Consider the following 129,614-nt stretch of genomic DNA (forward strand, 5'->3'; position numbering starts at 1 on the left):
AGCTGGGGAAGGACTTGGGCCAAGGGCAGGAGGGATGGGACGAGGGGGGAGGGCTTGAAACTGGAAGTGGGGAGATTGAGGTTGGAGATGAGGAGGAAATTCTTTGCCATGAGGGTGGTGAGACCATGGGACAGGTTGCCCAGGGAAGCTGTGGCTGCTCTATCCCTGGAAATGTGTAAGACCAGGTTGGATGGGGCTTGGAGCAACCTGGTCTAGTGGGAGGTGTCCCTGCCTATGCAGATGGGTTGGGATTAAGTAATTTTTAGGGTCCCTCCAATACAAACCATTCTGTGATTCTATGATGTTGGTTGAACCTGTGGCCCTTTTGGTCCATCCGTGTTGGGAACTGCTTTGCTGCTTCTTGTAAAGGATCAGAAGCAACCCAGGCACACCTGAGAGCAACGCCAACTCCCTGCAGGGAAGAGGAAGGTGTCACAGGATGCTCCCCTTTCATCTGCAGGATGCATGAACATCTCCCTGGATGCATGGCTGTTTCTGGAGCCAGCTCAACAGGTTCAGGTGTGGCTTGGTCTGTTGTGCCAGGGCTGAGCTGGTGCCAGTGATGATCACAACAGCAGCCTACACGCTGTGCTCGGGATTACGTGCACGTGGGGTAGGATGGCTGGTCTTCTCGGGCAGGGTTTGCAGGAGGCCTTCTCCAGGAGGACACAGCATCCTCAGAGACCAGTGCCATGGCTCTGTGTGAATTGCTTCACACAGAGAGCTGGTGTGTGTATTTAGGGCAGGGATTTTGAACAGACATCTCCATAACCACCGTTCCACACGGAGCCGACTGGTTTGGTCTGTAGGCGTTCCTTCCCCTGGGTTGTAACACTTCCTTCCAAGATCCGTGTGGATGATCTGAAGCACTGCCTGATGCAGCATGCATTGGAATGGGCCACTCTCTACATGAAAAGAGGAGGGGTGAAGATAAATTGCACCCAAAAGTCAACATGCACTGACTCGACAGACGGGTGAACACCAGCAGCCCCTGAGAAACTCTCCTGTGTTTGCTGGGGAATCGTTAGTCAAGGCAAGAAAAAGGGAAGTTTTAGCTCAGACTCCAAAGGGAAAATCATGGGTCATGTTCACAGTCTCACCTCTTCCTGACAGGAAGTCATACATTGTCCTCTTAACCTTCACCTGAGCAGAATATTGGCTCCCAGGTCACATGGGAGGTTCAGTTTCTCTGTTGTTCATAGTTTGTCCAGCACAAAATTTTGCAGGTGCAGTTCTGAATGTATCTGTCAGCTTGACTGAAATATGGGAGTGAAGAAGAACAACCTGCATGGGTTTCTCTTGAGGTCTACCAGCATCTAGACAATATCAAGCCAAATTAAAACAGAAAATGCTTTGGTGAACCTTACCCAGATGTGTTGAAACAGAGCTGTTTCCACATCTCCCCCTTGCTGATTTTTAAAATCGTGGTAGTTACACATTTTTTCTATTCCCTGTAACTGTTATTTCCAGCAGTACACAGGATTCTCAAACCAAGTCAGTTTTTTATATAGGTATATTAAAAAGGGGAGATTCAACGGGAAATTTGATTGACATTCTCAGTAAAATGTAGGTAACTAGTGAAGTTTAATTACAAAAAGGTAGCACAAATGGAAGGTCTGGGCTAGTAGCTGGTTGTTCCTGGTGTAAGGCTAGAAGAGACCAAATCAGGGAGGGAAAAGTAGTACTCCTCATCCAGCTGTCTGGAAAACACTATGTTTGCTTCAGGGAAAGTCCTTTCATCTGGTCGCTGAGCATCCAAATCTTGTGCACCTCAAGATATTTCAGCTGGCCTAATCACAACTGGTCTAATGACCTCTCCTGACAAACCTTTCATTGAGGGGTTTTATGAGGCACTTTCCAAATGGAGTCAGAGGAAGGAATGCAAAGCCCTGACCACAAAACCTCTGTGTAACTGAAGGGTTCACAGGGTGGCTTTATCCAGCACCTTTGGAAGGAAGCGCATCCCATTGCGGAGCCCAGCTCCTCCTAACATGTAGGGGACCAAGGGGAGGTTCTTGCCATGTGGAAATTGTTCCACCAGAGCTTTGGAGACAGTGGACCAGATCTCAGTTGTCTTCTTGAGATATCAGTCAGTTGGTGGCACTGTCAGCAGCAGGACTTGGCTCCCAAATGCCTTTTAACGAGTCCATGGACACTGAGTCTTGCACTGGAGTCGGCTTGGACTGGAAAGGTTCAGCCTTGCACAGATATGTGGGGGGAAAGAGGGATGGGTTGGGCAGATGCTCAGTGGGAGAATCTGGGTAGAAGAGCTTGGACCCCAGCTCTGAATTTGGTATCTCAGCTTTTCAGTGGCGGGGCCTTTAAAAGAAACACCCCACTAACAGCTTTAGCTCATGGTCTAACTATTCCTACATGGAAAACCAGGAGCAACCCTTGTGGAAGGGCCAGGAGTCCTAGTCCATAGAAGTGCTGGGTCATCTGTTCCCTAAGGTGACCTCATTTTCATCTTTAATAGTCAAAATATGGATTTAATTGATTAAAGTTTATCTCAGACCTAGCTCTTTTCCATTTAAAACTCTGCATCCATTTATTTAAAGCTAAAATTGCCACAGAGAGAGTAAAATTTTTCTCTTTTCCAGACACTGTTTCAGGTTTATGAATGGAAGGCAGATTTATATTTATTTAAAATGCCATTAGCAAGAAGACCAGATGGCAACACCTTCCCTGTCCATTCAGAATCAACACTTGCTCATGGGTGGATATGCTGGGAGTGAGAAATGAGAGATGGGGGAGCTCGGGGAGCTGAAGTCTTTTCCTCCTGTGGTGGGTGCTCTTGGTGACATGGTGAAGTGAGGTGAGCCACCCCCACCTTGGCATGGGGACAACACCAAGGCCCTCTGTCTGATGGAATGAAAAGCCAAGAGAGATGGGGAGATTTGAGAGGGAACAAACCCTGGTGGTGTGCAGGGATAACTGTGCGAGCTGTCATTACTGATGGAGGGCAGGCTGGGGAGATAAAGAATCTCATGTGAGAAAAACTCATGAGTCAAGCAGGATTTGGGGAATTTCACAATTCCACCATCAGTGTGTGGTGTTTACCCTGACCTCTCTTCAGGCAGCCATTAATTGCTGCCTGATGAACCAAACCCAATAACAACATTAACAGACCTGCTAATTACCATGGAATGGAGATTAACTCCTCCAGAATGTATAAAGGAGAAGTCCTGTCACCCCCACCACAGGAGCTGAGGATCCTTCACTCTTTTTTCTCCTCCTCTTTTACAGACACCTGCTCTCTTGTTGCTTGTTAACGCTCTGAAAACGACACTATGAGCCATCATTTCTTCAGATTTGGGGATGGGAATTTCAGTTCTTCCTCTGCTCACTGTGGCACTCTGGGTGGTGGGAGAAGTTTACTTACTTTGAGCTATTGTGAAGACCCCAGAGGAGGGAGATACAGTGGTTATGGGTACGGCTACGGCAGCAGGAGTCTCTACAACCTCAGTGGGCTTAGGAATGTTTCTCCTGGTGCAGGTTATGGAGGAGAAGGAAGAGGAGGTGGGAGGTACCTGGGATTTGGTGGTGGGAGATATCTTGATAGGGGCTTGGGTAGAACAGGATATTTTATGGGATCATTTCAAGGTGGTGAGGGAGGGCTTGGTAGCACGTATGGAAGAAGCTCAGGCAGGGAGGTGCTTGGAGGGGGCCTTGGTAGAAGTGCCTTTGCTGAACAAGGGGCTGGAGAGGGCTCAGGGCAGGCTGCTGTCAGCAGAGGCATCGAGGAGGTCCAAGTCAACACCAGCCTGCTGAGGCCAATACAAGTAGAAGTTGACCCCGAGTTCCAGAGGGTGCGGTCAGATGAGAAGGAGCAGATTAAGGATCTTAACAACAAATTTGCATCATTCATCGATAAGGTGAGTCCCCGTTCTCTTTTTCACTTGTTATCTGGGAAAGGGGGATGACAAGTGGTGCTGCTCTGCCTGGGTGAGGCATGGGGAGACCTTCACATTGCATCTGCTCCCCACAAAATCCCAGTGTTGGCTTCACAACCTTGTGCTGGGGTGAACCTTCTGAAGTTCTGCTGCAAATGCTGCTGCAGGAACCACCTGTGGTTGGTCCTGGTATAAGTCTCTCTGTGTCATCGTTTGTGGCAGGACAATAACAATCTACTAGGATGTCTCTGACACATTAACTCACTTCTCTTTTGAGGACAACTGTTTCTGCATGGCCAGTAATATTCTGTTGCCTGGGAATTGTCGATGCTAGCATGAAAAATGGGGGATGGACTCAGACATCCTTGATGTGTTCTTTGTTCTTTTTTTCTCAAGAAAATCAAAACACTGCATTTCTCCTAATTACAAACCAAATTATTTATTTGCTTGGAGGTTCTGGCCTCTTTCAGGTGGCCCCACATCTTTCTCCTTTACCTCTTCCGTGGTTTAGACTACAATACTCCCACCTCTGTCTGCAATCTTGCCTTCTCTTTCCTTTCTGCTCTCAGACACAGAGACAAAACAGCCAAAAAACCACTTCCATTCACACAGACCTGAGATGGGCCTCTGGTTGGGTGGTGACAAGTGTCTTCACAAAGGGTGGAAGCTTGTGTTCTTGGTTACACATAAAGACTTCAGGGCTTCTTTTGTTACCCTACAGAAAAGGTGTTAGTTACACTGTTAGTTACATCCTGAAAGTGTCTTTGCCTCTTCATTATTACTAGTAATTTTTTTTTTTTAAACCTTCTGGTTGCCAGCTCCCAGGTTATGTGTTCAATGTCTCAGCTCAGGGGATGCCATCCCTCTGGTTTCCAAATACCAGCTCTGCATGTTACAGGTCCTTCTGACCTTCTTCTCTAAGGCAAGGTACATCTAGGAAGAGAGTAGTCCTATGTGGTCTTCTGGGAGGGGACTAACCCTTCCCATGTACTTGGAGGTCTTCAGAAACAGATGAAGTCTCCCTCCACCCTAATAATCCCCCAAACATTGTGCATTTAGGAGATAAAAAGCCAGCAAAGATTTCAGTGTCACCTTCGAGAAGCAGCAGTAAAATCACACCCTTCCTAGGCAACAGATTGGCAAAAATGAGGTGTCCCCCACTTTGGTCTGAGCTGTCTCATGTCTTGGCACCATGTTACTGTCGCTGGTCCCACCTAATGAAACCTCTAGATGTTTCTTCATCAGAAATGTTAGTTGGGGTTTGTTTTGCTGAAGAGACTGATGCGATGTGGGTGTTTCACCCAGTGCTCACCAGAGCCTCAGATACTTTTCTGCTTCACATTTCAGGTTCAATGTCTCGAGCGGCAGAACCAGGCTCTGATGGCCAAATGGGAACTTCTGCAGGAAACTGCCCGACCAGAAGAGAGCAGGAACATCAACTCCTTCTTCCAGTCTTACATCAGCAGCCTGCAGAGGCAGCTCGAGATTCTCCAGAACCAGAAGGAGCAGCTGGATCCAGAAGCCTACAATATGCTTCAGCTTGTTGAAGATTATAAAAAGAGGTGAATAATCACAAATTTGGGAAAAAGCATACTGGGATTTTCCAAGGCAATGCTAATCAAGGCTGGGGTGGCAGAGTTCAGCTTCACACCTTCAGGAGTTCTGTAGCCATTATAGCTCTACTCCTTAGAACGTTTGTTATGGGACTTGACCACGACACTGGAAGAATAAAACAGGTTTGGTGGGGTAGAACCCCAAACAGTAAGAGGAAAGCCAAGGCTGTGTAGATCTATCTCACTCTTCTCTCTTTTTGTTCTCCTTCCTGCCCTTCCTCCCCCAAGCAATGAGTAACCCAGAGCTTCTTACTCCTGCTGGTAGTTGTGGAGTTGTGGTCAAATTGGCCAGTGGGGAGGGGAGGCACTGGGGTGAGATGTGGAGTCAAGTTGAGAAGAGTCATCACTTCTTCTGGCTTGGCTGCACTCAAAATATATGTCCAGAGCTTTAAAAAATGGGAAGTTTACTTCAGAGTCACAGGGATGTCAGAGCTGATCTGTGTTAAGGCTTGCTGGATAATTGTCCTGGCTCAAACCAGGACACTAATTTAGCAGAGAGTTTTGCAAAGGGTTTACAACTGCTTTTGCACTGCCAGAAATAGCAGTTAAAAAAAAAAAAAATTGATACATTTGCTGTTTGGATGATTCCCTTTGGTTTCTGACCCATCTGACTGAGAAAAAGTCAGACAGGCAATGAGCTACTGACCACTTTTCTCTGTTGCGACAGATTTGAGGATGAGATCAACAAGCGTGAGTCGAAAGAAGAGGAGTTTGTGGAGCTTAAAAAGGTGAAGTAATCCAAGACATGGGGCCAAACTGAAATCTCAGAAATAAAAAAATAACTGGGTGGTTGGGGAGGTTTTCATAAGCAGGGTCTTGGCTGAAGTTCATCTCCTCTAACTGAAGTAATTGAAAAACATTTTACTGCAAGACTGGAGAGAAATTATTTCCTCTAGGGACTGACTTGGTCCTTTGTAAGATGAGTATCTAAAAAACGTTGGTCTTTATTCATAGAATCATAGAATACCAGGTTGGAACGGACCTCAAGGATCATCTGGTCCAACCTTCCTAGGTAATAATGTAGTTTAAATGAGATGGCCCAGGACTCTGTCAAGCTGAGTCTTAAAACTGTACAATGTAGGGGAACTCACCACTTCCCTTGGAAGATTATTCCAGTGTCTGACTGTTCTCAGGGTGAACTCACTCACATCCACTCACAGCTTGGTGAGACACTGTAATTGGAGGTTAAACAATGTCTGCAGATGGCCAAGGAGAACAGAAAATGTAGACAACTTTGTACTAGAAGAGTTAATGAAATCTATGTTTATACATTTTGCATTTACTCCAGGAACACATTTACTGTCAGGGCTATTTTGCTTATTTCCAAGTCATTCTTTTCTTCTAGGAACTAAAAACTTCTCCTTTGTTATTGTTTTTCAAATTAAAGTTGAAATTCATGGGCCAGTGATTGACTCCAGGAATCGAGGCTTTAAATAAATGTACCAAGTCTCCCAAGAACTGTACATCAGTGGAGAGTTTGCCATCAAAGAAATACAAATATGCTCGTGGCTTTTTTACAGGAGCTGGACAATGCCTACATGGGGAAAATGGAGTTTGACATTCGGTTGGAAATCCTGAAGCAGGAACTTGAGTTCCTCAGATGCTTACAGGAAGCTGTGAGTATGTTTCTCAGATGAAAACTTACTCTCAGGTCATGAAGGACATGTATCTTTGGAGGTTCCCAAAAATTCCACGTGCACAGAACTTTGTAGAGTGGTGTGGAGAGTGATCATCCTTGGCCTTTGATCTTGTAAAGTCCTTTTTCATCTGTGAGTGCCAAGGGGGTCTGGTGTGGCACCAAGGCTGGAAGAGACACTTGAAAATTAAAACTGGTGGTGGAACAATAGGATCTGGTAGGGCAGTTCCAGTGGGTAGTTGGCCAGAGGGGGCCATTTCTTTCTCCATAACACAACCTGGATGGCTCATGTGGGCTATTAAAATCCCAAACCTTTTTATCCTTGCAGGAGCTGTCTCAGCTGCAAACAGTAGTTGGCAACACCAATGTTGTTCTGTCCATGGACAACACCAGAGAGCTAAACATGGATGGCATAATTGAAGAAGTCAGGCAGGAGTATGAGACAATTGCTCAGAGAAGCAAAGCTGAAATAGATGACATGTACCAGGGCAGGGTGAGTAGACATCAACAAGACAGAGAGGCAAGTGTGTTTGCTCAATGGACAAGAAACCAAAGGTGTATTTTCTCTTCCCTCTGCATGTCAGTACCAGGACCTTCAGAACATGTGGGTGAATCAACGGGTGCAACTGAGGAACAGTTACCAGGAAATCCAGGAACTTACCAGACAGATCCAAAGACTACAATCAGAAATTGAAATTGCAAAGAAAAGGGTAAAGCTGATACTTTTCAACTTCACTAAACTATTTAAGTCACTTTGACCCAGGAACTCAGTGCAGTATAACGTGGGCCAGCCTTTGGAGGCAAACCTAGAAATGATGCTTCCTCTTCAAAATGAGACATATTTAGAGTTGTCTATACTGGGATTTAATGTGGGTTAATTTACCCAGCCCAGTGTTGTGTCTTTGGAATTCTGTCATTGAGGCAGGTCTTTTAATTTCTGAGCACTGCCAAAAGGGTTTGAAAGTCTCAGTCCCACAGAAGGGCAATGGACTCATGCTGTCTGTGCCCCCTGCAGAATGCTGGCCTCCAAGAAACCGTCCAGGATGCTGAGCAGCGTGGGAGCCTGGCTGTTGAAGATGGCCAGCAAAAGCTTCAGCAGCTGGAAAATGCCCTGCAGCAGGCCAACAATGATCTGACCAGCCTGCTTCATGACTATCAGGAGCTCCTGAGTGCAAAACTGGCCCTGGATATTGAAATTGCCATGTACAGATCTCTCCTTGAAGAGGAGGAGACCAGGTAGGTGTCAAATATTCATCCTGGAGAGAAGCACCTGCACAATCAGTGAGTCCCATGAGGGGGGGTCTCATCAAAGCTGGTCAATGTCCTGACAGGGGGTGTCAGGAGGATGGGACCAGGCCCTTCTCAGCAATGTCCAGTGACAGGACAAGGGGCAATGGGCACAAACTGGAGGATAGGAGGCTTAAGCTAAACATAAGTAAAAACTTCTTGTCTGTGAGGGCGACAGAGGCTTGGGACAGGCTGCCCAGAGAGGTTGTGGAGCTTCCTTCTCTGGAGACATCCCAAACCAGTCTGGATGTGTTTCTGTGGAACCTACTGTAGGTGACCCTGCTCTAGCAGGGGGGTTGGACTAAGTGGTCTTCAGAAGTCCCTTCCAATCCTGATAACTCCATGACAACTCTATCTCCAGGATGAGGGGTGACCTCTTTCTGTCCCTGCCCCAGGCTGACTGTTACGTTGATGTTATATCTAAGTGTGGCTTTTCCTTCACAGGCTACAGGAAGGCTCACCAGCCACAATCTGTAAGTATCTCAAGGTTTTGCTGTAATTTAAGAGTGGTGTTGCTATTTTGTTGTCTGTGGTACCTGACACCTACCACCAGAACAACCTGTCTGAGCTCCTGTCCAAGTTTCCCAGGGAACTGAAGCAAAGGGAATTCACCTGTGCGTGTGTGTGTGTGATTGGGTGTCAATAACTCATTGTTGAACTTTTGGCTTTGGAACTTGCTGGCTAATTTCAACCAAATTTGTAGGAGTGGGAAGCACCTCATTTATTCAAAAGGTCTCTGTGGTTCCCATCAGAATTGAAGGAAAGAAAAAAAATTAGGCCAAAAATCTGTGGAAATAGGAGGTGAAATAAAGAGCAGAGAACCTGGACACTTCGCCTCCTTAAGGAAGGGTTTCATGTAAGGAGTAACATGTCCCTGGTGTTAAAGATAAGGTTATAAAGTCAGAAGCATAGGAGAACACGTGTCAAAAGGTCCATCTACGAGTGACAGTCCTGGTTACCTCTGTTCAATGACATAAATATGTGACAAGACTAGGTATAATAAAGACCAGGCATAACCAGTTGTATCACTTGTGCTTATAATATTTTGGGTGAAAAGAAAACGGTGGTCAACATTTCCATTTCTTGCAGGTGTCATTGACCACAAGGCGAGTGCTACTGGAGTCTTTGGAGTAGGATCTGGAGGACTGAAGACTGGATCCAGCTCTGGTGGAAGCAAGTCCATGTCAGGAGGAGGAGGAAGCTCAGGCAGTGGAGGCTCCATGTCTGGAGGTGGCCACTGCTCTGGAGGATGGGGATCCAGCTCTGGTGGTAGCAAATCTATGTCGGGTGGTGGAGGAGGAAGCTCAGGCAGTGGAGGCTCCATGTCTGGAGGTGGCCACAGCTCTGGTGGAAGCAAGTCCATGTCAAGAGGAGGAGGAAGCTCTGGCAGTGGAGGCTCCATGTCTGGAGGTGGCCACTGCTCTGGAGGATGGGGATCCAGCTCTGGTGGTAGCAAATCTATGTCGGGTGGTGGAGGAGGAAGCTCAGGCAGTGGAGGCTCCATGTCTGGAGGTGGCCACAGCTCTGGTGGAAGCAAGTCCATGTCAAGAGGAGGAGGAAGCTCAGGCAGTGGAGGCTCCATGTCTGGAGGTGGCCACTGCTCTGGAGGATGGGGATCCAGCTCTGGTGGTAGCAAATCTATGTCGGGTGGTGGAGGAGGAAGCTCAGGCAGTGGAGGCTCCATGTCTGGAGGTGGCCACTGCTCTGGAGGATGGGGGTCCAGCTCTGGTGGAAGCAAGTCCATGTCAGGAGGAGGAAGCTCAGGCAGTGGAGGCTCCATGTCTGGACATGGCCACAGCTCTGGTGGTAGCAAGTCCATGTCAGGAGGAGGAGGAAGCTCAGGGAGTGGAGGGATGATGTCTGGAGGTGGCCACTGCTCTGGTGGAAGCAAGTCCATGTCAGGAGGAGGAGGAAGCTCTGGCAGTGGAGGCTCCATGTCTGGAGGTGGCCACTGCTCTGGAGGATGGGGATCCAGCTCTGGTGGGAGCAAGTCCATGTCAGGAGGAGGAAGCTCTGGCAGTGGAGGCTCCATGTCTGGAGGTGGCCACAGCTCTGGTGGAAGCAAGTCCATGTCAGGAGGAGGAGGAAGCTCAGGGAGTGGAGGCTCCATGTCTGGAGGTGGCCACTGCTCTGGAGGATGGGGGTCCAGCTCTGGTGGTAGCAAGTCCATGTCAGGTGGTGGAGGAGGAAGCTCAGGCAGTGGAGGCTCCATGTCTGGAGGTGGCCACAGCTCTGGTGGAAGCAAGTCCATGTCTGGAGGAGGAGGAAGCTCAGGGAGTGGAGGGTCCATGTCTGGAGGTGGCCACTGCTCTGGAGGATGGGGATCCAGCTCTGGTGGTAGCAAGTCCATGTCAGGTGGTGGAGGAGGAAGCTCAGGCAGTGGAGGCTCCATGTCTGGAGGAGGAGGAAGCTCTGGTGGAAGCAAGTCCATGTCTGGAGGAGGAGGAAGCTCAGGGAGTGGAGGGATGATGTCTGGACATGGCCACTGCTCTGGAGGATGGGGATCCAGCTCTGGTGGGAGCAAGTCCATGTCAGGAGGAGGAGGAAGCTCAGGCAGTGGAGGCTCCATGTCTGGACATGGCCACAGCTCTGGTGGTAGCAAGTCCATGTCAGGAGGAGGAGGAAGCTCAGGCAGTGGAGGCTCCATGTCTGGACATGGCCACAGCTCTGGTGGTAGCAAGTCCATGTCAGGAGGAGGAGGAAGCTCAGGCAGTGGAGGCTCCATGTCTGGACATGGCCACTGCTCTGGTGGTAGTAAGTCCATGTCTGGAGGAGGAGGAAGCTCTGGCAGTGGAGGGTCCATGTCTGGACATGGCCACAGCTCTGGTGGTAGCAAGTCCATGTCTGGAGGAGGAGGAAGCTCTGGCAGTGGAGGGTCCATGTCTGGACATGGCCACAGCTCTGGTGGTAGCAAGTCCATGTCTGGAGGAGGAGGAAGCTCTGGCAGTGGAGGTAAGTCCATGTCTGGAGGTGGCCACTGCTCTGGAGGATGGGGATCCAGCTCTGGTGGGAGCAAGTCCATGTCAGGAGGAGGAAGCTCTGGCAGTGGAGGCTCCATGTCTGGACATGGCCACAGCTCTGGAGGATGGGGGTCCAGCTCAGGTAGTTGTGGGTCCATGACTGGAGGTGGCAGTAGCTGTGGCAGGAGAGGATCCATGTCTGGAGGAGGAGGAAGCTCTGGTCATGGAGGATCCAGCTGTGGCAGTGGAGGCTCCATGTCTGGAGGTGGCCAAAGCTCAGGGGGATGGGGGTCCAGCTCAGGTAGTGGCAGATGCAGTCCCCAGAGTGGAGGGATGATGTCTGGAGGTGGCAGTAGCTCTGGCAGGAGAGGCTCCATGTCAGGAGGTGGCCACTGCTCTGGAGGATGGGGGTCCAGCTCAGGTAGTTGTGGGTCCATGTCTGGAGGTGGCCAAAGCTCTGGAGGTTGGGGGTCCAGCTCAGGTAGTTGTGGGACCATGTCTGGAGGTGGCAGTAGCTCTGGCAGGAGAGGATCCATGTCTGGAGGAGGAGGAAGCTCTGGTCATGGGGGATCCAGCTGTGGCAGTGGAGGCTCCATGTCAGGAGGTGGCCAAAGCTCAGGAGGATGGGGGTCCAGCTCAGGTAGTTGTGGGACCATGTCTGGAGGTGGCAGTAGCTCTGGCAGGAGAGGATCCATGTCTGGAGGTGGCCAAAGCTCAGGAGGATGGGGGTCCAGCTCAGGTAGTGGCAGATGCAGTCCCCAGAGTGGAGGGATGATGTCTGGAGGTGGCAGTAGCTCTGGCAGGAGAGGCTCCATGTCAGGAGGTGGCCACTGCTCTGGAGGATGGGGGTCCAGCTCAGGTAGTTGTGGGTCCATGTCTGGAGGTGGCCAAAGCTCAGGAGGATGGGGGTCCAGCTCAGGTAGTTGTGGGACCATGTCTGGAGGTGGCAGTAGCTCTGGCAGGAGAGGCTCCATGTCAGGAGGTGGCCAAAGCTCTGGAGGTTGGGGGTCCAGCTCAGGTAGTTGTGGGACCATGTCTGGAGGTGGCAGTAGCTCTGGCAGGAGAGGATCCATGTCTGGAGGTGGCCAAAGCTCTGGAGGATGGGGGTCCAGCTCAGGTAGTTGTGGGACCATGTCTGGAGGTGGCCACTGCTCTGGAGGATGGGGGTCCAGCTCAGGTAGTGGCAGATGCAGTCCCCAGAGTGGAGGGATGATGTCTGGAGGTGGCAGTAGCTCTGGCAGGAGAGGCTCCATGTCTGGAGGAGGAGGAAGCTCTGGTCATGGGGGATCCAGCTGTGGCAGTGGAGGCTCCATGTCAGGAGGTGGCCAAAGCTCTGGAGGATGGGGGTCCAGCTCAGGTAGTTGTGGGTCCATGTCTGGAGGTGGCAGTAGCTCTGGCAGGAGAGGATCCATGTCTGGAGGAGGAGGAAGCTCTGGTCATGGAGGATCCAGCTGTGGCAGTGGAGGCTCCATGTCTGGAGGTGGCCAAAGCTCAGGAGGATGGGGGTCCAGCTCAGGTAGTTGTGGGACCATGTCTGGAGGTGGCAGTAGCTCTGGCAGGAGAGGCTCCATGTCAGGAGGTGGCCAAAGCTCTGGAGGTTGGGGGTCCAGCTCAGGTAGTTGTGGGACCATGTCTGGAGGTGGCAGTAGCTCTGGCAGGAGAGGATCCATGTCTGGAGGAGGAGGAAGCTCTGGTCATGGAGGGTCCAGCTGTGGCAGTGGAGGCTCCATGTCTGGAGGTGGCCAAAGCTCAGGAGGATGGGGGTCCAGCTCAGGTAGTTGTGGGACCATGTCTGGAGGTGGCCACTGCTCTGGAGGATGGGGGTCCAGCTCAGGTAGTGGCAGATGCAGTCCCCAGAGTGGAGGGATGATGTCTGGAGGTGGCAGTAGCTCTGGCAGGAGAGGATCCATGTCTGGAGGAGGAGGAAGCTCTGGTCATGGGGGATCCAGCTGTGGCAGTGGAGGCTCCATGTCAGGAGGTGGCCAAAGCTCAGGAGGATGGGGGTCCAGCTCAGGTAGTTGTGGGACCATGTCTGGAGGTGGCAGTAGCTCTGGCAGGAGAGGATCCATGTCTGGAGGTGGCCAAAGCTCAGGAGGATGGGGGTCCAGCTCAGGTAGTGGCAGATGCAGTCCCCAGAGTGGAGGGATGATGTCTGGAGGTGGCAGTAGCTCTGGCAGGAGAGGATCCATGTCTGGAGGAGGAGGAAGCTCTGGTCATGGAGGTGGCCAAAGCTCTGGAGGATGGGGGTCCAGCTCAGGTAGTTGTGGGTCCATGTCTGGAGGTGGCCACTGCTCTGGAGGATGGGGGTCCAGCTCAGGTAGTGGCAGATGCAGTCCCCAGAGTGGAGGGATGATGTCTGGAGGTGGCAGTAGCTCTGGCAGGAGAGGATCCATGTCTGGAGGAGGAGGAAGCTCTGGTCATGGGGGATCCAGCTGTGGCAGTGGAGGCTCCATGTCAGGAGGTGGCCAAAGCTCAGGAGGATGGGGGTCCAGCTCAGGTAGTTGTGGGACCATGTCTGGAGGTGGCAGTAGCTCTGGCAGGAGAGGCTCCATGTCAGGAGGTGGCCAAAGCTCTGGAGGTTGGGGGTCCAGCTCAGGTAGTTGTGGGACCATGTCTGGAGGTGGCAGTAGCTCTGGCAGGAGAGGATCCATGTCTGGAGGTGGCCAAAGCTCAGGAGGATGGGGGTCCAGCTCAGGTAGTGGCAGATGCAGTCCCCAGAGTGGAGGGATGATGTCTGGAGGTGGCAGTAGCTCTGGCAGGAGAGGATCCATGTCTGGAGGAGGAGGAAGCTCTGGTCATGGAGGGTCCAGCTGTGGCAGTGGAGGCTCCATGTCTGGAGGTGGCCAAAGCTCTGGAGGATGGGGGTCCAGCTCAGGTAGTTGTGGGTCCATGTCTGGAGGTGGCCACTGCTCTGGAGGATGGGGGTCCAGCTCAGGTAGTGGCAGATGCAGTCCCCAGAGTGGAGGGATGATGTCTGGAGGTGGCAGTAGCTCTGGCAGGAGAGGATCCATGTCTGGAGGAGGAGGAAGCTCTGGTCATGGAGGATCCAGCTGTGGCAGTGGAGGCTCCATGTCAGGAGGGGGCCAAAGTTCAGGAGGATGGGGGTCCAGCTCAGGTAGTTGTGGGACCATGTCTGGAGGTGGCAGTAGCTCTGGCAGGAGAGGCTCCATGTCTGGAGGTGGCCAAAGCTCAGGAGGATGGGGGTCCAGCTCAGGTAACAGTGGGTCCATGTCTGGAGGTGGCCAAAGCTCAGGGGGATGGGGGTCCAGCTCAGGTAACAGTGGGTCCATGTCTGGAGGTGGCCAAAGCTCAGGGGGATGGGGGTCCAGCTCAGGTAGTGGCAGATGCAGTCCCCAGAGTGGAGGGATGATGTCTGGAGGTGGCAGTAGCTCTGGCAGGAGAGGATCCATGTCTGGAGGAGGAGGAATGTATGGAGGAGGGGGATGCAGCTCTGGACGTTGGGGATCTAGCTCAGGCAGTGGTGGGTCAATGGCTGGAGGTGCCCATTGCCCCGGAGGCATTGGATCCAGCTGTGGGCACAGCTGCAGCTCTGGCAGTGGGTTCTTTGGCTCTGAATATGAGGGCGTGTCCAGAGGGGAAGGGGGCTATGGAGGAGGAAGCTGTGGATCTAGGGGGTCCAGTGCTGCTTCTGAGGCTGGAGAACGTAGCTCTGGAGGTGGGTGGTCTTCCCGAGTGCATGGTTACGGGTCTGTCTATGAAGGTGGCTCGTATTCTTCTGGAGGCGCTTCCCATGAGTGAGATCTGCATGGAACATCTGCCAGTGGGCTGGGAAGAAGGCAATGCTGTTGGAGTCACTGGTCGCTTTCCCACCCACCACCGAGTCACTGCTGGTCTGAATGTGGTGCACATCATCCTGACCCCTCTTCTCCCTGCACATCTCCTGAGCACTCCAGCCAACCCCTCTGGCTGGTGACACTGCTGTAGTCGCTGCTATATTTTTCTTAGGCTTTTGCTGAGCACTTCAACTCCAGCATTTTGGGACATTTGTCTTTGGCAACTAAAAACTTGAAACCCTGCTCTGTGTGTCTGCTGGTCTGTGGGAGGGCACCACCTACACATGGGTTGAGATTTTTAAGGGAACTTTTAAAATATATAAACCAGTTCATGAAGATCTGATCCAACAACAAGGAACAAAAAATGGTGGAAAAGGTGGAAAAAGGTGTTTACAAAAGAATGTCGGTGGCTGGGGGGCTTTGACCTGAGCATGTGCTGGGAAAAGGGGTTTCAGGGTACAAGTCATGTTGGTGTAACCTAGCCAGTCAGCCAGGACATGTGGCTGCATCTTGGTTCCTTCATTCCTTCCAGGAGTCACTCATTGAAGAGAGGACGTTTAGATTAGACATCAGGAGGAAATTCTTCACTATGGGGCTGGTGAGATACCGGCCCAGGTTGCCCAGAAAAACTGAGGTTGGTCCATCCCTGGAAGTGTTCAAGGCCAGGCTGGATAGGGTTCTAAGCAACCTAGTGGGAGGTTATCTGTGCCCATGCAGGAGGGTGGAATCTAGGTGGTCTATAAGGTCCATTCCAACCCCAGTAAGCCCTTTTTGGCCAAAGACTTATTCAACGGTCACTTCCAAGCAGAGAGTGTTGTAGACCGAGCTCAACCTGGGCTAGAAAAACTCGAGTTGAATCACGGGTCACCCCTTCTCGATGAGAGGAGGAATAGCCCCAGATTGGCTGGTTTTACTTTCCCAGCGGTTTGTCCCCAGCTTGGGACCAGCTGGCCACCCCAGGTGTGTCTCTAGAGCACAAAACTCTGCCCAGAGGTGCACGCACCAGCACAAACACAGAGATTATGCGTTTAAAATACCACTGTACTGTAACCACTTTAAAGAGTGTGTGTGGGGAAACTGGATAAGCAAATGTGTCCGGACAGTAAAGAGGAAGAAAGACTATTATAGCTGGGGGCAGAGAGAGCGCGGCGCCTCTCCTGTATAGGGTTGACAAGGTGTGTGTGTGTGTGTGTGTGTGTGTCCCTGATTGTTTTTGCGCGGGGAAGAGAGTGCAGGACAAGAAAGGTTTCTTGGTTGGTCTGACAGTTCCCACCTCAGAAACACTGAGAGGAGTAACGGCGACGGCTGCCTCGGGGGCGCGGCTGCGGCTGCTGGGGCTTTGGGGTGATGGGGCTTTGGGGCTTTGGGGTGATGGGGCTTTGGGGTGATGGGGCTTTGGGGCTTTGGGGTGATGGGGCTTTGGGGTTGCTGGGGTTTTGGGGCTTTGGAGCTGCTGGGGCTTTGGGGCTGCTGGGGTTTTGGGGCTTTGGGGCTGCTGGGGTGTTGGGGCTGCTGGGCATTTGGGGCTTTGGGGCTGCTGGGGTTTTGGGGCTTTGGGGTTGCTGGGGCTTTGGGACTGCTGGGCATTTGGGGCTGCTGGGGTTTTGGGGGTGAGGGGCATTTGGGGCTGCTGGGCATTTGGGGCTTTGGGGCTTTGGGGCTGCTGGAGCTTTGGGGCTGCTGGCCTTTAGGGCTGCTGGGGCTTTGGGGTTGCTGGGACAGCTTGGCAGCCCAGGGGATGGCAGGGACACGGCTGGAGCTGTGGCTGGACCTCGGCTGCTTGAGGAGTGCTGGATGACGGAGGCTCTGGGGGGAGAGCAGTGAGCCCAGCTTTTTTGGTGTACTCCAGCTTCCTCCTTCTGTTTCTTCGTCTCCATTTGTGTAGCTCCTGCGTAAGCAGGCTCCAGGAGAAAAAGCAGGAACAAGCTCCTTTTCCCAGCCACAGAAGGCTCCCTTTTATCTGGTCTCCTAGTCCTCTTTCTTCTCTCTTCTTCTCTCTCCTTTGTTCCAGCAGCAGCGGACAAGAGGCAGCAATGACCCATCATGCCCTCAAGGACCATTTGATTGGTCTTTTTGTCCGCTCAGCTCCCAGCCCTAAGGTGGGTTCCTACAAGAGCTGGGTTGAGGCTGCAAACACAGCAAGGTGGGGCTGGCTCTTCCTGTCCTTAATCCTGTGAACCCCCCGCCCGCTTTGTTGCCGTGTCTCCTTTTTTTTTTTTCTTTTTTTTTTTTCGTCAGTTTTATGTCTCTCTGTCACAGTCAATTTGGTTGAGAGACAGGTCTTTGGTGGAGGTCGGTTCTCCACAAGAGAGGAACCAAGATGGCTTCCAAATTATTCAGAGAACCTCCTTTAAGTCCAACCAAAAATTCTAAAGAGCAGAGCAGCTGAGATTATTGGGAAAGTTTATTCCAGAAACTCAACACAACTGTGTCACCTTAATTTAGCAACACCGCACACAGATAACTGGAGTGTCACAGTCCTTTCATCTCATGTCTTTGCCCCAGTCAGAGGGAAGGTAGGACTGGGAAGAGACAACTCTCCACCACCAACTCTCCATGGGGACATCTGTCCACCAGGACATCTCTCTGCTGGGACACCAGAACCATCCTGTGTAATCGGCTAATCTGGAGAGAGATGTCCTGGTGTAGAGATGTCCCAGGGCAGAGTTAGGGGCAGAGAGTTGTCCCCCAGAGAGTTGGTGGTGGAGAGTTGTCCTAGACCCAGTAGGACCCTCTTAATCATTTCTCGAAGAAAGCCAACAGTGAGGAGTCCTGGGGGTGGTGGCCCATGGGGAGCTCTTCATCAGGGAACGAGATACTCAGCTTGGTGGGAAATCCACTGTGGAGACAGAGAGTTGCAGTCACAGAGTGGTGGGGTTGGAGGGGACCACTGGAGATCATCTAGTCCAACCCTCTGCCAGAGCAGGTTCCCCCACAGCAGATCCCACAGGATCACATCCAGATGGGTTTGGGATGTCACCAGAGAAGGAGACTCCACAGTCTCTTTGGGCAGCCTGTCCCAGGGCTCTGTCTCCCTCACAGTGAAGTTTTTCCTCCTGTTCAGCTTGAACCTCCTGCGCTCCATCTTGTGCCCATTGCCCCTTGTCCTGTCACTGGGCACTGCTGAGAAGAGCCTGGACCCGTCTGCAAGTGGTGGCAGATCCATCAAAACAATTAGAGAAGGCTGACATGGAGCCAGAAAGGGCTGAATGAAACCTGTAGAGCAGCTGTGAGTGCCTGGCCTGTGGAGAGGTCCTGGAGCTGCATTTCAGCTAAACTTGGCCATTGTTGCCCCCACCACACTGGAAGTCCTGGGCCAGCTGCTGACTGTCAGCTGTCACAGTGAAATCTGGAGATGGTGGCAGCAAACCCTGCTGAGATTCCACACAAGATCATAGATATGTCTTCTGCTATGAAGACAGGCTGAGGGCGTTGGGGCTGCTCAGCCTGGAGAAGAGAAGGCTTTGGGGAGACCTTATAGTGGCCTTCTTGTGCCTGAAGGGGAACCAGGAAAGCTGGAGAGGGACTTCTCACCAGGGAGGGCAGTGACAGGACAAGGGGTGAAGGTTTTAAACTGAAAGAGGGGAGATTTAGGTTGGACATCAGGAAGAAATTCTTCACCCTGAGGGTAGTAAGGTGCTGGAACAGGTTGCCCAGGGAGGTTGTGGCTGCCTCATCCCTGGAGGTGTCTAAGGGCAGGTTGGATGAGACTTGTGCAGCCTGGTCTGGTGGGAGGTGTCCCTGCACATGGCAGGGAGGTTGGAACCTGATGATCTTTAAGGTCCCTTCCAACCTTAAACATTCTCTGGTTCTGTGATTCTGTGATCAGTGTGTGGGGGCTGTGAGTCTGTCTTGGCTTGCAAAGAGCCAGGCAAGGCCACCCCAACAGCTGGGACAGCTCATTCCCCCTGGAAATGGCTGCTCTGGCATCTCCCTCTGACACGGTTCAGGTCTGCAGGATCCAAGCCATAAATAACTGTATCAGCACCCCCCACTTTTGTCTAGGACAGTAAATAAGAGTTTTCACTCAAGACAACCGCTTTGCCCAATAAAAAGCAGAAGCTGTGAAAGGTAATCCTAGAATCATAGAATCCCAGACTAGTTTATGTTAAAAGGGACCTTAAAAATAATCTAGTTCCACCCCCCTGCCATGGGCAGGGACACCTCCCACCAGCCCAGGCTGCTCCAAGCCCCATCCAACCTGCCCTTCAACACCCCCAGGGATGGGGCAGCCACAGCTTCCCTGGCCCAGGCTCTCCCCACCCTCCCAGCTAAGAAGTTCCTCCTCATCTCCAACCTCCATCTCCTGACTTCCAGTTTCAAGCCCTTCCCCCCTGTCCTTGTCCCAAGCCCCTCCCCAGCTTTCCTGGAGCCCCTTCAAGCACTGGAAGGTGCTTTAAGGTCTCCCTGGAGCCTTCTCTTCTCCTGGCTGGGGAGAACTCTCCCAGCCTGTCTCCAGAGCAGAGCTGCTCCAGCCCTCCCATCATCTTAGTCTGCACACTACAAGACTTCAGTTTCAATATTAATGATGTGAACAAGGTGTCTACAGCTTTTCATCTCTAATCAGAAGAAATAAAGAATTAATATGAAGACTGTGGTCAGGTCTGTGGGTTTTTTTATGACCTGTTTTATAGACCGAAAGGTTGAAAAGGAAGAAGGTAGAGTCAACAGAGAGAAACAGGCACTTCTGGAGGCAATTGGAAAGACATAATTTGTGCATCTATCTTAGTACAGGATGAATCACCTGCTGGAGATCAGACAAACCATCTGTTTCATGTGACTATAACAGGAGCCTGAGAGACCAGCTTAGAAAAGAGATTGTTAACCCCCAACTCCTGTAAAAGGCTTGGTCAGCATTTCCACTAAGTTGTTTTAAGTACTGTTTACACACTGGTAGTATATTTAGTGAAGGAATGGTTTGGATGGGGATGTCAAAACCTGTTCTGCTTGTCAGGTAACCTATAATCATATCTCTGGTTTCTGGAGATGAGTGTTCTGGCACCTCCTTGCATATAAAACTATCTCTTTTTAAGTGGGAGTGAAAAATCTGGGCCAGGATTCCAGCTGTGTAAAGAGAAATTATTTTTTAAGTGCTTAATTGTTGCTGTTCCTTTCCTTCAGCAGTTGTGTGGTTCAACTCCTGCTAGTATCTGTGAAGAACTTGTGCATTTAGTCTTATGTGGGGGGAGAGAAGATGCACCATTCCCCACAGCCCTGTTATGACCAAGGCTGAGGTTCATGTCTTTGGACCATAAAGATTTGAGCTGGGATGATAGAGCAGATGGTTTTCCTTCCCCCACCACAGCACATGGAGGGTGGGAAGTGGCCACCAGAGGTGCAGTGTCCATGTGGGGAGCACATTCCTTTTTGCCTCAACACTAAGTTGCTGATGTCAGTTAGATATTGCCCCCGCATTTTTGATTGAAGATGCCCCAAGAGAGACTGCCTAAGGCTGTGCCCAGAGACACTCTGATTTTTGAAGTTCAAGGGCTGTGCTGAAGTCATGAGAATAATAAGAAGATGGGGCCTTCAGAAGAATGTCAGGTAATGTCTTGAGGCATGTGTCATCACAGCCCTGCAAACGTGCTCAGGCTGTAACACTGACAGAAGGTGTCTACTGACACCCTGTGCTGAGGCACAGTTGAGCCTCCAGGAGCACTGATGTGATGAACATAAAAAGGACACAGAGCTCCTCGAGCGTGTCCAGAGGAGGCCATGAATATGATCAGACAGCTGGAGCATCTCCCCTGTGAAGACAGGCTGAGGAAGTTGGGGTTGTTCAGCCTAGAGAAGAGGAGGCTCCATTAGAGCAACTTTCCATTATTTGAAAGAGGCCTACAAGAAAGCTGGGATGGGGCTTTTTACACAGGTGTGTAGTGAGAGAACAAGGGGCAATGGTCTCAAGGTTAAAGAGGGGAGATTCAGGTTGGACATTAGGAAAAAGTTCTTTCCTGTGAGGTTGGTGAGACACTGGAACACGTTGCCCCGGGGGGCTGTGGATGCCCCATCCCTGCAGTGTCCAAGGGTGGGTTGGATGGGGCCTTGAGCAACATGATCTAGTGGAAGGTGTCCCTGCCCATGCAGGGGGGTTGGAACTAGATGATCTTTAAGGTCCCTTCCAACCCAAACCATTCTATGATTCCATGATGAGCAGGCTTTCAGGTATGCAAGGAGGACACCAAGGCGGCAAAGAAGATGACAGTGGATCAGTTGTCATTAAAGCTGGTGGCAAATACCCCAGTGCTGTTTTACTGCCAAAGGTGCATTACTGGGTGCACATGTATTTAACAAAACATGCCAGGCTCATAGTCAACCTCAGAACACAAACCCCCATGAAACCTCACTGTCTAACAAGGGCTGGGGACCTTGCTGGTCCTGTGCTGTCCTGGCTTCTAAATAGTGCTCTCTCCAGCTGTAAGCTAGTCCTTGCTAGTGGTATCCTGAGAGGTTTCTGGGCGTTGAACTCCTAGGTGAGAACAGGCTCCAGTGACCACCAAGAGCCCAACTGAGAAGCAACGCAGACAGGGAGGCTCAAGAGACATTAGACACCACCACCTAGTGGGAGAAGAGAGTTGAACCACAGTGGTGTAGAACTGGTTCTTGTGCCAGGTCTCCCACTCTCTCTCTGGCTGATGGAGTTTGGGCTTGAGCCCACTTGACTGTGCAGTTGTGGCCAGAACAAGACATTCCCTCCTGATTGACTTTGGCAAAAAAACCTGTGAAATTAGTCAGGACTACACTGTAGCACCATGGAAATTGTGGGCCTCCTGTCCTCATTGCTGGACCTCTTTCCAAAATTCCTGGTGGTTAGAAGTAAATTAATGAGCTGTGATTCTCCTGGAAGCTACTACTCCCTGGTGCCTACATACACATGGAACCCTCCCTCTGCTGTTTGTTCAGCAAACACAATTGCTCTGGCACTTATACACCAAGTTCCATCAGCTGGATGGAGGTGTCTGGAGAACATGAGGTGCATTTAAAATCTGAAGACTCTCTCCTGTCAAATGACATACAGAAACTGTCTTCTGCAGCGAGATGGGTGGGATGAGATGAAGTTGGGAGAAGAAGGCAGAGCTGACCTTGTGGTTCTCTAAACTACAGCCTCAGCTGGGCAGCTGAGAACAGCCCAAGGGTTGCATCAGGTGGCACCATCTCCCTTTTGGGGACTTAGGGTAATTAGGGGATGTCTAGACTCAGACAGGAGGCTTATCCAGATGGATGAACCTTTCACAGCATCTGGGGGTGCAAAAACCCAAGTTCAGAAGTTTTGCTTATCAAAGTGTATCTATGGGAGTAAAACATTTGAAACCACCCATGACCCTTCAACCACAGCAAGGAAACACAGCCCTGAGCTAACTCTTGCTTGAAAGGACCCAAACTGTCTTCACCAGCAGCAGAGCCTGGCAGAGGGCTGTGAGATCAGCCACCCCTACTCAGGAAGACCATCATGGTAACTTTTCATGGGGCCATGAAGATGCAGCAAGGGGCTTCAGTGGGAGACCAAGGGGAGACAAACTGGAAGCACAAACTGAAGGTTGAGTCAGAGCAGCTCCAGGCCAAGCACCCTCCTCCTGGGCTTCAATCCTGCTCTTCCAGCTGGGATTGCCATGGCCTCTGCCTGTATTTAAGCAGCCAAGTGAGACACCCAGGACTTCAATCACTCCTGCTCTTCTGGGTGTAGGTGTAATTGATAGTGCTGTCAAGATCCTGCAATTAAGCTAGTTGTCTTTCCAGCTACTTCATCCCATCAATTATCTCTCTTGCTGGGCTAAGGGCAAGCTGTTCCAGGGCAGAACATTTACAAATAATGAGGTACAAGGAAACCTTTGGCATCAGCTGCTCTTGAAGACAGAATGCCAGCAAGGTTTCTGGTAATCAGTTTTGCTTTTCATCAGCTTTCTTGCAAAAGGTGGTGAAAAAGCCCCTTCAAACCAGCCCAGAGAGGAAAAAAACCAACATTCCCAACATTAAAAAAAAAATCCCTGCAAAGCCCAGGAAAGAAATGAGCACAGGAACTACAAAAGCATTCATTGGGAATTCAAAATGCTTAAATGTTTAATTGCCAGAAAAACACTGGCCAAGGTTTGAACCTGTTGAAAAAGTTAGGGATTAGTGTGGCATAACAGCAGGGGAAACCCATTTCTTTCCAGCCATCTGAAATGAAGCCCTTCGCGTTTCTGTTTTGAAAGAGACTTTGGCCAGAAGCCACAAGGACAGAGATGGAATCTTGGCTCCACCTCTGAGGTGTTGTGAGGCCCTTGGCAAATTTATTCAACTTATCAGACTTTTCTTCCCTGTCTGTCAAGCAACTCTAATAACTCTTCTTTATTTGCTGCGAGGTATCCCCAGGGATACCTCACAACTCAAAGAGAAAGGACAGTAAGAGAGTAGCCCTTCAGCAGCTGCATGAATAAGGTTTTTTTTGCAGGATTCTGTTTGCTGGTGCATTTGTTACCTGCCCACGAAGGCCAAGCCTACCCGTTTCCAATTAACTGATTAACAAGTGTCCAGTTAACAGCCCTGTGGCTGACCTTCTGTTTTCTAGGCTATTTATTGTTGTCTCCATGCAAGTCTCATTTTCTGAAGTGTTCTACACAACCAGAGCCAAAAGTTTAACGAGAAAATGCAACTACACTAATTTATTTATTCTTCTGAATGTTGGGCATCCAGGTCTGAGCTGGTCACTTGAGACCTTCTTGGACTCAATGAAGAAGAGGAAGGTTCTCTGGAGAGCAACATCTCAGAAATGCTTGTTTCTCACCAGGCCTGGCACCAAAAGCTAGAGGAGGTGCCCAGAAAGAAAACCATGTCCTGGGCTGCATCAAAAGAAGTTTGGCCAGCAGGTCAAGGGAGGGGATTCTCCCCCTCTACTCACAACAGTCATGAGACCCCACCTGGAGAGCTGCATCCAGTGGAGGAGCCCCCAGTACAAGAAGGACATGGAGCTCTCCAGGAGCAAGTCCAGAGGAGGTCACGAAGATGATCAGAGGGCTGGAGCAGCTCTGCTGTGGACAAAGGCTGAGAGAGTTGGGGATGTTCAGCCTGGAGAAGAGAAGGTTGCAGGGAGACCTTAGAGCATCTTCCAGTGTCTGAAGGGGCTCCAGGAAAGCTGGGGAGGGACTTGGGACAAGGGCATTGACTGATAGGACAAGGGGTGATGGCTTTAACTGGAAGAGGGGAGATTTAGGTTGGACATTAGGAGGAAATTCTTCCTTGTGAGGGTGGGGAGACCCTGGAACAGGTTGCCCAGGGAAGCTGTGGCTGCCTCATCCCTGGCAGTGTTGAAGGGCAGGTTGGATGGGGCTTGGAGCAGCCTGGGCTGGTGGGAGGTGTCCCTGCCCATGCAGGGGGTCAGGACTAGATGATCTTTAAGATCCCTTCCAACCCAAACCATTCCATGACTCTATGAGTTCTGCCCAGTGAGCTATGTTCTATTTATAAAAAAGAAGTATTTTACTGTCTAGCAGCACAGCAAGGAAATTTATGTGCCCAGTCCACACTATGGTGCCCAGTTTCCAAGCACTGGGCTGCCTTTGGCTGTACCTCATGGACTCATACTGTCCTCTGTGAAGGGAGAGACTATGAAAAGAACAGATACTGCAAAAATCACTAATTTTTTGCTGTTCAACAGAACATTCCTTTACTGATTGTCCTTGGGGATAAACTGTAATTAATGTAAACTGTAATTAATGTAAGGAAGGAGGACAAGCTAAAGCAAAAGACGAATCCTCACAAAACCCAGCCCATGGGATCCTTCAAGCTGAGTATGCAAACAAACTTATTTAAAAATAGTAAATTCCATAGGATTTCACAAATGTTCAGTGTCATGCATTGCTTTGCATATTTAAACCTAAGAATTGCTGCCAGGCAAGGCAAACCCCTAGAAAACCCCAAATTATTCATCTGCATCAACCAAGCCCCACTTCTGAGATGTGTATAAAGGAGGTGCTGAGGGGTGTCAGAGCAGAGGGGCCCCTTTCTGAGCTGCAGGCTCTTCTCTCCTCCAGCCTCTTCCCCTCCACAGCCTCTGCCAGCATGAGCCAGCAGCTGTCAGCTGGAAGGTCTTTCCATGGAAGAAAGTTCTTCTCGTCATTTTCTGCTGTCAGTGGCGTGAGCCGCTGTCGATGCAGCACTTCCCCCTCTGCTGCAATGTTTGGAAGAGGATCTGGAGCCTGGAACCACAGCAGCCAGAGCCTCCCATACACAGCCAGGTATCAATGGGTTTATTCTGGCGCAGGGGCTCTGTGGAGGCTGGGGGTGCAGGGACATCCACACCAGCAGTGATGGTGGGAGTCACAGGTTGGGTTTCCGTGGCAGGAGCTGCAGAAGGGAAGGTATCCGTGTGGTTCACATCAACCAGAGCCTGCTGCAGCCCCTCGAGGTGGAGCTCAACCCCGAAATCCGGCACATTCGAAAGCAGGAGAGAGAACAGATGAGGAGCCTCAATAACCAGTTTGCTGCTTTGATTGACAAGGTGAGAGCTGAGGCAAAACTCAAAGGAATGATGAGGACAGGCTGGGAGAGTTGGGGTGTTCAGCCCGGAGAAGAGAAGGCTCCAGGGAAACCTTAGAGCAGCTTCCAGTGCCTGAAGGGGCTCCAGGAAAGCTGGGGAGGGGCTTGGGACAAGGGCAGGGAGGGAGAGGACAAGGGGGAAGGGATTAAAACTGGAAGAGGGAGATTGAGGTGAGACATGAGGAGGAAATTCTTCACTATCAGGGTGGTGAGAGACTGGAACAGGGAGGTTGTGGCTGCCCCGTTCCTGGAAATATTCAAGGACAGGTTGGATGGGCCTTGAGCAACCTGATCTGGTGGGACTTGTCCCTGTCCATGCAGGGGGGGTTGGGTCTAGATGATCTTTAAGGTCCCTTCCAAACCAAACCGTTCAATGAAACTATGAGGTTTAAGTGCAAAGGAAACATTTTGTTCTCAGGTCTTTGATTCCCCTTCTTCTCTCATCCTACTGCATGAGCCTCATGCTGATGAAAGCAACATGACTCCAGTACCATGAGCTGCAAGTGCAGATCTGGCTGATAATGTTGTATTAATCTGGTTTACGTGCTTTGATAAGCAGCATCTGGTTTTATTATTAATAGTGGCAGGGAGCTGTTCCTCCACGGTATCTTACTGAGCTTCTGTACAGTTGACTTCTCTCTGTGCAGCTAGACCTTGTAATTTTGGACTGTCTCCTATCAATAAATGATGGTTTCCACTACCAGACAATTGATAGGCAGATCCATTAAAATATTCCATGCTTTCTGTAGCTGCCACAAAGGCTGTGCTGCCTGGGGCTTCCTTGGAGAATGGAGAGCAGCATGTACACTTCCCTCCAGGATTACAGGGTTATGAAATTGCAGTACCCCCATTTTGTCTTATTGTCCCCTTCAAACCACAATGAGCCCCTGGAGCATTGACTCTGAAGAGAAGATGCTTCATTCCCCCCACATGGTCTGGTCCCCACACAATGCACCTAAGCCTGTGCCTGAAGGAGGTGGCTTTGCTTTCTGAATGCAGGTGCAGCATCAGGAGCAGCAGAACAGGGTGCTGGCCACCAAATGGGACCTACTCCAAAAGCAGGTCCTGCCATCCCAGAAGAATATCAAGCATGCCCTCAACAGCTTCATTTGCAGCCTGCAGAGGCAGTTGGACTCACTGCTGCAGGAGAGGGGGCAGATGGAGCCTGAGCTGAACAACATGGAGAAGCTTGTTGAGGAGCTCAGATGCAAGTGAGTGAGCAGAAACCATTAACAGGGCAGCTGGTCCAATGGGACTTCTGCTGTTTTCTCTATCAATTGACTTCTCTCTGAGGTCCAAAAAGCTGACCTCCAAAAGCACCCTGGCCCCTCAATACCCAAATTTACAAGGACTCCAGTCTGGGAATGACCCAGTAACCAGCCACTTCTCTTCCCCAACAGATATGAGCAGGAAAGGAACAGACGCACAACAGCTGAGAATGAGTTTGTATTACTGAAAAAGGTGAGTGTCCTGGTTTGACTCAGGATCAGCAATTAAACCAGCAACAATAATGCTCTCAATCCCCTCCCCCTCCCAGCCAGATCGGGAAAGGAAGGAGGACAAGGAGAGAGAGACTTTCTGGATTGAAAACTAAACTAGACAGCTCTAATTAAATACTAATGATAAAAAAAGATACGTACAGTTATATACAAATGTGTTCAGGAATATGCAAACCCTCCCCCCACCCCCAGCAGCTCCCCTGGCATCTCCTGAACTGTGAGCAACCCCAAAATGTCCTGGAGAGAGAGCAGAGCAGACAGGAGCTGAGGGGAGAGTGATGAGGGCAGGGATCACGGGCCTGGGGATCAACAGTGATGGATGGAGTCCTCCCTGGATGCCATAAACGGGAGAGAAAGGGAGAAGAAGCAGGAAGGGGCTTGAATCCATGATCCTTGACCACGTAGATACATGGAATGGAATACTTTGGTCAATATTGCTGTCCATCTAGTCCACTCCTCCCTACAGGGATTACAGATATGACTCTTCTGCTCCTCTAGCATCTGAGGCTGCAGATTCAACAAGTAGAGCAAAGTGACCTTGGTGTCTCAGCAGTAACACAAACATTCCAGTGTTATCAGTTCACTGGCTGGAAAACTTTCTGCTAGTGCAAAGAGAGCTCACTGAAGGGGAAAAAAATCAGTAAAAATAAAATTGGCTCCATCCTGGTTCAAACCAGGACAGTGAGGAACCGGGACGAGTGGAGGGGTTGGATGCAGAGGTCCAGTGAGTTTCCTCTAATCTGCTCCTTGCAGATCATTGGACAAGTGTGGATACAGAAGAACATGTCACAGAATATTGCCAGAGAGCATTGAATTTCTGTCCTTTAGCACAGAAGATACATTTAATTCTGAACTGACAGGTAGTCCTAATGTCCAAAACACGATGTTTTTCAAGCAAAAACTCAGCAACGTTGTACTTGCTTTTGGGACCCATCAGCTCTTGCTGCTTAGGGAATATCTGAGCTTCCAATTACATTTCTGAAATGAAACTTCCTACACTAAAAAGAAAATGAAATTGCTTTAGGTCTCCACATAGGCACTATTTTGACTTCTAAATGTTTGGGAAATATTTTAGGATGTGGACTGTGTCTATTTGACCAAGGCAGAACTGGAAGCAAAGCTAGAAACCCTAAAGCAGGAGATGGAGCTCCTGAAATGTGTTTCTGCTCAGGTATGGATGTCCCTTTCCCAACCTTGCTTGGTGGCAGCTGTGCCTACCAGCTGCTCCTTGTCTGCATTGATTGAGGCCTGATTAAATCAATAATAGAATCATGGGATGGTTTGGGTTGGAAGGGACTTTAAAGATCATCTAGATCCAACCCCTCTGCATGGGCAGGGACACCTCCCACCAGCCCAGGTTGCTCCAAGCCCCATCCAACCTGCCCTTCAACACCCCCAGGGATGGGGCAGCCACAGCTTCCCTGGGCAACCTGGGCCAGGGTCCCCCCACCCTCACAAGGAAGAATTTCCTCCTCATCTCCAACCTCCATCTCCTGACTTCCAGTTTCAAGCCCTTCCCCCTGGTCCCATCCCTCCTGCCCTTGTCCCAGGTCCCTCCCCAGCTTTCCTGGAGCCCCTTCAGGCACTGGAAGGTGCTTTAAGGTCTCCCTGGAGCCTTCTCTTCTCCAGGCTGAACACTCCAGCTCTCACAGCCTGCCTTCATAAGAGAAGTGCTCCAGTGATCAAACTCTCCTTGGGAGGCAATGGGAATCCCAGATAAGGACAACTTTGAGATCTTAAAAACCCCCTCAAGCATGTGTGACAAAATCTAGTCTCATGTCCTGGGTTGTGTCTCAGGACAAACTCTCAGTGATGGTGTTACTTTCCCTGGAGGGTGAGATCAGAAATCCAGGGACAGCTCACTGCCACTCCACATGGCTTCTAGGAAATGGCTGAGCTGGACAGAAGTCCTTGTGACACCTCTGTCATCGTGAAAATGGACAACAGCCGAGGCCTGGACATGGGGGGTGTCCTCCAGAGTGTTGACTGCTGGCTTGAGGACCGAGCTCAGAGAAGCAAGGCAGAGCTGGATTCCTTGTACAGCACTAGGGTAAGCTATGGCATCCAGTGACATATCTGTAATTCTCTGTCAAAAGTAGTAGTGGAAAGGTGGTAGTTTTTTCTTTCTGTCTTTGCTATGTAAGTTCTGGACCTAATTTTCCATCCTGCTAAACTGGATGGGGTCTCAGTGACAGCAGAACATGCCTAAAGCAGATACAGGGCAATGGGACAGGACTTGGATATGGTTGGAATGAAGGGGGGAGGAGGGGGAGGGTGTTGTAGGTGAGTTGAACAGTGAGAAGCGCAGCTCCATTTGCTGCTGAAAGTCTCAGGAGCTTCAAAGTCAGGGGGACTTTCCTACAGGTAGTTGAATTCACTCTGGAAACAGATGCAAGGCTCCTTGGCTACACACACTGCATTAATTGCCACCTCTCTCTTTTCCTACAACCAGTGTCAGGAGCTCGAGGAGACAAAGAGGAGACGTTGCGAGGAACTGAAGTCCCACCTGCAAGAGATGGAAGAGCTGAGTTTTGTGATCCAGAGCAGGCAGTGTGACTTTGAAAATGTGAAGAAGCAGGTAAAACAGCTCGTAATGATCCGCTGGATCTCCTAGATGTGACATCTCAAATCACATTTTCATTTCTGTGGCATTTCTTTCATTTCAGTTGAAGAGCATTTTCTCACATGCTTTCCATTGGCCTAGAGAAGATCTTACCAGTGCTGACTAGGGATAAAGAATTATCTGATGACCTATTTTTTTCTGGATTATTTTGAATATTGCAAAGAACTAATTGTGCCAAATTAGATTGTTGGATTAGCTACAGCCAGTTGGAAAATTGCTAAAATTGCTCCAGCAAAAATTCTGGCAGGAGACAATGCTTCTGACGCAGGTTCAAAGCATCCAATAAGCAGGGTAGAATTATGACTCACCAGTAATTCAGCACCCATAGAAACTTGTACAACTTTCAGACCATCCAATTCATTATATAATTTATAACGGCAAGTAATGAAAAACCTTAATTATTAGTTCAAATTAGAACAAATTATTGGTATCCTCAAAACAAATATTAAAGTCTGGCACTACAGGGACATGCTCAGCCTTTCTGTAGTATTTGAGAATTAAGATTTGATTTTGGAAACTTTTGGCTTTCCTTAAAACAATCTTAATCCTTCCCAGTTTGGGACACTCAAAAGAAGGGACAATTTCTCTTTCAAATGTGTGTATGACAAGAAAGAAGGCAAGGAAAGTGAGACTTGTGTCTGCTCTGCCAGGTGTCCTCTCTGCAAACCTCCATTTGTGATGTTGAGCAGCGTGGGGACTGTGCCCTGAAAGATGCCCGGGAGAAGCACGTGGAGCTGCAGAACGCCCTCCAGAAGGCCAAGGATGAGCTGGCTTGCATGCTGCGGGATTACCAGGAGCTGCTGAACGTCAAACTGGCCCTGGATATCGAGATTGCAACATACAAGACTCTACTGGAGGGCGAAGAGAGCAGGTGGGTACTGCTACAACCATGTGTAGGTGGTGCTCAGTCCTTTGGACTCTTCAACAGAGACAAGGAGGCTGTAAAAAGCTAGAAGTGCTAGTTATGTGATGGATAATCTTGTGACCTTCTTGTCCTTCAGGATACACCTTGGGAGCCCAGTGAGAGTGTGTAAGTAAGCTGAGGCTGGAGCAGCTCTGCTCTGGAGACAGGCTGAGGGAGTTGGGATTGTTCAGCCTTGAGAAGAGAAGTCTCTGGGGAGACCCTAGAGCAGCTTCCAGTGCCTGAAGGGGCTCCAGGAAAGCTGGGGAGGGACCTGGGACAAGGGCAAGGAATGATGGGATGAGGGGGAATGGCTTTAAATTCAAAGAGGACAGATTTAACTTGGACATGAGGAGGAAATTCTTCCTTATGAGGGTGGTGAGACACTGAAACAGGTTGCCCAGAGAAGCTTTGGCTGCCCCATCCCTGGCAGTGTTGAAGGGCAGGTTGGATGGACCTTGGAGCAACCTGGTCTGGTGGGAGGTGTCCCTGCCCATGGCAGGGTGGGTGGGACTGAATAAGCTTTAACCTCCCTTCCAACCCAAACCAGTTTGGGATTCTATGATTCCATGATTCTGTTTTCCTCACAACACCAAAGAAACTAGTTCTAGTCTTCAGGGGAGGAAGGCTGTGTCCTCCCCACCAATGGCTCAGCCAGTGTTTTCTCATGGCAGTGATCACCACCCCTTGCAACACCATCTTGGGCTGTGAAGCTGACCTGGGACTTGGATCTGGCAGGCAGTCCAGAAGATGCAGGTCCTCCTGCAGCACTGGTGGGACATCCCTACATGAAGGTGCTGGCACCTGCCAGAGAAGATTCACCTCCAGAAGTGTTGCCAGCTCTGTGGGCTGGCAGGATACCCCTGCTGCTCCCAACTGCACCCCAAGGAGTGAAGAATTTAGGGTTGGAGGTGAGGGCCACTGGTGTCAGAGCTCAGCCCTTCTGGGCACTGGTGGTCTCAGCAGTAAGACTGCAGGGAGGTCTGGAGAGAGCTGCAGAGCTGCAAAGAGTGTGGGGAAACTCAGCCCACACGCAAGGGAGGTGTTGGCCAGGGGTGAGGATTTCAGCTGGACCTCCATGCCCCAGGAATGCCCGGATCTAAACTTCAGCTGTGAGAGTCAGGACAACCAGGACCTAAGACCTAGAGTAGAAAAATCAAGACCCTGCTCCACTTTCAGTGGTGAAAATATTCTCAGCTCCTCCTTACACACAAGGAAGAAGCACACTGGGTACAAGAACATTGTAGCATCATGAAACCACATCAGAGAACTTCCATCAGGATCACATCAAAAAGGAGACACTTAGAACAATTTCCTTTTGATTTCTGCTCTTTCTCTAAAGAGCTGCTGGTTGTGATGTTTGTTTGTTTATTTTACCACTCAGTTCCTGCTTCCCATCTTTTTTTCCTTTTTTTCCCCTGATTAAGGCTTTGCTATCTGTAAAACAAGTTGTGATATTTAATCCAGGATCCTTTTTCCGAGACTGCTCTGGGAAGTGTTTCTGGAAAGGAGCTCTCTAGGACTCACCACTTCATCAAAGTCTATCTGACTTCATTTCAGGCAAGCCAGTGGAGTTGTGGTGATGACACACAGGGTGAGGGAGAGGAGGGGCAGGACTCACGATGCTCTTTGTTCACTGTCTTGGAACAGTTTGGTCACCCACATGCAGGTAGGCAAGTCATAAAGGAAATCTCAATTAAAAAAAACCACATTTCACTTTCTGTATTTGGCAAAGAGTAATTAAGTCTCTTGGACTCCTGTTAGTTTCCTTGCTCAGTGTCCTGACATGCATAAGTCACAGCAACCTCACTGCTGTCTTGATGACTCAAGAGCTTTAAACTTTTTGCTCTTTTCCCAATAAACTGCTTGGAGAACAAAGATGTTGCCACTTGGTCTTTATCTATTGCCAAGAATACAGGAAAGCCCTTTTCCTAAACTGGACAAGACATTTCTGCTGATTTCAAGTCTTGGCAATCAAGCAGGGATGGCAGAGAGGGGTCTAGGACAACTCTCTGCCGCCAACTCTCTGCTGGGACATCTGTGCACCAGGACATCTGTGCACTGGACAACTCTCTGTGGATCAGCAGGTGACACAGGGCTGTGCTGGTGTCCTGATCGAGAGGTGAGAGAAGAGTTGTCCCTTCTTGCCAGAGGGCACCATGTAGATCCAGTCTTTGGTTGGAGTAAATGATGGAAGCCTTTTAAAGTCAGTTTATTTATGCTGATATGCACCAAATTTGGCTCCTACCCAATGCTATTCAATGGGTGTTTTAAGATTCCTAGGAGTCATCTCAGTCTCTTTGCATTTTTATAGACTGTCTACCACAGAGGTGTGACGACAAAACACATCTGATACCTCTTCAAAGTCTGTTGCAAGAGGGTCATGATAGGGAAAAAATTCAGGAACACCCTTGGCTGCTTTTTCCAGCATCATTTTAGAAATACTATGACTATGTGTTTGGGATTTACAAACAGATCAAAGAGAGATATTTTATTGTACATTCGAGCAGCCTAAAAAAAGAAACCAACAAAAGCAACATAATTCAACCACAAAGGACTAAAGTGTTTTGTGATTCAACTGATGAAAGCCAAGGGCAGAACAAAGAAATGAACCATCTAGAGGCAAGCTGGAGAGATACGTGTTACACAAAAGGTGGAATCCAGAGGGAAGGTCTTTCCTATCCAAAGCAATTTTCCTGATTCAGAGCTAGAAGAGCTTTCTCTCCCTCCACAACTCTCACATGGAAGGAAGCTGTTTCCCAATCAAACATGAGGAGCACAAAAGGAAACAGGCACAAGTTTCAATGAAGAAAACTGCAAGGAAGATTTTACATTAGAAGAACAATTGAGCAGTGATAAATATTCATTAAGAGGGGTTTAAGTATCTCATAAAGGTGATGGTGCTCCCACTGAAAACAGATGATCCTGTCACTTTTTATGCAGAAGAGTAAGTCTGAGAAATGACACAGACATGGGGTTGCTTCCTCACCTCCAAACTCCCTCGTCACCATCTCAAGAGCCGATCAGTTAATGTAGCAAGTGCTTCACTTTAAACCTGTCACCAGCCTCTCTGAACATCACGAATCACCCAGATTTTCATCAGAAATTCAGCAGCAAACCTCAAATCTGCAGAAATAAAATCAAACAGGGCTTGGGCACCAGGGCTTTAGCATAACAAAAGGAAGAGCTTATCTGCTGCTTCCCGGGAGGACCTGACCCACCTTCCCTGGGCAGCTCCTTCCCCCTGTATGGCTCAGAGAACCTCTTATGCCCAAGCAAACAGCTTCAGCTGGAAGGGATAAGAGCTCCTGTAGATCTATAGGGAAGTTGCTGTAGCCTAGTAACAGCTGCAATATTTCTTTTCTTTTTCTAATCTTTCTGCTCTATAGGCAATGTGATGCTGTCCCATTCAGGAGCCTGGATTTCCATACCTCCCACATTCATTTCCACCATGCAGTTCTGTGGGAGGAAGACATCAACATGAAAAGAATCAAACCAATCCTTTGTTGCAAGCCTCAGCTCTGCAGGCGCTCATCCCAGCAGGGAGCTGTGCTGGGTGCACAGGTTCCTGCTTCAGGAACCCAGCAGGGCCAGGGAGCATGTGATGTTGGGTGCTCTCATTAAGACTTCAAAGGTGCTAAAGAAATTTGGCGCCCAAAGGGTGGGACTAACTTTAACTGTCCAGAAGTGGGGCGCCTGGTCTAGTTGTCTGGTTGTCTAGACTGCCTCTGGTAGTCAATGAGAAGAGAGGTAAGTACTTCCAGAGGTGGATTCCTCCCACCTGTCTTGGCTGCCTATTTTAGGATGTGATGAATCACCGTCTGGAGATGCCTATCTCTTTCCATTAGCCATAGAGGGATTCTCAAAGATGAAATGAGAATACATGGATAGTTTGATGGCTGAAGTGGGGAGGAAAGTGCACCCAGGCCCAGTGTTTGATGATTTTTATGAGGAACATCCTTTGAAAATCCCAGCCTCAACTTCTAACATAGAGCAGACATAGGCTAATGAGAGGAAAAAATACATTACCAGGTTGAATTAGCTTGGACAACTCTGGCTTTGGGATACAAGGGAATAAGACTGCACTACTTGAATCAATTATTTAACATCTCATGGATGACATGGACAAGAGTCTGTACAGTCCACGAAACTGCATAAAAATGCATGTCATGACCCAATCTTTTATCCAACAAATGGTTTTGGTGCAGGAAGGTCATTGCCATGGTCCTGTCTGAATGCCTTGAGTTTTCTATGGCTGTGGATAATTACAGAGAGGGAGCAGGGCTCCTTGAGACTATCGCATGAAATGTATTTTAAGAGCTAGTTCAGATTCCTCTCCAGAGGCAACAAACAAATTAGCGAACTTCATATGTTCTTCTAATGAATTCCATTTTCAGCAGCACATTCAGGGAGAGGAATGCTGACAAAGGGAGAGATTGCAAGTCGTCAAAATGACTCATTCAACCCCTCATCAAAATATTTTCCTTTCTTGCCTCTTCAGTCCTTCCCCTACTTTTTTCTTTTTTTTTTTTTTTAAGCCAAAACGATGCAATTTCTGCTGCAGAGTACTCTTCCATTTTCTATGTCCATACTTACTATGACAAATTGTTGATTCCTGTGAACTTTGATACCAGTAGTCATTGTCAGGCTTGGAAGAGGGTAGATTTATGTTGAACATTAGAAAAAATCCTTCCCTGTGAGGGTGGTGAGACCCTGTCCCAGGTTGCCCAGGGAAGCTGTGGCTGCCCCATCCCTGGCAGTGTTGAAGGGCAGGTTGGATGGGGCTTGGAGCAGCCTGGGCTGGTGGGAGGTGTCCCTGCCCATGGCAGGTTGGGTGATCTTTAAGGTCCCTTCCAACACAAAGCAGTCTGGGATTCTATGGCATTAAGTGACCCTTCTTCATAGCTGCCTCCTCACTGAGGTTCATGAGCAGCATCAGGGGTTTGGCTGACACAGAAATGTCACCCAAAATCTCTTACCTTCATGAAGCCAGTGTCTCTGGTGAGGTGTTTTGGAGCTGGAGCTGCTGCAGCTCAGTTGGTTCACAGACAGTTAATTGTAGCCTGTAACATGTCCTGGTGTCTCCCACACCCCATGTCTGTCATGGGGTGCAGAGGAAGCAGTGGCACAGCTGTTGGTCTGACTTCTGGTGCAGTTTTGCTGCTCAACAATTGCCTTTTGTACTCTCCTTTGGATTCAAATGTACATTTCACTTCTGGTAAATCTTTGTTTAGAACTCAAAGGATCTGGGAAGTTATGAGCTTTAGCTTGAAGTCTCTAATATTTGTTTTAACTGGTATTGCCAATTGTGCTGGCAACCCAGTGTAAACTGGGAGCCTAAGATACTATAAACAAAGGTGTAATCTGAAAGTCATGCTGTAAATATGTTGAATTATCCCACTTGTATAGGCCAGAAGTATCAGTTTACACAACTAATTTATACCACCAGCCCCTCAAACTCACATAAGTTGCAATTACACGCTCAATTAATAGCCTTGTGAACCTCAGTGCTGCAGTCACGTCCCAGGGTTTCGGTGTGCAAGTCCTTTTTAAGAACTTGATATTAGAAGGTGTGATGTTTTAAGGGGGTTTGGCATTATTTTTAGGATTTGCACTGCCTGATCCTAACTCTTGGAAAATGTTTTCGAAGGGGGGTTAATGAGAATGAGGGAACACAGCTACTGGGTGTCTCCAGACACTGCCATGGTGTGTGTGTAACGTGCAGACTTCCTCAAGTGTTGCTCCCCTTCAGTTAGGAAGGGCTGAGGGCATTCAGTTGTCTGCACTATAATGTCTCTTTTTCTCCCAAACACTTTACTCTCAAAGAGCTGAAAGAGCCCTATTGTTTTGACTTCCCAAATGTCGCTTTGGAGAAGGCCCTGAGACAGTTGGCAGACAGGTCCACTGTCTAAGCTCCTTGGGCTGGTGATTAGGAGAGAGAGAGAGAGGGATTCATCTCACCAATGTGAGTCAAAGCCATCTCTGGTGTCCAGTCTAATCTACTCATTAAGACTTCCTCTGTTGATGGAGAAAGACCAGTGCCTGCAGAGAGTGAATCACCCCCATGCCCCTAAGCACGGACCCAGGGGCTGTTGACTCTCTGGGTTATGTATCTCCACAGAGTGTCAAGGATATGTCTGGCAAAGGCACCTGACTTTTTTACCTCTTGAATGAGGTGGATCTCACCAGGCTGAAATGTGCTACTGTTCCTTTTTTGTTCCCTGCAGAGACTACCAGAAGATAAATCAAAGAGGTCTTGGCCATCAAGCTTGGCAGAAGAGAGGGTCAAAGATGTAGCTGTGTCAAATGGACTTCTGGATAAGAATTTGCAGCATTACTCAAGTGAGAATGTCACTGACTGCCCAGACATAAACCTAGTAAAAAACCTGAAACATGCCTCAGTTCCCAGATGCAACCTGCTTTTGGTGGTCTTTCATGTGGTAACAGAAAGTTGGTGTGAAATGCTGCATGGGAATATTTCTGGGGGGAATTCTGAGTCCTTGCATATGAATCCAGACCCATAACCCAGTGAATTTGCTGGTGTTCCAGTCACAGAAATGATCCATCCATCACAACATGACTTACACAGTGTTTTTCCATCTTTGAATTATTTTTTTTAAGTTGCTTTTTCCGCACCCAAAACAAGCCTGGTGAGAGAAAAAAGGAGAGATTGTGAAATTACCCCCACAAAGTGCAAGTCTGCAAAACATGCCATCATACACAAAACCCATGAGACACAAAACCCCAAACGACACAGTGCAAACAAATCACAAAGAGTTTCTTCAAAAATGTTTGCTAAACTATAATTAGCGTAAGTTAGGGGAACACTTCAAACTGTAATATATTCTAAGCCAACTTGCCAACAGAGCACTTTTAGATTCCTTTTTATTTCCTCAGTAGTTAGTATTTGCTGGGCTGTTTTGCATTTTGAGGAGCATTTATTGCTGCCAGGCAAACCAAACCCTTAAGCGCTTTAAATTAACGTCCTGATCCTATCAAGGCCAGCTTCCCAAATGTATATAAGGGGTAGCATCACTGTGTCACTCCAGCGGGATCTCCGTTCCTCTCCTGCAGAAGAACTTCCCCTAAACTCCCACATTCCACCTTCAAAGAAGCCACGATGAGCAGACAGGCACCTACAGTGAGGTCCGTCCTGGGACGAAGAGGCTTCAGCTCAGCCTCGGAGATCTGTGGTCGCAGTTACGCCGCCTCTGCCTGCCAGCCCAGCCGCTGCGGGGCCGGCGCCTACAGCAGCAGGAGCGTCTGCAACCTGGGGGGCAGCAGGAGGATTTCCTACGTCACCGGGGTCTGCGGGACGGGATGTTTTGGAGACTTCGGCTTCGGTGGCGTTGGCTACAATAATGCTGGAGGAAGGGCTGGCCTCTGTGGCCCCAGGGGATACAGTATTGTGAGAGGCTACCCCGAGCGCAAGGCTGACGGCATCCAAGGTATCTGCATCGACGAGCGCCTTCTGAAGCCCCTTTGTGTTGGGGTTGACCCGCTGGAACACGAGATACGCTGCCAGGAGAAGGAGCAGATCAAGACCCTCAACACCCAGTTTGCCTGCTTCATTGACAAGGTGAGTGCAAACTGCTCTGCACTTGCACTTCTCTGAGAAATATGAACCACAACCAAGCTCCTCCAAAGCCCCAGTTCATGCTGTGAATCACTGAGCTGGGTCATAGAATCATAGAATCATTAAGGTTGGAAGGGACCTTAAAGATCATCAGGTTCCAACCCCCCTGCCATGAGCAGGGAACCACTAGACCAGGTTGCACGAAATCTTGTCCAACCTGGCCTTAAAAACCTCCAGGGAAGGGGCATCAACAGCGTCCCTGGGCAAACCATTCCAGTTCCTCACCACCCTTATAGTGAAGAATTTCTTCCTAATCTCTCACCTAAATCTGCCCTCTCTCAGTTTAAAACCATGACCCCTTGTCCTCTCACTATCTTCTCTGATGAAAAGCGCCTCCCCAGCTTTCCTGGAGCCCCTTCAAGTACTGGAAGGCTGCTATAAGTTCTCCTCAGAGCCTTCTCTTCTCTAGGCTGAACAGCCCCAATTCTCTCAGCCTGTCTTCACAGCAGAGGTGCTCCAGGCCTTTGTCCATCTTGGTGGCCCTTCTCTGGACCCTCTCTAACAGGTCCATATCTTTCTTGTGTGGAGGGCACCAGAACTGTACGCAGTAGTCCAGGTGGGATCTGTGCAAGGGTCCTTATTCCCACAGAGCCAGTTGGTGCAGAGCAAGATCTTCAGCTCTGGGGAAGGGCTTGTTCCAGCCATGTAACTGTCCTAGTAGTTGATGGTGTTTGTATGGTGGCCACCATAGCACTGGACTTTCTTGCATGTGTCTCCTCTCAGGATGGCCTCAGTTGAAGGCTGGATTCCTCACTGCAACCTAGTTCTAGCTCAGCTAGGAGTTACAGCCCTGATGGGCTCAACTTTCTGTCCTGCATTAGACCCTTTTCCCCCGCTTTGTCTTTAAATATAAAAAACTCTTCCAAAAACATTCCCGAATGCAAAAGAGGTTAATCTTGATTCAGGCACCTAAATGTTATATATCTCAGTCTGAGCTGTCACCTTAGGATCCCTTTGTTGAAAAATCAGAGAGAAACAAACAGGTTCCAACCTCTGGGGACTCAATCTCACCCTAAAATACATCAGAGGCATCATTCAGAGGAGCTTTGTTTCTATTCATTGGTGGGAAAGGAAGATTTAGACATGTGACTTTGAGATTTCTAAATAAGGACAGATAATTTTATGATCATCGTGGCATATCACCTCTCACGTCCCCAAAATCCTCTTCTTGCACCTGCAGTTTCACAGTGAGAACACACACAGTTAAACCAGGTGCCAGGTTATTGCATTCAGCTCTTTATTGGAAGAATTGCTATTTTTTGGTCTGCAGGTCCGATTCCTGGAGCAGCAGAACAAAGTGCTGGAGACCAAGTGGGGTCTCCTGCAGCAATATGTCCTACCAAAGAAGGGCAAAAACCTTGAACTCTACTTTGAGAACTACATCTGCGACCTGAGGAAGCGCCTGGACTGCCTGCTGTGTGAAAAGCAGAAACTGGGCAGCGAAGAGTGTGCCACCAGCCAACTGGTGGAGGAGTTCAAGTGCAAGTAAGGACCCTGGCATTTCACTTCTCTGGTTCATCACAGGCAACATCTCCCAGACATGTGGCACATCCCCTTTGGGGATGTCACATTCTTCTGTCTCACTCGCAAAGTCTTTGCATTGTTAATGATGTTGTTCAAGAAGAAGCCTCTGATCTTGGGATGGTCTAATGTTTGGTCTCCAGACACTGATCCTGCAGTGCCTGATGGCAGTCTCTGAGCAGGTTGTTATTTGTACCTGATGGTTGATGTCTGTGTGTCTGGCACTATTGCTTAGCTCAGCCCTTTTCTTCTCGTTCTCCAACAGATACGAAGAGGAAATCAACAGGCGTACAACTGTGGAGAATGAGTTTGTGGCACTCAAAAAGGTGGGAAGCTCCAAATACACAAAACATTATACCTATAATGGGTTTATTTGCTGTATAGCTTGACTGCAACACTGCATCATTAGCAAGTGCCCAGCACAAGTGTCATAATGAGCAGAAGAAGGGAGACCTGTAAAGAGGCACAGGGTCAGAAAAAGAGGCAAATATAAGTAGAAAGTAAAAATAATTTATCCTCAAAGCTTACATCATCAGCACTGCAGCAATGCTTTTGTTACTCCAAGCACATTCTTGATGTGTAATGGGAGGGGGACAGGGTGGGAGAGGTCACACTGGAATACCCAGTGTCTAAGATACTGGTTATTTTCTGACACTTTCTTTACAGCCTTTATTCTTGGACATCAGAAAAGCAGAAATCATTTGAACAATATTAAAAAATTGTGTTTAAATACTCATTAGTCAATTCTGAGTTTGTAGCTATGTCCTAAGTAATAAAGAAAGTAATTCCTGTAAGTCATGTCGGAATGGTCTTGTTTTCCTTTAGGAAACACCAGAGCATCTTGACTCACCCTCTCACACCTTCCTGCTCTTGAAATCTTGTTGAAACATGTGTCTGTTTTGTTGGTGCTGCCTCTGTCTTCTCTGTGTTTCTCCAGTGTTTTCAGTGAGATTGGGCTGGAACGTGTCTCCTCTCTTTCAGGATGCAGACTGCATCTTTCTGAACAAGGAGGAGCTCGAGGTGAAGGTGGATCTGTTAAGAAGGCAGCTGGAGCTGTTGAAATGTGTGTTTGAGGAGGTGAGTTTCTCTGGTCCATCCCAGGAGTCTGGTGGTGCAGTCTCATCTTTCAGGTGCTCCTGATTTGTACAACTTGAAACCCCTCTTGGACATGTCTCATCCCCAGCCCTGAATACTTGAAAGTGTGGAAGTACAGGGCTGATTTAATATTAGCATGATTATGCTGGAAATAGGGTGGTTCCCCCTCTCCTACTGCAGCTCCAGGTGTGAATTGGCTGTGTCCTAACTCTACCCCTGAGAAAAGAGCTGCGTCTGTCTTGTTACTCCGGATTGCAGCTTCTGATTAGAGCTCAAGAAACTCCCAGCTTAATCCTGTCATTAACATCAGAAAGAGGCTGAAGATGACAGGATACCAAGGGTTAAGTCACTCAACTTCCTTGTCCTTGATGTGGACAGAATTGCTGCAGGTCAGCATGTAGGTCAGGAGCTGACATGTGGCAACTCATACAGCAGGGAGGATTTTCTGCTGAGGCAACCTGAGGGATATTTCTTGACTTGTTATATCCACCAGCTGAGTAGCGTGGCTCTTCATCCCAGCCCTTCCTTCCCTACAAAGTCTGAGAGTTGCTAGCAGCTGACTAAGCCATTCCCCAACCTGCAGGAGCGAGCTCAGGTAGATCGCCAGCTATGCGACACTTCGGTCATCGTCAAAATGGACAACAACCGAGACCTGGACATGGAAAGCATCATCAAGAACGTTGAATGCTGGTACCAAGAAATAGCTCAGAAGAGCAAAGAAGAAGTTGATGCTTTCTACCAAACCAGGGTGAGTAATAAGCCACCTGGGTGTCTGCCTGGCAACTTAGCAGGCTGCAGGTCAAAAATGATGATTGTCTTGTTTCTTGATTCCAGTTTCAGGAGCTTCAGGATAAGAGAGGCAAGTACTGTGATGATCTGCAAAGCAACAAGTGTGAGATCTCAGAGCTAACCCGGATGATACAGAAGCTGCAGTGTGAACTGGAGAACGTGAAGAAGCAGGTAGGAGAGGCCCAGAGGAGATCTTTCCAGAAAGCGCAATGTCTTGGAGGACAGCTCAGATATGGGGGAAGTTGATGCACTGGCCTTGAGTAGATGGAAGACCTGCTCTAGGCTGTAGTCAGAAAGTGTGTAGTTGAAAAGTGGATAGAGAGAAGGGATGCTGGTGGGTTTTTCCTCTGTTTGCAATTGGAAGAGGAGATTAATAAAAAACCAGAATGTCCAGTGATTTGGAAATGAAGTCTTGAAGATGTATGCACTGTTATCCTTCCCTCTGACAGGTCTCCTGCCTGCAAACCTCCATTTGTGATGTTGAGCAGCGTGGGGACTGTGCCCTGAAAGATGCCCGGGAGAAGCACGTGGAGCTGCAGAACGCCCTCCAGAAGGCCAAGGATGAGCTGGCTTGCATGCTGCGGGATTACCAGGAGCTGCTGAACGTCAAACTGGCCCTGGATATCGAGATTGCAACATACAAGACTCTACTGGAGGGCGAAGAGAGCAGGTGGGTGAAAGAGACCTTGTCCCATTTCTCGTGTATATCATTGGCCAGAATGATTCCAGCTCCCAAGGGAATTTTGCAGCTACAGGATCCTCCCAGGCTCACAGAAACTGGGGCTGGAGAGATGGCTGGAGGCCATACAGGCCACCCTTGTGCCAGCAAAAACAGTTCCTGTCCTGGGGGTAGTCAGACGTGTTACGACAAGGGACTAAGTGGGCTGGATGTATGGCTGGAAGTTATGTGTATATATCAGGTTTCTAGATGTGGGTGCAATAACATGCATTTCTCTTCTCTCGCCTTGCAGGATATGTGTGGGGAACCCTGTGAGCGTGTGTAAGTAACCTGAAGATTTTCAGCCATGAGGGTTTCTCATTGTAGGAAAGGCAGGCTATGGAGTAGCATTATTTACTGTGAGGGTGATGGAGCACTGGAACAGGCTGCCCAGAGAGGTTCTGGAGTCTCCTTCTCTGGAGACTTTCAAAACCCACCTGGATGTGTTCCTGTGTGGCCTGACCTGGGTGATTCTACTTAGGTAGAGGATTTGGGTGAGATGGACTCTAGAGGTCTCTTCCAACCCCTAACACCCTAACATGATATGATTCTATGATTATCTCTCTGCCCCAGCTCCCTCTGCTCCATTTCTGCCCAGCTTGATGCTGAAGGTTTAGCCTCAGGAATCTCAGATACCTCTTGATTTAAAAAAAAATCAGTTTTTGGATGGCAGGATGAAGGTCAAATTCATGACCCTTTTCTACTCTTGGAGGAAACAACAAGCTGCCCACAATGCACCAACATGCATTGAAGCTGGGAAAAAACATGCCACCAGCCAGATGAGCAACGTGGGAACAGGGAGGATCTGCAAGGGGATGTGTTGGGACATGGGGGAGGAGGTGGAAGGAGCAGGGGCTCAAATGCATTGGACAGATCTACAGGAAATCAGGTTTGGTCGGTTCTGTCACTCATGAAACAACTTGTCTTGTGAGAGTCTCCCAGTTTTCCTCTCTAAATAATGAATCCCGTGGGCTGTCTTGCAGCTGTGGTCAGCAGTGGCTACAATCTCCCGGAGGACTGCGGGATGTTGGCTGCAAACGGAGCTGCCTGTGGCTTCACCTCCCTGGGGAGACGGTCCGGAAGACACAGCTCCCAGAACGGAGGGTTCAGCTCCCGGAGCGCTGGGATCCACCCCAAGAGAGTCATCAGTTCGGTGGCCAAGCAGTGTGTCCCAGAGGTGTTCTGCCAAGCTGCAGGGGTCAACTGCAAATCCGGGGGGTTCAGCTCCCGGAGTGGGGGGTATCCAGCCCGCACTGTCATCAGCACAGGGAACGGGGGCCTGAACGCCAGGATGGGGGCTTGTCCAGCCGGGGGGGTGGTCAGCTTTGGGAACCAAGGCTGTGTCATCCGGCAGCTGGGGGGTTCTCCTGTCGTTGTTGCCAACAGCCCTGAAGTTGTGGGGTGCAACAACGGCGTGGTGGGGACCTTTGGGGTGGTCCGGGATCAGTGTGTGGTTCCTTAGGGCCCTGGGCCAGGAAGGAACCCAACCAGATGGGGCAACGCTGAGACCTGCAGCTCCCACCGCTGAGATGGTGCAGGATCATTTCTCTGCCCTCTAGTAGCAACATTTGTCACCAAGCCCATTCCCACACTTATCAGCATCAGATACATGTGCCCCCCCAGTTATGTTTTCAGAGTCCCCAGCCCTCAAGACACATTTAGCAAGCTTCTCCAGCAGGTGCTCAACACAGCGTTGAGTTTATACTGAGTTTATTCTGCCTAGATGATCACAGCTTTAAGGGTCTGCCTGTTGCTCTGCCTTCTCTCTCTGGCTTTTCCCATAACGAGCAGATTCATTGACAACGTTCTTCCTTAGATGACACGTCTTTTTCTTCCAGCTCCTCCCAAAGCATTTCAGAAAAGAGAGTGATGATTGAACTTTCCCAGGAGGCACTGCAAAGAGCATGCTCACTTCTTTTTTTTCCTCTCTCTCTTCCCTCCCCTGCTTTTTTATTTTTTTTTTTCTGTCAAAGAAACCCTGAGCTGCAAATTTGAACTTAAATTTTAAACAAGGCAATTTCAACTTGCAAAGCACCTGCTAGTCATGCTGTAGCCACAGGCTTTTTGTGGAATTTGCTTACAGATGAACACATAGTACTTTCATTTGCTTCTGCATGTTAGGGGTGGCTGGTTCCAAGCATGCTGTTTTTAGAAGAGCTCAACCCCCACCCCCGTCCCTGAAATGCCAAAGGAAGTTAGTGGTGCATAAATCTTCTGAGCTGTCATCTTGCACCCACACAAACAGAGCTTCTTGACTGCTCAAACTTCCCAGCTTTTCACTGTGCCTTCAATAAACTTCATTGAAAGTACATGGTTTGTCTCTGAATTTTTCCTCAGAAAATGTTTAAAGAAATTACAGAGTGGGTGAAGAAGTGATCTTTCACTGTCTGTGGGGGGAAGAAAGAACCAAACAGACCTTTTGATTCTCTTCAGGCAGTTTGGAGCATAGTGGGACTCAGATGCTGATAGAGTCCAATGGTGTTTATTCTGTTTTATTTGCTCCTTATATCACATCACCTGTAAGAACTACTGTAGCCCCAAGTAACAACTGATGTCAAAGATTGCCAGGAACCCCCAGAATAGTTCTGAGCATTGTAAAATGTCTTCTACTACAAGTTTGCCATAGCTTCATTCATTGTTGCAACCTCAGAACAACCTCTGATCCTTCCATGTCACAGCAGTTGAATGACAAGAGCTGCCAACACTGACATTCTGGGCTCTGTGGGCTCATGATCTGGGCTCTGCTCTGCAAGACATGAAAACCTCTGCTTCGGTGGCATTAGGGCTGACAAAGTGTGACATTTACCCTATATAGCTTGGAAGGCAAAGGGATAAGTTACGAGATCTCTTGGCCATAAGAGGGTGAGGTCAACTTGGTCTTCGTTTAGGGGTCTCCCAACCAGAGCTGGATGTGTGAGCTGGTTGCTGAGGGCTCACTTCAGGGACAGAAAGCAACAGTTCCATGGGGTGGTTCATCTGACCAAAGGTGCCTAATTGAGCACAAAATGTATCAAGCTCCAGACTCTACTGCCTGCATTCAAGAGGTCCCTGCTGGCCCTGCTGGCAGCCTGGGGCAGGGGAGTTAGCACAAATGGGGACATCACCCTGCGAGACGCTGGAACCTCCTCAGACGAGAACAGCCTGCCTGTCATCGCTGGGTTTGCAGACACTACCATCACAGGGAATTTCTCCCTGTCTCCAGCACATGAAGAATTACAGGTCACACAGCACCACCCATCTCCTTGCTCTCACAGAGTGAAATTCTAATTGCAACCTAAAAAAAGTGAATATTAAAGACTGACTCAAGGAAGATAAGCACCTTTGGGGGAGGGCAGGACATGTCATTTCTGTGCTGAGAGCAGAAAAAGTCTGTCACTGTTTGACTCGGGTCCAACAACAATGCTCTTGATCCCCTGCCCCTCCCACCCAGGCAGGGAAGGAGAGAGAAAAAGAGAGAGACTTGGCTGGATTGAAAACTAAACTACACAGCTTTAATTAAACACTAATGATAAAAGAAAACATATGCAATTATATACAAATGTGTTCAGATATGTGCAAAAGCCTCTCTCCTCCCCCCAACCCAGCAACTCCCACAGCATCTCCTGAGCTCGAACAGTCCTGAGAAATCCCAGACAACTGCTGGAGAAAGCAGAGGGTGATGAGGGTCAGGAGAGCTGGAGCCTGGGGGTCCACGGGGAGGGAGGGACGGAGTCCTCCCTGGACGCCGGCCACGGGTGGAGGAGAAGGGAAGAAGAAGCAAGAAGGAAGTTGTCTTCTGGGATCTCTGTGCTTCCTCTGAGCTTACGTAGCTTTATGGAATTGAAGATCTCTGGCCAGTTTTGCTGTCTGTCTAACTCAGCCTCCTCCGGGGGTTCACAGATCTCCCTGTAGCGTCTGAGCCAGCAGAGCAAAGATGTGACCTTGAAGACTCAGCAGTTAGAGAAACATTCCACTGTCTTATTGTCCATAGTTAGAACACACTGTGACTAGTTAAAATAAAGCTTACTGAAGGAAAAAAAAATCAGTAAAAGGAAAATTGGCTTCATCCTTGCTCAAACCAGGACATTCCGCCCCTTATTCCATACCATATATTACATATGGGCTCTATATTTTACCAGCTGTCAAATTAAGGATTGTCCCCCAGTGTCCCCCCAAGGTAACCCCCAGATTACCTTGAGGTACACATTGTACTTCACCATCCTCCATCATCACACACCAGGTGTGTCCAGGTCCCTGAGCAAAAGCAACACCCCGGACAGGTTTACCTTTGCCTGAAGCAGGATAGACCCAAACACTTTTACCCAGCAGGTTTCTTTCACACACCACAGGGACATTATCCCCATCTGCAGTATGTAGAAGGTCTGACTGAGCAGGACCAGCCCGATTGATGGATCCCCTGGTATTAACCAACCAGGTGGCCTTTGCCAAATTTTTGTCCCAGTTTTTCAAAGTTCCGCCACCCATGGCCTTCAGGGGAGCTTTTAACAGACCATTGTACCTTTTAGCTTTCCCTGAGTCTTGTGCATAGTATGGGACAAGGTAGATCCACTGAATACCATGCTCTTTAGCCCAGCCAGTCACAAGACTATTTTTTAAATGAGTCCCATTATCTGACTCAATTCTTTCTGGACTACCATGTCTCCACAGGATTTGCTTCTCAAGGCCCAGGATAGTATTCCTGGCTGTGGCATGAGGCACAGGAGATGTTTCCAACCATCCTGTGCTTGTTTCCACCATTGTAAGCACACAGCATTTTCCCTGGTGGCTCTGAGGCAGTGTGATAAAGTCAATTTGCCAGTCCTCCCCATACCTGTACTGTGACCACCTCCCCTCACACCACAAAGGTTTCAACCATTTCACTTGCTTAATTGCAGCATGTCTCACAGTTGTGGAGCACCTGCTCAATAGTGTCCACCCCTCGGTCACAAGCCCATCTTTATGTTGCGTCTCTGCCCTGATGACCTGAAGTGTCATGGGCCCATCGAGCCAGAAAGAGCTCACCCTCATGTTCCCAGTCCAAGTCTCTTTGGAACACTTGAGCAGCCTCATCTGCTCGTTGGTTGTGTCCATGTTCCTCAGTGGCTCGACTCAGAGGCACGTGTGCATCTCCATGATGCACTTTTACCACCAGCTTCTCTATCCAAGCTGCAATGTCTTTCCACAGCTCGGCCACCCAAATAGGTTTACCTTTTTGCTACTAGTTTTCTGCTGCCCCTGCTTTAGCCAACCCCACAGGGCATTTGCTGCCATCCACGAGTCACTGTAGAGATAGAGTCTCGGCCACCCCTCTGGCTCAGCAATGTCCAGAGCCAGCTGGATGGCTTTGACCTCTGCAAATTGACACGATTCACCTTCTCCTTCAGCTGCTTGTGCAACCAGTCATGCAGGACTCCACATGGCAGCTTTCCACTGCCGGTGGTTCCCTACAAGACAACAGGAGCCATCGGTGACAAGAGCAAATTGTTTCCCAGTCTCTGGTAGATGATCATATGGTGGAGCTTCTTGAGCCCGTCTCACAACTTCTGCTGCTGCTATTCCAAAGTCTGTGCCTTCTGGCCAGTTTGAAATTGCTTCTACAATACCTGGATGATTAGGCCTTCCTATTTGAGCTAGCTGGGTGATTAAAGCAGTCCATGTCCTGCCAGTCACACGGGTGGCATGATGGGCAGGAGAAAGGTGACTCTGGCACATGGAGCTCAGCTCTGGGAATCTGGGCGCCAGGAGGAGCTTCAGTGCCCATCACTTCCCAGGCGACTCTAACTCCTTCACATGCTGCACGTGTCTCCTCAGGTGTCGTGTAGTTGGCCTGGGAACCTCTGTAGCTGCAGCTCCAGAATCCCAAGGGCCGACCTCGAGTCTCCCCTGGTGTTTCTGCCAGAGGCTCCAGGTAGGACCCTTGTGTCCGGCTGTGGTGTAGAGCACATGTTTGATGTCTGGCCCTGTTCCACCTGGTCCCAGGGCCACTGCCTGCACCATCTCCTTTTTGATTTGCTCAAAAGCTTTCTGTTGGTCAGGGCACCATTTAAAGTCCCTCTTCTTTCAGGTCACCTTGTAGAGAGGTTTCACAATTTCACTGTAACATGGAATATGCATTCTCCAGAAACCAACAGTCCCTAAAAAGGTTTGAGTGTCCTTTTTAGTAGATGGTGGGGCCATAGCTGTTATTTTGTTGATCACATCCATTGGGATCTGGTGATGACCATCTTGCCACTTGATTCCCAGGAACTGGATCTCTGGTGAAGGTCCCTTGACCTTGCTTCTTTTTACAGCAAAACCAGCATCCAGAAGAATTTGGATGATCTTTTTACCTTTCTCAAAGACTTCTTCTGGTGTGTTACCCCACACAACGATGTAATCCATGTACTCCAGGTGTTCTGGAGCTCCACCCTTCTCCAGTGCAGCGTGGATCAGTCCATGGCCAATGGTTGAGCTGTGTTTCCACCCCTGGGGCAGTCGATTCCAGGTGTACTGGACTCCCCTGCAGGTGAAAGCAAACTGTGGCCTGCACTCTGGTGCTAGAGGAACGGAGAAAAAGGCATGAGCAATGTCCACAGTGGCACACCAGCTGGCAGCTTTCGACTCCAGCTCATACTGAAGCTCAGCAGCACTGAGTGGTGGTGTCACCTCATTCAGGCCACAATAGTCCACTGTCAGCCTCCACTCGCCATCAGGCTTTTGCACTGGCCAGATAGGACTATTGAAGGATGAGTCCTGCTGATCACTCCTTGGCTCTCCAACTGCTGGATCAGCTTGTGAATGGGGGTCACAGAGTCTCTGTTGGTGTGATATTGTCATCTGTGCACCGTTGAAGTGGCAATAGGCACCTGTTGGTCTTCAACCTTCAGCAACCCCACTAGAGAAGGGTCATCTGAAAGGCCAGGCAAAGCATGCAGCTGTTCAGTGTCCTCAGTCTCTACAGCTGCTCTACCAAAGGCCCGCCAGTGCCCTTTTGGGTCACAGAAGTATCCTTTCTTGAGGTGCCAAGGATGCACGGAGCATCTGGGCCAGTCACTACAGGGTGCATTTGCCACTCCTTGCCAGTGAGGCTCACATCAGCCTCCACAACAGTCAGTTGCTGAGAACCTCCTGTCACTCCAGAAATAGTGATGGAGTCTGTCCCTTTATGATTTGATGGTATTAGTGTGCACTGTGCACCAGTGTCCACCAAAGCTTTATACCTTTGTGGTTCTGATGTGCCAGGCCACCGAATCCACACAGTCCAGAAAACTCAGCTGTCCCTCTCCTCCCCCTGGCTGGAGGGAGGGCACCTCTATTGCTGAGCATTAGAGGTCGATGCACCATCCTGAGTGATGACTGGTGCAGCCTTCTTCTTGGAAGAACTATCTCCTGTCTTTGTTCTGTTTAGTAGCTCCTGCACGGGTATCTGGAGAATATCAGGGGGTTTCTTGTCCCAGACTCTCATGTCCTCTTTAAAATAAGTTCACAAGAGACCCCACAGGTGGTGTCGCAGTGGGTCCCGTCTCTCTCGCTGCTGTCTCGTAGCAGGACGTCTCTTCTTAATGACTGCAACACGTGACCAGGTGTCTCTAGGGAGATTCTGGGGTTTACCTCCCCATCTATTCGGCATCTTATTCTTTCTATCCGTCATTTGTTCAATGGATGAGGTGTGAAACTGATGGGAATCAGAGATTATGTCTCAATACTGTCGTGCTTTGAAAGCCACCTCAAGCACAGTTGGTCTTGTGTCATCTTCAAAGCATCCCATGAAGGAGAATATCTGGGCATGTGCTGCTGGTACAGTCTGAGCAAACCTCCAAAACATGTGTGTCACACAGAACGTCATCAGGATTTGTAAGTCCATCTTTATCTTAGATCACCTCTCGCACAGCTATTTCTCTCAAGTATGTGATGTCTTTCTCAAGAGTGGGTGTCCTGCTCCGGCTCCATTCTATGTCACCCTTGTGGGGGTATCTCTCTCTCACAGCTGAAAGAAGCTGGTCCCACAGGATGGTAGTTCCCATCTTACTACTAAGTGCTCTGTCAATACCAGCATCTCTGGCCAAGGATCCCAACTGCTTGGCTTCTCTCTTATCCACATTGTAGGTTTCAGCTCCACTATCAAAGCTTCGGAGCAACCAAGGAAGAATTCCCTCGCCTTCAGTGCAGGTGAAGTCCTTTCTCATGGGCACAGTTCTTTCATAGAGAAAGGCTGGACAAGGTCATCATCATCATCTGATTGAGGAGGGTCTGCTGTTTCATCTGCTTGAGAGTGGCCTGATTTTTTATCTCTTTGTGAGGTGCCTGCTCCATCAACTGATTTGGAATCCTCTGCTTCCTCAGTTTCAGTCTCTGTTGTTGCCTGAAGAAACTGCGGATGTCTCAGACAGAAGCGGGTGAAAAGGGAGGAGGGTTTCACCCTTGCTTTGCTCCTGGTCAGAGGATGAACTAGCTTGATTTGAAAAGGAGTGGACTTTATCTTTGTAGAAGCAGCTGTTTTTGTAGCAGCACTTATAGAAGCAGATGTTTTTGTAGCAGTAGTAGCGGTGGTATCAGCAGCAGTGGTGTTGGCAGCATCACGGGTGGCAGCAGCAGTGGCAGCAGCATTGCCTGTGGGGGACTGGCAGTGAGTGGAGCAACATCTCACCCTACTTATCCACAATACATTATAAATATTGAGCAGAAGCATCCCCACTGCAACAATGCTATTCAAATCCAGAGCTAGGAGATTCAGCATGAAAGAAAATGGGGGGGTAAACTTGAACCTGCTACTGGCATTACCACCACAGACCGTTTCATTCACTTCAGGAGTTGCACTGTAACTGTACACATACAGTGCCCCCATAAAGAACAGTATCATAACCTCTAAGACCACTAGGCTGGTAATTATATGGTTGATTATGGCTATAGTTCTGTCAATAAACCATAAAAGAATCACAAGAGCAGCTACCCAGAGCAGAATGCCCTTGGCTGCACACCACGTGTACAGTTACAGGTTTGGAAAAAGGTCCAGTAGATTAATTGCAGAAAGTGTCTGTTCAGTTTTCAGTCTGTCAGGAAATTCAGCAGAGCTGTTGCCCATTGCTATCTGAGGGATTCCTCCCATCAGAGGTGGAATTTTGAACATTCCCAATTCATGAAGATGTATAATCTGGGCTTAAAATCGAGCCCCATGTTGGACACCAAAAAATTGTTGTCACCATTTGACTCGGGTCCAACAACAATGCTCTTGATCCCCTGCCCCTCGCACCCAGGCAGGGAAGGAGAGAAAGAAAAAGAGAGAGACTTTTCTGGATTGAAAACTAAACTACACAGCTTTAATTAAACACTAATGATAAAAGAAAATATATTCAATTATATACAAATATGTTCAGATATGTGCAAAAGCCTCTCACCTCCCCCACCCCAGCAACTCCCACAGCATCTCTTGAGCTGAAAACAGTCCTGAGAAATCCTGGAGCTGTTGGACAGAGAGCAGAGTGATGAGGGTCAGGAGAGCTGGAGCCTGGGGGTCCATGGGGAGGGAGGGAGGGAGTCCTCCCCAGATGCCGGCCACAGGTGGAGGAGAAGGGAAGAAGAAGTAGGAAGGAAGTTGTCTTCTGGGATCTCTGTGCTTCCCCTGAGCTTACGTAGCTCTATGGAATGGAAGATCTCTGGCCAGTTTTGCTGTCTGCCTAACTCAGCCTCCTACAGGGGGGTCAGAGATCTCCCTGTAGTGTCTGAGCCAGCAGAGCAAAGATGTGACCTTGAAGCCCCAGCAGTTAGAGAAAATCTCCTCTCTTATCAGTCTTAGTTGGAAGGCTCTGTGACTAGTTAAAAGAAGGTTTACTGAAGGAAAAAAAAATCAGTAAAAGGAAAATTGGCTTCATCCTGGCTCAAACCAGGACAAGGTCTCACCTAACTTTGACCCTCTGTGTGTCAGACTCCGGTTGGGTGCACAGTCCTCCAGCTGAGCCCCTCAGACGAGGAAACCCACTTCAGAAGTTTCTCCAACTTTTAAGTGGCTCCAATCAGCTGGGATGGAGCCCATCTAGGTGGGTAATTTTGCATCTGAGCTTGATGCGTTCGCCTCTTGCAAATGGGATTTGGAAAGAAGGCAAGCCCAGAGCCTAGAGTCCCTGCTGAGCCATTAGGCAGCTCCAGTTAATTGCCTGGACATCACCAGTTCCCTGTGTGGTTTCAGGACGTCACCCTGAGCCACAGCCAAGCAGTGTGCACTGGATGGCTGTCCAGGAACTACTGGAGCTCCACATTTGGGTCTTCCCTTGGCTTGGCTTTGTTTCAGAGGCCACTTTTTGTTGGGTTTTGTTATTGCTAAAAAAGAAAGTTGCTTGAGAGAGAAGGTGGAGAAAGCGACAGCTTTGGGACCTGGGGTTAGTCCTCACCAGGTACTGCTGGTTGACTTGACCAGTTGGTCTTGCCATTGCCTTGCTCTCCCTCAATAGCCTGACAAAACAGGAACTGGTTTTGCATGACATTCCCAGCCTCCAAGGGATGAAAGCCCAGCAAGCCCAGGGTTTTCCAGAGCTTTCCTCTCCTGCCCAATAAAATTGGGACATCAAGGTGTCCCCAGAGAAGACATAAACCTGGGTTGTCACTTGCTCCAGGGGTGTCCTGCAGACAGGAGTCTAAAATAGCTTCCTAATGTTAGCAAGGGTTGTTTCTCCCATCCCAACCCTGAAGCAGTTGGTGGCTGCCTAATTTCAGTGGAATAATTAACTTTTAGTGGACCGAATAATAGAGAGAAGAAAGGAAGATGATACTACCTCTTCCAAAACAAGGGCAGCTCCTTCCCTTTTCATGTTTGAGCCAACACCCAAATATTCTTAGCTATAATTTTAGCCAACCAAGGAGGAAAATGAAGGCTGTGTTTATTTTTTCTTTATGGCTCTTAAGATTTTGTCACAAAAGTAGCAAAAGGAAAAGGTTCATCTCAAATATTTTTAAAACTATTCGTTAAAGCTTGTCTTACAAGCTCAGGAACATTCTTGGTAAGGGATTGTTATTTTTCCTTCCCAGATGTGTTTTGGTTTTGTTGGATTTTTTTTTTGTCTTAAATCTTGAGTATTGTTTTGACTTTTTTTTTTTCTTCCCCATAGCAATTATAGAGTCTTATAATAATTTTGGTTGGAAAAGATCAAGTTGAACCATTAACCCGTCACTGCCATGTCCATCACTAAACCATGTCCCTCAGCACCATATCTACAACAAAACTATCCTAAACAAACAGTTGTTTTAAGTAGGGGAAATGGAATTTCTGTCAGTTAAAAACAACCAGACAAAAACTTTTGATAAATGTTTCCATTCAATTCTTCTAGTAAAAAATACTAATAATTTAAAAATACCACTCTAGTAATTGTATTATATGACATGTTGGTTTTGATGTTTTTGCTGACAAACACAAGCACTCCAAGCCAAAGCCTACCAGGGTCAATGAAATGAAGATGCAAGTGGGAAGGAGCAAAGCCACCTAGACTAAGTCCAGGTCTCCTCCACCATCCATGGGGATACATGGGCAACTAAAAGGGTGCCCCCTCCAAAAACCAAGCATGTCCTGGGTATGTTGCAGAAAGAACAATATGAAGACAGAGGTGACTCTATTCCTGGATTGGGCAACCTCCTGCAAATACATCACCATCCTTTACAACCAGGATTTTCCCTTTCAGCCATCCTGCCCAGGATGGAGCACTTCTGCCATAAATTCATCTTCAGCCTTATTTCACTGACCCACTCAACCTGAACTTAATTTACAGACTAGAAAGGGTGACTCACCTTCTCCTAAAGCATCTTTATGCACTAAATACACCAAGACAAGAGCATGGGAAGAGTGGGAAGAGCAGGAAGAGGTGGGACTCTTTCAGGCACGGAGAGAAAGTGACCTCCAAGCAAGCCATCTCCACAGTGTGTCCCTGCAGTATGGGGCAGAGGAGGTGGCACAACCACAGCAACAAACTGAAGGAAAATGTTTTACAGTCAGTGTTTGAACTGGTAATTAACCTGAGCAGAAGGCATTAAACAAGGAAATGTTCTCCAAGCCAAGATTGTCATCCAAGCTTTTTCACTTGCTCATTATTCTCTCTGTGTACAATAGCTACTCTAATGCTTTTTCATGTCAAAACCAGGTGCCATTTACCACTAGCCAAGTAAAAATGATGCAGGGTCAAAGACATTTATCTCATCCAGCCACGCCCAATATCAAGGATATTTTTTAAGTCTGCCAGTAGACAGGCTCTTTACCTCCCTGCAGGGCAGGTGGCTTTTTCTCTCTCCCTACCTGGTATCAGCTAAAGATGCAACCTCTGCAGTTCAGCATTGGACAATGGATCTTTGCTATTGGCTTTTTTAACTGCTTGTGGGCTAAAAAGGCTTCAAACTCATCCAGCCTTTGAATCAGTAGCAACAGCAAGAAATTCGAAGAGCTTTGCTGGAACAGGAACCCCCCTCAGTCTCTAAGCGAGCCTCTGGAGACCTCGGTGATGGAGCACACCCAGGATGCAGTAAAGGTGGCACAAGGTGTGGAATTACGTACCATGGCTTTGGCTCTAAAGACTGAGGAACTGCAGGAGCCTGGTGGGTGCTAAAGGGTTGGGGGTTGTAGCAGCAGAGGAGCTTGCAGGATGAATCATTGGGGTGGTGATCCTGGTCCCACTCACTCTACAAGTGGTGGAAGCAGCCAAATCATTTGCACAGATGGAAGCTCCCAGCAATGGTGCAGCTGGGGCTGAATCATCTGGGACTAGGAAACACACAGATAAAGGAATCTCAGCAGTAAATCTACCTGCTTTGCTGATAAGGTAGGAGATGGAATTTTACTTTATTCTCTGGTGATTTCCTTACAGAGCCAAACGGAAGCTCCCAACCACATCAGAAAGATATGGTTTGGAAAATCCCACTTGAAAAAAAAAAAAAAAAAAAAAAAAAAAGAAGCTGAAAAATTGACTTAATTTCAGATTCAGTATGAAAAAAAAAAAGAAAGAAAAAAAAAGTTTAACTATGTCAGAATTTCCTAGAGGACAGAAGCTGTGTTTTTGTGGTCTGACAAAGTAGATGGAGATTTATTGCCTTTTTTACCATTACTCAGGGAATCATTATCAGGGAATATATATATATATATGTATATATATAAAAAACCTACTTTTTTTTCCTTCAGGCAAACTCTGTGGCAAACTATGTCTCCAGCACCCAGAAAGCACAGCAGGTTTACTTCACCTTCCTGACTCCTGGTCCAAACAAGATGGCCTAGCCATCTTCCTGATATGTTGCTTTCTGACCTTTAATGAACACACCATTTCCTGTCCTCATTACTGTATTATTAGTAATATTAGTAGTAGTATTACCAGTAGCACATGAGGTAGGCAGTGCAGTGGAGTGTCTCATGGCTGCACAGATGGGAAATCTGAGGCTGTTTTTCCAGCCCTGTATCTGCAGCCCCAGGAAGTGAACAGACACTTTGCACAGCAGGTGGGAACAAATGATACCCAGAGCCTGCCACAAAGCAGAGGTGGATAAATACAGGTAAGAAATTAGCCAGTAATTAGCCAGTTCCTCCTGGGAACCCGTGTTCCTGGCAGCCAGACGGCTCCACAATCCATGTTATATTCCAAAGCAAGTTGCTGCTTGTGATGTGGTCAGCATTACTAATGGGAGGGAGGGGGAAGCTTTTAGTCAGAGATCGCACTCGGAAGGGGATGGATCAGGGTAGGAGCAAGATGTTCTGGGCTTGTGGTCCAGACTCAGTGTGTGGGTGGAGGATTCTCCACCTCCTTGGCTACAAGCAACATAGGCTCATGCTGGATCTTTCTTGCCTCTGCTTAACACAATTCATTTTTTTTTCCTTTTAAGGTGATTTTAATGGAAAACCATCAGTTTCCTTTGGGAGCTTCAACTCAGCAGCACTGGAACAAAGTGAATTTTGGACCTTTCTCTTTGGTGGCCAAACCACATATCTGGGTACATTCTGACCTGGCTGTCCCTGGGAGTTTTTTCCTACTTTTGTCAGGATTTCAGGGCTTCTCTTCTACATCAATAAAACCTTTTCAGAAGGTCTACTCTTCTCAAAACACTGGCCAGCAGATTTAACTTTCCTTCTCCATTTTTTCTAGGCTTATGTTATAGAGGTGGCTTGAGGAAACTCCTGACTACAAATGACAGGACCTGCAAGTGTGCTTAGGATGGAGGAAAGGAACCCAAACACAAAGGGCCATGCAGACCAACAGCCACCGAGTGGGAACTGCTTGATGTCTGCTCAGCCAGTCCCGTGGAGCTGGGCAATGAATGGTGGAGCTGGGGGGCAGGGTGGGTCTGTGGGGGCAGGAGCTGGAACGTGGGTTTGAAGAGGTAGCAAATTCCTCTCTTTCTGTCTGTAGGGAAATGCAGATTAGGGTTGTTTTGTTGTTGTGTTTTTGTTTTTGTTTTTGTTTTTTTCCTGGAAGCACCCTCATCTTTAGCACTGCTCGTTTCAGCATCATCAGAGGTGGGTTTCAGAGCTGGATCTTCTACTCATCCAACAGATTCACTCATGGGACTTATGTGTAATTGCACATGGGAACAAAAATCCCACTGATATTCTTCAGGGCTCAGGTGTTACCTACATGGGGAATTCTCTGTCTGTACCTGATACTCATTGGCCATGGCCCAGTTGGATTTATCCTTTTTCAGGATTAAAGGAGTCTTGGTGTATTCCTCAGTGGTGAATCACTCCAGGTCAGATCTTAGCTGCAGGATGAAGACTCTCATTATACAATTAGTTCTTCGTTTTCCCAAAAGTGATGCAAATGAGGGGGAATTACTCCAGACTGCTACTTTTTTTGCAACCTTTAGGCACCAGCTTTGCAACACCTCTGCCAGTGTGAAGAAGTACAACCAGCGGGAGATGGGCACCATCAGAAAGGCCAGCACAGAGCGGAGCTCAGAGCAGACATTGAGGGTTTGTGCCATCAATGAAGGACACATCAGCTGCTGAATGTCATTGCACACATGCAAAGCCCAGCCCTGGAGGAGCCCAGGTGCTGATCTAGGACACAATGGTAAACAGCATCTCTGGTAGCTTTCTTGAAATGGGCTATTTTGTACAACACAGATTAAATAAACATTGTTATTATGTGAAGAAAAGAAGCAGGTGGAAGAGTAAAGCGTAAAAATATTTTACATTTTAAGGTGCTCTTTCAGTTCTGGGGTCAAGGAAAGAGCATTCAGTGTAACTGAGAAACAGAGTCTGAACACTCAGCATCCGAGACCTCTGGCTTTGGAGCTGATTTTGCCCCACAGTGCTTTGCTTGTGACAGTGATGAAGGGTTTGGGTGGGAAGGAGGTGCTAAATCTCTGCAGAGCTACCGGCAATGATGCCAAACTCAGTAGCAATCTCATACGCAACTGGTTCTCTATCATGTACTCTTGGAGCAACTTGAAAGAAGTCATTCAAAGCAGGTGTGATGCTTTGGGGACAGTGAGCCCTGGGTGTTCGTCAGTCCTTAATTGAAATGAGGACAACGAATGCCACAGTTGTCCTACTCAGTAATTAGAGGGAAAGTGAAGCCATAGTCCCTCCTTGGACAAGCAGCCTGTCTGCAGAGCAGGTGTTTGCCAGGGTGAGCAGCATGGTGCAAAAATGTCTGCAAGAAAAACCATGAAACGCTCCTGACGTTAAGCTGAGGTGGAGCTGGAAACCCAGGTGTGCAATTATTAGGATGTCTTGAACACCCAGCTGGCTTTTGGTCACTGGGATTTCCATATGCAACCCTTTTTGGGATGGAGAAGAGGAGAGTCAGGTTCTTAACACTCCCTGGTCTCATCAGCAGTGCCCAGCAGGCGGATTACTCCATAGGATATTCAAGGAGAAAAAGCAACCACATAATAACAAGAACAAAGGGAATAACAAGGCAACACATCAACGCATGGATGTTGCTTTAACAAATTACTCCGGAGTTCCCCAAACGAATCTCCTCAGCCTGTGCATCCTCACTAAGCATAGGAGGAAAATGTAAGCCTGACTGCCTTGGGATGACCTGGGTGCAGAGTAAACAGCAGCTGCTCAATGAAACAGTGGATTTCTGAGATCCAACTCAGTGCACTTTCTTCCGAAAGCTGCAGATTTGCCTAATAATGTGTTTCCTTTTATCCTCTGACAGAGCATGGCCAAAGAGTCCTGCTGGCACAGCTATGAAAAACGTATGATTCATGGGAAGATTTTCTCCTTTCCATTTCTTTATACCATTTCTGGCTTTCTGCTCCAGTTACTCAGCACTGGGCTTTCTTGCAGGGCAGGTTCCCAAGTCCAATGCAATGGATGGCGATAGTGACCCAGCTGGATTTCAAATGTCTGTCTGGCCGTGGAAGAAAAAGTTTTCTAAAACAGGAGACTTAAGTCAAGAAGTGAAGGAATCCAGCTCAGAAACACAGTGCACTCCAAGCATGACTTTGCAGCTCCAAAGGTGCAGTGATCCTGCAGTGGAGGACATGGCTGCAGTGGAGAACTGTTTAGTTTGGGAGGAGGGGTTACCAGTCCAGAGGTTCAGTCATCACCGTTGCTTGCCTTTATCTCCCTGAGTGTGTGGTTTGCTAGCAATTTAGAGAGGTAACCTCTGGAAATGGAGGTACAAGCCTGTAGGCTTAGGGAGCTGGGGAAATTCAGACAGTGGTGCCCAATGTTTCAGCTGGCTGTGCTCCAGGACAGGCAGCACTGGGGCTTCAGGAAACTTCAGAGCAGGTATTTCTGAGTATTAGGGCTGTGACAAATAGAAGTTGGTTGCAAATTCCTCTAGGACAAATACTGCTCTTTATCTCTAGGTAACCCAGTGGAGACAATCATAATACAGAACTTAGGCACCGAGCCACCACCTTTGGAGAGACACATTGTCAGTTTTTTGTGTGTTGGTGGCAATATGAATCACAAAAGTGACTCCAACCATTCATTAATATAATAAGTATGTCCTCCTTAATCTGAGTGTCCATCTGGAAAGCCTAATGAATAGGTGCCCATAAACACAGCATTGTTATTTCTCCTGGTTCATATTTGTCCTTTTATTTGTCTGAGGCTGGCAGCCCTGTGGAGATACCACCTATGCCCTTGGATCTTGCCCCCATGGCCCCACAAAATGTGATTTCTTGTCTCCAGGCTCTCCTGAGCTGGTGACTTTAGAAAACAGTCTTTTGGTTGATGATACCAAGCTCCCTCCCTGACTATTCAGGGAGCCCATGCTTCTAGCTTCAACTTGGTGACTAGTTTTCAGGTAGCTGACTTCAGGTAACAAGACTTGCAACAAGACTTGTTATTCTTTCATGTTGTCTCACCTGCCAAGTCATTTCAGAAGGCCAGTACTAGGGTTTGCCCTCTACTGACCATCCCTCCTTGTCCCTCTGTAGAGTGATGCTTTATAATTCAACATGGCACACAGAGATTGTGTTGCTGATAAAAGCTGTGCTCTCTGCTGCCAACAAACTGTAAGGAATGTTTGTGTATTGTCTCCTTTTATTTAAGAAACCTGTTTATAAGTTCATAAAATAACTGTATTACATTAACCACACACACTGACCAGCTGCTTTCTGTGGTCACTATTATATATACTCATGTGCACACAGAGACATAGATTTACAGTCCTATCGATGGGAACTTGTTGAAATTCAGTGGCTGAGTTTCCCTCCTCCCACACTCCCCTTTCACTCAGCTGCTGGAGGGCATCTCTGGATTCCCTGATTGGTTTAGTGCATGAAGGAACATGCTTTCTGGTTAAAAAAGTCTGTCTCACAGAAAGGAAGAGACAACTGTCCCATGAAGCAGTGCAGCAGTGTTTCTAGCCTCCAAATCAGAGGTGTTTCTCCAGGCAGCCCACCTGTCCCCATGAACACTCTCACTGCAAACCTTGTGGCCTTCCCTCGTTCTGCCTCTGCCAAGGCCATTCCCAGTGCTTAGTCCTGGCTGTTGTGCTTTCATCATGACACTGCCATGCCAATTCCACCCCATTACTCAGTGCCCTAATGGGCCATCGGCCGGAGTGGTAGCACAGAGTTGGTCAGATGATGCAAAGTGCCTCACAAATTCCTATGCAAAAGAGGAACGTTACAAAGGAAGGAGGTGGACACCCGTGGGTTTTGGTATGAAACCTATTTGTCTCTTGCAAAATAAGAGGGCAAATAAGCATTATGAAGGAGAGTTTCTAGGCCGAGGTCACCTGGTAACACCATCAAAATGAAGAGTTTAAACTCCAAACGGGCTGCCCGGTGCTGCTGCTGGCATCCAGCTTGCTGCAGTCAAACATCCAGAAGCCACACAAGTTCTGTCTGAAAGGTGCATCCAGTGCTTGGGTTTTTCATCAGATTAATAAAGAACCACCCAGAATATGAGAAAATTGCCCTGACTGAAGCACCTGGATTTGCTGTCAGGGCACCCAGCTTGGCCAGTGCATCACAGTGGTCACAAGCAGGTCAGGACACTCAGCTCTGGCAAGTAGGTAGGTCTCCATGTTCCTTGCCTGAAACATCACCTTTGGGAGCTCTACTGTCTTCTGCCTAGCTACTGCCATGATACTTTAATCTTCTCACCAATACTGCTCATGTGGCCAACACTGGTCACCCACAGCTTATTATTGTCCAGCAGAAGGTCTGCAGAAGGAGGGTAAAGGTTTTGGCAAGCTCTCATCTGGAAGCATAGCAAATGCAGATGGTGCAGATGGGCAGTGAACACTGGTGCTCCAGGAATGGCCTGGAAGGAATCTCAGGAATTATCTTGTCCATCTTTTTGCCCCAAAGCAGCATCAAAACTGTGTAATGGCCAGGGACAAGCCAAGGCTGAGGGTGAACAACTGCTGTGGAGCAAGGAAGGAAAGCAAGGTGCCCAGTGGCGATGGAAGAAGCCCAGACCATCACCCCTACTCTGGTCCCCACAAATCCGCCATCTGCTTTGATGTGGGATCAGAATCAACTTGCATTTAAGAGACTGGGAACAGCCACCTTTGGAAGGCTGGACCTGCAGAACCAAAGGGAGATGTCCCAGGGGCCTCATTAGCCATTTTAATGGCGACTTCGTGGTCCTTTTCACAAGGAGCCACAAAAAACTGCCTGGCCTGCAGGGAGGGAGGGAGAGCACCAGTTTGGCCAACCTTGCCAACCCTTTTTTTCTCAGGAGAGGGTCCTAAGGAATGGTTTTCTCTCTGGGAGAAAGCAGGCTTGGATGGCTGGTTTTTTTCAGCTGGAGTTGTAACCGGAGGTTGGAAAACCGCCCCAGGCTCTCCCTATCTGCACAGATGGATTAACAGGTCCCGATTTAGTAAAGTGCTTAAGCAGAATTAACTTATCTTAATGCATCTGGGTACATGTAAATCTCCATGGCATAAGTCTCATGGAAGCCACCACAGTTTAAGGCATATTTAGAGCCAGGGACCTCAGGCGTTTCCCCAGTAAATCTGGGTGTAAGATGCAGCTTTAAAGCTCTGCTGAATCCCATCAGCCTGAAAACAGCAGTTTCATCTCTTCCTTATAAAGAGGAAGGTTAGTCCTTTTCTACAGCTCTTCAGACACTATTTGACATGCAGTCAGCCAGGACAAAGCATGGAGCCATGAAGCAGGTCTCTGGGAAGGCAGCATTTGTGTCTGACTCCAGCCAGTGCTGTGCATGTGTGTGGCCGATGAAACAAAAACAATTGCAATTCTTCTCTTCAGAAGACCAAATCACATCAGAATGCTTCCTCCTTTGAAGCTGATGTAACCAGTGCTCAGGGCTTCCACCATGTGACTGCGAGCTGGCTTTGTGAAAGCTCAGCAGACAGAAACCACAAGCACTGCCCTGAACTGTCTCTCTCTGATGTGCAAGGCTGGGCACCTGGGAGAGCCACCTCTCAGGGCTACCAGGAGGAGCTGGGGGTTGAAGCTCAGGTTTGCTGCTCTCGGTCAGCCTGGCAACATGTTGTATTTATGGAGAGATCTCAGGGCTCACAGCTGGTGGAAGAACATGAATGGTTGTCCCATGAGTGGCGTTTTCCTTGCTTTCCAACAAAATTAGAGGCTTGGAGGGTCTACTGCCCTCAAATGGTGCCTGTGTGACCCATGGGGCATAAGCCACTCTGCAGGCAGTCAAGCAGAGACATGGAGGCCAGCAGGGACCTGACCCCAATCAGATCCAGATTTCCCACAGCTGGAAAACTGGCAAGTCACTACCCTCAGGGATGAAGAGCTGGAGTCTCCCTCTGTGCTTCTGCTGGGAGAGCTCGGAGCAGCATCTGTGTCCCAGGATCTCTGCTCACCATCCCCGAGGTCTCGTCTTGGCCCCACCACAGCTGCTCCAAGCAGGTCCACAGCCAGCTGTGCCACTGCTGGCCTGGCTTCTCCCAGGTATTCTTCTTGCCTGTGGTTTTGCCCACTTAAAGGAATTCAAGAGAGTCATGTTGTAGGACTTACCTAAAGGCTAAGTGATGCTTTGGCCCATCCAGGAATTCCCTATTCCTAGGCAGAGCTCCAGCTTTGGCTGCAGACCATACACCCAGTCATCCCCCAGGCTGCTTGCACCAACACTTCAGCACAAAACTAAACTGCTAAAATATTCCTCCCTTTCACTTACAGCAAAAGGTCCTGGTACTTGGACTATCCTGGGCAGAAAGACATGAAGGACTCAGTGCCCCCAGAGCTTGTCTGCTTTCTCCAAGTATCTCAGGCTCACAAATCAAAGTACATCCCACTGCAAGATGTGCATCCTCATGTACTTGGACCAATGGAGCTGCAATGGAACTGCTGCATGGTTATCGTTGAATATAGAATGTCATGGTTCCTGTCAACCCACTACAAGACTTGTGAAAAAAAACAAGGAAGAGCTTCACCTAGAGAGACTCCACAAATATTCTAAATCATCATAATTCCTTTGCATTATTTTTAATTCAAGACAATCTATTTCAAGTTTACAATAGCATTGACTAGGAGTCCTCCAAGAACCAGTTAATTTTCCCCCAGCAAAATGCAAAGATTTCTTAGGGTGAGCCATGCAATTGCTTGTGATTCGGTGATTAGACCCCTTTGTTAAGGCAAAAAAGGAACTTTATTTGTTTCCAAGCAAATTCAAAAATCTTTTAAAGAATTTTAATTAAGACAGTACAGTACCTTCTCATTAGCAGATATTACTAGAATATTTTAATGCCAAGTAGGTGTGTCACAGGAATACAAGGAAAAAGTTCACTCTGGCTAACATTTCTCAACCTGCTCATAACACTTTGCTTCACGTTGTGGCATCTGCAGCTGTTGTTTGCCTAAATCCGCTGTGTGCACCAGCCACATCCCACCCAGACACCGGCCAACATCATCACCTTCCCTGGGCACATCATTTGGCAATAAATCTCTGTCTACAGTGAAGTCTTTTCCAGAAATGCCTTCTCTTCCAGACCATATGTTCTAGAGGGCACATGCAGCTCCGCTGGGGCTTTGTCCTCGTCTGCCCGAACCCCTGATCTGCCAGAGCATTCTCCCTGTGTCTGGATTCATCCTTGGCACCATCCTGTGCATCCACGGACGTGGAAACCTCCAACTCCACCGGGCAAACAAGGCTGCAACCGAGAGCGGGCGAGAGCCTCAGCCAGAGCCACGGGAGGAAGAAATGAAGGCTCACGAGAGCTCTGCCCGCAGCCTCAGAGCTCTGCTGGAACAGACCCGCCTCTCTCCTCCCCGTCACCACCGGCCGTTGCTCAAGAGCTGCCCCGAGCTGGGAGAGACCCTGGAAGAGGCGGCATCGCCACGACATTCTGCAGAAGGCCCTGAAACATAATTAAACGCTGTGGTGAAACCGAACCGTAAACAAGCCATGAATAAAAACCCCTTGAATTATTCTGCTAAACTATAATTACACAATAAGGAAGCAGATTAATTAAGTAAAATATAAGTCCTGAAACTGAAGCTTGCAAGCAAAGCAGTTTATTTTAATTTCCACATTATTTTGTATGAGATAGAAGTGTTTGCTGTGGGTTTAAAATGTTGGAAGCCATTCCTTGCTGCCAGGCAGACCAAACCCAGTGGATAAATTAAATTTTTGCATCTCAGGCACCTCCTGAAATGTATATAAGGAGAAGGGCTCTGCCTCAGAGGAGCTAAAGGAGCTCTCCTTCTTTCACTCCCTGCTCCTCTCTCGCTCTTCTGCTTCGCCGTTACCGCCTGGCCTCCCGTCTCCCCCAGCTGCCATGAGCCGACAGTTCTGCACCTCCAGCTCCCTCATGGGGAGACGCGGCTTCTCCTCCGCCTCCGCCGTCTGTGGCCTCGGCCGGGCCAACAGCAGCTCGGCCTCCGTCTGCCAGCCGGTGGGACGGAGATGTGGGATCGGCGGCTTCAGCAGCCGGAGCGTCTGTGACCTGGGCAGAGGGCAGAGGATTTCCTTCGGCGGGAGCTGCCGCAGCGGCGTCTACGGCGGCGCCGGCGCTGGACGTTGCGGTGTCGCTTATGGCGGCGGCCGCTTCGGTGTGGGCACAGTCGTGGGGTTTGGTAACTGCGGAAGCTACGGGGGCCTGGGCAGCTACAGAGGCCTTGGGGATGGTGTGGCCATTGGAGGCTACGGCGGCGGCATCAGCATCGGCCTCGGCGGAGGGAGATCCGAAGGCATTCGGGGTGTCAGCATCCACCCGGAGCTCCTCAAGCCCCTCTGCGTGGGGGTCGACCCCGAGGAGTGCCAAGTGCGGACCCACGAGAAGGAGCAGATCAAGAACCTCAACAACCAGTTCGCCTGCTTCATTGACAAGGTGAGACCCCGCTCCCCCCGCAGGCCCTTGGCCTCATCTCCAGGCTGTGACGGAGACAACATCGGTAGCTATTTCTGCTGGCACCTTCATCTTGCAATGGTCTTTGATAGAACACGGTGGTCCTGACCTGGAGACTTTGGATCTAAGCCTTGTGCCAGGGCAACTCCACCCATATTTTAGCTTTTGTTGGTCACCAGACTGCTAAGCAGACAAATCAGGAGCAGCTCCAGGGATACAGTAAATCAAAACCTGTGAAAGAAGGGATGGACACACAGAAATGTAAAAAGGCAGAACAGGAACTTTTATCACAAATGTATGATCTGACATTGCTATCACACCTTATAAACCCCAAAGGACTTCTGAATTTTAAAAATAGCTTGTGTGCTTCATCAAGGAGTTGTAGAAAGGTTGATGTATAGCTAAAATGAAATGAAGAGTTTTAGTTTCTCTGTCCCTTCATTCTGTCAATGCAGCAATTTGGTGATTTCCTAAGCAGATGTTATTTGTCCTTGTTATCTTAGCTAATCCTAAAGGTTTTCATTGCTGTTCAGAGCAAAGATGTGTCATAGGAAAGGATTTTTCAAACAGAAGAGAAACCTTTGCTTTGTCTGATCTTGATTTTCTTTGTGAGTTGTTCTGCAGCTGTAAAAAGCAAACCCATGTAAGAGGAGTCACTCTGCTTCCTCCCATTTGAAAAATGACTTATTCATGACCCATACAGGTTCCCAAGTGCTAGAGAGCTCTTTAATCTAGAAGTGAAAGGCATGGTAAATATCCGTGGGTAGAGTTTAAATCAGATACATCCAAATGAGGTCCTGGATGGAGCTTTCAGTGCCGCAAAAGACTCATTATTGTAATCAGCCCATGAGAGGAGGCAGGGGATCCTCCATCAGGGGAAGAGGTGGGTTTGGTTGAACTGTGCTGTGGTCAAACAGATGAGTGGCCTCAGCACAGAGCAAATGCCCTTGTTCAGCCTGAGATACAAGTGCTGGGTGGGACCAGGTTGCTGCAAAATCATCAATTAACTATTTGCATTTCTGACTTTATTTTTACTTTTTCCTTTTGGAAGAGAAGAAACACAAAGTTCTTTAGCCTGGGCCAAGCTGGGACTGTGTGACTCTCACATCTCTTCCTTCCCCAGGTCCGGCTGCTGGAGCAGCAGAACAAGGTGCTGACCACCAAGTGGGAGCTGCTGCAGCAGTATGTCCTCCCAGCCTCCAGGAGAAACCTGGAGCCTGTTTTCGAGAACTTCATCTGCAACCTGAGGAAGCAGCTGGAGTGTGTGCTGGGGGAGCGGGAGAGGCTGGAAAACGAGGAGCGGTGCCTCAGGGACCTGGTTCAGGAGTTCAAGTGCAAGTAAGTCTGACGCAGGGGGAAGCTGCAGGCCGGGGTGTTTGCTGGCCCAGCTGTTTCTGAGAGAGGAGACAATGCAATTGCTCTGGATGGGTCCCAAAGCTGGGCACAGGGAGGGGAGCAGGGCTGGGCACACCAGTACTGGGCCAGTTTCCTGTACTGGGGGCAAACTGCTGTGCCTCAGATGCAGGGGATGGACTGGGAGGGCTCTTCACTCACAGTGTTTCCTTAGGGAGAGGGACAGGCAACCACTTTTCCTCTCCCTCATGCTACCGCACACCACTGTGGTTTGCCAGATCAAATGTCCCACATCATCTGTACCTGTGACTCCCCCAGATCTCATGTCCCCAGTGCCCTCCATTCCCATAAAGCCCTCAGCCTGTTTGTCTCCAGCCCACACTTTATCCACATTGTCTCCACTGGGATTAATTCTCTCTTCCCAGAAGGAATGTGGGAATAATTTTTCTTATCTAAGCTGCAGATATTCCCTTTGTTTTCCTAAGCCACAAACCAGGACACTTGGAGGTTGTTGGCATACAGCCCAGGATAAAAGAGTAATCCTTTCTCTAGAGTCAAACATCTCAGATGTTTTTTTCTCTCTGAGCCATCACTAAGGAGGTCAGACTCAGAGAATCATCTTGTGAAAGTTCTTCTAGGTCCCAATTACGTGGTCATTATGCACTGGCTTTCAGTCCCATTGCATCTGGGAGTTTCAAATATTGCTCAGGCTCCTGACCTCCCTTGGGGCATTTTGGCTGCAGTCTCCCCATAAACGCTCTGAGAGGAGTCCTGGATGCTTCACAGAAACATCACACAGAGCATCAGGGCTAGAAGAAGCAATCCAAGCTGTCAGCTGAGGTACAGGGTTTGGCATTTCTAGTGGTTTGGCCTGATTTGCTGCCATCTCACTCCAGCCACCCATTGCTGGCGTGGACTATTTAAAACTGCTGAACAAAGCCCAGTGGAGAGAAAAGAAACAACAACAAAGCAAAAATAAAATAGGAGGTACAAAGTGAGTAGGGAGAGGCTCTGCTTTTAATCATGCTTCCTATGTTCTGCATTGCCTGCTTGGGTGGTGGGGATGGGATGCCTGGGGCTCAGCATCCCACCTCTCTCCTTTCCTCCTGCAGATATGAAGATGAGATCAACAAACGCACGGCTGCGGAGAACGAGTTTGTGGTTCTCAAGAAGGTGAGTCAACCTGGAGGCAAATCCAGCAAGACCAAGTGAGAGCAGCAGGCCCATGGGCAAAACCTGGGCATGGGGCCAGGGAGAGAAATGGGGAGTCCTGGCACCATGGCACTACATGAGCCCTCACCAGGTAGCCCCAAAACAGAGGCAGCCCCATGAATTAGAACTTCTATCAGGCAGTAAGCACATATGATGCAAACCCAGACAGATTATTTACCAGGGCATGTAGTGAGAGGACAAGGGGGAATGCCTTTAAACTGCAAGATTTAGGTTAGACATTAGGACGAAATTCTTCACTGTGAGTGTGGTGAGACACTGGATCAGGTTGCCCAGGGAAGCTGTGGATGCTGCATCCCTAGAAGAACTGGATGGGGCTTGGAGCAGGCTGGTCTAGTGGGAAGTGTCCCCGCCCATGGCAGGGGTGATGGAACTACATGGTTTCTGAGGTCCCTTCCAGCTCCAAACCATGTTGTGATTCATCTGATTCTACAATAGTCTTAGAACTAGAAGTAGTGAGGTCTCCTTCTAATCTAACAGAAAACATGGGCTTTGCCACAGTCCTTGTTTCTTCACCTCCTTTCACTCAATACGTGGTGCCTCTCCAGGATGTGGACTGTCTCTACTTGACCAAGGAGGAGCTGGAGGTGAGGGTGGGCCTCCTGCGGCAGCAGCTGGAGTTCCTGAAGTGCATCTACGCTGAGGTAAGAGTTCCCAGCTCCCTGCCTACTGCCCTAGGGATGATGCATCATCTGCTGCCCCTTCCTCCAGGCTCTAACACCAAACCTAAATGCAGGGAAAGGTGCCTCTGAACATTCTGCAACCGCATCCCCAAAATCTAGATATGTACTGACAACAACACTGAGGAGGCAAAGGGTGTTCTTGGCCATCTCCTACATTGCTGGCTGCAAAGGGAAGGACTTTTGGCATGGAAAAGCCCCTCAAATTCTAATCCAAGCTGTCCTTGGGAACTGCTAAAACATCTTGCTCTTCAAAACCCAAATATTTTCAGCACTTCAAATTTTAAGCTACATTACTAAAAAAACATGTTGGTGAAAGTCTAAAACATAGCAAGTTTTTAACAAAACAGACAGAGGAAACTTGGTATTTGCACCTCTTCTAGCCAAACACCTCCCAGCAGCCTGTCAGCAATGGGGCCTGAAGCACTTGCCCACGAGCGATTCATGGCCCAGAAAATTGCTGATGCAGCCAGAAACACTGAGTTGCAACCAAGAGAGTTGCTCCACCAGGATTCCTCACCCTTCCTTAGGGAACTGCATGCAGTAATCCCATTTTGTGCCATCAAAATAGGTCCCAGCTGCCAGCTCTTGCTGGAAACCACTCACCCACCTGGGGAACGCCATGCTCCAGTTGGGTGTTAATGGGAGAACCTCCCCCGACCCTCCATCATCTCATCAGGCCCTCCTTTGCCAATGATACCTGTGTGCTTGGCTTGGGCTGGTGAAGGGAAGGGGACTGACATGCGAGGGGTCTTGCAGGAGAGAGCTCAGCTGGACTGTCAGCTGTGTGACACCTCTGTCATCGTGCAAATGGACAACAGTCGGGACCTGGACATGGAGGGCATCATCAAAAGTGTTGAGTGCTGCTACGAGGAGATTGCCCAGAAGAGCAAGGCTGAAGTGGAGGCTTTCTACCAAACCAGAGTGAGTATTCACACCACCAGCACAGATGGCATTGAAATCCCTTGGCCAACAAAACTCTGAGGATCATTTCTGTCCTCCATGATGCAACTGAAACATACTCCACAGTGTCACGCACTGTAGTTTGCTAAAGAAAGTCATGTCACCACCTCCCCCAACATTAAAACTGTGCTGGAAGACATTTCTGTAAAAGCAGAGCATAGCAGATCAGAGTGTTGCTTCAGAGAGGTCTCCTCTGTGCACACTCATTAGGAACCATCCCCTTCCCAAAGGGTAAATGTTCAGGACTTAAGCGGGACTGTTGGCTTGACTGGGCTGAGGTCATGTCTGGGTGCATCCCCAGGAGCACAGCTCAGGAGTCACCACCTTCCCTGGAAGGGGTCATTTGGGCACCTTAACCTCACCCTCTTCCCATGCAACAGCTGGAGGAGCTCCACAGCAGCAGGGGCAAGTTCTGTGATGACCTGAGAAACAACCAGAGCGAGATCACCGAGCTGAACCGGATGATCCAGAAGCTGCAGTGCGAGTCGGACAATGTGAAGAAGCAGGTAGGACGAAGGGTCAAATATTGCCTGGGCAGAGAGGCCTGCAGCTTCTCCAGCAAATGGCTTCATCCTCACCAGCTCTCACTCTGGGGAGAATCCCCCCACACTAGCTTAAGCCTTTCTTTGTAGCTTCTCAACTGCTGTCAATACATAAAGAAACAGATTTATTTCTCACTTAGTAAATAAGCAGGAGCCAGATGGTTTGGCTGAAACAGTGTTTGCTGGGTGCTTCCTCCTGGAGTGCAGCCAGCAGGTCCCCTCCATCCCAGATAGCTTGGCCATCACATGTGTCCAGCCTCAGCCTAAGGCTCTCTGGCAGGTCCTAGCTGAGAAACAAGGGGGTACACGAGCAACCCAGTGGCGATGCCTCTTAATATCCCCACTGGCCACCCTCTTGCCCGTCGCTGTCCCCAGATCGCAGCTCTGCAGACGGCCATCTGCGACGCGGAGCAGCGCGGAGACTGCGCCCTCAAGGACGCCCGGCAGAAGCTGATTGACCTGCAGACTGCCCTGCAGCAAGCCAAGGACAAGATGGCATGCTTGCTGAGAGACTACCAGGAGCTGCTGAATGTCAAGCTGGCCCTGGACATTGAGATTGCCACTTACAGGACACTGCTGGAAGGAGAAGAGAGCAGGTAGGAGCATCCCTGGCTGCAACAAGAGCTGGCAAAACCCAACAGAGGAGAAGGAGGCAGCGAGGAACCCTGGGTGGAGGGCAGTTCCCCATGGGTGCAGAGGGGTGCACTGTCCCTTTTCTGTCCCCATGGGTGCAGAGGGAAGCATTACCCCTGTTTCCTCCTCATCCTCCCAGGGCAGTGAGATTGCAGAGCGCTGAGCACACTGCAGCCAGATCTGCTGCTTGTGGTACAAAAAGAAGACAGGCTACTTTAAGATGTCTTTGGGATTTGGGGATCCAGCCCCACAGTGCTTCAGGGGGCAATGTGGACCAGCACCTCACACTTGGGTGCACAGAAAAGCTGATGTATCTAAGGAAGCAATGTCTGGGCAGCACCTTCACCTATTTGAGGAATATATTCTCTAAATACATCTTTGAGACATGAAGGGGCTACAGGAAAGCTGGGGAGGGACGTTGCACCAGAGAGTGTAGCGAGAGGACAAGGGGTAATGGATTAAAACCGGAGGAGGAGAGATTTAGGTGAGACATTGGGAGGAAATTCTTGTCTATGAGGGTGGGGAGACCCTGGCCCAGGTTGCCCAGGGAAGCTGTGGCTGCCCCGTCCCTGGAAGTGTTGAAGGGCAGGTTGGATGGGGCTTGGAGCAACCCGGTGCTGCACCTATGGTTCTATGATTCTATGCCATTTCTTTTCCTCACAGGATATGCACCGGCAACCCTGTGAGCGTAGGTAAGCTGATCAACCTTTCCCTTGATTTCCTTGCAAGTCTTTTAAGCTTATAAGTGTCCTTATAAGCTGTTTTTTAGCTGCTCTGGGAGTGACAGCCCCTGTTTTTCTCCCACAGCTGTGGTCAGCGGCGGTGGCACCGTCGGGGAGTGTCGATCCCTGTCCGGAATGGGAGGCAAATGCACCGTCAAGACAGGAGCGGGGGGCGGGGGACTGGGGGTGGTCTCCTCCTTCGGCGGCGCCGGATTCAGCACCCGGAGCGTGGATTGTCTGCCCAGGGTGGGGGGCGGGTTCGGGGCCAGGAGCGCAGTCAGCTGCGTGGGGCGGGAGGTGATCCCCGGCGTGGAGGGGATGCAGTGTCCCCCCGCCATGGCCAACATGGGCAACGTGGTGTGCGCTGCCGTCGAGCAGTGCAACCCCGGGGCCGTCATCATCCCCGCGCCCGGGGTCTGCAGCGCCGGCAGCCGGTACAGCACAGCTGTGCGTGTGGTCAGAACTACCCGGTAGAGACCGGGGGGGGGGGGGCCCACCACACACCCTGTTTTAAAATAATCAGCATTTCTGCAATAAAACAGTATTCCCCTTCCTCCTGACAGCTATAGGGATCACACAACCATGCGCTGCCCCTGCCCGCACGACTAGGCTAGTTGCTCTGCCAAGATACCTTTTGCATGATCAAAACCCACCTTCTTCTTGCATGTTCTTGGGAGAAACTTACCCCCACAGTCACAGACAGTTGAGATTTTCATTTCACAGAGTCCAAACATGTCTTCACACATCATCTTGGCTCTTAAATCAGCCTTCTCTGCTTGACCCCTTTTCAGCAGGGATTTTCTTTCCCTAATGCAGCTATTGCAAAAGGATGAAAAATTTGGTCATCCCAACATCAGAAAGAGAAGTCACATTTTAATTGTCCAAGATGGAGCTGTGGCTATTATTTAACTTCTTTAATGACACCAGAAAATCCAATTTTTCCTGTTTATGAGAGGGTTGGTAACGCTTATGTAAATTGGTCCAAGTTGCTACACCAGGTTTGGTAGAGCAGATTTTAATTACATACTGATGAGCACCTTATATTTCTGTAGTTAAATGCATGCGTTGTTTTCCCTGTGTGTGTACTAGACAGATGGATTTAATGCTTTTAATGTGTAAGTGAACAGAGTTGATTATCCTTCACTTACTCCAAACTTGCAGCTGTACCTTCAATAAACTACATGCATAATTCATGCTTTGCTTCATGGGTTTTACTTCCCTCCCAGAGATTACAAGAGCACAGATATTGTCTCAAACATTAATGGGTGGGGTTGGTAACATGCAAGAAGTGGAGTTTTGACAAATTTTTTTGAGACTTTGTCTGCTCCTCTTCTTGATGCACTTTTGCATACCTTTATTCCATCCAGAGATCAGTATGGCCACAGGGAAGTCTGGAAATGCCATGTAAACCAGGATATTTAACTGCTTGTGGGATGTGCAGCTCACTCGAGGTCTCTCACATTGTCTGGGATCTCTGGAGGCAGAAGAAAAAAGCAGCCCAGCTCTTGTTTAAATAAATCAGTGAGAACCAGCTCAGGTAGTAACAAAAGGAAAACAATCTCACCCCTCAGCCCTGAAACCCTCTCACCAGAATAGGCTGATTTTAAAAGAAAGCAAGAAAAAAGTGTCCCTGCACAAAGTGCACTGTCAGGGCCTTTCTTCCCCCAGTGCCCAACCTTCCTCAACACATACCAGGAGCAGAGACTGTGGGATGTGCCTGGGCATCCCCCTCCCACAGCCCCTGCAGGGACAGGAAAACCCTCTCCCACCGCAGTAGGAGGCTGGCATTGAGGTGAGACCAGGTCCCCCCTTCCCTTTTCTCTGTTAGGGTCTCCAGTTTCCGAGGGATGGGGACCCACTGAAGGGTGTCTATGGCAGGGCTGGCACTCATCACAGCTGGTTGCACAGCTGGATGCCAGTAAAACCAGCTGGCCCTGCCAGCTTCTTCCCTCCCACAACTTGCCTGGGCACAGCTGAAAGCACCTGAGACAACTGAGCTCCAAACTGCCCTTTGGAGAAATCTGTCTCTCCTGACCCAGACTGGAAGCAGGGCAGGGTGTGGGTAGGTTAATTTACTCCATGAAAGGGACACCAAGGACTTGGATCTTGTAATTTATTCCCCGACGTCCTGCAGCTTCCTAGACTTGCCTGCTGACTCATGGCTTGTCTGCCCCAGCCTCTCCATGGCTGGAGGATGAGTTCAACCACCCTGCCAGGCTCAGTCCATCCATGCTGGTGTGATGGTGATGAAACCACCACTGGTTGCCACTGGTTGAGCATTTCCCTCTGCTTCTCTCCCAGCACAGAGGCTGTGCCGAGCGTGGAGGACTCAGGCTCCCCATGTCTGCAGTGTTCTTGTCATGGAAATCAAGATGGTTTGCTGGATGTGAGCAGTAGGCAGCAGATCACAAATTAATTTTTAATAAATTATGTGCCTTAGCAACACTGTCTGGGCTGGGGGCTGGTGAAAGCCAAATGGATCAGACGTCCCATCCCACCCACCTAAAGAGGATGTTTTTCAAAATGGTTATCTTCATTTTTTCTCAGTGCATACAACTTGGACTTCATCTCATTTCTATGTAAATAGCAAGCAGAAACACCCAAACGAGAAGCTCCCAGTGTCCCAGCAGCTCATAATTAGGGTTGATCCCCTCCCTGCAAAACAATACCTGCACACCAATAACCAGCTGGCTCCCCAGGGTACCAAAGCAGCTCAGCAGCTCTTGCACTTCTGGGAGAAAACCTTTAATCATCCCTGCCCTTCTCAACCCCCAAGTATTGCAAACCCTGTGTTTTGGGCTGCCTGCTTTAATATGTTCATGTAGATCAGGGTATTTGGGAGAAAATAGGCCAGGAGCAAGTTTTTGGGGGGCAGTTTGGAGGCCAAATCCTGCTTGGTGTCACTCTGGACATGCCCCTTGGTAGTCTAGCAGAGTTGATCCAAACCAAGAGATGAAAAAGCCGGATCCACCTCTGGGCATGGAGGCCACAAACCTCAGCTCCCCCACACAACAAACTGCTGCGGAGAAATGGTGCATTTTTCACCCAGCCTCTGCATTGCTCACATACCTTGAGGACAGTGGGCTGAAGGAAGAAGGCTGTGGGAGCCTAAAATGACAATTCCCTCTTTCTTGTTGGCAGCCCCACCTTTAATCACATTACATTCACTCAGCTCTAATATCTGATCCGAACCCGTTTGTCAGCTTCAGGACAATCTGCCTTTACTGGGGTCAAGAAAGCATGAAGACAATCTCATTTTCCCATCTCACCTGGGCTTTGAATTTTATGCAAATACTCAAGGCAATAGATGTTAATGAATTTCAAGTGACATGCCAGGCAGATTTAGACCAACATTTTCCAAAGAGAAGTAAGCCCATCTATACTGACTGGGAATTTCACACTGCAATGGGGAGCTCTGCTTGAGTTTGAGCCTGCCTGGCAGCATTTCTCCAAGGACAATCAGATACTTGGTCTTCTGAATTTGATAAAAGACAAGGCACCTGCTTAGTTTTTCTTCCAGAGATGCCAGTGGAATTTTTGGCTTGTAGTTCATGGTTTTGTAGCACTGGGGTACATGGATGTATTTCCAAGGGCATGTGGAGTCCTGCCGTGTAGAAGTGTTTAAGCCCCAGTCACGCGCACGCCAGGACAGCACCATGCTGAAAACAAACTGAGCTCTTACATACAAAGAATAAAGTACTTCAAACATCTCAATTCCACAAACTCTGAGATGCCAGAACATGTCACCACACCTACTGAATTAGCTCTTTTTCCCAAGGACTCCAGGAAGTAAAATAAGGAGAATTTGTGGGAGTATTTTTCATGCTGGTTACATCTTTGCTTTTGGCAACATTTTGAACAGAAAGGTTCAAAGATCTTTAAAATAAATCACAGCTGTAAAGAGCTAGAAACTCAAGACTGGTTACATCTTAATGTTCACATGCAAATATTACAGTTCCACAAAGCTGTGCAAAGTCTTTTTCAGACAATCTGCATCTTTCACTGAAATGCTTTTTAGATCAAGATGAAAATGTGTCGACCACATCATCAGCTGGCTGGAGATATTGCAATGGCAAGCTCTGGGTAGGATGGAGCTGTTGTCTAGAGGTGACAATATCTCTAGGAAGGAAGCCTTGAAAACCTGCCATAGGCTAAATATCTAATACTAAATGGCCAGAATTTGAGTTGACATTTAGAGATAGTGTCTCAGAGGAGAACTGTCAATGGGGACCTCTTCGCTCGAGTCAGCAAACAAAGCTGGTCTCTGCCTAACTAGTGTGAATGGGCAGGCTGGATAAACTAGAGCCCTGAAGGAGGTGTCAGGCTTCATGAACATCACACCCACACTCTGCCTTCCGGTGAAGAGGCCCTGTGAAAAATTTTTGTTCATAATTAGCCATTTAATTCTCACTGCCTTTCACTCTAGTTAATTCAAAGGACTCTGCACTAAGCTCGGTACTGATTCATTGTACCTGAGAGGTGGCACAGGGGTATCCACGTAGCTATTCCTCTTTTTTTCACCCTTTTTATTTATTTCCTTCTGCTTCACAGCTCAGAAATAAAATAATACAACTCTGCAGGCATACAGAGGCTTTGCACTCAGGCTGAGCTCTCCTTGCCATAATCAGGGAGTTAGATAACTCTTCTATCTGAGCAGCTCCACAGCAGCTCCAATAGGTGTGTTTGGGTGCAATTGGTGTGTAATGAGCTTTAATCCGACAGCTGGCTGCCTGGCATGTCAAAACCATGAAGGCACTAAATTGATCACTGGACTTCCATGCAACCAAGCCCAGATCCCCAGAGGGATAAAAAGGGCACCCTGTGCTCCCTGCCATCGGAGAGCTGCACTGTCTGCCTGCTGCTTCTCACCAGCGCCGGGATCTTATCTCCTGCTGCGATGAACCGGCAAACCTACAGCATGCGAGTGGGAGGGGGAGGCAGATCTTACAGCGCTGCCTCGGCTATTATTCCAAGCAGCAACAGGGCTGGCTTTAGTTCGATGTCTGTGGCACGAGCTGGAGGAGGTGGAGGTGGTTTTGGAAGGCTCGTTGGAGGAGGTGGTGGCAGCGGTGCTGGTTTTGGCAGCAGGAGCCTCTACAACCTTGGTGGTAGCAAGAGGATATCCATTGGTGTTGGAAGCAGCTTCCGTGCTGCTTTTGGGAGTGGAGCTGGTGGTGGCTCTGGCCTGGGAGGTGGTGGTGGTGGCAGCAGCTGTGGACTTGGTGGTAGTGGAGCTGGTGGCGGTCTTGGACTTGGTGTTGGTGGTGGATATGGCTTTGGTGGAGGTGCTGGTGGGCTAGGCTTTGGTGGTGGACTGGGAGGTGGCGGAGGGTTTGGCTTTGGTGGAGTAGGGGGACTGGGAGGATTCAGTGGAGGGCTGGGTAGTGGCAGGAACCCAATGGGATTTGGTGGTGGCCCACCTGGAGCTGGTACAATCCAAGAAGTGACTGTCAACCAGAGTCTCCTGGCACCGCTGAACCTGGAGATAGATCCAAACATTCATCAGGTGCGAAAAGATGAGAAGGAGCAAATCAAGACCCTCAACAACAAGTTTGCATCTTTCATTGACAAGGTGAGAATTCATCAAGTGCTGTGGAACTGTGGTAGAGAGGGAGCGAGACAGTCATTTAGCTACAAAAATGTGATTTCATAGATCTACAGTCTATTGCATATTTCCTATTTGTATGTCTTCATCAAAGTAATCAAAAAAATAACATTCTTCTAAATACTTAGAAGGCAGAAAATTAGACTAGAAACTAGTAATAAAAGGATTAGATCCAGGCTCTGTGCCTGAGAAATAAGATACATTAGCTGAAATGTAGAAAGACAGTTTCAGGTCCAGATCTAGCTGCTTAACCCAGCTCTCTTTGTGGAGAATCCCAGCAGACGAGTTGGTCCTCATTGCTTTATTGCCTGCAAGCTCTAGGCCTTTTTATATTGACTTAAGTCCTTCCTTGGCTTTCACTTGGTTAAATATATAGCATATGTGGGCAAAAGGAAAGGCAATTAGATACTGGTCTTCTAACCCGCAGTACTCAGATCTTAGCTTTAATGAAGGAAGATAAACATCTCTTACAAAGAAAGAAAACCAAAGATGTTAACGAAGGCAACTGATCAAAGGGCTGAACCCACATTTTCTAATGATTGCTCATTGTCTTGCTGAATTAAATTGTCTCTAAAGAGAACTGTCCACTGAGGACAGATGTGCTTAGCTGCTGGATGAGCTAACATAGCCCGGGATAATCTGGAGGATATTTACGGTTGGATTTAAGTCTTGTCTTGATCACTGGCCATCAGCTCACAGGTATCTTCTGCTAAACCTCTCCACTTCCCAATGCTCAGGTTCGCTTCCTGGAGCAGCAGAACAAGGTCCTTGAGACCAAATGGACCCTCCTGCAGGACCAGGGCCAAAAAAACAACTCAGGCAAAAACAACCTGGACCCCCTCTTTGAGGCCTACATCAACAACTTGAAACGGCAGCTGGCCAACCTGCTCAACGAGAGAGGACGCATGGACGGGGAGCTGAAGAACATGCAAGACCTCGTGGAGGATTTCAAGAACAAGTGAGTGCCTGTTAGTGGCACATCCAGGCACCCTAAGGTGTGATGGGATGCAAATGGTTCAGTTTAGCATTAAGCAGTAGGATTATTCTCACGTATATTGAGCTTTCTGAAAGCAAAACTCCTAGGCTGAGATATTGACCAAACTTTCTACAGGAAAGGGAAAAAAAGTATCTGCAGTCTGTGCTCTAGACCATGACAGAGCACTTAACTTAATCCCCATGTGATACACCACTCCTGTGAGGTACATCTCCCTGCAGAATTCTTGTCTTCCTCAACAGCAGCAGGCAGGTGGTCCATCAACATTTTTCCAAACAGAAAATGCAGATTCAGCCAGAACACAACAATCTCACGATCATCTAAACCAGCCCCACCCTCTTTGCTCCATCTGCATTATGTCAAAATGTCATTTAAACTCTTTTAGACGTGGGATTCTCACAAATTTGAGCTGGGCAGCTTCCAGGAGGTTGATCTGGAAATGCCATATCCAGCCCAGATAACTGTGCAGTCCCACCTGGACAACTTGGCTGCCTACAGAGGCAGGATCAAGCACGTCTCTCCCTTTATCCCTGCAGATATGAAGAGGAAATCAATCGACGCACAGCAGCCGAGAATGAATTTGTGGTGCTGAAGAAGGTGAGTGGGACGGGAGCTGTTACGGATGCTGAGCTAACCCTAACGACTGCACAGGCTGGGAGAGTCCTGAAGAACAGGAGACCTCATGGAGCTGCAGCCTCATCCTTCAAAAGCTGTCATTTGGATTTGGGTTTTGGGGGAAAGGAATGGAGGGGCTTGGAGGATGAAGGGAAATTCTTGTCCCACAACATACACTTGTGCTTGCCTGGGCAAAACAGACCACATAGATGGTCACTAGTGCCGCGAAGTGCCAAGTGGCCTGCAGTTCCCTCCTTATCCACTAACAAAGCTACTCACAGCACTTCTCTTGGCCAAGAGGTGTCCCCTTGGTGCTCTCCCATGGGGATGCACCAAGCACAGCTCCTGCAGTCAGGCAGCACCACTGCAGCAGTGGAAGGTGCAGCCTCATCTCCAGGCTTGGCCACTTCTTGGCTGAGCTAAACAAGAAGTACCAGGTGCTGTGGGTGGACCCATGGTTGCTGTGTTCCAGGACGTGGATGCTGCTTACATGAATAAGGTGGAGCTGGAGGCCAAGGTGGATGCCCTGACCGATGAACTCAGCTTCCTCCGAACCCTCTATGATGCGGTACAGATGCCCTTCCCCCCTGACTTCTGTGCTGTTGTCACCCCTGGATGGTGACTGCCATCACTCATGGCATTTGAACAGGTAAGTGCAGCTGGCCTGGTGTCCTGTGTGCTTCCTTGCAGGAGCTGGCTCAGCTCAGTGCACAAGTGTCTGACACTGCTGTCATTCTGTCCATGGACAACAACCGGGACCTGGACCTCAGCAGCATCATCTCTGAAGTCAAAGCTCAGTACGAGGACATCGCCAACAGGAGCCGGGCCGAGGCAGAGGCCTGGTACCAAACCAAGGTGAACAGACCCAGAGATGCCATGGATGCATTTCTGGGGAAAAACTACTGCTGTTGCTGTGTGAGGCTGTTCGAGCCATGTCTTGTCCACCTGGACATCTCAGATGGTTTACTCTTCCTTCTGAACCTCAGTTTGAGGAGCTGCAGGCCACGGCTGGGAAGCACGGGGACGACCTGCGCAACACGAAGGGGGAAATCTCTGAGCTCAACCGGCTGATCCAGAGGATTCGGTCAGAGATAGAGAACACCAGGAACCAGGTAGGAATGGCAGAAGGAGTCCATGGAGCCCTGCTTTCTTTTTCCCTGGACACTACAGCTCTGCTTTGCTGATCAGGGACTTTAGCAGCCACAGAGTATGATGTACCTCATTAAATGTGTTGAACTCCCTCCCAAGCAGGGTACCACACTGTACTTTGCATTAAATCATCCTTGCCAGGCTGGCATTTCCACTCCAGCAATATTAGCTGTGGGTGAATGACCTCAGCTTTTCTCATTAACACCCCAACCAGAATAGTTTTCTTCCTTGTGTGACTCTTACCCAAAAAGAAAAGCAGCATTTAGGAGTTCCAATCCCTTCTCTTGCAGTGTGCCACCCTGCAGACAGCCATCGGAGACTCGGAGGAGCGTGGGGAGCTGGCCCTCAAAGATGCCAAGGCAAAGATGGTTGACCTGGAAGATGCTCTGCAGAAAGCCAAAGCTGACATGGCCCGGCAGCTCCGTGAGTACCAGGAGCTGATGAATGTCAAGCTGGCCCTGGACATTGAGATTGCAACATACAGGAAGCTGCTGGAGGGAGAGGAGAGCAGGTGGGAGTAAAAACCCAGCAGGAATAACACTGACTATCCCTTTGCCTCTGCCCACAGTTGATCTCTCTGCCTGTGTCCTTCATTTTGCTCTAACCTCCCCTTTATCTGCCCTCCAACAGGCTGAGTGGAGAGGGATTGACCCCCATCAGCTACTGTAAGTACCACAGTGCTTGTCTTGCTTTGGGCTCACTGGGAGCAGAAGCTGGGTGAAACCCTGGGAGAAGGGAGACTTTGCCCAATATAAGTGTTCAGAACCTTCCACCAGCATTAGTGACTTGCACAGGGGACAGAAGTTGGGTTCCTTGGGTCAAGGTCTTGATGATGGAGCTTCTGGAACTGGGTGACTGCCAAGCAGATGTTCAACCCTCTGCTTGCTTTTTCTTGCAGCTGTCATCAGCTCCAGCTCTGGCATGGCTGGTGGAGCTGGGTTAGGAGGAGGATTTGGCGGACTGAGCCTAAGCGGAGGAGGTGGTGGAAGCAGTTTCAGCCTTGGAGGAGGAAGTGGAAGCGGTTTTGGTCTTGGAGGCGGAGGCAGTGGTGGAGGCTACAGCTTTGGAAGTGGTTTTGGTCTTGGAGGTGGTGGCGGTGGTGGAGGCTACGGCTTTGGGAGCGGAGGAGGACTTGGACTCGGAGGTGGCGTTGGAGGCAGCTTTGGAGGAGGTGCTGGTCTAAGCGCTGCAAGCGGCCTTGGCTACGGAGGCGGCAGTGGTCTGAGCACCACTGGAGGGAGTTTCAGCTCTGGAAGTGCAAAAGGTGCCAACCCAGGCGTGAAAATTGTCTCCAAAACCTCCTCCAGCAAAAAGAGCATAAAAAGCCAAAGCCTGAAGAACGCGACACAGCCCGAGTAAAACCAGCACCTGACCCTCCCCAAAACCATCGCTCCCACACTGCTCCCACACTGCTCCTGTGTCCTGCACACCACAGCCCCTGCCCTCCTCTGTCCTGCTCCTCCCACCGTAGTTCCCAAGCATTTGGACCACAGCTCAAGAGAAGCAGCAGAGCATGTGTTAACCAGCTTGCTCAAAGTATCTGAAACAGGATTAAAAGGAAAAGAGGGGCCCGAGTGATTTTCTGAATAGGGAATTGGTTTTGTTTGTTTGCTTTTAATCAGGCTGAGCAGCTTGTTTGTAATTGTGGCTAGCTGACAGCCACAAGCTAAGAGAGCAAACAGCAGTGAAGATGCAATAACTCAGAGTTTTAGCTCAGTTCTGACCCACAGAAGCCCAGGGATGGGCTGGGAACTTGGCTTCAGTTCAGCTTGCTTTGCCTTCACTGCTGGGATGAATCAAACAGGTTAAGAAACTCATCTTTGTCAGAGATGTGGGTTATTTTTCTGCTATGTAGAAATAACCCAGGAGGTTGCTGATAGATCTCAGGCAATGGTTTGCTAGCATGAGACCCCTCTTAAAATATACCTTATTATGGGAGCACAGAGCCCATTAGGAATCACTTCTGAGTCACTTGAGTGCGATGAAAAATCCCTTTATCCCCGTTCACAGCCAAGCTTCAAACAACAAGTGTCTTCCAGATGTGCTGAGCACTGCAGCTGCGTGGTCAGGCACATGAGCCTGGTCAGAGGGTGATGTTGGGGAAGACATCTGGGACAGCTCCACCTGACGAGGGCCTCCCACAGGGATGTGGATTTAGCTTCCAGTGAGCTTATCTAAAAGGAAGCCCAAAACACTCTCCCACTCCTTCCCTTTCCCTTTGCAAATGAAAGTCTGCCCATAGTGGCACCTTACACATCATCTTGTGGGTGTATTTTGTCAGAGGTGTCCTCAGTGACTGGTCCAAAGCATATGGAAAAGGGCTTGTTTTCTAAATTATAGTATTTTAAAATTCTGAATAAATGAGGCAGAGATTTCTTCAAAAGCAAGACCAGTGTCTGCAGTTGAACTGGGCTGCTGTCCTGTCTCATGCTAGGTTTTGTTTGAATAGTTTAAAAAATGCCAACACCAACCAACAGGCCAAGTCTCCCTGAATTTTCCCACTGTCTCGGTAGCAGCAGTCAGGGTGAAAATCTGAGACAGGGAAAATTACACTGAAAAAATTGCCTGAAGGGCCACGTCCACCCTGCTCCTGGGGCTATTTAAGCATCTCCACTATGTGAAAGTTTCTCTGCCAGAAAAAAGACACTTGGTAAACTGCAAAGAGCACCCAGGTTCCAGCCCAGCACAGGGGAACTGAGGCAATAGGGAGCAGGAGCCCAAAGGCACACCAGTGCCCACATTCTACTTTCCCCTCTGTCTGAAATGTACCCCTCTGAAGTTACCCCTCTCGCCTTCCACCATCTTTTTATTTTTGTGAAAGTACCATTAAAAAGAAAATTGCAGCTTTTTATACTCGAGAGTGATAATGCTGGGTTTTCCTTTCTCTCTCTTTTTGGAATGTGTCCAATAAAACTGGATTGGAATTTATTTCCTCCTACATGTTTTTATTCTAAAACAGAACCAAACACAAAACACTCCCAACCCTCAGCAGAGTGAGCTGAAGGGGGCTTTTGCTTTATTTTTGGGGAAAAGTTTCAAAATTCTGATAAAATCACTATGAAAAGCTTGAAATCAGTTGTCCCAAAATTAATTGAAGAATCAGAGAAAAGAGGAGGAGGGTGGGGGTTGATTCAGTAAGTGACCAAAAAATCAGTCATCTTTAATTTCTTAGCATATGATTGGGGTTAACCTAAAAGCCTTTCTTCCATGGAAGGGAGGGTGTTGCACAGCTCTGCTAGCTTGGGAAAAAAAAATCCAAACCAGTGTTTAATTTTTGCTTTCTTAAAAAGATGTAGCCAAACCTATAAACATATACAGGGCTCTGGGGGAGGATTTTATCAGGATCATCTAGACTGAGGATGGGTTTCGATGAGCTGGAGCACAGCAACTCACCAACCAACGGGGGTGTTTTGGTCAGCCGGCCTTGCAAAAGCTGAATAAAAAAGAAAAAAGAGGCTGAGGGCCGGTTGGCGGGGGGAACTCAGCCCTCAGACAAACACACCTTATTGCATTTCAAAGAGACAGACGCTTTGCTCTTACTTGACCTCTCAACATCCCGGCTTTACACAACCCAGCAGGGAATGGGAAACAGCAAGTGAGCACATGCCAGCCCAGCAGGGATCCAGCTCGTGAAAACCTACACACCAAAACATCAGAGCTCCCTTCCCCAGAAAACCAAAGGAGCTGCAGGAAAAGAGACCAAAGTCTTGGTCTCTGCTGTGGCAGAGGGTGCTGCAGAGAGACCAAAAACGAGCAAAGGTTAAAAATAAGCTCTGAGTCACCTCGAATTCTGTGCTCACCTGTGTGAATGCTGAATTACACAGCACGGTGTGAGGAATTATTACAGGTGATGGCAACCTAGCCCTAACTAACCTTAGAAGTTTTGAATGTCTTGCTTCCAGCCTGTGCTGAAAAAAGCACAAATAGTAAGAAGAAATTAGGAACAAATTCTTCCCTGTGAGGGTGGTGAGACCCTGGCCCAGATTGTTCAGGGAAGCTGTGGCTGCCCAGTCCCTGGCAGTGTTGAAGGGCAGGTTGGATGGGGCTTGGAGCAGCCTGGGCTGGTGGGAGGTGTCCCTGCCCATGCAGGGGGCTTGGAATCGGATTATTTTTAAGGCTCGTTTCAACCCAAACCATTCTGTGATTCTATGAACAACAGAGTCTGAAACTAGTGCTCAAAGGCAGCTGAGCTCCTGCAAACATCTCAGCTGGCCACACTCCTCCTGCTGAGGAGTACCCCCAGTCCACCCCCCAAATGCCCCCACCCCTCACAGCAAACCCTGCCTCCCAAACCACACCCTCCCTGGGGGCATCCTGCCCATCCAGGGAGACAGCACAGCCACCTTCCCACCCAGAGCAGCTTCAGGACAAGGCACAGGAAGGACAGGGGCCAGGCAAGGAAGCCACATGGGACTGAGAGATAATGTGAGAATTTTCCTTGTTTTGGTGCCTAAACAATAATTTGATTTACTCTTCCAAATCCTTTGTAATATTCCACTTAATTAACATTGTCTGCAGCAACAGGCTTTCCTAGAAGAGCTGGGGGGGTAATGACTGCCTTAAACGTGAATCCTTTCTCATTGCTTTGAATAAAACATCTGCAGCTGGGCTCTGGTTCCCAGGTGTGACTTTGCATAGCTCTTTGGAAGGCAAAGGCAGGATCCCTGCCTGGGCCAGGCCACAGGATCCACAGATTCACATCTGCAGGCTTAGGAAAGCAAATCCTCCCATATCTGCTGTGCCAGTGACACAATTTATTTGTTTTCAGTATCAGCAGAGCCTCACTAATGTTGCTGGAATCTCTTCTGATTAGATGTTGATGCTGAGGTTACCTGCTGCGGTGCACGGGGTGAGATCGGGGCTCCTTGCTCCTGGATGTGGGAGACGGGGTGCAGTTTTTCCCCAAGGAACTCCGCATTTCCAGCAACCGGGAGGCTGCCACATCACTCCCGAGGTGAGAGCACCCCCTTGCTACCGCCCAGCCCTCTGAGGATGCTCCAACAGCCGGGCCAGGGATCGGCCCCGGGGCTGCGGTGCCGGTGACTCACGCAGTTGGCAGCGGGCACGACAGGAGTTCTTGCAGGAGGTGGGAGCTGCAAGGGCTGGATTTGCTGATTGCAATGAGAAAAGAAAAAAAAAAACACAAACAACACAACAAACAAACAAACAAACAAAAAAACCCACCCAAAACCCAACCCCTTCTGCTCAGGTTTTCTTTCAAGTTCCCAGACAGAGAAAACAGAGTTTGGAAACACATCAACAGAAACAAGCTAGGAGATGCAGCACTTAGCCCTGAGCTGCTCGTTTTGGATTAAGCTCTCGTACTTACTGCTCACGCAGCCCGTTTTTGGAATCTTTTAGCTGCTCAGCTTTCACCTCTCTGCCCCATGCTGTTATTTTATCTGACACGTCACCTGGCCGAGGTGGGCAGCCCCCATGGCACGAGGCTGTGGCTGCGGAGAGTCCGGTTTACAAAAGATTTTGGGTGGGAGGGAGGGGATATCTTCTCTTGTAACCTGTGTCCAGCTCTTCATGGACACAGGAGAACTTGTCCAGCCTTTACACCTCAAGCACAATCCAGCCTCACCAGAGGGACTGAAACTCTTCAGTGAGGGCTCACCCAACAACCCAAGATCAAGAGGCAAAGGTGATTTTAGAAGCACCTTCCTCAGGGGCTGAATGATCTCAGCAGAGTGAAGGGTGGTGTGGGAGAGAGCTAGAAGAAAAGTGGGTGAATTCCCCTTCACAGAATGTCTTGCAGAGCCAGCAGTGATGTAGAAACTGCTGGTCAAGTACGAAGTATGGAGGATGGAACAAAAAGTGATTAAAAAAAACCCTACTTCACCGGGAGCTTTTGAATCCTGAGCCTGACAAGGAGATTTGAAAGAAGAACAATAATTTCAGGCACCTTTTTAATAATTATTTTATAAGTCCTGTAGTACTGTTTAATGTAATAATTTGAAATTATTTTAGAAAAAGGAATTACTTGCTGCCTTTGAAAGCCATGTTTCCTGATTTCTCAGTTTCCCCTGCAATGAAGGGAGACAATTTTAAGGTAAGATCCCGATGCGTTAAGCCCTAAACTTCACCTTAGAAAAGCTTCAGCACAAGGAACCCTACTCAAACGAGTGAGCCCTGGGCTCACCTAAAGAAAACCAGCTCTCAGGGTCTCGGGAGGATCGTGTTGCATCCTGCTCCTGAGCACAGTCCTCAGTGACTCGTCCCATTCAATTCTAATTCCATGACTCAGAGCAGCAGTTTTGGGGGTGGGGGGATGGGGGGAGCTCCCTAGCTCCCTCACTCCGTTACTTTCTTGCCTGCAAACAATGCATTTTTCCACACCTCGCTGTAGCCGAGGTGTGTTTGACAAGGCAAGTTGCTGCAAGGCACGTCAAGTTCTGAAGTCCTGTGCCAAGTTTTCCAAGCAGATAAAAGAGGAGGCTCCCAAGCTCTCCTTTCACAGGGGTTTCTGTCTCCGTTGCCCTCCACTCTTTCCCTGCTGCTCAGCTCTTATTCATCAGCCTCTTTTTCCCTCTGCTGCTCTTTGCATTTCCCATTGAACAAGCCACCATGAGTCGGATCTCTTTCAGATCATCTACTGGAGGGGGCATGAGGGGCTTTAGCTCAGGCTCTGCTATTGTAGGAGGTAGCAGTGGAGCCAGAAGCAGTTTTAGCTCTGTCTCTGTCTCCAGAGTTGGAGGAGGAAGAGCCGGAGGTGGAGGAGGCTTTGGAGCTGGTGGTGGCTTCGGCAGCAGAAGTCTCTATAACCTAGGTGGAAGCAAAAGAATTTCCTACAGCTCAGTCGGTGGAGGTCTACGGAGTGGAGCTGGTGGTGGATATGGCTTTGGTGGAGGAGCTGGCTTTGGTCTTGGCTATGGTGGTGGAGCAGGCACTGGTTTTGGCTTAGGAGCTGGTGGTGGTGGTGGCTATGGGCTGGGCAGTGGATTTGGGCTGGGAGGACCCGGATTTGGTGGTCGAGGTGGCCCTGGGTTCCCTGTTTGCCCACCTGGTGGCATCCAAGAAGTGACAGTCAACCAGAGCCTCCTGGCACCGCTCAAGCTGGACATCGACCCGGAAATCCAGAAGGTGCGAACACAGGAGCGGGAGCAGATCAAGACCCTCAACAACAAATTTGCCTCTTTCATCGACAAGGTGAGATTTTGGTCTTAAACATCAAGACATGCATATTAGCAGTTGCCTTGGGAAAGAACAACAGGAACAAACTTCCCTTGGATTTCGGGGCTTGCCTGAACTGATCCCAGCCGACGAACCATGTGGGCTTGGCTGGAAACTAAGACCTGTCTCATGCTTCCTCTTTGCAAGGATGAGTTTTTCAGTGCCTTATTTTATTGAAAAATTAAATCCTCCTCCTTCCAGTAAAAAACATTGTGAGGGCCCGAGGGATCTACTGGTTGTAAAATGATAAAACTCTACACAGCTCAGCAGGATAACTCCAACTTAAACCAGTAAGGTGGGCTGAGTGTAGGGGGGGAAACATCAAAAGTTGCAAATACGTGTGTTTGGCCTGCTTAATAGCTCTGGGAAAACCTCACTGAAAATCTTAGCTGCTTTTCTTACTTTTTTAGAAACCAGTGCCTTGAATTAGCAACACCTAGTAATTTTCTCCCAACTGTCACAGCATCTCTTGACCTTTTCTTTTTGTGTTGAATGATCCCTTCATTTCCTGGCAGAGGGTTTTTTGTGCATTGTTCACATGAGCTTCAGCATGTGCCTGGTTTTGTTTCTTCCCAGGTGCGCTTTTTGGAGCAGCAGAACAAAGTGCTGGAGACCAAGTGGAGCCTCCTCCAAGAGCAGGGTCACACAGTCACCAGGAAGTCCCTTGAGCCCCTTTTTGAAGCCTACATCAACAACCTCAGACGGCAGCTAGACAGTCTTTTGGGAGAGAGAGGAAGGTTGGACACTGAACTGAGGAACATGCAGGACATGGTGGAAGACTTTAAGAACAAGTAAGAAATCGTGCTCTGTAGCATAGATGATTAACAGACAGGAAAATCAGGGCAGGCAGTTCACACTTGCTGGTGCACACCTTTGTGTTCCCCTTCCACTTTGCAAAATGAACACATAAAAGCAAAACCTGATCTCAGAACTACCTCTAGTTATGTCAGATTTGTTAAGTGCAGGATCTGCCTTTAGCACAGAATCCATGCACCCGTGGGAAATTGCTCCTGTCCAGCAGGGGACATGATCTGATCTCTGAGTCTCCCAAAATAATACACCTGGAGAAGGAAAAAGGCAGAACTCATGGGCATAATGGGCATGCAAAAAGGGAATGAAACATAACCATTAACTGCCAGCTCCAAGATCTCCCCCATTTCTCTTTTTGCAAAGGAAATCTCAGCCTTCCCAGAGGGTCCCAGGGCACCCACACGCACTTGGCCTCATTCAGCACCAGTCACATCGAAGATACTCAGCTCTTTTCTCTGGCCCTTGTCAAAGAAAATGATTTGGCTGGGGAGGCAATTAATGCCATCCTGAGATAAGGTGTCCAGCAGAGGTGGGATGAATCATTTTAAGAACACATCAGTCGGCATCTGCTGACTATAAGGGACATTTAGGTGCTTTTTTCAGGTGAGGCTGTTCGTTTTCAGTTGGCTGCAGTTCGGCAAGAACAATCTCTCCCTATTCAACCAGTTCTGGTCAAGTGCAAATTTGAGAAAAACACCCTGGAGGCCTGAAATACATTTATATTAGATAGTTGAGCATGTGAAGAGTGAGATGTTTTGGGGGGTGGGATGGGGAGATGGCACTTAGGGCTTAGAGGATGGACTGACACAGCTTCTGGTATGTTGTACTTGGGTGCATTTCAAGTCTCAGTCTGTACTATAGGCTTTTAGAAATACTGATCAGGCAAAAAATGACAAATTATATCATCTGGATTTTGGAGCTACTGCCTAGGAAGGAGAACATATTTTATTTCATGCATAGAGTTGGTTCCCAGTCCACTGGCTAATTTCCACTTCTTCCCATGTCAGCTCAGCGATCCATCTGTGGGGATGTCTCTGCCAATATTAGCTAAAGGACTGGCATGAACCTGCCTTTAAAATCCAGGTCTTTGCCTCAACAGCCTACATGTTTTGTCTACTTTCTAGCTAAGCCCTGCCCTGATTATCTGATGAAAGGATGTTGCTCAGAGCCATGAAAAGTTCCACAGAAACAGTCGGAGGCATAATGATCTGCTCTTGCACAACCACGGCTAAAGAATCACCAAACTTTTTTTGTTTTAATTAAATGCTGCAGCAGGTTATTCAGAGCCATTATCATTATTATAATATCAAATATCAAACTGTTACATTATTATATATTTGTAGGCATTGCAATGCAGCCTCTTTGGAAGCCTTTTGCATAATTTTGCTTTGGGCAAAGGTCACCAAGAATACCTGCTCCTGCTTCCTCCTGAAACGGGCTCTGATCCTGCACACTTTTATGTCTGAGCTTGACTTTGAGAGCAGTGATTAAAATCTATTAATTTTAGTTGAGACTACTCACACCGTGAGGTCTTGCAGGCTCAGTCAACAATAACTTGCTCAGTATCTGCTTTGGACTGTAAACAGGTGGGAGTGAAGAATATCCATGAGCCACAACTAATGATTTGGGACTAGAGTGGTCCCATCTCTGCTTCCCATGCTGGCTTTGGGCTTTTCTTTTACAATAAAACTTTCTCACTCTTTTTCCTAACAGATACGAAGATGAGATCAACCGGCGCACTGGTGCAGAGAACGAGTTTGTGGTCCTGAAGAAGGTGAGTGAACTGGGAGTTATGGGGCAACCAATGAAACTAATTCAGCATGCACAGAGTTCAAGCAAAGCGGATGAGAGCTGGGGACCTCCAGCCTCATGGCGGGACCAGGTCATGATGTTGGCATGTCCAGGAATAAGTACGGGTACTCCTAAGGTGACAAATGGCCATAACCTTCTCCATGTTGATGGAGCTGCCCTGTTTTCTCAAGATAGCTCCTCTGGTTGTAGTTGCAAACCATCTGGTCTCTTTTAGCTCAGTTCAACTCTGTCTTGGGTTGCGTCCCAAGAGTCAGAGATTTGCCTTCTGCCCAAGAGCCTGGTTCTGGCTCACAGTGAATGTTCAATATGACATTAAAAAGAACCCAAACCAACCTTGATCACATCAATATAAAAATAAGTTTAAAGCGTACCAGATGTGGGAGCAGAGTGATGGTCATACTGGTGTCCTGAAGCCCCTTTGGCTTGCGGTTTCCTCAGACATATCTGATTTTCTTTTCTTTAGGATGTGGATGGTGCTTACATGAACAAGGTGGAGCTGCAGGCCAGAGCAGATGGTCTGGCAGATGAGATTAACTTCCTGCGAGCTCTCTACGAAGCGGTAAGCATCAGCTCTCTCCACAACAGCATCCTCCACAGCTCCCAGCCATGTCCCGGAGCTCCAGCCACCACGCTCAGTGCTGTAAAGGAGAAGGTGGTCAGTGCCTTTTGGAAATTATAATGCAGGTGGAAGACAGAAAAGGGAAAATTGTTAGAGACAGGGCAGGGGAATGCAAAAAAATGGCTTAGTGGAGAGATCTCCCAGGCACCTCTTGTCTGCATGGGTTCCACCTGACACCAGAACATTAACTTAATTTTTTGCATCTTCTGCAGGAATTATCCCAGATGCAGCAGCAAGTATCAGACACCTCCGTGGTCCTGTCCATGGACAACAACCGTAACTTGGACCTCAACAGCATCATCGCGGAGGTGAAGGCGCAGTACGAGGACATTGCCAACCGGAGCCGGGCAGAGGCTGAGGCTTGGTACCAGAACAAGGTGGGTGACCAGATGGACAGATGGATTTTGGTGACTGATGAGGCAGCTCACTGGTGGAGGGGAGGTGGGGCTAACAGAAGAAGGGTAGCAGTGTCACAAGTGTCTATTTTCTACACATGCTGCTATAGGCTTTTATGTGCAGATCCCTAGTGTCCACTTGGAGACCACAGCTCCTGAGCAGCTTTATATTCCTTGTGGTGAAAACAAGGGACAAGGTATTTAAATGCCTTGAGCCTGGGCTCACAAGGAGTCACTGGTAGATCTGGCCTTGGACCCAGAGCACTCCTCTTTCCCTTCCAGGTTCTTAGCAGCAGGTGACAACCCACAGGTGCTCTACACAATACAGTAGCTGCTGCCTTAGCATATATCATAGAATCATACAACCATAGAACACCAGGTTGGAAGGGACCTCAAGGATCAGGATATATCGAGGATGTATTGATAACCAAGGGCAAATGCTGTTATTCCATGGGCAGGTTGCTCAGAGGAATGTTGTTCCTTACCTTGCACCCAGACCTGTGCTTTGTGCCCTAAAGCCCCCTCACCCCTTTCCTGAGCCCTGTGGTGCCTAACCAGCTCTCACCTCCTCTCTACACACCAGTACGAGGAGCTGCAGGTCTCAGCTGGGCGGCACGGTGACGACCTGCGCAACACCAAGATGGAAATTTCAGAGATCAACCGGATTGTCCAGAGGCTGCGGAACGAGATTGAGAGCGTGAAGAAACAGGTAGGAATGGATGCTCCTGCAGAGCAGCTGCTGCATGGTGGAGGGCAGGCAAGAGGTGATGGTAGCCAGGCACAGTGGAAAGAGCTCCTGGCATTGGAGCAGGGTTGTCAGGCCAGGCTTCCTACCCTGCATTGAAGAAGGCATGGCCATCTCTGTCTCTGCTCACCAGAGAAGGTGTCTCCATGCAAAGATGTGCTGTGATAGCCATTATCTTGCTGGGGAAGCAAGTTGTGAGATACTAAGCTACACCCCAGGTGTGTAGCAAAGCAGAGATATAGATGTCAACCCTCTGCTTTGGAGACAGGATTATGACTGCAGGTCCCCAGTCACCCACACCATGGCACCTTCTCAATGGGCCATCGGGAGCTCTCAGTGCCATGCTGGGCGTCAGCGTCTACAACACCACAGCAGCACTCAGGAAAGCAGTTTGGGATAGCCCAAGTTTAAAAAACTATCTGTTTCACTTGCTTTTAGTGTGCCAACCTCCAAGCAGCCATCGCCGAGGCGGAGGAGCGCGGGGAGCTGGCCCTCAAGGATGCCAAGGCCAAACTGTCTGAGCTGGAGGATGCTCTGCAGAAAGCCAAGGCTGACCTGGCCCGGCAGCTCCGAGAGTACCAGGAGCTGATGAACGTCAAGCTGGCCCTGGACATCGAGATTGCAACCTACAGGAAGCTGCTGGAGGGAGAGGAGAGCAGGTGGGGACAAGCACGGGGACCTGTTGTGCTGCTCTTCAGAGCAGGGATCAGCTCAGTGGGCTCAAAGAGACAGCTCACCCCAAGGGGCTGGAGCACCAAGCTGGTGAAAATATAAAAGAGCATCAAGAAGTAAAACAAGGGCAGAGAGAGGGATATTTTAAACCTTGAGCTTTCTGGGAAAGGATGAGTTTCTCCAGCCTCTTGGAATCTGATGGCAGTGAGAAAAATGAACAATATCACTTCTCACCTGCTATGCAGACATACCCCACCAGACAATAGTCCCTATGAAGGCCACAGTAGTCTAATTAGATTATCCCAGTGGCTAATATTATCTCCTGTCTGTGCTTTGGGATTATTGCTGACTTTACCCCCGGTTCCCAACAGGCTTGCCGGAGAGGGAGTCGGAGCCGTGAGCGTCTGTAAGTATCCCCCCCTTCCACCCCTGCTTGCTCCGGGTGGGGCAGGTCCCCCCTGCCCCCGGGCACCGGCGGGACCCTAAGGTGTGTGTGCCGTGTCCTGCAGCCGTGGTCAGCAGCTCCAGCGGGATGGGCTACGGCGGCGGCAGCCTGGGCATGGCCGGGGGACTCGGCATGGGCGGCGGCGGCGGCGGGTACGGGCTGAGCAGCGGCGGGTTCGGCAGCAGCGGCGGGTTCGGCAGCAGCGGCGGGTTCGGCGGCAGCGGCGGGTTCGGTGCGGGGCTCAGCTACGGCGGAGCCAGCACCTTCAGCTCCGGCAGCAGCCGAGGTGTCAGCTCCAGCACAGGCGGCAGCGTGAGGATCGTTTCCAAGACCACCACTAGCAAAAAGACCATCAGATAAGGATGGGGAGCACCGGGCCCCCAGGTGGATGACGACGTGTTTTCCTGCCTCCGAATGCAAGTGCTGCCCTGCGAAACCAACGGTGTAAATAGCTGCGCTAGGCCCTTTCTTTCCTCCACCCTTCAGCCTCCACCTTTGGGGGGGCGGGGGGGAGACCAGGTCCCCATCATTAGAATTTGGAGCATCTTTGGCTAAGGCACAGGTTGTAACAGGTCACCATCAGGGCTTTGGAGAGCCGTGGTGGACCCCGGTGGTGGCCCCCTTTTAGCACAGTCCTTGTTCCTCCTCCCCGGAGCCACACATTTAAAGCCACTTTGTGGAACGGGAACAGCCGCGCTCGGCCGCGCACACTCATTTCACTTGGCCTAAAACAGGGGGGACAGCCTTGTGAAACCACAGTCCTGGGTCCTCAGCGATGAAAACAGCTCCAAGATGCTCTAAAAAAGCCTCTGCCATGTGTTACAACCTCCAAATGTTTTGTCTGCAACTAAAGATTTTTCCAGCCCCCTCTTTTTTCTCAGGCACCTGTGGGAAAGGTTATTGCTTTCTGTGTACATGAATTGCCACACTGATTTCTAACCCCTTGTCCTCATGGCTACAGCCTCTTCACTTCCAGGCCTGTCATATGTATGGTCCAATAAAGAGCATGTGTCATTTTTAAAACCTGCTGCTTTTTGGCTTTTCTTTGCTGATCTGGGTAGGGACATGTGCTGTGCTCCAGCTCAGAGGGGACTCTGTAGTCAGTTCATGAGAAAGGACCATTGTCTTGAGGAAAAAATCCTCAGTTTTAGGACTAGGAACTTGGGCTGTTCAGGACTCAGGGGAGTGTGGAAATAAGGGTGGGATGCATGTGCAGACAGTGCAGACAGAAGGAAATCTTACGGCAGAGGAGCACAGCACTGGCACCAGCAGCATGGCAAGAAGGTACTGAGATTGGCATCAAACTGGGGGGGGGGAACAGAACAGCCAAACAACTCCTGAGCCAGAGAGAGCAGCTGGAGGGACGGTGGCACCTGCACAGAGGGTGGATGCAGGCAAAGCACCCAGTACCTGCACGGGCAGCGTTGGCATGTCGAGGTGTCCCCAGCACACACAAGCACCTCACTAGTCATCCTGGCTGCTCCTCTGGAAGTTCCCATCCAGTCCCCTGGGGAGGTTTCACAGACCTGCCTGGACAGATGTTTTGGGCCAGGCTCCTGCCCTGTTCCTGGGCTCCCTCCAATGGCTCCACCAGCAGCCCCAGATCTTGCTCCTCACCAGGCTGCAGGGCCAGCCACAAATCCTGGCAGCAGCAATTGGAAAGCACCGTGTGAGGTGGGAACCCAGCCCTGAAGGCTGGAGCTGGAGCATGAAGCAAGGCTGAGGAAAGGGGACAGAGCAGGAGGGGAGCAGATCATAGAATCTCAGACTGGTTTGGGTTCTAGGGACCTTAATAATCATCTAGTCCCAACCCCCCTGCATGGGCAGGGACACCACCCACCAGCCCAGGCTGCTCCAAGCCCCATCCAACCTGCCCTTCAACACTGCCAGGGATGGGGCAGCCACAGCTTCCCTGGGCGACCTGGGCCAGGGTCTCACCACCCTCACAGTGAAGAATTTTTTCCCAATGTCTAACCTTAATCTCCCCTCTTTCAGTTTAAAGCCATTTTCCCCTTGTCCCCTCAATACATGCTCTTGTAAAAAGTTCTTTTCTAGGTTTTTTGTACGCCCCCTTCAGGTTCTGGAGGGAAACTATAAAATCTTCCCCAAAGCCTTCTCTGGGAAGCCCTTTGGGTCTGCCGGTCCCAAAAGGAGTCCAGTTCGTGTCCACAAACCCACTCCTCATCCCCTGCAGACTCCAGCTGGGGGCTCATCCAGGCAGGACCCCAGGGACAGAGAGGAGAGGGGGACATCAGCCATGTACGCACTTTGCCCAGGCATGCTGGAGCACTCACTGCAGGGAAACCCCCGCGTCAAAGGGAAACACCCCCGAACCAAAGGGACCCCCTCAGCACCCACTGTGCTGCGTAGAGCTGGGCCAGCACCAGACAACCCAGCGTGGTGTCTCCAGCAGGTGGGGACCCAGAGCAAGAGAAAGGCTGGGTGCTGCTCTGCAAGCCCCGACGATGCTGCGGCGGGGCGTGCTGGGCTGGGGTCACACCCACCAGTCTTCCCTGCAGGGCAAGGGAACGATCGCTTCGGGAGAGCAGAGCAGCCCGTTTGCACCAGAGGAGGTTTTGTGAAGAGTGAATGGGTTGGGCTTCAGCCAATGAACAGTTTGCATCAGTCTTCAAGCTTCTGACCATATTTCTTAGACTGTTTTAAGGAAACAGAGTGAAGCTGGCAAAGCAGATGTGTTGGTAACAGGCAGGGCATCCCAGCAGGGCTCCTGTTGCTGAACTGTATTTTGTTGCTTGGTGTTTGTTTTTTTTTAATTACAGAAATTATAAAAATTAAAAGGGCTGGTTTAGTTTCTTACAGAAGCACACACAGCATGTGGCTGTGCCACCAGCTGCAAACATGTGGGCCAGCACCATCACTGAAACCTCTGTGGAACGTGGCTGTGAGCCAGGCTGCCAGGCCTGTGCCCATCCCCAGGGTACCTGGGCATCTCTGCAGCTGCTGTTAGGCTGGTGCCACGGTTCAATGTCAGGTCCTTCTGTGGTCTGAGGATGCTGCAAGGCAGAAACAGCACAGAGCAGCTACTGGTCTCATTGCTGTTTCCATGGGAAGTGTTCTGAGAACCCCCCCTGGCACCTCTTCTCTAAGAAGCAGACAGCAGATGCAAAACTTCATCTTTCAGTTACCTTCTTCTGATTTGCAGAGACCTGCAAAACTCACATATTCAGGTCAAACTTGTCAAGTAATTTTAGCTGTCAACTTAAACATTACATGAAATGTTTTTTTAAACCAACATTTAATTTCAACATTTCCTATGGCAATGATGCTGTCTCAAAGGGAAACACCTCCCCTCCACCATTCCCAAGCAAAACTTCGCAGCTTTTTCACTCAAAAGCAGAATTTTCATAAAATAAAATTTCGTTTTCATTTACAAATGGTTTACCCAACCTGCAAACGAAATAAGACATGAAATGGCTGCAGGGAAGGCAACACAGGGTGCAGCAAAACCAGCATCAGAGCAATATTCCCAGCTACCACCTGCGAGGCAGGCTGGGTCCCAGCATTGCTCTTTAAATGAGGCAGCAAGATCCCTCTGTCCAGAGCAGATGGAGATGGAGTCCAGCTGCACAAGATACTGAGCCATGTGGGACCTCTGGGCTCACCTGGAGTACACTAGAGCACTTCCTGGTAAATAAACATGAGGCTCCATGAAATTGGTGCACTGTGACTGGATACACTTGCCAGGACACGTGAATAATCCTTGCTTATCTTACAGGCTCAGAGAACAGCACAGTGTGGATCTGGTTGGTTTTAGTGAGGAGAAATTAAACTTCACAGAAGTTCTATAGCTCTTTGCAAGGGAAGTCAAACCAGGAGCAGTGCTTGGTGCAGGATGGGGCTGGGGAACACATCATGTACAGGCACAGAGCTGACCCAAAATAATGAGACCTTCCAGGAACATCATTGTTGTTTATTTTTTAATCAGAACAGATGTACCCTGGGGCCATGAAAAAGGATGAGAAGATGACCAGAGGGCTGAAGCACCTCTCCTATGAAGACAGGCTGAGAGAATTGGAGATGTTCAGCCTGGAGAAGAGAAGGCTCCAGGGAGACTTTGGAGCACCTTCCAGTGCCTGAACGAGGCCTACAAGAAAGCTGAGAAGGGATTTTTTAAAAGAGCATGTAGCAAGAGGAGAAGGCGGAATGGCTTAAAATTGGAAGAGGGGAGATTTAGGTTTGACATTAGAAGCAAATTCTTCTCTATGAGTGTGGGGAGACACTGGTCCAGGTTGCCCAGAGAAGCCCCATCCCTGGCAGTGTTGAAGGGCAGGTTGGATGGGGCTTGGAGCAGCCTGGAATGGTGGGAGGTGTCCCTGCCCATGCAGGGGGGTGGGACTAGATGGTCTTTAATGTCCCTTCCAAGCCAAACCAGCCTGTGATTCTATGATACTGCTGCAGTGTTGAAAGATCCTGCTTTCCATGTGGAGCTCAGTGGTGGTCACAGCCCCAGCAGCCCCACTCGGGGATTAAAGTTAGGATCAGAAAGCTTTACATTGCAATTTGGGGTATTCGGATTTCTTCAGGTACCATCATGCAAGCTGCAGTGTTGCATGCACTATAGGATAGAGGAGGTATCAGCCAGTACCCACCTAAGGTCAGTGCCCTTTCAAGATGCAACAAGCCATGGGGGGAACGAGACCTTTCCCTCTGTGTAAAGCATCTGGTAACAACAGGAATAATGAAGGTGAATTTATTCCAAACCCTGAGCTGCATCAGTGCCTCTGTGCTAGCCCAGAAAACAATTATCTGGAGAAAGCAGGTCACACCTACACTTCAAAGCCATCCAGTAGTTATAGCTGACTGGCCTCCAGATACTGCTGGGAACAGGCTCAAAGGAGCAACACCCATCATAGGGCAACACCTATGGGAAAACTTCTGAGGAGTTCATCCTAATTCATCCCTTCGGGAAATGAGATTCAGGGACACTCAGCGCCCGCTCGGGAGGTCTCAGGGGTCCCTGTTCCTGCAGCACAGGGATGCTGTGGGTTGCATGGTCCCCTGTGGAAAAAGCTCAGGGTGACCAGCAGGACTTCATTAACTTGGGATGAAATAGTAAATTACAGTCAGGGTTTGAATTTAGGTTAGCAGCCCAAGTTTAACCCAAAGGCTTTAATTTAAGCAATTAACCTAAATTACAGCCTTGACTTTACTGATAATTAAACTGAGATTAGGTAGCACAGGTGAATCAACCCAAGTTACTAAGACATGCTCTTATTTTACAAATATACATATTTTTGCAAACAAAACACACAGGGGCACTTTTAAAAATCTCAGCCTTGTCTGAGGAAGAGCATCCAACATCAGACAAAGGCTTATGGAGTGGATGCTGGAGAGGAGCAGTGGTGCAGAGATGCAGAAGAAGTGATGGAAAACTGTTGGAGGTTTTTCCTGCTCACTGCCTGGCTTCACAGAAAACAGCTCAAATTTCTCACTAAAGGATCTGCAGTTGCCTTGACAGAGCCAGAATGCACTTTGCTAATCTCAAAGCAGAGTTATTACCTGGATATCAGCATGATGCCAGAAGCAAACTCAGTTGAGACTTTATGCCCAGGTTTCTAGCATGGTGTACAGGGATCTCCTGCCTCTTGGTCTGGGGCTCACACAGGCTGCTGCCTGTCCCCTCTGCTCAGCATGGAAGGAGGAAACAAGGATGGGAAGGGAAAAAAAAGGCTTTGGAGCCTGCTCACCCTCACAGAGGGCCTCTGCCATAGCAGAGGGGCTCTCACCAGGCGGGACCTGCCCAAACACAGCTCCCTTTGTCTGATTAGGAGGGAAAACTACAAAGCAGCTTGAATGAGCACAAGCATTATCCTCTGGTGCAGGAGGAAATGTCAGTATCAGAGCAAACTGTCGGCATCAGAGCAGCAACTTCATTTCATGCCTGGAGCTGCAGGGTGCATTGGAGACACTCCCCCAGGAGCTACCTGGAAACCCTGTGTTTCATCAACAGAGCAGGGTGGGGGCCCCCTTGCCATCACCCCATACCCCAAACCTGTAGCTACAGCTCCTTGTGCTCACAATTCTGCCTTTTGTAATTACATCTTAAATTCCTTCCAGATGAGTGACAACCGCATCACCTCCACCCTAGTGCAAATGTGAAATGGAAAGAAATTAATTTCTTTTTACTTGGTTGGAGGAGCTGTATTATTACTATTATTAACAATGGACTCCAACGCAGTTGGCACATTCTTTAGCCAAAAAAGACAAGTTTCATATGTAAAAGGAGCCTGAGGGGTAAAAGGAAAGTACTGACACATCACACTGTTAGTAACCAAGGGTGGGTTTCAGCCTGGCCAGCTCTACACACCTGAGTCAGCCATCTGGTCTACCCATATAGTGTTGGTGAAGGTGGAAAGCCATCCTCAGGGGCCTCGCTGTCCATCTACCTTAGGATGGGGGGATCTGCCATTTGGTGGCCTCCACTGACTGCACAAGAACACAGAAGAGCTTTCAAATTGTCACAGTTACGTGAGCTGGAGCATCAAGACAGCAATTCCCATGGGAGTCATCAGCATTTCAGAAGGTGGGCAACTCGCACCTGCCTTTGAGTATCTTGCTGTCTGGGGCTTGCACCTCAAATGAATCAAGCACATTATGGTGGGCAAGTCCATCTCCTGCATGCAAGTCATGACATCAGTCAATTGGTGGGCACAGCCCTAAGGCTGATCAGTAACCCAAGGCTTTTCAGACACTGACCTGTTCCTTGCAATCCAGTTACTTCCAGTTCCCCTGGGTGTAAGTGTGAGGACAGTCAAACCCAGTGAGACAGCCCTGCTGGGCAAAAATTGCAGGATTAAGCCTCTCCTTACAATGAAATCTCAGTCTTGTAAAAGACACCAAAATAAACTGATAATTGCTCTTTATTCCTCCCCTTCATTAAAAAAAAACAAAACAAAACAAAACAACACCAAACAAAAAAACCACAACAACTCAATTGCAAATGCAATGCATTGAAAGAAAGCAGCTGGGGAAAGAAAGGGGACACAAAGCATTTTTGGGAGTTTCCTTTACCTGGCTCCCTTGCAAGGCAGGGGCAGATGAAGCACAACCCCTCCACCATGGTGATTCCTCAGGATTACGTTATTCCTGAACTGCAGCCAGGAGCTGCTCACACTTGCAGACAACAGGACAGGAGGCTGTTTGGGGGGGATGTGTTTGCCAGTCCACTCTCTTTTATAGATAAATTATGTATGAATCATCTTTTCCTGAACAACCTGAAGCACAATGAGGGCTAGAAACTCTTGCCATCCCTCAAAATGATTTTTTCCCCCTACATTTTTCTATTTGACTTGTTACTCAAACTGCAACGCGACATGCAAAGCAAAGGGTAGGTTTGTAGGTTGTAGGTTTTGTTTGTTGGTTTGTAGGTTGGCACCTGCAGCTGAGACAGGAAAGATCCAGGATGCCTTAATGTGCCCAGATCTGGGCAGAGGGAACCCTGTAGGGCACTTTCCTAGTGGATTCAAGCAGGCAGGATCACACTTTCAGATGTGCAGAGCTGATTAAATCATTGGGAAACAATGTCGTGTTTATAAATGGTGAGTTGGGAACAGCCCTGGAGCACTACATTTCCACAGAGCCAGTGGATTCAAAGCAGTTCCCAGTTCCCATTCCCACAATCTTTCCTCCTTTTTTTTTTTTCTTTTTTTTTTTCTTGTTTGTTTGTTTCCAATCTTGCTAAAATACCAAAGTCTGCATCTTCTGAGGTTGTGCTGAGGTACTGGCCCAACTATTTGTGAGAGAGCTCAATGGCAGCTGTCAAAACCCACACATTATCAAAAGACTTCATCAAAACATTTTAACTTTATTCCTGTCTTTTTTTCAGTGACAGAAAAATAAGCAGGATTTTCAGAAGAGATCATCTCAGGGTGCAGAGCCTATACAGGGATGGAAGCAAAACTGTTTCTGCAGGTATGCTGTGGAGGTATAGAGGGGACCATGTAGCACCTCTCACAGAACCCCAGGATACAGCAACTTACTGCCCTGCTCTGCCCAACACAGACCTAAAACTGTCTAAAACTGGCAGGGACTCTAACCTTCCGAAACCTGGCTTGTGAACAGAAAAGGGGCAAAGCAATCCTGAAGGATGAAGTTTTCAACTGAGAGACCTGTTGAGTGACAGGCGTTCTGAACGGTGTTTTCCTCCCTGTGCCCAAAGTGACTCACTGCAACTTTCAAATGCTTTGATATGGCCAAGAGTCTGGCTGGCTACAAAGCCGGCAGAAGGCGACAGTTATTCCCAAACAATACCACTGTTGCTCAGAAGCTGGCTATATTATTTCAGAAGGGTGTGTGTGAGGAGTGAGTTCACTCTCCAGAATGCTGTTGGACATGCCAAGCCTAATTAATCAGAAAGACGATCCACCTCATAAACCCATCCCAGTCTCATAAATGCATAAAAGGGCTCTCCTGAGCCCATGAAGAGCAGAGGTTCATCTCTCTCTTTTTCCTCCTACTCCTTGCTCCAGGCCAGCACCTTTGCTCCTTTATTCTTGCTGTAGCATCCGTCCCAATCCAACAGCCAGCGATGTCTCGCCAGTCCACCGTGAGGATCCAGAGGGGGAGAAGTGGCTTCAGTGCTGCTTCAGCCGTCGTCCCCAACACCTGCCGCACCAGCTTCAGCTCACGCTCCGTCACCCGGGTCGGGGGCTGCAATGCTGGCAGCGGGTTTGCCAGGGTTGGTGGTGGCTTTGGAAGCAAAAGCCTCTACAATGTTGGTGGATGCAAGAGGATCTCTGTGGCTGGAAGGGGTGGTGGCTTCTATGGATCTGCAGGTTTCGGTGGTGGCCCTGGTAGCGTGTATGGTGGTGGCTTTGGCATGCCAGCTAACCTTGGCTATGGATATGGTGTATTTGGTGGTGGCATGGGTGGCCCTGGATTCCCAGCTGGGGGCATCCACGAAGTCTCCGTCAATCAGAGCCTTCTGAAACCTCTCAACTTGGAGATAGATCCCAGCATCCAAAGGATCCGGAAGGAGGAGAAGGAACAAATCAAAACCCTCAACAACAAATTTGCCTCCTTCATTGACAAGGTGAGACATGAGCTTCCCTAAATATCTTGTCCTGGATTTTTTTTTTTTTTGTGGTGGTTTTTTTTTATTTGTTTGGTTGTTTTTTTATGAGGACTCTTTTCTTAGCTGCTTTATGAGAGCTTAAGTTGATCAAGAATGAATAGAAGCAAGGAACAAGACTGGAAGATACCCAGTCCCCAGAAACTCCAGAGAATGGCACCTGCTACTTAGTGGTTGTATGAATTAATCATCCAGTATTTGAGGTCCTCCTCATTTGCTGCTTGACATCTAATAGGCAGAGGAGAAAGTAAGCTCTAAAAGGACAATCCTGTCCTTCTGGAGATGTTAGGCGCTCTCCATTAAGCCTTGATAACAGTTTTTTCGGTGGTTAAAGTGAGATGCAAGTAACCCATCTAAAATGAACAAGAAAGGGATCACATGAATTGGCACTAGACAGAAGTAAGTTTCTCATTGCTTAAATTTCCTCAAAGGCATTTAAAATTATCACTGCAACAGTACCAGCATGTCTGGACTGTTAGTTCAAAATAGCAAAATCTGATCTGACACTCTCTGTCCACTTCATTTCCTTGTTCACTGTCTTAGATGCACAAGAGCATTTTCTTGATTTCTGCTCTGCTTGAGCAGCTGCTCTTTGGTTTCAAGGAAAATGCTACAGTATTTTGAAGCTTTTATGGGGTGGAGAGAAAGGAGAAATGGCACTTTAGTATTATTTTCTCAATAAGAGTGCAAGCCCTGTTGTGCTCCTTGCCTGGTTTTGCATGCACTCTTCACACAAAATGCATTCATCCTGCCTTGGCTTAGCAAAGCAATGAAGGGGGAGCATGGTGCAAAAAACCCAGATTAATTCCAGAGTTCGTCTGCAATACTGAGCAGGGTCCCTGTAGTCAAATGGCAAATTTATTCTTCTACCAGATGAGGATTTGGCTGTGAAAACCAGCTGGAAAGAGTACTTCATCAGGACTGAGTGCCCACATTTGCAAGGAAAGCTCTCTAGAATCTTTGCTCTTTCAAAACATCTTCAGGATATTTCTGCTTGCAGGTCCGATTCCTTGAGCAACAGAATAAAGTGCTGGAAACCAAGTGGAGCCTGCTGCAGGAGCAGGGGATGAAAACAGTGAAGAACAACCTGGAGCCGCTTTTTGAGACTTACATCAACAACCTCAGGATGCAGCTGAACAGTTTGCTGAGCGACAAAGGAAGGCTGGAGGGAGAGCTTGTCAACACACAGTACCTGGTGGAGGATTTCAAGAAGAAGTAAGTCTGCTGAGCTAGAGGTCTACTCACCTTGGTAGGTGCAGCCTTTCTCCATGCAACATCCTTAACCCAGCTGGGGGATCCAGGAGAATCCAGGACATGGGAAATCCTGTCAGTGAAGGCTGTGCCATTTGCTCAAGACAAATGGTAACGGAGTAACAGATCCAAGTACAAAAACATTTAGGGAATATTTTAGAATATGATCAAAGACTTATTAACTAAACTACCTACTGAGAAAAAAACCCTACATGGTAGGTCTGAGAGTTTCAGGTCAGCATGTTTAATTTGCTTAAGTCAGGAAGGAGGAGTATGACTAATGGCCAGAAATAGGAAAATAAAACAATAGATTATTTTTTATGTACTTGTTTTAACTAGTTTAGCCTAGGAACATGCTCATGGTCTCTTATTCAGAGGCTCTGTAGGAAAAAAGAATGTTGTATGCAAAATTCTCTTAAGGAAGTTCATTCCAGCAAAATAAAATCACCTCTGTCTGTTACTTGCCTAAACAAATGCTCCTTCTGCCTCCCTCCATTAGGTATGAAGATGAAATCAACAGGCGTACAATTGCAGAGAATGAATTTGTGACACTCAAGAAGGTGAGAGCAAATTACAGAATACAGAGCTCTTAACCCTGATTCATTCACAGATCTGTCCATTCATATCCCAAAAGCATTTTTAATGGTTTCTTCTCTGACTGTTACTGCAGAGACATGTGTGTTCCTGACTTGATAACAGGAGTTTAAAACACATTGACTAAATCTCTCGTCCTCCAGGATGTAGATGCTGCTTATATGAACAAGGTGGAACTACAAGCCAAGGCAGATGCGTTGACTGAAGAAATTAATTTCCTGAGAGCCCTCTACGAAGCTGTGAGTACAACCACATCCCAAGACATTGCAGCCCTCAGTTAGAGCTTCCCTCCCTCCTTTCTTCTGAAAGCCTTTAATTTCTTCCCCCAGGAGATGCTAAATCCTTTACCTCTTTACAGTTATACCAACCGTCTTAGCTGTTTAGATAACAATCTACAGCCTCTCCCAGGTCTGCACGCTGTCTGAAAGGATGAAAAGGCATCTCTCGAGTGAATTACCTCACCTGGTCCCACGTGCACTTTGCAGGAGCTGTCTCAGATGCAGACACAGATCTCTGACACCTCTGTCGTTCTCACCATGGACAACAACCGGAACCTGGACCTGGACGGGATCATTGCAGAGGTCAAGGCACAGTACGAGGACATCGCCAACCGCAGCCGGGCTGAGGCCGAGTCCTGGTACCAGACCAAGGTGAAGAAACAGGGGGTTTCCACGCTGTTATCTCTGTGTCTTGTCTTCAACAGATAAAGACTGACACTTCCAAGAAAATGTTCTCAAAATATTCTATAGCAGCCCTCCAGCTGCTAGTCTGGGCTGGAGGAGGGCCCCATGCTTGCAGGGGTCTGGGTTACTTCAAACCCAATGGATTTTACTTTGGGTGATTGTTTCTTTCCCTGCAACAGTACGAAGAGCTGCAGGCCACGGCAGGCAGGCACGGGGACGACCTCCGTAACACCAAGCAGGAGATCTCTGAGCTCAACCGCCACGTGCAGCGGCTGCGGTCTGAAATCGACAGCGTGAAGAAACAGGTAAGAAGCAGCAAAACTCACACTTTTCATCAGTTTACCCCCTGACTTGCAAGGGAGAGGAAGAAAAACCTCAGAGGCAACCTAGGCAATTTTGACCCTTTTAATCTCAAAACCAGAACTGTCACTAAAACTGCTGAAACTGATGGTGCTGGAACAAGACCTTGTGATCTCAGGTTAGACAAAGAACAAGTCTAGGACTTGTACAGGGAATCTGACTGGGGGTTTCTCTTCCCCAGTGTGCCAGTCTGAAAGCAGCCATCACAGATGCTGAGGAACGTGGGGAGCTGGCCCTCAAAGATGCCAAAGCCAAACTGGCAGAGCTGGAAGATGCTCTGCAACAGGCCAAGGCAGACCTGGCCCGGCAGCTCCGTGAGTACCAGGAGCTGATGAACGTCAAGCTGGCCCTGGACATCGAGATCGCGACCTACAGGAAGCTGCTGGAGGGAGAGGAGTGCAGGTGGGTGGGAAACAGCCCTTGTAGACCTGATGTTGGAGGAGCAGAGCAATGTAAGCACTGGAGATGCTCAGGATTTCAGAAATGATCAGCAGGGCAGTGGGGAGTTGTGGGGAAGACAGCCCTGGCTAATGGAAATAACATTGCGGGAAGCATCCCCAAATTACGCCAAGTATTTATTTTTTTTCCCTAAAGGTCTCTAGGAAATGTACCCTATTTTTTCCCCTATCAATATGTCTTATCCTCTTACCTTGCTGTGTTCTGTCCCCTAACAGGCTGGCTGGAGATGGTGTCCCAGTGAATATCTGTAAGTCTCTAAAATTTATGCAATTACCCGATTAGAGCATTTGTGTCCTCCCAATGCCCAGAGAGACTGAAAGCTTTTCCTTCTCCTTGCAGCTGTGACCAGAACAACTGTGGGAACAGGATATGGAGGAGGAAGCAACCTCAGCATGGGAGGGGGAATCTGCAATATGGGGAACAGCTTCAACTGTGGAAGTGGTCCTGGGATTAGCAGCACCACCCTTGGAGGTGGCAGCAGCTCCAGCGTGAAGTTCGTCTCAACCTCCTCCACCAGAAGAAGTTACAGAAGCTAAACCCTTCCTTTTAGATGCCTTCACTCACCAGAAAACACCTTAACACTGGTCCTTTACTAGAGCATAGTTGGGGTCAGCAGAATGAGGGCCACCTAAACCCTATGTCTTGTCACACAGGAACCTCACCTTAGGAACTCTCTCAGCTGTGTTGTTTAGGGCTCTGCTAATGAACATGAGTCCAACCGTTTTAAATTTGCAACTTGCTTGTTACAGCTCAGCATTTTTTGCCTGGATTTTGTATATAAGATGTGTCCCATGACTGTTTGTCTCTCTTCACTTTCTGGTGTTTGTCTAATAAAATGCATATGTAATTTATTCTATTGTGTGGAGCTTTTAATTAAAGACGTGGAACAAAATGCAAATGCAGATAACAAGCACTTTTCATACAGCCCTGCCCAGTTAAAGGTGCAGATTTTTGCTCCTCATCCACATTTCCTGCATCTCTCCATCAGCAGGCAAAACACACAGGCACAGCGTGGCACCAAGGGGGGGGCTGGTGTTGATTTAGGTGTTCTACCCCCCTGCAATAAAACAGCCTGGAGCTGAACACAGGGCACGTCACAGCAGGAACCGGGCACAGGGGAAAAGGTCTAAGATTCACCTACTGTGCAGCTTCCAGCCAACACAACATCCAACAACCTGACTCCCAGGGGGCACGAAGGGCAGTGCCAAGTGTGTGATGTACTGGCATAAATGTACAATAGGGAACTAATTACCAGGGGAGTCAGAGCAACCACCCAGCTTGTTCAAATCTATCAGCCCATCTAAAAACCCCGTCTGCTGAGAGTTGTCTCACCTAAGTCTATGTGCCAGCAGGGGAGATGCCTGGGCTGGAAGCCCTACCTTTCTGTTTCACTGGCCACACTGTTTCAGGTGCTTGTCTTGAGTCTTGATACTCCGTGTTTCTCCTCCTTTGACAATGAGCAAGAGGATCTGGTTCATATGCGCTCACATACTGTCTTGAATGGTACTCATCCAACAGCTATAAAAACATCCAAGGATGGGATACCTGCTGGAAAGTGAAAGCCTTCAAGATCCACTGTTCCTTCACATTCCAGGAATACACTGGAGACAATATCTTGTTTTGAGAAGGTGGAGAAAACAGAGGAGGTGCAGGAATTTTAGATGTGGTTCTGACAAATCGGGAGGAATTAATTGAGAAGTAAAAGCAAAGCATCATCTAGCTGAAAGCTAAAGACTGACAGATCTCATTGCTGCAAATGAGCTGCACAAATAGATGTGATTCGAAACATCTATCCCCATGTATTTCAGTATTTTTAAGTTCAAGGAATGGGCAGAGAAGGACTCTTAGGAAAAATGCTTGAAGAGATGGGCAAAGGGAAGGAATTGGCAGTGCCTCAATGGCAGACTGTGTTTGGGTTTTCCTTCGAGACCAGCAGTTTTTAATAATTTTCTACCATGCTCTGAACTCTTCATTTTCCTCTCTGTATCCCTCAGGAAATCTTCCCAAAAACTTGCAGGCTTGTTTATGGGTCTGCTGTGGCTTCCCACTTCTGGTCCACCACCTCTCCCTGCTGAATACTCACAGCTGCTTCCCAGGGAGGAGCAATATCCTCACTGTGAACAGCAGCCAGGGCAAGGTTAAGTACTAGTCTTTCTCATTGCTGCCCAAACACACTCTCTAACCAACAAGGATATAATGGATGTATCCAACAGGCACCTCAGACAGATGCCATCCATTGCATCAACACCTGGGACACAACACAGGGATTCTGAATCTTTCCATCTAGCATGGGAGAAGCTGGGGGCAGGATATTCATTCTCCTAGGGCATCCCTTTTTAAGAGAGATACAAAAATCTTCCCTGGAAAGGGCTGGCATCTCTGGATACATGAGCCATGTACAGTTCTCCTTGCTCCAGAGCAGGACTCTGGTCACCATGTACATAACCTGCTGCACCCAATCCTGCTGGACAAGTTAAACAGATGTAGGGATGACCTGGGGCTTGTGTTTCAGTGAGAGAAGACAGTCCTTGTTAGTTCTCGCAAAGCCCAGATTAAAACCTTAGTCTTAATGAAATGAATGGTGCTTGCACTCAGGGTGTTGAATTCACAATGTGTGGAGGGAACTGATGGCTAATTGCTACCCATAACATTTTTACACAGTTGTTTAGGACAGATGGTAGCTTAGTCACAGAAGCTCCTCTCTCTTAAAAACTGTGGCTTGTTGTAACACACAGTAGCTAAGCACTCCCAGAACAGTTATTTAACTTTGTTCCAGGATGTGTAATGGAAACATTAGAAGAAGAGAGAGAAAATAGGAAAGAAAGTAAAAAAAAAAAAAAGCATGGCTGAAAGGCAAAAAGAGATGATGGACACCTGCAAATTACCCTCCTGGGACCTTCTGGTCAAACTTGCTTGACTGCCAGCACAAACTCACACTTGAAAGATGCATCTGCCAACAGCTGCTCTGTCCCCTCGTGCCTGCCTGTGTCTTCAATGGCAGGGAAAAGTTGCCCCTGAGGAGCAGAGGTTCAGCTGGGGATGGGCATCCACAAGAGAGACATACCTGAGGAAACCCAAAAGGCTGCAAGGTCCAAGAGGAGCATATCCATCCCTGGAATGTTTGGGCATCCAGGCAAGACACTGGAAGTGACTTTCAAGCATCTTGCTCTGGGATAAGTGTCCATGCTCAGAGAGCATGCACAGGGCGAGTCAAGGCATCATGTGCCTTTTCCCAGAGAAATGCACTGTTTGCCTTTTTTTGGGTGCTACACGGATAAGAGCAGAGTGAGTTGTCTGTGAGCAATGTTGTAAGCCCAGATCCCAGGCACTGAATTTCCTTGTAAGAGATTATCGGAGGGGATAGACAATTGACATGGGGAGGGCAGCCTGGGAACAGGCTGTGTAGAGACAAGGTAATCCCATGAGTCAGGAAACAGCCCAAAAATCTGTGAAGGTGAAGCCCTGAGAAATTGCCAACTCAGGTTTTGTGTCGTCACAGCCAACGGTAACTCCCTCCCAGGTCATATTCTGATATTTCATCATTTTCTTGTCAGTCTGAATCAGGATGACACATAGACACTTTTCTCAGAAATGAAAGGTCTGAAAATACCATTAATAAAACTGCCTTCCTTGTCCTTCCCACTCCCCAGCTGGTTCTTAGTAGCTGATGATCCAAGACACTAATACCCCATCACCACCTAGGCTTTCCCTCCATCACCTCTTTCTTCCTTCTCTATCAGTTCTGGTTTAAATGGCTCATTTGGGCATGAGAACATGAGTCCAGAATTTTTGACAAGCTGGGGCCTGTGGTGCTGATGCCCCACTGGGGTTTGCTCAAAACCACAGCAGGAGGAAAACAGACCCACAATAAGAGACTTCTCAGACCTCGGACCACTGCACCCTGAACAAACGTGCCTTTACACAACAGAGGGATTGATTCATCCAGGAGAGAGATGAGCAAGTGGTTGCCCAATGTGGGAACAGTCTGCTGCAGAGGGGAAAGGGAGTGGGGAACGGATGGCTGCAAACCCAAGTTGAGCAGGCACTATTGAGTGTTTTCTCAGATATTTCAACAGACGGGTCATGACTGTCACCAAAAGATGCAACTCCTGCACTTTGTGAGCGCTTCTCAGGTGCTGGGGCTCATGGTGAACTCACTGTCTGTTTGGCTGGGTGTGCCAAGCCCAGATAATCAGTGAGATGAGCACCATGCCAGACCCATCCCCAGCCACTGAGGGTATAAAACGGCCAGTCCCAGCCTGGGGGAGCACAGCTTCACCTTCCTGCCTTCATCCACTTCCTCTCTGCTTTATTGTTTCTACCGCTCTCACCCCGCGCACATCAGCTGCCATGTCTCGCCAGTGTGCTGCCAGGAACCAGAGCAAAATTGGCTTCAGTGCTGCTTCTGCCTTCATCCCAAATACCAGCAGCACCAGCTTCTGCTCACGTTCTGCATCCCAAGGAGGAAACTGTGGCACTGTTGCTGGGTATGGAAGATTTCCTGGAGGTTTTGGAAGCAGAAGCCTCTACAGTATCAATGGATGCAAGAGGATCTCAGTGGCTGGAAGGGGTGGCAGCTTCTATGGACCTGTGGGTTTTGGTGCTGGTACTGGGATCTCCTGTGGTTTTGGTAGTGCAGTTGGTGGTGCCTTTGGGTTTGGTGGTGGCATGGGTGGCCCTGGACTCCCTGCTGTCCCTGCTGGGGGCATCCATGAAGTCTCAGTCAACCAGAGCCTTCTGAAACCTCTCAATCTGGAGATTGACCCTACCATCCAGACTATCCGTAAGGATGAGAAGGATCAGATTCAAACCCTCAACAATAAATTTGCCTCCTTCATTGACAAGGTGAGACATTAGATTTCTTGGCTATGCTCTGTTGATTCTTTAGTGGGGAAGGACAAGGTATATTTTTATCAGCAATTTTGCTGCTCTTGTACTGCTATTTCTAACAGCAGCAGCCTCGGAATAAAACCTAAGGGGTTCCAGCTTTGAGACCATTCATCCCTCACAGTAGTGCTGAGATAAGACCAGCCAGGAGGGGGTTATGGGATGTAAGGAAGCAGAGTTTGCAAAGAGAGCAGGAACATTAGCATCAGACGTGCAATACTTGCTTGCTTGTACAAACTATCAGCTGTTCCCCAAGGGCTGAGAGCTCCCACATTTCAGCAAGTGAATCCTTGCAGGATTGTATGCTGTGCCTCTGAGGATAACCATCCTAAAATTACTTTTTCTGAAACATCTCGTCTCTCTGTCCAGGTCCGATTCCTTGAACAACAAAACAAGGTCCTGGAGACCAAGTGGGCCCTTCTGCAAGAACAGGGGAACAAAACAGTCAGAAACGACATTGAGCCCCTCTTTGAGACCTACATCAACAACCTCAGGAGGCAGCTGAACTGCTTGCTGACAGACAAGGAGAACTTGGGAGGGGAGCTGAACAAGGTGCAAAGCCTTGCTGAGGACTTCAAGAACAAGTAAGTCCATCCATTTGTGGTCTGCCTGGAGAGCAGGGTGGGCTGCCACAGATGCCAGCTCTTTGTTGCATCCCTGCAATCAAACAAAGAAGGAAGGGCTTTTTGCTGACACCATCTTCTGAGTAAGGCCAAGGTTAAGTTTCATATGAGACATATTCAGCCTCACATCCCCGTGGCTGAAAGTCACAGGCAGAAAATTACAGGGCTGAGAGACCAAGGTACAAAATTGTACCTACCAAAAAAAGATAAGAGGCTAGTCCTCAAAATATGAAATAGACTAACCCTCCATTTTCATCCTGCAGATATGAAGAGGAGATCAATAGGCGCACAGCTGTTGAGAATGAATTTGTGATCCTGAAGAAGGTGGGTGCTGTCACACTGTGCCTTCAGCCCTGCACACAACCTGAGGAGATGGCAAGAAACATTCTTCAGCTTTTCCTCTGCCTCACCAAAATCTGCTTCATTTTTGTGATGTGCTTCTTCTTCTAGGAGGTGGACACTGCCTACATGAACAAGACAGAGCTGCAAGCCAGGCTGGACTCCCTTACAGAGGAGATAGATTTCCTCAGAGCCCTCTATGAAGCTGTAAGCACCAGCATTTACTTCCTCTCCCGGTTTCCAATGTCCTTGCCTTCTTGTTCCCACTTTAGAGGCTCGGAACTGATTATCTTCCAGTCTGTTGCACTAAAGAACTCAATGCTTTTTCCATTTCACCAGATATCTGAATCCTGCCTGAAAGTGTCTTGGAAAAATCACTTTACCCCTCTGCCTTGGGGGGTTTCCTCCCTGTGAGCAGCATTCATATGTCTCATGCCTGCTACTCACCAAAAGACCCGCTGCCTTTGCAGGAGCTGTCTCAGCTGCAGACCCAGATCTCTGACACCTCTGTCATCCTGACCATGGACAACAACCGCAGCCTGGACATGGACGGGATCATCGCGGAGGTGAAGGCGCAGTACGAGGACATCGCCACACGCAGCCGGGCTGAAGCAGAGTCCTGGTACCAGTCCAGGGTGAGTGTCTAGGAAACCTTCCACAATGGGAAAACCACATTCCCTCCCCCAAGCCCCCAGGTCCCACTGAGATTTTTGTAACACAGGATGTCTTCAGATTTAATAGTGCTATAAAGTTTGGAAGTTATAATTTGGGATTAAGAACGGACGCATACCTCTGAGTATAAACACCCACACTCTGCTTGGCTCCAAAACTGATCTATTTGACCTTGGCTCCTCTCTCTGCAACAGTACGAAGAGCTGCAGGCCACGGCAGGCAGGCACGGGGACGACCTCCGTCACACCAAGCAGGAGATCTCTGAGCTCAACCGCCACGTGCAGCGGCTGCGGTCTGAAATCGACAGCGTGAAGAAACAGGTAAAGGGCAGCCTGAATACACAAAACTTAACTCTTGCTGTTGTCTGACCTCCTGGTTGCCCAGCTAACTCCAGGGAATGAAAATAAATGCACCTCAGTGAGTTCTGCTGGATCAGGAATGAGTCTGACAGCATTCACCTCAGTGCAATAACATCACTAGGAGTTATTTAGCACAAAGAAGTAAATCTAAGCAGATGTAAAGAGGTGTGGAGATGGGTTAAATCCAGGTTGTGACCTGGCTCAGATCATTGTTAAGTGATTGTTCAGCTCACACCTATAGATGTTAAACCAACCTCTTCTGCATCTAGACCAGGCACCATGGCCTCAGGGTTCTGGTCTATGCTCTAGATCAGGAATGCATTCCCTGGTTTTCCTCCCCAGTGCTCCAGCCTGCAGACAGCCATCGCAGACACTGAGCAGCGCGGGGAGCTGGCCCTCAAGGATGCCAGGGCCAAACTGGCTGAGCTGGAGACAGCCCTGCAGAAAGCCAAGACAGACCTGGCCCAGCAGCTCCGTGAGTACCAGGAGCTGATGAACGTCAAGCTGGCCCTGGACATCGAGATTGCAACCTACAGGAAGCTGCTGGAGGGAGAGGAGAGCAGGTGGGAGCAATTTTATATCCCAATTTCCAGAGGTGCAATGGGGTCACAGAGCCTTGTTGAGTTTAGAAGAGATCCCTGGGCTTCCCACATTCAGAGGACTTGAATGCTGTTTAAAGGCAAGCAACTGCCCATGAATTGAACTCTCTGGGAAGATGCCTTTTGCACTAACTTTAACATCAACCAAAAATATTCCAAGGACATTCGCCTGCCTTTTCAACCAGCTCCTGTTAATGGGTTGCCCTTGAATTCTTACTGTCTCATTTTGCTCCCTAACAGGCTCACTGGAGAAGGTGCTGGTGCAGTGAATATCTGTAAGTAACTTTTAAAGATAGTTTGGGGACTTTTTCATTCATCTCCCTGCCCCTCGGAGTCAGTGTTTGTGGGTGGCTTTAAAGAGGGTGTTTTCTTCTTGCAGCTGTGACCAGAACCACTGTAGGATCAGGATATGGAAGTGGAAACTGTCTCAGCTTCGGAGGCAGCAGTGGTGTTGGGGGTGGGGTCTGTGCTGGAGGAATGGGCTTCAGCTCTGGAAGTGGACAAGGCACAGCTGGATCATGTGTGGTGGGTGGAAGCAGCTCCAGTGTGAAGTACATTTCCACCACCTCTTCAGCCAAGAGATGCTACTAGAGTCAGGCAGGGTGTGCCAGTCTCCTCTGTATTGTCTGCAATCCTCACTCCATTACTGGCCAAAGCTCTGGAAGTCAAAGCTGTCTGTCCTTATTTATAGAAAACACGTCATGTTTGTGTTCATTCTTTGACTCTCTGAACTCCTTTCCCAGTGTTTGTCTAATAAAATGCATATGGAATTAATTCTGTTGCATCCTCCTTTTAATTCCAATGCCTTTCTAGGACCTTGGGGAAAAGAGTGGGTGACATAGCAGAGTAGAGTTGACGGTAAAAAAAAACCACTAATGATACACAGTGTGGTTGAGGCCCTTCCTTCCTCTGCACTCACTGGAACTCCATGGACACTTATACCCAGCAGGAACAGAACAGGTGGATGTTCTGTTCCCATTTGTGTGAGCAAAATTTTTTAGTATCAATATCTTCACAGCATGGGAAAATACCTACCCTTCCAATAGGCATCAAACATCCTCTTATCTTAATTTCTACCTGACAGGATCTCAGCATTTTCATGCCACCGTGATCACACCCAGACCCCTGTGATCTTGCCAGGTTTTATGTGATGAGTCACGCAGGGATATACATCTAGTTTTTCCCAAGAAAGCAAGGACTTCAGCTCACTCTGTTCTGCACATGCACTAGCTGCAGGGCCTAATAAAATGTCATCACTGCCATTACCATAATTAGAAAGGAAAAAGACCCATCAAACCCCCAAACTCACCCTCTTTGGGAAGAATAATGTCCCCACACAGGCTGCGAGATAAAGGCCCTCATGGTGAGAAAGGTTTAATTCTCCTTCTCTGATCTCCTGAACCGCAGAAACAAGAGAGAAACTTCAAAAGCACCAAAACCCATAGTTAAAAAAAAATAATCAAACACTGCTGAGATTACACAGCAGATTGTACTGGTTCAGTCTGTGACACAACTCCACAAGTAACTAAAGCACTAGTGGTAAATGTGATGTGCATTCAGTGAATGCTGACTGTGAGCCTAAAGAGAAGGTGATAAAATAAACCCCAGTTTCTCATTAACCCTCTAGATCCAATCACAATAACTTGAAAGGAAATGGCTTGTCCTCTTCAACACCCACCCATCTTTCACTGGCACCAGCAGAACTGGCATTTGGTTTGTTAAACACTGCCCAGCATCAAACAGGCATTTGATGACCTGAACTTGTACAAATCAGGCTGTTTTCTCCCTAGGGGAGTCTGTGGGCTTTCAGCTACCTCATCATTCAGCATTAGGGCTCAGCAAAGCATCCAGGCTCCTTCTGTAGCCAACAGAAAGGCTCAGGTGCCTCCCAAATTGTCATCTGTACCAGAAGTAAAGTACCTCTGTGTAAACGAAGCCTACAAAGGGCTGCAGACCAAGACATTTAACTTCTTGCCTAGGTCAGGACCAGCCACTCCTACCCGAGGACCTTTGGCAATCAGGGAGCAAACTCATTTTTTTCTTCAGCAAAACACATCAAATTGGCATTTTCAACATCTCCAGATTCTCTCTTGTGGCAACTTCGGTTCCATCAGCTTGAAACTAGATGGACAGTGACACCATTAGCAGAGTTAAAAGCAAGTCCAAAGGGAACTTCTGGATGTGACTTTTTTTTTTTCCCCCACCAGTAATCCCAGCTCTGAAAAATACAGGTTAGAAAATCTGGTTAATTTTCTGAGCCTGAAGGTTGCCAACCCATTGCATTAGTGAGCCTGGTGATTAACGGGTTGGAAAAGGCGGCCACATGCCAGAGCCATGAGCTCAGGCACCTGAGCCGCAGTCCTCTGTGGACAAGCCCAGACCTCCTAGGGGATAAAAGGCAGAGGGGACTCCTGACCCCAGCTCCCAAAGGCGTCTCATCTCATCGTCCTCTGTTCTCACCAGATTGCACAAAGTCGGTGGGCATCAGGTCAGGAGGAGTCACTGAGACTTTGCCATTATGCCTGTCAACCAAAGCAGCTTCAGCTCCACGTTGATGTCCCGCAGCAGTGGTGGAGGCATAGGACAGATACATGGTGGTTTTGGCAGCAGGAGCCTTCACAATCTAGGGGCAAGCAGGAGGATTTCCATGAACAGTGGGTATTGTTCTCCCAGACCAGGGTACAGTTATGGGTCAGGTCATGGTGGGTTTGCATACAGAGTTGGTGGAGCTGGGTTTGGATTCAGAGGAGGATGTGGCCCTGGAGGCATTCAAGAGGTCACGGTCAACCAAAGCCTCTTGGTACCTCTTAACTTGGAGATTGACCCCAACATGCAGAAAGTGCGGCAGGAGGAGAAGAACCAGATCAAATCCCTCAACAACAAATTTGCCTCCTTCATCGACAAGGTAAGACACCTCCTGCTTCATCCTGCCTGGCATGTTTCTCATTGCCTGGAGAGCAGGACTGGGATTGTTCTCAACTTCATAAACTTACTTCAAAATCCTCAGTCCACAGAGTTAAGAATTTTGTTCAGCTTGTTACCTCCATAATTACAGCTTTGCTTTGCCAGAGCCCTGTAGACAATCTGGATACTGGATAATATGCAAATTGTTTTTTCAGGTTTCATTGCAGTTGAAAAATGCCCTTTTCTTCCAGGTCATCCTATCACTGTGCTTTCAATGACTTGCCCAGCCCATTTAAAACTACATAAAACTGAAAAAAACCCTCACGTTGAGCCCCAACTCATGAAAAATTAGGCAGTTTTTAAGCTGACGATCCCAAATGATACTAATTGTTCTGATGGGTTTTAGGTGCGGTTCCTGGAGCAACAAAATAAAGTACTGGAGACCAAATGGAGCCTCTTGAAAGACCAAACAGTTGTGAGAAATAACCTTGAACCTGTGTTTGACGTGTACATCAGCAACATGAGGAGACAGCTGGAGGCTCTGGGGGAGGACAGGCTGCGGCTCAGCTCAGAGCTGAAGGCAATGCAGGATGCTGTTGAGGGCTTCAAGATCAGGTAAGCAACACACACTCTAAAAGAAACCTGTCCAGTTTTTCTTCACTCTCTTTTTTTTTTTTTCTGGATGAGTTAAAAGACTCAGGGCAGGCCCAAAACTGTGACACCTCAGACAGGACTGAGATGAGTCGGTTCCACTCACTTCAGCTGCTGTACAAACGTCAGCAGCAGGATTTCACCCATTGTGCCACATATGCACTTTTTTTTTTTTTGCAGGGAAAGGTGAACTTTTTTAAAGGCTGCAATGGTCAGACATCCACAGGAGCTCAGGAGCACCTTCTCAAAAGCTCAGCCTGTTCAGAATCTTAAATTTTCCAAATAGTTTCAGCTCCTGTAGAATCTTTTTAATACGGACCAGGATGTAACCAGAACACTCACTTTACTACTGATGTGGGTTCCTTTCCAGAAGAGAAAAACTGTCTAAAAAGAAGGATTAATTATAAATGTGTGCCTAAGCAATTTTTTTCCCCCCCCCCCTGATTTTGGTGTGTTTTAATTGTTATAATGCCCCTTAATATTGATGGATTGGGTAGTTTTAGCAGTTCTGAAAGTCAGGATTTAGCTCCTCCCCCGTGGCAAGTCACTGAAATCATGGGTGCAGGTTTCAGCTCAGCTCATGAACTCTTTAGGCTGTTAGGAGGAGGTGTTCCCTCTCTCATCCACTCTTTGCACTTTGGAAAAACATCTATCAAGCTCTACCATCTGCTACCATGCCCAGAGGGATACTCTGCTTAATGGACATGAATAAGTGAGGAGCTTAAATTGTCGATCTGGAACCAGAAAAACAAGAGAGCAGAGCTAGGTGCAGGCTGCAATTCAAAACAAGGACACGTGCATTCTGCCCAGCACCCTCTGCTCTCCCTTTCTTGGGACATCCTGCGCCCAACACCTTCTGCCACCTTTACCAGCGGTGCCTCTAGCCCAAAAGCAGCATCAGAACAGAAATTACTGCCTTGGGGAAGAGAAATCATCATCCACCATCTACTCTGAAGCTTCTTTTTTTATGGTTCTCTCTGTCTCAGAAAGAAATGTTTAACAGGAAACCAACAAAAAAACCTGTCCTGTGTCAGTCTGGCCATTTAAGAGCTCGGGGTCTGGAGGGGATCAGCCCTCCAGATTTCCCTCGTTTGATTTAGGACAAATATCTTTCCCCATCAGAAGAAGAAAGCCCAAAGAACAGAGCTTAGCTGAAACACCCAAGTTCCGGACAGCTGAGCTGAATTCCAGCCATAAACACAATAATGGTACTGACTAACTGGGTCAGTGTGTCCTGACATTCTCCCCACAGGTCCATGGAGTTTAAAATTTGAAAAGCAATATGTTAGCACAGGCTGCAGCAGCAAGGCAGGGACAGAGTTACCCAGCGGAGAAAAGACCCTTGGCTGCACCTTGACTGCAGACAAAAGAGCCTTTGATAGGCAAAGGTCACATAGAAGAGGTCAGACTATAATACTCTGCCTGCATCTGACATAAAGATGTGAATATTCCTTCTGGCTCCAGATCAAGGAATCTTTGGGCAAAGATCTCAATTACATCATGCATGTTGCTGGGCAGGGACCATCACCCTGCCTTGTGGCAGCAATGCCTACACCTGCCAGAAGGGCATCACTGCTTCTGTCCCCACTTCCCAGCGTTTTCTTCTTCTTCTTACCTTTATTTATTTTAAAATTTGTGGATCCCAAAATAGGAATCTTAATGCTTTGCTGTTCTGAGTCAAATACTGATCCACAGGACAATTAGAAACTAGACATAAGGCAAATTATTTTTCCTCTTCTAAGTGGCTAAGATCTTACAAACCTAAAATTCCCTATAGAGACTCAGACTTTACTTAAAGGAAGTGATTTTAAGGGTTGGATATTCCTGATGTGAAGAAATCTTCTCCCAGGAAAGGGCAATGAAAGACTAACATTTTATTAGCTGCACAGACTCCATCCTTTGAACTCCTGTCTTTCACCTCTCCCATTTAATCGTTTCATTTGAGCTGGGCACCAGTCCACAGCTGGTGCTGGCTTTTATCCTTGCCCAAGAGTGGGACTGCACACTGCTGCTGATCCAGACCCTGGCTCTCCTTGCCCAGGCCATTGTCCTCCCTCCTTCCTTGCTGGCCATCCGAGCTCTCCCAGAGCCAGGAGCTGGCGTCAGGGATCCCGGCTCCTGTGACTAACCCAGGTGTGGCTGATGAGCTCAGCTGCTGCTCCACCCAGCCCTCCCGGCCTGAGAAAATGCACAGAGTACAAGGCTCCCATTCACAGAGAAAACTCTGGGAGGATAAAACGTGCCTTTAATGAAGGCCTGCAGCTTTTCTAGATGGCCTCCTCCCACCAGCTAGCCCAAGGGTGCTGTCTTTCTATCATAATCGGAGAGTTATGTATATAAAAATGCTACACATAATACCCACACTGACTTAACAAGGACAGATGTGCATTGTTAGGCAGCTGTTTTTGTTGTTTCCTCCAAAGATTCGTGCATTGGTGGTAGATGCCCATGGGAACCGACTCCTTAGTCTCTTCACAAGCACCCAGCCATGAGTCCACAGAGGAGGGATTTCCATATGTCCAGGTGGACAGGGCAGGCTGTGGTATGGAAGCTGTAGAGCTGTGTTCATCTCCCCTTCCCAACAGGTACAAAGAGGAGATCAACAAGCGCACGACTGCAGAGAATGACTTTGTGTTGCTGAAGAAGGTGAGGGCCAGCAACAAAGAAGGGACACACTTTTTAAAGGCAAAACACATCTGAATGCAAATAACCTTTTTTTTTTATCCAGCAGTGTCAAGCTGGGCAAAGCACTTAGCAAAAGTATAGTCATCCCTCCTTGAAGGAGTAACACCCAATTGTGCCAGTGTGTCAGTCCTTGGCAACAGCTGCTTCTTGTTCCAGGCCCCTCACTCAAAATTCAGGTGAGTCCTGGTCACCCAGGTACCAGATCAGGTCCGGATCATTCATGTAGTCACTCCACTAGATGCTCTGCTCCCTCTGCAGCCTTTCTGTACTCATTCTCGCCCTCCACAGCTGCCCTGGTCCCTGCTGCAGGACACACAATGAGAAACTTCCACTATTTCAAGCATTGTCCAAAATATCTCTCTGTGCACCGGCCAAAGAAAAAAAAACAAACTAATTAAAATTAACATCTGACATTGATGTGTCAAATATTGCTTAGATCTACAGACAGCATCCCTCCCCCCAACAAAAAGGTGGAGGGAAGAAACCAGTTTAGTCTGGGCTCTGTTTAGAGGCACAGAGGTCAAGAAACTGCAGTCCTGGTTTGTCTCCAAAGGTTCGTGTTCAGTGACAACTGGTCTTTGTGCAGGGATACAGCCAGGCAAGGTGTGGTTCACTACCTCTGTTGTTATGGTTCCAGGATGCAGATGCCACCCATGTGAACAAGGTGGACTTGGCAACCAAGTTGGATGCACTGACAGAGGAGATTAACTTCCTAAGAGCCCTCTATGAAGCAGTAAGAGCCTCCCAAATTTCCCAGTTCTGCTACTCCCCCATTTTCCTGGTACCAATAGGATTGAACCAGCCTGAGAGAGATGTCTGGAGCTGCAGCTCTGCTCCATGCAGCTCTCCTCCATTCCTGCCCCTCCACCACATCTCAACTCTGACACAAGCACGAGGGTGAACGTTTGGGACTGAAAATGGATTGGTTTGACTTACAGGACCTGTCTCAGATGCAGTCACAGGTCTCTGACACCTCCGTGGTCCTGTCCATGGACAACAACCGGAACCTAGACCTGGATGGGATCACTGCAGAGGTCAAAGCCCAGTATGAGGACATTGCCAACCGGAGCCAGGCAGAGGCCGAGTCCTGGTACCAGAACAAGGTGAGGATATGAAAGTTAACCAGGTGAGCTGGGAAAAATTTTGTTTAGCATTTTTCCAAAGGCTGTTTTATACTGGAAAGCACAAGCAGAGAGCACAGGGTAGTAGGGTGTAACATCAAATCAGTCTGGGAAGGATTTAATTTAGTTTCTTGGACACAAGAAAATGCCATTTTGACAACAAGAGAGAGAGGAGCATATGGACATAGAGGGAGGAAGGAAACACGTGAAAGCTCATGAGAAAGAGCTTGGTTTGAGTACAGAAAGAGACGGAAGAGCTGGTCAAGAGAGGATCAGGGCAGAGTCCCTCTCTACCAAGGAGTTCAAGCCCAGGTCTGACTATGCCCTGGTGTTTCATCTCTGTCCATCTCAGTATGAGGAGCTGCAGCTCCTGGCTGGCCGGCACGGGGACAACCTCCAGAACACCAAGATGGAGATCTCGGAGATGAACCGCATGATCCATCGGCTCCACTCAGAAATTGATGGTGTAAAGAAACAGGTATGGCACACAGGACCCCCTAAAAAGGGGGTACATCTACCTCCACTACCTTGCTGTACCCTCACAAGGACACCTGGCAGTCGGGGTCCAAAGCCGCTGAGCAGTCACCATGTCCTGTTTCCACTCCTCACAGTGCTCCAGTCTCAGACGGGCATCGCAGACGCTGAGCAACGCGGGGAGCTGGCCCTCAAGGATGCTAAGGCCAAACTGTCTGAGCTGGAGGATGCTCTGCAGAAAGCCAAGGCTGACCTGGCCCGGCAGCTCCGTGAGTACCAGGAGCTGATGAACGTCAAGCTGGCCCTGGACATTGAGATCGCGACCTACAGGAAGCTGCTGGAGGGAGAGGAGAGCAGGTGGGTGGCTCTTCTTGTAAACCAAAGAATGCTCAAACCCAGAGATGTTGGCACATTTGCCTCACAACAAGAGGGGGAAGGGCCACACCAATTTGCAGAGATAACACCCCATCCTATGCAGTTATAGGGGTTATTTCAATTCCTACCAGATGCTCACCAGGGCCTACCATCCCAAACCATTCTGTTATCCAGTGTCCCTGGTGACAAACTGCTGCTTTCAATTGTCCTAAATAACAAGCCCTTACCTCTCTGTATTCTCTTTCTTCCAGGCTGGCTGGAGAAGGTGTTGGTGCAGTGAATATTTGTAAGTAATCTGGTTCCTAAGCAATAGATTATTAATTGAGTTATCCCTTAAACGTAGCCAGAACTGAGGACAGAACAATGAAAACGAGCAATGCAGCTAGTGGTTAGCAGCAGAGAAATGGAGGATACAGAGGGTTTTGCAGCTTTCTGCAAAAAAAAAGGGACTGGGGAGGCCAAAGAGCCTGATACACCTTTTCTCTGAACTTGGAAGATTTTGTACATTGAGATTGTCCCTTGGAGACTCAGATGTCTGAGGCCAGCTCTGCTACAGGCTAGGAATGAAAAACAGAGAATAAGACAGGTGAAATACAGGCAGGGGCAGCCTGCCCAAGGAAACCCAGGAATGTGTGAAACTGAAGGTTGAAATCCCTTTGTACAATTCCGAACAAACTGACTCTCCACCCCTGGTTTCCAATCACAGCCGTGGTCTCATCTGGGAGCAGCTACGGAGGTGGGAAGATGCTGGGGCTGGGGACAGGCTGCAGGAGCAGGCTCAGCACGGGGGGCAGCGGCACCTGCCTGGCCGGGGGGTTGAGCTCTGGTGCAGGAAGCAGCTCAAGCACGAGGTTTGTATCAAAAACCACCACCAAGAATAGCTACTGGAGCTAAGTCGTGGCAGCACCCAGCTCACCTGCAGCAAGAGAGGTTGAGCACCACCTCCTGCTGCCAGCACGAAGTCCACTGACACCATCCCAAGAGCCACGCTTCTTGCCTTCCCATTAGGGACCAGCAGATTCCCAGCACTGCTTACTGGTTTGGCAGAGATGCTGCTCCAAGTCCAAATAAGTCCACTGCATAAAGCCCCAGCCTGCTGACCAGAAGCCCAGTGCTGCTTGTCAGTGAGCAATCAGCCTTCCCATTAATGAGTGCCATCATTAGAGCTCGGCTTGCAGCTTTCAAGGGCCCTGGTGCAGATCCAGAGTAGATGCAGGATTTGGGTTTACACCAGTGTATGTAACAGCAGAACATGTCCCTTCACCAGCTTATGGTAGAAACCAGGGGATGTGCTGAGACCACAGTCTCTCATGCTCCCCAGTAATCAACCCTGCTTCCCCCCCCTGGGCTTTCTCTCCCCAAAGGCTTGAAGAATCAGAAAAAAAGCTCCTTTCAGTACTGAGGTAGTTGCCCCATTTCCCAGTTTCTCTTGCACTGCTGTAGTTTCACTCAGCTCTACCTACATCCAAAAATGCAGCCTTCCTTTTCCCTAGGTGAAAGGAGTTCTCTCTCTAGAATGTCTAATTCCTCACCTGCTTAGTACATATAACTTAGGCCAAAAGACCATGTAACCTACAGGTTGCCAGGCCTTTTCTCAGTAGCAAACCATTCTCCTTTCCACCAGCCAGAGTGAGTTTAAAGAAGAAACAGTGGTTAAAAATACAGGAATGACAAAAAGGAGGAACAGCAGGCTTGGGTAACATGAATTTTACATAAGCTGGAAAAAATATCTCTGGCTTAATGCCTTTGTTCTGTTGTTTGGGCTTTTCTTCTTTTTTCATGGGAGGAGGAAGAGCAAAGATGAGGGTTGGAGACTTCTGGGCCAAAATGTAACTCGTTAATTTCCTCTCACCTTCTGCTCCCATTGACCTGTGCAAGCTTAAAGAAATTTCTTCAATAAATGCAATCAAACTTACCATGAGCAACGTGGCGTTTCTGTGCCATTACAAAATTCACCTAAAAGTGTAATTTTACAATAAGGTCTAGAAGATTCACCACAGGCTCTCACTGTCACTCAGAGCCTTCCCACCTCCTCCTCCTCTCCATCTCAGCCCTGAAGAGGAGGGGGAACACTGTTTTGGAAACACGGGTTACAGGGCAGCAAATACCCACATGTTTGGGGAAGTTTCCCAAGATGCACAGGCAAAAAGAGAAAGCCCAGAAGGTGGGGCTGGTTTCACCTGGCCATGAACACCTACATCTGAGCCAGTCAAAGGACAGAAACAGACATTTTTGGGTCAAACGATCTGTTCCCCAGTAACACCTCCCTCCCTCCCTCCATGGGACCGAAAGTGCTCTAGGCAGTTGGCTGAAGATGCCTGCATTGCAGGAGCACTCCAAAACGTGTTTTAAAGCCAGGAAAGATGGATCCCACGCATCAGAGCTAAACTTCTGGAAAGGCTGGTTCCAAACCTGCAGCTTGTGCGGGAAAACAGGAGGGATTTCTCTCCGTTGCCTCTCTGGAGTGGCCAACAAAGCTGCCAGGTCAAGCGCTACAAGGATGTGATCCCGGGCAGGGAGATGCTCCCCAGCTGAGGTTTCTGTTGGGTCAGCAGATCGAAGCTGGGCTGGCTCAGACAAGCTGGCCGTTCTGAGCTCTGCCCGAGTCTGTAATTAAAAACCCAGGGGAGAGAAAGGGAGAAAAGAAGACAACATGACTTCTTCCATTTCACAGAAGATGCCAACTATCACAGACAGAGCTGTTCTCCACCATCCAGGGCCCAATAATCACAGAATCACCAAAGCTGGAAAAAAAATTAATGATCATGAAGTCCAGCCTATGACCTGACACCCCCACATCTCCAGACCAGGGCACCAAGTGCCACCTCCAGCCTTTCCCTGAACACACCCAGGGACGGTGCCTCCACCACTTCCCTGGGCAGTCCATCCCAATGTCTGATCTCCCTCTCCATGAGGAAGAGCTTCCTGATATCCAATGATATATAATGAAAGATGTTGAGCTCTCTGAACTCCTTTTAGGCCAACCCCCAAAAAGTGCTCTGCACATACAGCTTCCACCCACCTTTACCATGCAATGCTGTGCAGCTAAATGAGACAGGCCAGCTCTCGGGCTTGCATGCATGAACTTCTCTCTGATCCTCTTTATGGAGCACAACATATTCTCAGGCCATGGTGAATGCCAAGAAAATCACATAAGAGCAAATACACTTTCAGAAAAGGCCGAGGCTTGCAGGGCTAACCCCTCAGATTAATCTCACTGGAGGTAAAAGAATTAAGAGGGTTCCCACCCATGGCATGAAGCCCTTTTGATATTTGAGCAAAGATGGGACTCAAAATCACCTGTTTCATTTTCTAGGAAAGGTTTATCTGCCTTTTTTGCATCTTTGTCACTTTGTCACTTGGAATCCACCTCCTTTGCTGGAAAATAAATACATGTATATAGTCGAAGCTTACATTCACAGGGGTTTGCCAAACAATTTCATCAGGAAGGAACAACCCAGCCCTGGGTTCTCCTGTCAGCTGCTCCCCACGGTGGGCACTTCCACAAGCAAGAGGATGAGAAGTGTCAACCTATCTGGCTGGTGTCAGATAGATTTATGGAGTGTCCCCCTAAAAACTAGGGAAAACAACAGACTCCCTCTTCAGGGCAGTCAGTGGAGGAGAGAAGCTTCAGAGATCACCTCCAGCTATTCAACGCTGTCATTTTATTTTATTTTCTGGCTGGTGCAAAAATCTGAGCTGGAAAAATCTTTCACTGCTTCCTCCTGCTCTCAGCCCCATCTTTGCTGCACCTGTTTTCTGTTTGTACTTACAGACCAGCAGAGCCCTAGAACCACGAAATGCACTTGCATGGGTCCCTCTCCAGTCCTGAGGGAATTAAATGACTGTTCTTGAGGCCAGCAAAATCAGAGAGGTCAAATGAAAGAAAGGAGTATATTACAGAATCAGGCCAACAAAAGGAGCAGCTCTGGCTAAAGGCCAATGTAGTACCAAACCAATTCAGCCCCAGGGTTTGGATCCCTAGAATATTCCCAAGTTTAACTCAGATTCTTCTTTTCCCACATGTAAAGCAAATTGATGCTCCTTTCCTCACTCCCGGTGCCCGTGAAGTTTGGTTCTGCTTCTCTCTTTCATGCTTACTGTTAAAGACAGGAGTATGTAAATACAGCTTTTGTGGCATCAGGGATTCCCTCCCATTCAAAGTGGAAATGCAGCCAATAACTCAATGATGGTTTTGTGTTCAAAAGCAGCGTGGGTCACTATTCAGCAAGAAATGAGTGGGATGTTATCAAATAACCTAAGCTCATGAACATCTTATAAAATGGTCTTTTGGGGGCAGGTTGTGCAGCCAAAGCCTGTTTTCCTGGGATATAAAAAGACTGAAGTTCTGTTTCTCATTGCAGAGGGGTTTCTGGCTGGGTTATCTCCTGTGCCTTGCCTCCTGCTCCTGCATTCAGCTTCTCCCTCTGCCTTCAGTCCCCTTCAAGCTGCCCTCAACATCTTGCCAATCCCACTATGTCTGCTGTGGACCTGTGGTAATGAAGAGTTCCAGCTCTTCATCTGCTGTGATCCTGAGAAGTATGAAATCATCCAGCCCCAGCTCCATCTCGTGGGATGTGGTGGTGTGGGGTCCACTGGGCTGGGATGCTTTGGCAGCAGCAGCCTTGATGTCAATGCACACTGCAAGCCCAGGCTAGTGATCAGTGGCTGTCACCAGTGATATGGCTGCAACCCCTCAAGCGTGAGTCTGGGCTGTAGAATAATAGAATGGTCTGGGCTGGAAAGAATCTTAAAGGTAATATAGTTCCAACCCCTCCTGAATGGGCAGGGACACCTCCCACTAGACCAGGTTGCTCCAAGCCCCATCCAACCTGCCCTTCAACACTGCCAGGGATGGGGCAGCCACAGCTTCCCTGGGCAACCTGGGCCAGGGTCTCACCACCCTTACAGCAAAGAATTTCTTCCTAAGATCTCAACTAAATTTCCCCTCTTCCAGATTCAAGCCCTTCCCCCTCAGCCCATCCCTCCTGCCCTTGGCCCAAGCCCCTCCCCAGCTTTCCTGGAGCCCCTTCAGCCACTGGAAGCTGCTCCAAGGTCTCCCTGGAGCCTTCTCCTCTCCAGGCTGGACACCCCAACTCTCCCAGCCTGGCTCCAGAGCAGAGCTGCTCCAGCCCAAGGATCATCTCTGTGGCCTCCTCTGGCCTCTCTCCAGCAGCTCTGTGTTCTTCTTCTAGTCGGAATCCCAGAAATGGCCCCAGCACTGCTGAGGGGTCTCACCAGAGCTGCATAGAGGGGGAGAATCTCCTCCCTGGCCCTGCTGGTCCCACTGCTGGGGATACAGCCCTACAGAGGTTCTGACTTCGGCTGCAGGGTCAGTGGAGCACTAGGGGTATGGACACCCACTGCCAAGGTCACAGTCAATGAGCATCTGCTCTGGCTGCTCAGGCTCGAGATGGACCCAGATCTTCAGTCTGTGAAGTATCAGGAAAGAAGCAGACTGATAGCAAGAACAGACTCAATAACAAGTTTGCATTTTTCACTGATAAGGCAAAGGAAGAGCTGCCTGGCTCAGGGAGCACTGCAGCCATAACAAGCTCAGGGCATCCCAGACAAGGAATGTCCCTGCCAAACTGCTTCCTTGCACCAGCAGCCAAAACTTGCAACTGCCTTTGCAGTAAGGACCTGTTTGGGTCTTATGGAGAGGACACTTTGCACCACCTTAAAGTAAAAAAGGAGGCTTCAATGGGGCAAGAAGGTATTTTCATGCTCGAAGAGTGGTGTAAAGCAGTCTTACTGCAAATGACAGTCAAGCTTTGCTGTTACATCCAGGGAAGCTGATTCTCTAACACCCCATTTTTATATCCCTTGAACCCCAACTTCAGTAGAGTTACCTCTGGTCTGCCCCACTCTTTGTTGCTGAGTCTAACTCAGTGTTTTTTTGCATAACAACAACCAAGATACCTCTCTAAGAAGCTTCTTATGAGAAAAGTGTTTGACAGATTTCAAAGGCAAACCTTCACCGTTCACCTGACACCACCCTGAACAGCACGGATTTTCTCTCTCAGTTTGCCAGTTCTGGGGCTGTAATTGTTAATTTCTGTGTCACCAGTAAAAGAAATCATTATACTTTGAATGTTTTACTTCTGGGTTTCAAGTCCAGTTCCTGGAGCAACAGAACAAGGTTCTGGAGACCAAAAGGGTTTTTCTGCAGGAACAGAAGTGTTACAGGAGTAACACTGAGGTGATATTTGAAACTTAAATTTGTGACTTGAAGAGGCAGCTGCATGTTCCAGGAAGAGACCCAGCCAAGCTGGACACAGAACTGAGCACCATGCAGGGTATCGTGGAAGATGACATGAAAAAAAGAAGTTTAAAAAGATAAGAACTCCAAAACTAAGGCTAGAGCTGACCTCATCTAAATTTTGGATGGCAACAGCTGCACAAGACACCAGATCTCCAGATGTCCACATGTATGACTTGCATTAGCAGTTGGTTTCCATGCTAAGGTTGAGTATTGGAGGTGGCAGAGGAAGATTAGATTCATATTCTTGCTCAAGCTGAATAACAAGTAGCAAAGTGACCTTTTTGTTCTTCTTGCAGGTATGAAGAGGAAAACCACAGGTGAATGTGCACAGAATGAGTTAGTTGTGCTCAGAAAGGTAAAAGCATTTCAAACCAACTCAAGCATACTGGGCTCTTGATATGAAGAGCAGCCAATTTTGTCAGAGAGGGTGAGATTGCCTTGCACTCTCCAGAAACTGTAGAGGGACCTAACGGCCAACTTTTGGGAAGATTTTTAATTAAAAGAGTTGAATCCCACCTTAAGTGAATTAATTTTAGTTGAGCTTGTTCATTTGGGATGCTTGTGTACTCCAACTGGTCAAAAGCTTTCCTCCTCCACTCTGTGTCCAGTGATATTTTGTCTCCTGCCTTAGATGGTAAGAGAACAAAACGATGTAATGAGATGGGAAAACTGATGTCTTTAAAGGGACCAGCCCTAAGAGTTTGTAATCCTATGACTTGCTGCACTAAGGAGTTTGCTCTTTCATTCCATAAACCCTCGACATGCTTCAGGATGTGGATTGCACCATGTGAACACAGCTGAGCTGGAAGCCAAGGTTCAGTCCCTCACCCAAGAGATCAACCGCCTGAGGAACCTTTATAAAGTAGTACCAGCTTCTCCTTTTCAGCTCCCTTTTCCTCCACCCATTGCCTCTTTGGGGGTCTGTGGAGTCAGGCTCCCACAACCCATTGCTAAAGATCAGAGATTTTTTGCTGTTTCATGTGTGATTGCTCTGGATTTCCAAGGTGTTGCTCTTGCACTGCACAGGCAAGATCCTAAGGAATCTATTTCAGCTTGATGGTGAAGGTGAGATCCAGAGAGATTCAACCAGAAAAACCCTCCTTGGGTTTTCTGTGGTGAGCCTGGAGTCATGGCATGTGGAGCACAGTGAGTCTCCTTGTCTCCACACCATGGAGATGTGCAGGGATCCTTCCCCTAGGAAACCACTCTGCTCCAAGCATCCATTCCTGACTCCTCTGTTGTTGTGCAAGTGGAGAACAGCTGAAGCCTGGACATGGACAACATCTCAACATGACAATGGCACCAAAAGCAGTTGGGCTGATGCAAAGTCCTGGTAGCACAGCGAGGTGCATTGTGATGGACACTCACAAAAGTAGTTCTGCCCCACTTCTGCCAAGGGCTCTGCTGCTTCTGGTTTCCTAATTTGAGTTGAACAGACCTTTTTAAAGGTCTGCTTTCTTAGCCACCTGCTGTGTTCTCCCCGTCTGTGATAGATCCTCTGCTAATGTCTTCACACACAGAGCTGCTGCTGTGGAAATGAGTCGTGTCCCCGTGACAAAGGTTTTTGCCTTAAAGCTCAGGATTCAGGATTACAGCCCCAGAATCACGTAGTAGGCAAATGACTGAGTCATCTCCTCACTCCTCCTCATTTTCATGGTGTTTTCTCTCTCTTCAGTATGAGGAACTGAGAGAAACCACTGGCAAACACGATGGCAGCTTGTGTAACACAAGGAATGAAATTGAGGATCTGAATCAGGTGATTCAGAGACTGGAGGAGAAAACACCAAAGCCCAGGCAGGGATGAGTCAGGGTCAATAACGTGTCAATCAGAATTCCTGGACTGCAGCTTTCCAAAACTCCTCTGCTAGAGTAAGGGAGCAATAAAACCCTTTGATGAACTACATGTCAGTTACTCAACTAAGACTTGCCTGGAACCCAGAGTACAGAGTACAATGGTCCATTATGCCCAATAATTGGACTAGCATCAGTAGAGACCTGCAGTGAGGAGACAACACATACACCAAAGTCTCAGTTGGCAGAGAAAATTGTCCTAGAGTCAGAGGTTTACCTATAGAGTCTGAAAATACAACAAAGTGCAGGTGGATGAATACACAGATTCAGGAGCTCTGAACTATTCAAAGCACATGCAAATAAGTGGCAGTAATGAAATCCTGCCTGCAGAGATGCAAGCTGCAGGGAGCCATTGCTGAAGCTGAGGAGCACAGGAAAGAGGTTGTCAAGAATGCAAAGTGCAAACTATCCAAGCTGGAGGCATCCTTGCAGAAGGTCTAGTGATGGGAGAAGACACCTGTGGTAAAAGTATCCCTGGCTCTGGAGACATCTGTGTACCACCATCTGGGGATACAGTGCTATGAGTGGGAAGAGCTCTGATGTCAAACTCTTGTCCTCTACAACTTCCTACAGGTCAAAATACTTATAAAAACAACGAGCACTTGAAAGGAGGATGCTCACTCCACCAGTTCCCAGCAGCAGCAGCCTGCTTGAAGCACACACAGAAAACATGTGGGTGATTTTAGAGCTTTCCCTCCAGCCCACGTTGCTTAGTCCTTGCAACATGCACTGCTGTGATGAGACTTCCCCTTTTCCTTACCTTATGCTGGAAGTTTACAGATTGTCTGTTCCCAAAGTTTGCCTGTTCCCCCAGGTTGTGCAGGTCTGGCAGAGCCTGGGCAGCAGTGCTGTGCTAGCAAGGCTGTGCATGGTCAGCACAGCACCTGTATTGTAAGGAACCACTTGCCTAGGAAGATAACTTGGTTAAAAATACTAAGTGACAGAAGTTTCTGCTCCTCCCCAGAGGAAAGAAAATTCCATAATTGGAATGAAAAGTTAAAAATTCAAAGGAGCAAAGGAATCTTACCCAGATCATCCGATTCCTTTATGATGCTGCT

General features: G+C 48.6%; 9 protein-coding genes across 11 annotated transcripts; all 9 read left to right on the forward strand.

The window, feature by feature from the left end:
* The first annotated feature begins 3,477 nt into the window (after positions 1-3,477).
* On the forward strand, positions 3,478-8,382 carry LOC127395005 (keratin, type II cytoskeletal 1-like). Its single transcript, XM_051641380.1, has 8 exons — positions 3,478-3,526; positions 3,697-3,875; positions 5,241-5,455; positions 6,174-6,234; positions 7,027-7,106; positions 7,455-7,635; positions 7,727-7,852; positions 8,158-8,382. The coding sequence occupies exons 1-8, from the start codon at positions 3,478-3,480 to the stop codon at positions 8,380-8,382; spliced, it is 1,116 nt and encodes a 371-aa protein (XP_051497340.1).
* Positions 8,383-14,996: 6,614 nt separating this feature from the next.
* On the forward strand, positions 14,997-36,630 carry LOC127395006 (keratin, type II cytoskeletal cochleal-like). Its single transcript, XM_051641381.1, is given in 13 exon segments — positions 14,997-15,144; positions 25,114-25,157; positions 25,159-25,427; positions 25,462-25,657; positions 26,695-26,906; positions 27,096-27,156; positions 28,270-28,365; positions 29,080-29,244; positions 29,647-29,772; positions 30,468-30,688; positions 30,819-30,847; positions 31,393-31,491; positions 36,545-36,630. Coding segments are annotated over 13 exon segments (1,752 nt in total).
* Positions 36,631-37,838: 1,208 nt separating this feature from the next.
* Positions 37,839-43,939, forward strand: LOC127395093 (keratin, type II cytoskeletal 4-like). The gene is made up of 9 exons (XM_051641553.1): positions 37,839-38,297; positions 39,625-39,839; positions 40,141-40,201; positions 40,857-40,952; positions 41,554-41,718; positions 41,805-41,930; positions 42,209-42,429; positions 42,731-42,759; positions 43,461-43,939. The coding sequence occupies exons 1-9, from the start codon at positions 37,839-37,841 to the stop codon at positions 43,937-43,939; spliced, it is 1,851 nt and encodes a 616-aa protein (XP_051497513.1).
* Positions 43,940-64,583: 20,644 nt separating this feature from the next.
* Positions 64,584-71,750, forward strand: LOC127395092 (keratin, type II cytoskeletal 6B-like). Its single transcript, XM_051641552.1, has 9 exons — positions 64,584-65,135; positions 66,277-66,491; positions 67,619-67,679; positions 68,285-68,380; positions 69,176-69,340; positions 69,760-69,885; positions 70,297-70,517; positions 71,218-71,246; positions 71,362-71,750. The coding sequence occupies exons 1-9, from the start codon at positions 64,584-64,586 to the stop codon at positions 71,748-71,750; spliced, it is 1,854 nt and encodes a 617-aa protein (XP_051497512.1).
* Positions 71,751-76,173: 4,423 nt separating this feature from the next.
* On the forward strand, positions 76,174-80,998 carry LOC127395091 (keratin, type II cytoskeletal 5-like). The gene is made up of 9 exons (XM_051641550.1): positions 76,174-76,848; positions 77,619-77,839; positions 78,412-78,472; positions 78,963-79,058; positions 79,181-79,345; positions 79,477-79,602; positions 79,930-80,150; positions 80,270-80,304; positions 80,538-80,998. Exons 1-9 carry the CDS (start codon positions 76,174-76,176, stop codon positions 80,996-80,998), a joined length of 2,061 nt encoding a protein of 686 aa, XP_051497510.1.
* A 5,211-nt stretch (positions 80,999-86,209) lies between these two features.
* On the forward strand, positions 86,210-92,976 carry LOC127395062 (keratin, type II cytoskeletal 6A-like). 3 transcript variants are annotated; one of them, XM_051641483.1, is made up of 10 exons: positions 86,210-86,791; positions 87,392-87,606; positions 89,339-89,399; positions 89,901-89,996; positions 90,269-90,433; positions 91,035-91,160; positions 91,635-91,855; positions 92,240-92,274; positions 92,378-92,522; positions 92,595-92,976. In XM_051641483.1, exons 1-10 carry the CDS (start codon positions 86,210-86,212, stop codon positions 92,671-92,673), a joined length of 1,725 nt encoding a protein of 574 aa, XP_051497443.1. In that variant the 3' UTR covers positions 92,674-92,976. The 3 variants fall into 3 exon arrangements, with proteins under 3 accessions (XP_051497443.1, XP_051497444.1, XP_051497442.1); XM_051641484.1 differs by having other exon boundaries at positions 92,378-92,393; positions 92,475-92,976; XM_051641482.1 differs by having other exon boundaries at positions 92,378-92,976.
* Positions 92,977-100,861: 7,885 nt separating this feature from the next.
* LOC127395066 (keratin, type II cytoskeletal 75-like) lies at positions 100,862-105,287 on the forward strand. Its single transcript, XM_051641496.1, has 9 exons — positions 100,862-101,365; positions 102,405-102,619; positions 103,155-103,215; positions 103,393-103,488; positions 103,735-103,899; positions 104,112-104,237; positions 104,474-104,694; positions 104,967-104,998; positions 105,091-105,287. The coding sequence occupies exons 1-9, from the start codon at positions 100,862-100,864 to the stop codon at positions 105,285-105,287; spliced, it is 1,617 nt and encodes a 538-aa protein (XP_051497456.1).
* A 3,811-nt stretch (positions 105,288-109,098) lies between these two features.
* LOC127395065 (keratin, type II cytoskeletal 5-like) lies at positions 109,099-112,821 on the forward strand. The gene is made up of 9 exons (XM_051641494.1): positions 109,099-109,596; positions 110,008-110,222; positions 110,525-110,585; positions 110,712-110,807; positions 111,071-111,235; positions 111,467-111,592; positions 111,974-112,194; positions 112,471-112,505; positions 112,610-112,821. Exons 1-9 carry the CDS (start codon positions 109,102-109,104, stop codon positions 112,819-112,821), a joined length of 1,626 nt encoding a protein of 541 aa, XP_051497454.1. The 5' UTR covers positions 109,099-109,101.
* A 735-nt stretch (positions 112,822-113,556) lies between these two features.
* Positions 113,557-121,334, forward strand: LOC127395007 (keratin, type II cytoskeletal cochleal-like). The gene is made up of 10 exons (XM_051641382.1): positions 113,557-113,593; positions 114,738-115,135; positions 115,541-115,749; positions 118,371-118,431; positions 119,108-119,203; positions 119,409-119,573; positions 119,944-120,069; positions 120,211-120,422; positions 120,692-120,726; positions 121,147-121,334. The coding sequence occupies exons 1-10, from the start codon at positions 113,557-113,559 to the stop codon at positions 121,332-121,334; spliced, it is 1,527 nt and encodes a 508-aa protein (XP_051497342.1).
* Positions 121,335-129,614: the final 8,280 nt, after the last annotated feature.

This window comes from Apus apus, chromosome 28 (genome assembly GCF_020740795.1).
Source record: "Apus apus isolate bApuApu2 chromosome 28, bApuApu2.pri.cur, whole genome shotgun sequence".
Taxonomy (NCBI): Eukaryota; Metazoa; Chordata; class Aves; order Apodiformes; family Apodidae; genus Apus; species Apus apus.

What these genes read in the sequence shown, in the direction of transcription:
- LOC127395007 (XM_051641382.1), top strand. Translation starts at nt 113,557, where the DNA reads ATGTCCCCACACAGGCTGCGAGATAAAGGCCCTCATG. An exon ending in ACTTTGTGTTGCTGAAGAAG is followed by an intron (nt 118,432 to 119,107) that starts GTGAGGGCCAGC and finishes TTATGGTTCCAG; the next exon opens with GATGCAGATGCCACCCATGT. An exon ending in CTGGAGGGAGAGGAGAGCAG is followed by an intron (nt 120,423 to 120,691) that starts GTGGGTGGCTCT and finishes TCTTTCTTCCAG; the next exon opens with GCTGGCTGGAGAAGGTGTTG.
- LOC127395093 (XM_051641553.1), top strand. Translation starts at nt 37,839, where the DNA reads ATGAGCAGACAGGCACCTACAGTGAGGTCCGTCCTGGGACGAAGAGGC. An exon ending in ATGCTTTCTACCAAACCAGG is followed by an intron (nt 41,719 to 41,804) that starts GTGAGTAATAAG and finishes TCTTGATTCCAG; the next exon opens with TTTCAGGAGCTTCAGGATAA. An exon ending in GGGGAACCCTGTGAGCGTGT is followed by an intron (nt 42,760 to 43,460) that starts GTAAGTAACCTG and finishes GCTGTCTTGCAG; the next exon opens with CTGTGGTCAGCAGTGGCTAC.
- LOC127395092 (XM_051641552.1), top strand. Translation starts at nt 64,584, where the DNA reads ATGAGCCGACAGTTCTGCACCTCCAGCTCCCTCATGGGGAGACGCGGC. An exon ending in AGTTTGTGGTTCTCAAGAAG is followed by an intron (nt 67,680 to 68,284) that starts GTGAGTCAACCT and finishes GTGCCTCTCCAG; the next exon opens with GATGTGGACTGTCTCTACTT. An exon ending in TGAAGTGCATCTACGCTGAG is followed by an intron (nt 68,381 to 69,175) that starts GTAAGAGTTCCC and finishes GGGGTCTTGCAG; the next exon opens with GAGAGAGCTCAGCTGGACTG.
- LOC127395062 (XM_051641482.1), top strand. Translation starts at nt 86,210, where the DNA reads ATGAGTCGGATCTCTTTCAGATCATCTACTGGAGGGGGCATGAGGGGC. An exon ending in TGCGAGCTCTCTACGAAGCG is followed by an intron (nt 89,997 to 90,268) that starts GTAAGCATCAGC and finishes CATCTTCTGCAG; the next exon opens with GAATTATCCCAGATGCAGCA. An exon ending in TTGAGAGCGTGAAGAAACAG is followed by an intron (nt 91,161 to 91,634) that starts GTAGGAATGGAT and finishes ACTTGCTTTTAG; the next exon opens with TGTGCCAACCTCCAAGCAGC.
- LOC127395066 (XM_051641496.1), top strand. Translation starts at nt 100,862, where the DNA reads ATGTCTCGCCAGTCCACCGTGAGGATCCAGAGGGGGAGAAGTGGCTTC. An exon ending in GTGGAGGATTTCAAGAAGAA is followed by an intron (nt 102,620 to 103,154) that starts GTAAGTCTGCTG and finishes TCCCTCCATTAG; the next exon opens with GTATGAAGATGAAATCAACA. An exon ending in TGAGAGCCCTCTACGAAGCT is followed by an intron (nt 103,489 to 103,734) that starts GTGAGTACAACC and finishes TGCACTTTGCAG; the next exon opens with GAGCTGTCTCAGATGCAGAC.
- LOC127395065 (XM_051641494.1), top strand. Translation starts at nt 109,102, where the DNA reads ATGTCTCGCCAGTGTGCTGCCAGGAACCAGAGCAAAATTGGCTTCAGT. An exon ending in TCAGAGCCCTCTATGAAGCT is followed by an intron (nt 110,808 to 111,070) that starts GTAAGCACCAGC and finishes CTGCCTTTGCAG; the next exon opens with GAGCTGTCTCAGCTGCAGAC. An exon ending in TGCTGGTGCAGTGAATATCT is followed by an intron (nt 112,506 to 112,609) that starts GTAAGTAACTTT and finishes TTCTTCTTGCAG; the next exon opens with CTGTGACCAGAACCACTGTA.
- LOC127395091 (XM_051641550.1), top strand. Translation starts at nt 76,174, where the DNA reads ATGAACCGGCAAACCTACAGCATGCGAGTGGGAGGGGGAGGCAGATCT. An exon ending in TTGCATCTTTCATTGACAAG is followed by an intron (nt 76,849 to 77,618) that starts GTGAGAATTCAT and finishes CCCAATGCTCAG; the next exon opens with GTTCGCTTCCTGGAGCAGCA. An exon ending in AATTTGTGGTGCTGAAGAAG is followed by an intron (nt 78,473 to 78,962) that starts GTGAGTGGGACG and finishes GCTGTGTTCCAG; the next exon opens with GACGTGGATGCTGCTTACAT.
- LOC127395005 (XM_051641380.1), top strand. Translation starts at nt 3,478, where the DNA reads ATGTTTCTCCTGGTGCAGGTTATGGAGGAGAAGGAAGAGGAGGTGGGA. An exon ending in GTTGAAGATTATAAAAAGAG is followed by an intron (nt 5,456 to 6,173) that starts GTGAATAATCAC and finishes CTGTTGCGACAG; the next exon opens with ATTTGAGGATGAGATCAACA. An exon ending in ATGACATGTACCAGGGCAGG is followed by an intron (nt 7,636 to 7,726) that starts GTGAGTAGACAT and finishes TCTGCATGTCAG; the next exon opens with TACCAGGACCTTCAGAACAT.